Source organism: Tamandua tetradactyla, chromosome 5, assembly GCF_023851605.1.
Source record: "Tamandua tetradactyla isolate mTamTet1 chromosome 5, mTamTet1.pri, whole genome shotgun sequence".
Taxonomy (NCBI): Eukaryota; Metazoa; Chordata; class Mammalia; order Pilosa; family Myrmecophagidae; genus Tamandua; species Tamandua tetradactyla.
The window spans coordinates 43,672,245-43,816,423 of NC_135331.1; the positions used below are offsets into that span (position 1 = coordinate 43,672,245).

Here is a 144,179-nt window from a genome sequence, read left to right on the forward strand (position 1 = left end):
TCATTCCCTTGCCTGAATAATGCAAATGAGATGGGCATTGAACTTCACAACATTGCAGGCCACTTGAAAAGGAGCACAACGGGAAGAAAAAGAAAAGGAAAGGAAAAGCACTTTCTATCCCCACATTTTAGGGGAAAATTTGTACAAAATTTCCTTGACTGTCTTATTAGTCATTTTAACCTTTCAGTGATTTTCCCAGTCTGAATAGGATGAAAATAAGATTCTGTTCCTCAATGACGACAAGTATTGTTTAGTGTTGCTTTCTTTTTCTCACACAAGCTGACTTCTGTCCTAGAATTCAACTCTATTGTGAAAGGGGACTTTTCCACAGATTACAAGCCGTGGGTTAGTTATTACTTATTCCATAACACCCGTTGTTAAAAATAAGGCTTATATTGTTTTCAGTTAAAAAGTAATACATGTGTTCTAGAAAAAAAATTAGGAAATACTAAAAAATACAAAAAAAAAGTCTTCCCACAGTCTTACCTTCCCCCCAAAACAGCCAAAACTAAAATTTTGATCTAATTTCTTTCAGTCTCTTTCCTTCAAAAATTTTACACACTTGTAATCATATTGTATAAATAATGTATTATAATTGTGTATCATCACACATTTTCAGGTAGAGTACTTGTAAACAATGTTATTATGGCTGAATAATTTTTCATTGGGCTGTATAATAATTTATGTAATCATTCCCTTATTGTTTCCATTTTTCCAGTGCTTTGATTTTTCAAAAAAAATATTAATTTTTCTATACTTAAGACTATGTGTTTTTTTCCCCATATTTCTGATTAATTTCTAGGAAGAAAAAGTTCAGAAGTGGAAATACTGGTTACAAACCTGGTAAAAGTTGTTTTCTGTTTGCTTGTTTGTTTTGTGTGCAGTATGGCAGGGGTCACATTTCATTATTTTTCCATGTGAGTATCCCGTTATTGCAGCACCATTTGTTGAATTTTTGTTTGTTTGTTTTGTCTTTGTTTTGGGGGAAGTGCATGGACCTGGAATCGCACGGGGGTCTCCCCCATGGGAAACCTGGTAAAAGGTTTTGATAAATAGTTTCAAATTACTTTTCAAAGGGTAACACTAACTCACACTGGAATCCTGCAGAGTACAAGGGACCCGTGTATAATTATTTCTCAAGCGTGAATGGGTGCACAAAAACTGTGTGGGAGGGCTGCAAAATTGAAAAAATTCTACTTCCAAGCAAACTCCTATGCCTACTACAGAGCCCACAAGAATTTTTCAGGCCTCACCCCTGCAAGCAGAGGGGGATGAAAGTATTCAACTTACCTTTGCCTGGTCCAGAATTGTCTGCTGAGCAGACTACAGTTTCCCCATCTGATTTCCCAGTTTCTTTGAACTTGTTTCTGGTGTAATGAAATTTAACCACAGCATGTGACATGCAGCCATGTCTGGGTTCCTCAGTGTTAAACAACTCTAGCTTCATCCCAGCAGAACTATTTTTCCTTCCTCCCTTATTTTGCTGGATGTACTTCTGACCTCCCAAATCCTTTACTCAGTAGAATTTTCTAATTTATTAGCACCACCCATTTTCCTCATACACTTTATACTTCCCCTCGCCTTCCCATTCTCAACCTTCCTATATTTCACAGTCAAAAAATAAAATCCTCTCCAAAAGACTTTTGTTGGCAATGGGGTGAGTCCTCCCTGGAAATGGATATGTAATTAAATTTGAAACATGCTACAAAATATGCTAATGTTTCTTGCAGGAACTTGGTAGTCCATAAATTAGGGACAGAGAATTTGATTCCTTGAGGATCATGGATAGACCCTAAAATGTCTTATGCTCAGGCTAGAAGGAAGAAATCAAACCCAGGAGAATGGAGAAGACCTAGTGGTTGAAAAGGCAGAGGGAAGCTTATAATGAGCAACACAGTTGGTTCAGAATTTATCTATGTTCAGGACGGCTGGAAAAAGCACTATGTTCAAAGGGAAGGTTAGCAAAGTGACTTTGTGATTACCCTATATAGTCTATGGTGCCTAAACAAGGGAAACCTGTGGGGATCAGACAGTCATGAGGAAAACAGCATCAATTAGAAATCCAAGCAGTGAGTCTGGGGCTCAGATAAAGTATAGCGAGCGCTCAGAAATAGAACCGAACCATGTATGAGTCAACTCATAAGATGGAAAAGCAACACCAATGACAGAGAGAGGAAAAAGGGCCTGGGAGGGGCAGATACATTCCCAGGGCTTGGTTAAATGAATTCTGTGAGACTGGGTACCTGAAGCTTTCTTAATGGTGATACCCATTTCTCTCTCTCCATCTAAAGAGAGGATGCTTGATAAAGAGAAGTAACAATCTCACTGAGAAGGGTTGAACTTCCAAAAGTGGGCTTGGTCCAGTGGATCATACAAAGATACCCTGGTAGAGTCCACAAACAACCAAAGAGCCCTTCCCTGACTTAGGGCCTTAACACCCAATAAACAGTCAAAGACTCTATTTATTTTGGGGTGAACAAACAAAAGGAAATGTTTTCTGCAGTTCTTGCTTAAAAGCTGAAGATCTAATATCACTCCAACACAGAAACTCAAGGTTTTCCTGGGAATTTAAATTGATAGGCACCTACAACATACGAATAATCTTTATAGCTTAACTGATTTTCACAGCATGCAAGCAAATTTGAAAGAGTGTCAATGCTGAAAATCCTGTAGCAGTTAAGAAACACAACATTTGAACATGATAAGAATGCACTTATTTAATATTATATGCTTTTGAATTGAATTTTGGAATCCATTTTTTTCAAGATTGCGTATGATTGGAATCAAAGACTATTCCCTCTAATATAAATATATGTAAAATGGAAAAAAAAAAAGAGTCAATGAATACAACTATATGTAAAATGGAAAAAAAAAAGATAAATTTTTTTTATCTTTATTTAACAGATAAATAAGAGTCCATCCCTGCCCTTCAAGAAATTCACAACTTAATGTAATGGGGTATCTGACCACCTAAGAGAGGCATTTAGTTCAGGCTAGAGGGAACAAAGGTAGGGAGAAAATATGGAAGGGATTACCAGTGCAGACCAGAGAAATCCTGGAATAGTTCTGCTCAAAGCGTGGTCCTCAAGCTGACACCAGACTGTACACATTACCTACAGAAACCAAGAGTAACGACTTAGAAGCTTTCAGAGCAATGTGACACAGTGATTATAGGTCTATAGAATCTAAAAATAACTTTAAAATTGGGCTTGTATTTTGTATGTCACTTTTGTCTAAGTGGTGTTGTTTTCACTTTTATTGTATTTTCTAAAATAGTAGTCCATAACAGAGTAGAAATTTTTAAACAAACTCCAGTGTCATTACAAATAGTTTGAAAACTATAAGCAGCATAATAGCTTAACAGAGTGTAGGCTAACCAATTATCCTGGTTTGTGCTAAAACAGGGAAAGTTCCTGGAGAGCTGGATAAAGTTGGTCAGCACAGAAGTGTTTAATTCCAAGAAAAAGTTAGCGAATGAGAAAAGAGATCAGATGAAACAGAAGCAATAATCAAAGAAATATCAGAAGAAAAATTATCTGAGCTGAAGAGGGTTTTAGTCTTCAGGTTAAGAGGGTTCACTAATAGCCAGGCAAGATAAGTGCAGAGAGCCACAGATAGTTATATCCTAATGAACTTTCTAAATTCCGATTTTCAAGAGAAAAATCCTACAAGATTACATTCACACACACATGAAGCAAATTTAAATGAAATAAATTAATAAATTGGTGGAAAACAAAACCTTGTAACATCACATTCCTTTAACAAAAAAGATATTGCTTTAGCTTTCTAAGTTATTGAGAGCAAAGAAATAAGGAAGAATCGTCCTTTCCATACAAATATAATTATTGTAATAAAATAAGAATAAAAAACAATTCCAAGGAAGGGGAAAGTGAAAACATGCTAATATTAAGAGTTAACAAAATTTCTTTGATTTGGCATCAAATTTGGCTCTAAGTTTCCTGGTTGGGGGTTGGAAAGGTTGGAAACCACAATCATTAAAATCATGATGATAAAGGAAGAAGCATATGATTTTCTCAGCAAGACATTCTTCCTGGCACTGAAATCTAAAACAAAGTCTCTCAAAGGATTTTAAGTTGGGGGCACCAAGTAATGTGGTAGACACTGAACTCAATAACATTTCTATAGCAATTACAGGACTAAATTTTAGAAAGCTACTTTTTGCAGGAATCCTAATCAAAATCCATGATGGATTTCAAGATACATAAATATACTGTAGCCTACAGATCTTATTTGAGTCAAAGATAACAAAGTACCTTAGAACAATAGATGAATAGCATGTCACTTAGTGTTCTCTGAATATGATTTCTCAATATTATTCCTTTTAGCCAGACCTGTCTAATAACAGATAATTTGAGGTCCCACAGTGTCTGAAAAGTTAATCCTGTACTTTTTATTGCCAATTGAGGGTATATAAAAATTCCAGTTTCAAAGGTAATTCAGTTGGACTTTGTGTCCCCAACCCTTTCAGCACTGATATGACTTTTAGATATCAAATTTTGTGAGATTAGGTCCTCATGCTTCACATAATGAATCTTATTTTAGTAAATATAAACAGAATTTAACATTTTTCTTAGTTTTACCTCTCCTCTGGCACACTCCAAAAATTTAGTAAATATTTGTAACCCTCATTAATGCAAAAGGGAATTGTTCACCAAGTATATGATATTATCCAATCTTTATACTTTTAGGGTATCTTAATCTGTTTGAATAAACAAAAATCAGTTTGCATCTCAAGTAGGTACATTATGATCATTTTCTGTAAAAGCATTTATTTGTATTGGCATAATATTTATAAGCATAGGACAAAACACTAGAAAGATAGAATAAAAATGTTAACCCTCGTTATCACTGGTTGATAGGATTCTGGTGACTTATTTTCTTGTGTTTCCTTGTCCATATGTTCGAATGTGCTATAGTAGACTTGTATTACCTTTGCAGTAAGAAAAATATTATCATTATTGTTTTATTTAAAGGCACAGAGGGGTGGTGGGTACATAACATCTCCATGTCATCCCTAAGACAAGTTGGCCAGGCTATTTTCTTGCATCACCACCTACCTTTCACATCATACTAGCTGCACTTTAAGAACTTACATGATGATTTTAAGAGCAAGACAGTTTAAGAAAGAGGGTTGGAGATACACCCTAACTTTGCCACTTTAGCAGCTATGTGTCTTGGAAAATTTTAAACTTCTGATTCCCTGCATCCACATCTTCAAAATGGAGACTGGAGGGCAGGCCACGGTGGCTCAGTAGGCAGAGTGCCCGCCTGCCATGCCAGAAGACCCGGGTTCGGTTTCCGGTGCCTGCCCATGTTAAAAGAAAAAAAAAATGGAGACTGGATTGTCATGAGCTTACAAAGAAATAGCTGATGCTGGAACAAAATAGATGCTCAATAAATATTATATGCCAAGTAAGACACCAAGAATATAAATATGAATAAAGGCTTGTTATTGCTCTCAGAAGCTCAGGCTTTTGGGGAGAATTAATTTCATAACTGGGATTACAGAGACACGACTTTTTTTTTATCAATGGCTTAATCCTTCCTTAGTTTTGTTTCTCTGCCACATCATTGTAAATAAGTATCTTTAGTATCCAATTTAAAGTTGCTTAAAATCACCTCAGCAAAGTATAGGTCAGTATAAATCACCATTTAAAAATATGTGTGCCATGTATAAAATAAAAAGGGTATCACAACAGTGAAATTTGCTAAAGGAGTTGGAAACATTTAAATCTGGAAACAAATAAAAAATTTGTGATCTTTATAAAAAATAATAAATATATAAATAAATATTATAACTTCATTTGCTTGCCCATTTCTACAAAGATTTGTCTGGTTCCACAAATGTTAGTTCTCTTCCATACAGTAGCTTTCTGTAAACCTGGTTTTAGTCCAATAAAGTGCTAGGGAAAAAAGGAGCCCCACAGTCTTTTCCCATGTTTACTGCCTAGGAATAGAGCAAAGGAGAAAAAGACTCACTGAAGTTCTACTAAGTTTCAGGCACTGTGCTATGCACATTACCTTGCTTAAGGAAATTTCCAAAACATTTCAACATCTATAAACTGTCTCAAGTGTCTACCTGATTATTGATGCATTTGCCTCTTGAGAAATATATTATGTCATGTCATCATAATTCACCCTAAAATAGTTTCCTTATTCTAGTTTTTATCTTCAATGACTTCTAGTCGTGACAAAAAAGTTTAGTTGGTGACATCACCATCACACGTAAGTCACATTTTCAAACTTCATTTCTTAACATGAATGAAATATAAATTACACTTTTCTATCCTTCCATCTGCATGCTGATATGCCTCTGATTTTTATTTTTTACATCAATTGATTTATAATGAGTTTCTAATATATGTTAAGCATGACTTAAATAAGCCTCATTCTGTGTTGCACTGTGCTTTGAAATTTACTGCTTTTTTGTTATATATGTGTTATTTTTTCACAAAAAAGAAAAAAGTGATGATAAAAATATATATTCCTTTTGGCCTCCAGTGTTCTGGAGCAGCTAGAAGGAAAAATCTGAGAGGAACGTATGGTGGCCCATGACAAACTCTGGGATCTGTCCTGTAACTACTTGTTGAAGAGTGTTTTGAAAACTATTGCTTTTTTCTTTCTTTACTTTGTATATATGTCATATTATATAGTAAAAAGTTTTTTTTTTTAAGCCTCATTCTGTTTAGAGAAGTTTAGACAGAAAGCTGAGGAAATAGATATCTCTAATCATAAGGCTTCAATTTTGAAAAGTTGACTAGGCGAACCCCTAATAAGAACTGAATCTCATTGGATTTATAACACGGAAAAGCATTCCAGGGTAAGGGTGTTTTCTGGGCCTATGACAACTTGTTCTCTTTATAACATTGCCTCAGTATTTCAGTCAGAGACAGTTAAGTAATTACAGAGAGGACGTGGGAATGGCGTCTCCCTTCCTAATGATCTATTGCACATGGATTGCACAACATAGGTTTCTATTTTCCTACTTTTTTTTTTATCATGTGGCAATTAAGACTTTTCCTTTCCACTCCCATAAAATCTCATCTTTTATGGTTTTGTCTCCCTGACATGAAAACCTTAAGAAAGCAAATTATGACTTCTACCTCCAAAGCCCCAAATAAACATGAAATAATTACCTTGCATCTTCTATCTTGAAGGCTTTCCCAGTAATTTATCTACTAAGGATTGGATTTTATGCAAACACATTCCCCAGGAAATGTCCCAGGATGGCATGTGATCTTTCCATTTTAGACAAGCTGCCTTGATCAGGTGTCACCCAACTGACCTGCTTTTCTCTGCCTTTCTTCTCAACACAATGTTGTCTCAACAGACTATCCACTAAGTCCTGGTTTTAATTCACTGAATTCTATTCTCAGCCCTATCTCTACACTATACCTGTCACATGCACTAGTTGCTAACATACTTTTTTTTTTTAATATTTCTGCTTTAATAGAGTCATTTGAAAATGTACATATATCCAGAGAAAAAGGTAAAGAAGTATGAGGCATTGAGAATATGGCTGTGCTTTAATTTAGGTCTTAAGTTTCTAACTATAACAGAGACCACACTTCTAAATAACATCCACTAGCTCTGCAAACACATCCAATCATAATATTATAGTAATACACCTTACACTATAAAACACATCAAATATCCACTCCGTAAACTCACAGTGTGTTGTCTTTTGATTTTTTTCGTAAGAAAAGGGACATCTGTAATTCACATTCAGAGGCATGTTCCTGAAGACTAAAAAGTTATGAAATATTGCCTGTCGATTTGCTTCTCAAACACTTTTTTAAAAACAGCATAATTTATTCTTTAAAGCAATTTTATGGACATGGGGAGTGTAGTTAATTTCATAGTCAGGTTGGTTGAATAGGATACAAAGAGAAGGCACGTATTTTCCAGAACAATATGACAGATATCAGCATTAAAACATAAGTTTTTAACATTCCAGGAGGAAAAGAAAGTGATATAAATGTAAGCTTCTTTTCAGATATTTAAAAATTCCTATAAAATTTTTGGTCCCAAGATCATTTAACTACGGTACACAAAAGATTCTAAATACATTGCCTGGTGTCAGGGTGGGGAAAATCCCTCTCTTTTATATAATAAAGTCATCTTCTACTCCACCTTGATCCAAGTGCTGGTAGCCTGTGGGCGGATTCCTCTTAAGAGGCTGAGTGCTGAAACAGAGCGCATCGTCTTCATCCACTGGTTGGTATTCTTGTTTGATTCTGAGTGGGAAGCCAATTCCAGAGCCTGAGCCAGAGCCGAAGCCTGATCCAGAATAGTCCTCGGAAAGAGGGAAGGCGTCGTGCACGTTCTGGACCCTCGTCATCGAAAAAGGGTCAGTCCTCAGAGGAAGGATCCTGTTAGATTCACCAGAAGGTAGGTCAAACATTGGTCCCTTTCCCTCAATGCAGTTTGCAGAATTACTGTCCGGACTGCAGTGTACCCATTGGTACCTGGCTCTCTGCATGGGATAACCTTGAACTGAAGATTCCCAAACAGGACGAGGGAGATGGCCAGGACAAGCCCACGGCTGGAGAGGAAGCCCCGCATGGTGACTAGCATAGCACACTTGGCCCCGCCGCGGCACAGCCACCCCATGACCAGGAACCGTAAGCAGGGTGCTTGCTGCCCCTTTTAGACAAGGTTCCGAAACCTCAAACCCTGCCCAGAACACACGTCACAATTTCCTCTCTCTGGCTTCTGTCCCTGTCCCTGCTTGTGCTTCCAAGGAAGAAGAGGAATTGCATTTGGGATTGCTCAGGATCCTGCCCCACTAGAGAAAGAGGTTGGGTTTCGCTAACATACTTTTTATTATTCCCCCATAATTCTCACTGGGCCTCTTGGTGACCCTGAATTTCCATGGTCATTTTCCCAGTGTCCTCCTCCAGTGCTGCAGCTGCATGGAGCTTGGCTTCAGTTTTGTCATCACCTCAGTTACTCTTTAGAGAGCCAGTCCTCCGCTTTCTGCCCATGCTCACCTTGCAGGCTACCTATCCAGGTCATCATCTTTATTCAGATTTCACTCACTGTTCAAGAGACTAAGTCCAACCCAAAGCAGTAAAGATGAATGATGAAATTTATGGGGGCTGTGCTGGTTTGAAACTGTAATGTACCCATAAAATCCACGTTGTTTTAATCCAATCTTGTGGGCACAGACCCACTTTTGGGTGGGACTCCTTAATTAGCTTGTTTCGGTAGAAATAGAACCCTACGAGATGGGTCTTAATCCACTTACCGAAGTCCTTTTAAGGGGAGATGAAACCAAGAAAAAGACAAAGAAAGCTCAGACAGAAATGCCCCAGGAGAAGCTATGCAAGGACCTACCAGAATTGAAAGAGCCAGGAGAAAGCCAAGAGAAACTAAAAGATTAAATACAATTTTTGTTCCAAAGAAGCTAAAAGAGGACCTATGGATGCTTGAAGGAAGAAAACATCCCAGCAGAAGTCAGAAGGACCCACAGGAGCTGAGAGTGCCATTCTGAAACCAACCCAGGCGAGAAGGGCCAGCAGACAGTACTATGCGCCTTCCACGTGACAGAGGAACCTCGACGCAATTGGTCTTTCTTCAGAGAAGGTATCCTTTGGTTGATGCCTTAATTTGGACATTTCCATGGCCTTAGAATTGTAACTTGTAGCTTAATAAATCTCCTTTGTAAAAGCCAATCCATTTCTGATATATAACATTCTGGCAGCTTTAGCAAATTAAAACAGGGGCTCTAGGGTGCTCTTAAATCTTAGGATGTAAGAGCATAAAGGATCTGAGATATCATCTAGTCCAATTCTGTCATTTTACAGGTGAAGGATATGGGACCTCAGTATTTAAAGTTACAGGCCTTTCAAATGAATTAGCAGCAGAGCTGCCAGTAGGAGCATTTCCAAGTGGTTAAAAGCACTGACCCTCGAATCATATAGACCTGGGTTCAAATCCCAAGCTGCCTGCTCTCACACAACTAATTTGAACTCTGATCTTCAGTAGCCTTACCTATTAAATATGGATGATAACACCCCATCTTGCTGGCTTGCTGAGCTGGATATACAGTTGCTATTACTTATTAACTAGGATCTAGCACCATTGACTTTTAGTAAATGCTTTTTATAAGATAATGCTGTAATTATGGTTCTAGTGTTAATCTTCCAAGATTCCATTTTAATCTTTACTAACGATGGTGTGACTTTGAACAAATTATTTACAAAGCTGTGTTGTAGGTGATTAGCCCATAATATAACCTAATAATAACTACTATATTCTTGCCTATAAGAATTAAATCGTTAATCCTTATAAATACAGCATTTCACATAATGTCTGGCATGTAGGAAACAGCAAAACATTGACTAACTTTATATCGACCCAAATGCCCAAATCAAATGCATGAATGATCAGGATAAATGCTCCCCATATACCCTCAGAAACAGATCCAGGGATATATACTTGGTTCTTTTTGGCCCACAGTGTCCACGTTCATTCATTCAAGCTGGGCCTTAAACGGAAGGAAGAAAAGATGTTTGCCTGCAAAGAAAAGATGTTTGCCCCCAGCTGTGACCAAAGACGAGGAGAAAATGCTTGGCAAGTTTCTTAAACACTAAGTAATTCATTGTGGTCTTTTTGCAAAAGCTTCGAATTAGCCTCTCCATCTGTAGTTTCATTCTCTCCAGCCTATCATCCTTCCCACTGCCAGAATGATCTTCCTGAAATTCTAATTTGAACAATGTTTATACCCCTTTCAATTTAATCATCCCCACTGGATTCAAAATAAAATCCTAACTCCCTCACACACCCTTCCAGGTTTGTCACCTTCTGCCTCGACACCTCGATTCCTTCTCTCTGCCAGCTGCCTTCTCCTGAATCACATGCACTTCTCTGAATCATCTGACACACATTCAGCCCTTTGCATGGGTTGTTCTCTTGGCCAGGAACACAACACGTTCTACTTGGCCTTCAAAACTCAATTCAGAGGTTGCATTTAGGAAGCCTTCTAGGATGCTTTTCCCATGCCTGCCATGCCTCCCCCCCCCCCCCCCCCCCCCCCCGCCCCACCAAGAGCAGAGTTCCTCCTTGGAGGTCCCATAGCATATTAGGTTTTCTTCTAGATCAGATGGTAATATATGGATGCCACATTTGTATCTCTGGCCCTCTAGATTGCAATTCCCCAGACCACAGGGCCCACTGTGTGTCCAGGGGTGTTGTAGGAACTGGGACTACAAAGAACAAGAGAGACAAAGTCCCCACTGTCACAGAGCTTTTGGTCTAGAGGGGCAAGTCAGACATTTAACACATAAATAAATGCATAAATAAAGATTTTCAGAAATGACAAGTGCTATGAAGATAATACAACTGCATAATGTGCTAAAGAGTGGTAAAGAAGGGAAGGGCCAACATAAAAGATGGGTTCTTTCATTGGCATTTGAGAAGTAAAGAGGAGCCAACCATACCTGGGAATATCCAGGGAAAGACTGCTCCACACTGAGAGAATAGTAAGAGCTCATAAATGTTCGTTGAATGAAGGACAAGTTTGGTTAGGGACCAGTTCAAGGATGTGAAGGGGGCTCAAACCCCTCCCATAGGGACACAAGAATTATACTAACTTCTCAGTATGGGAATATAAGGCAAAGAAATTATCGGGTCCAGTTCAGACTTGGGAGTTTGTAGGCTAGGCTGTACTGGTGACCTTAGGGTGACACAGTTTTCTGTAAACCAGTATTTCCTGAAGAATGTTCCAGAAACACTGAACTAGACCCTGGAGTAACCCTGAAGTCTGTTTGGGAAACATTACACCCTTAATACTGCTTGCCAACCACCACCAAGGCACTCAGAGAGCACACTGGAATATTAAAGGCTCTGAATATCCCATAGCTTGGGACATCTGGTTAATTTGGCTTAACCTCTTATGTTCCAAATTAATTTGATCACTGTATGCTTTTTTTTGTTTGTTTTTTAAAACACAACACTGTTTACATCCTGTGAGATCAGTATTTTGGGAAACACACTTTAAAAAGCTCTGATCTAAATCACTCTCAACAACCCATAAGCCTTGTTATAGTAATTTCTAACTTCAAGGTCCATTTTGTTTAGTGGAAGCATTCAAAAAGCTGATGCGATCTTTGGAAAGATAGAATAATTTGGTTTGCACATTTGAAAGTAAAGGATTTATATCTTTATAAATCTAGTTGACCAAATTTATTCATCACAGAATAATTTCAATAGAGCTGAACAGTGCTAATACATGAAAGGACAAATACGCTTACTTCTAGAAAAAATAAGAAATCTAACTATTAAAGGTTAAAATCCAATTTGAATGTATTTTTATGCACTGAAAATTAATTCAGTTTTTAATTAAAATGAATAATTTCTGCTCAACCAAGTAGACAGAAATTAAGTTTACTCATCACAAATCCATATTGCTTATTTTTATTTCAGTCACTCTAAATGGAAGAACTATTAAGTGCCAAAAGATTAATTTCAAAAAAATCAAATACATTAGGCTTTGTAATAACATTGATACTTAATAGAGGAAAAAAATCCATGCCAGAGGCTAATTAATGCCAAGATACTTTCACATTAGCTAAAAAAAAAGACTAATAGCAAGTTCCTTCCTCCAGTACCAAGCTATGTAAGAATATGGGGTAATTGGCTTTTATGCTTCTTGACTGGATTTATTCTAATAAATCTAATGACAAGAAGTGATTGTTCTAACCATGTAAAAATATCTTATTTTAATCATAAAAGTTCACATAGACATCATCAAAATACACAGAAACCAGTTCTTGGCAAAGTTTTGGTCAAATAACTTTTCATATGCTTTCATTTTATTAATACCTTTAAAGTTATGAATTTTCTCAAGATAAGTCACTAAAGAAATGAATTCTAGTAGTGTAATAACCATAAATGTTACAAGTAAAATTCATTCTCAAAGTTTCCTCTGGTAAATATCAAATACTATGTAATGCTCCCAAAACTGCCTTTCAAAATATAAAAGAATAGCTTAGTTATTCTACAGACAAAGATAATAAAATAAGATCAATATCATTGCTAACTAGAATTAACCTAAGCCCCCCCAAAAATAGTAACTTACAACTTACCCAAGCCTCCAGTCAAAATTCATTTTTTTAATCTACCTTTTATTGAGCTCAAAACAGTCCATTCAGAATTATAACCAAGAATTTTCATTATATCTTAACAAATGGTTGGTTATTTTCAGCATCTCAATATTTTTATTTTATAGAATGAAAAGTATTCATGCCAGTGAGTACTTTTTTTTTAAGTCACTTGGACCAAATGTCAAGGTAGAGTAGATAAGAAAATGTTCAATCAAAAATGCTCTCTCAACCAGTTAAATAGAATACCATAGGCCCATTAAAAATGGCCCATTAAAAATCATGTTGCAGGAACCTTAAGTAGGGTATGAGATTTTGTAGGTTTGTCCAGAGTGATGCCTTGATAAATCCCAGACGGATTTGAACAGTGAATAAAAAAGTATTTGCAAAGTCCTCTTGGGGAAATGGTGAGAAAGGGGAAAAATTCAACTCCCCCAAGTGGAGAATTCTTGATATTCTCACAAACAGTGAGGACAACCAAAGCAATAGGCTGAGCCCCCAATCTTGGGGCTTGTTCATATGAAACTTAACCCCTCAAAGAATAGGCTAAGCCTACTTAAAAATGGGCCTAAGATCCTGGAGGTTATTCTTATGCATCAAGTAGATATCATCTTGTTATTCAAGATGTAATGGAGAGGCTGGGGGGAACTGCCTGAAAATGTAGAGCTGTGTTCCAGTAGCCATGTTTCTTGAGGATGATTGAGTAATGATACAGCTGTCACAATGTTACTGTGTGATTGTGAAAACCTTGTGTCTGATGCTTCTTTTATCTACCTTATCAACAAAGGAGTAGAACATATGGAATAAAAAATAAATAATAGGGGGAACAAATGCTAAAATAAATTTAGTTTGAAATGCTAAATAAAAAACATGGGCCTAAGAGTCACCCCCAAGAGAACCTCTTTTGTTGCTCAGATGTGGCCTCTCCTTCTCAGTCAGCACAACAAACAAACTCACTGCCCTCCCTCTCTCTACAAGAGATATGACTCCCAGGGGTATAGACCTTCCTGGAAACATGGGACAGAAATCCTAGAATGAGCTGAGACTCAGCATCAAGGGATTGAGAAAACCTTCTCGATCAAAAGAGGGAAGAGAGAAGTGAGACAAAATAAAGTGTCAATGGCTGAGAGATTCCAAACAGAGTGGAGAGGTTACCCTGGAGGTTATTCTTATGCATTAAATTGATATCACCTTTTTAGTTAAGGTGTAACAGAGAAGCTGGAGGGAACTGCCTGAAAATGTAGAGCTGTGTTCCAGTAGCCATGTTTCTTGAAGATGAGTATATAATGATAAAACTTTCAGTGTGACTGTGTGATTGTGAAAACCTTGTGTCTGATACCCCTTTTATCTACCTATGGACAGACAAGTGAAACATATGGATTAAAAATAAATAAATAATAGGGGGAACAAATGTTAAAATAAATTTAGTAGATTAAAATGCCAGTGCTCAATGAAAGGGAGGGGCAAGGGGTATGGTATGTATGAATTTTTTTTCTGTTCCCTTTTTATTTCTTTTTCTGAACTGATGCAAACGTTCTAAGAAATAATCATGATGATGAATATACAACTATGTGATAAAAAGAAAAGAATGTTCATATTGTATGTTGATTGGTTTTATTAATAAAACTTAAAAAAAAGAAAAAAATCATGTTGCATGGAGAGAGAGAATGATCTTTTCAATAATTGATGCTGGGTCAATTAGATATACATAGGAAAATTTTAAAAAGACTCTTGACTGTTTACCTCAAACTACACATAAAAATCAATTTTAGATGTATCATACATCTAAAGTTGAAAAATAAAACAATATGCCTTTTAAAAGAAAACATGAGAACATCTTTCTGACCTTAATATAGGCAAAGATTTCTCAAACAGGACACAGAAAGCACTAAGTATAAAATAAAATATTGTTAAATTGGACTACATTAAAATTAAGAGCTTCCATTCCATGAAAAGTCATCATTAAGAGAGTGAAATGGCAAGCTATAGATTTGGAGAACACATTTATAATATATATCTGGCAAAGGACCCATCCAGATAAAGAACACTCTCACAAAAGAAAATTGGGCAAAAGACATTTCACAAAAGAGGATAACAAAATGGCCAATAAACATGGAATAAAAATTAAAACCACAGATACCAATTACATGTCTACCAAAATGGCCCAAATTAAAAATTCTGAAAATACCAAGTGTTGACAAGAATGTAAAGCAACTGGGACTCATACATTACTGGTTGGGTATAAAATTGGCATTTTGGAAAACTCGTTGTCATTGTCTATTACAACTATACATATGCCTAACTATATAATCCAGCAATCCATTTCCTAGAAGAGAAATGAGTGCATATGTCTACCAGAAGATATGTACAAAAATGTCCACAGCAGCACTGTTCATAATAGCTCAGAATGTGAAACAATACAAATGTCCATCAAATATAGAATGGTTTCAAAGATTGTGGTGAATTCATACAATGAAATTATTATATTACAATGAGAATGAGCCAACTATAGCCATACCCAAAAACTAAAGGAAGCTCACAATCATAATGATAAGAGAATCTAAGCCAAAAAAAAACCCTACATACTTACTATATGATTCCATTTACATAAGTTCAATATCAGCAGGAAAAAAAATCCATGCTTTAAAAGTCAGGATAGTGGCACCCCACCTGGTGTTGCATAGTGAGTGGAATAGGTCATGAGGGAGGCTTCTGGGGTGCTGTTAGCTTCTGTTTCTGGGGTGCTGTCCTGTTCTGTTGGTTATGTAGGGGTGCTCACGTTGTGAATATTCATCAGCAGTACACATACAATTTGCACATTTTCTGCATGTTACACTGCAGCAAAATTTATCTATTTAAAGCCCTACTGTATGAATAGAAATATGTCCATTGTATATTGTTAAATAAAAAGAAAAATTCACAAGGGATTGAGAAAGCCTTCTTGATCAAAAGTGGGAAGACAGAAATGAGATAAAGTCTCAGTGGCTGAGAGATTTCAGAGTTGAGAGGTCATCCTGGAGGTTATTCTTATGCATTATATAGCTATCCCTTTTTAGTTTATGGTGTATTGGAGTGGCTAGAGGGAAGTATAGAGCTGTGTTCCAGTAGCCTTGATTCTTAAAGATGATTGTGTAATGATATAGTTTTTACAATGTGACCATGTGATTGTGAAAACCTTGTGTCTGATGCTCCTTTTATCCACAGTTTGGGCAGGTAAGTAAAAAAAATATGGATAAAAAAATAAATAATAGAGGGGAAAAGAGGTAAAAATAAATTGGGTAGAGGGAAATACTAGTGGTCAATAAGCAGGGAGGGTAAGGGGTATGGGATGTATGAGTTTTTCTTTTTCCTTTTTATTTCTTTTTCTGAAGTGATGCAAATGTTCTAAAAAGTGATCCTGGTGATGAATACACAACTATGTGATGATATTGTGAGCCACTGATTGTACACCATGTATGGAATGTATGCGTGTGAAGATTTATCAATGAAAATATTTTAAAAAAAGAAAAAATGCAAAGTAGAAGAAACACCATGCTCCCTTTTAGGAGGAGAAATGGATATATGTATAACAAACCAATTGGAATAGATATACACTAAATGTTAGCAGCAAATCTCTGAGGGTTGAGTCTTTTCTTTTTTATACTTTTTCTATATTTTCTTAATTTATTTGGGAAATGCATTTTATTAAATAAATATATGTTATTTATTCTGGCTCGTATAAGAATTTATACAAAAAGAATAAACAAACTTATCAACGTATGGGCCTTGACTGTTTAGGCAAAAGAGTTTTGAGCAGTTACCTTCAATGGCCTGGAAAATGGAGTCAAAACATCAACTTGATTTGAAATACATGAAATATTGAAGAGCTGTGAAGTAAACTTGAATAAATGTGGTCTACAAATGACTGCCTCTTCATTTTCAGGAGCTTCTTGCTTTAGGAAGTATCTGAAAAAAAAATTGCCTCATTTTGTCCATAATATCTAAGCATAGAATAACTCACCTATCATTTGGACATATAAAATATCTCATCAGAATCCAGTGAAACGCATTTTTTTTTTTAACATGGGCAGGCACCAGGAATCGAACCCAGGTCCTCTGGCACCGCAGGCAAGCATTCCTGACTGCTGAGCCACTGTGGCCCACCCCAGTGAAATGCATTTTAATGAAATAAGTCATCGGAGAATCCAGCTTTCTTCTAGCATAAAAAATAGATGAAAGAGTAAATCTTTCTCATCCTCTCCTTTCTCCTCTTCTCTTTTTCTACTTGTGTCTTCTCTCACCTTTCTGTTCTCCTTTTTCCTAAGTTTGACTTCCGCTGACATGGTGGGCTCCTCTTTGCCCCTATTTGGCCTTGGGTTGCAGGTAAGGCTGGAAAGTTCTCAGCTTAGTTCTCCTGATATCCTTGAAACAGAAGCTTAGGTGGAGGCCTTGTTATTGCTGGCAGCTATGCCTCTAGTCACTCAAAAATTGGAAGTGCAAAGAAAGAAGGGAAAGCCACGCCCCTAACTCTGCCCCCGTCACCCAACCTGGGCCTAACAGTGCCAACATTCGGTTCTAGTACATTAGCTAGCTCATTCACACTGACCAATACTTTTTCACGTGCTAGGTCCAGAACTGTAGGGCAAAGGGAAGAGGTGATGTAGTATCTAATAGCCCTGCTAGAGGTGGGGGACCAGAAAATTATTAGGAAAAAAACCAGAATCCAGATAGTACAATGGAGCTTGTATCAAAGGAGGCTGAGAGTGGCCCCTCTCACCTATAGAGTCATGAAAAGTGCAAACGGGGTGCTGTGCATATTACAAAAGAACAATAAATGATTGTACTAATGAGATGATATATATCCAAGTTATTTGGAAACCCTGAATTCTCCAAATATCAGGGATTACAATTACAAGGTTAAATACTTCCATGACTTTCAGAGCAGCTATGTGTTTAAAAGGGGTACAAAAATTCAGGAAAATTAATAGGCATCCTATAAATTCCCCCAACAGAAATTCTGAAACCTGCATCTTGACTTTCCATTGCCCAGGGGCCTGGGAAGGTGGGGGTGGCAGGGGTTTCCACTGGGCTGGCAGTAAGGAGCAGAAAGGTCACCCCTCCCAGTCTGCAAATATCTGAAATCCCCTCATACAGGATTGTAATATGAAGCAGGAAGACAGAGCACGTGGTTTGAGACTTCAAGCCAGAGCTTATAGATCTTGAATTGGTCCTGTGAAGGAAGTGAAGGAAGCTTCTTTTCTGGCCCTGCTGGCACACCAGCCTGCCAGCACAGGAACATAGCTGTGCTGGTTTGAAAGGAAGTATGCCCCCTAAGAAAAGCCATGTTTTAATATAAATCTCATTTCTTAAAGGTAGAATAATCCCTATTCAATACTGTATATTTGAAACTGTAATGAGATCATCTCCCTGGTTGGTGTGATTTAGTTAAGAATGGTTGTTAAACTGGATTAGGGGATGACATGTCTCCAACCATTTGAGTGGGTCTTGATTAGTTTCTGAAGTCCTATAAAAGAGGAAACATTTTGGAGATTCAGAGAGACTCAGAGAGAGCAGAGAATGCTGCAGCACCATGAAGCAGAGAGTCCACCAGCCAGCGACCTTTGGAGATGAAGAAGGAAAACGCCTCCCGGGGAGCTTCATGAAACAGGAAGCCAGGAGACCAAGCTAGCAGATGACACCGTATTCGCCATGTGCCTGTCCAGCCGAGAGAGAAGCCCTGACTGTGTTCACCATGTGCCTTCTCACTTGAGAGAGAAACCCTGAACTTCATCGGCCTTCTTGAACCAAGGTATCTTTCCCTGGATGCCTTTGATTAGACATTTCTATAGACTTGTTTTAATTGGGACATTTTCTCAGCCTTAGAACTGTAAATGAGCAACTTATTAAATTCCCCTTTTGAAAAGCCATTCCATTTCTGGTGTATTGCATTCTGGCAGCTAGCAAACTAGAACAATAGCAGAGCAGGCCAGGCTACAATGTAAAAATTAGATAATGAGGGGAGAATGTGGCTGAGGTCACCCACTAGCTCAACTATTTGATGTCTGAGGAGGATTTGGCCGTGAGGTAGGGAACAAAATGATTTGATAAGGAAACCCAGAAGCCAGGTGAAAGAGACAAGATAGAACCGGGCTTTCTAATTATGTAGGAAAGTGATTGTCAACAATTGAGAGATAGGCATTGGATAAAGAAAAAAGAAGAGTGGATAGGAATAGATATGAAGGAAGAAAACAGCCTCAACAGGAGTGGAATTCTCTTCAAACTACACTCTAAGGCCCATATCTGAAAGAGAATGACATATTGTTGAGACCCAAGAGTTGTGGTTTAAGGAGCACTCATACTATTGGGCTGTGGGTTTTCTTTTTAAATAAACCATAAATGACCCACAGTATTTTTCTAACTTTTTATTATGGAAGATTGCACTTATAAAAGAGTAAACAATATAATAATGACCTCCACGTACCCATTACTCTGATCCAACAATTGCCAAATCCCCACTAATCATGCCTCATCCAACCTCCATCCATTTTTACCCTTCCCATATTTTTAAACTAAGCACATTGTAGACATTATATCATCCTATCCATAAGTTTTATAATATGTATCTCTAAAAGAAAAGGATTATTTTTAGCTCTTAAAAAATAACTGCAGTATCATTATTATACCTTAAAAAGTGGTTTCTTTATATCATCAAATACCACAAGATATTCTGAAGACATCTGTACATTGAATCATCTCCTTCTCTTTCTATATCCAAAAGTGCTTGTGTATTTGAGAAGAACTTAGGAATGTGAGAGAAAACTAATACTTAGAGAACAGACCAAGAGACAGAGTTGTATCAAGAAATGTGGGAAGGGCAAGAAACAACAAGAGAAACATAAGTCAGAAGCTGTGGAGTGGAAGCCACACTCCATAGAAAACTCTAGAAGGGTCTCAACCATCTGTAGACACCAAAAAGGCAATATCTGAGCTATTCTTGTGACAGCAAAGAATAAGGAGACCTAAGTAAGTGGGAAAAGAATGTCCTCTGTTCTGCCTACCCCAGTGGTTGTGAACGGTTTGAGGGTACAACCCCATCAGCAAAAACTTTGAGCATGAACACCCATATATTTATCAATTACGTAAATGATCTATTGGGCAAACATATTATATGCATTACAAAATATTTATTTCAAAGATATCTTAAAGGACAAGATTTAAAAAAATAGACATAGAAGTTCTTATCTTTTTCCCATACTCCAATAGATTGTCTTGGGGCCCTTACTTTGGGGACCACTGTGCTTGATTGTCACAGTTATCCCAATAGCAGAATTAGGTAGGTGATGGAGAAATCAGGTATGGTTTCTGAAAAAGAGCCTGGGATTAGCTGTACAAAGGACAGTAGAAGTCAGTTGTCCCAACTTTGCTGTACCTTAGACTCAGCTCGGAAGGGTTTAAGAAATGTGAACCCTCAGGAACCACCCAATACCAATCAAATCAGGCACCACCCAATACCAATCAAATCAGGCACCACCCAATACCAATCAAATCAGGCACCACCCAATACCAATCAAATCAGTAACTCTTGGGTTGGGTTTTGAGCATTGGCAGTGGTTGTTGTTGGTTTTAAGTTCCCCAGGTGATTCTAATGTGCAGTCAGGGTTGAAAAACTACTGGCATAGATGTTCCAAAAAAAAAAAACACAATTAGCTAAAGTGAGAACATTTGTTCTCATTTAAAAGCATTTAATCTACTTTCCCCTATTAGAGCAGGGAAAATATTTCACTACCCAATCAAGAAAGGGTGCAGAGAAATAAGGAAGGAAGGCAGAGAAACTTTAAAGTGAAAAACAGACCAAATAAAATAATAGGTTCTTTTAAAAAGGGGGCGTTTCATTTTCATATTCCAGGTTCTAATTTTAAACTGCTCCAAAATTTTGACAGACTTTATTTTCATTCAACAAAAAAACATTTATATGATTAGATTATCAAACCTATTTAGCGACTATTTCATATTGCGGGCATGATTATTTCATATGTCAAAATAATTAATTCTGGTTCTTAGGTTTTTTTTCTTTTTACTCAAGTTTATCTCTCAATTGGGAAAAAAGGAAACCTGACCCCCAAAACTAAAAAGAGATTTTCTGTCTCTGAGGAACTGACTTCATCAGATTATCCTGGAGGGAAAAGCAAATACAAAAATGTGAACTACAGGCAGCTGGAAAACAAAATTCTCCACAATGAATGACACACCAAATCCTGCAGGGAAATATGCATCACAATACATTGTTTTCCTGTGGCTTCCTGCTTAAGGAACACTGGAGAACAGTAAAAACTCTCCCAGAAATTATGTCCTCAGTTGTCTCATCAGTGGATTAAGCATAGGTATTTGGTCAAAATATTAAATCACTGTCAAATCCAAACATCTATATTTGGATTTCATAAATGTGTACACAGCTAATCACAAGTGCCACTTGGTTCTTCATAATGAAGGTTAAAGAATTTGAACTGGATTCCATTTTATCACAAGCCTGGAATGCTGAAAGCCATCAATTCATTTATGTAAGTGAAAAGCCTGTAAAATCTCCAATGTCTTTAGCCACATCCTTAAATTTCACCATTTTTACCAATTCCACAAACGTTATATTGACAGTATCTCTTGTGCTTAGAAGCAAAGCTAATTATTTTAGATGTATCCTGTAGACAGGATACTTCAGAAAATAAAATGGGCAATCTAAGTTTATTTTGTGGTGTCCAAAGAGACTGGCACAGACTCAGTTTCCAAATAACCCTTCACAATGAATTCTGGAAAGTCAGGAGGGGTCTGTGTGATGGCAGCACAGACCTTCTGTAGAAGGCATGGTGAGTTAGGTTGGCCACAAGAAGTATTTATTCAACTGGGGGTGGGATGTCATAGCAGACGCCAAGTTAGAACAGATGGGCCAGGGTCAAATGAGACCATGTGTCTGTGATTTCAATTCAACAGTTAATATCTTTTTGATCTGACATAGGACTTTGCATTTTTTAATGATTTCTAATTATTTATTGTCCCCTCCTTGACACACTTGCCAGAGTTCAGGATCTTCCTATCTCTCACCTGGATTTCTCCTAGTGAGTCTCTCACCTCACTCCAGGTCATCCCTCACGGGCAGCAAAGTTCTTGTCTAAGGTAGTGAAAACGGGTTAGTACAAAGGGGGAGCTCAGTGTTCTTTCATCCGGATCAAAGGCAAGGAATCTATTTCACAGTGAGAAAAATCTAGAAAAATAACATGTCTACTGGCCACATTTTTAAATATATACTATGAAAACGTCTGTATTCAATGGAAGAACATCAGTGAAAAAATAAGAACTGTTCTTCTAGCCAACCAGATTGTTGGTTGATAGGTGAGCAGATTTGAAAAGTAGCAACCCAGAGATGGTTTTCTGATCTTAGGTCTTGAAATCTGTTTGGGGCATTATCACGAAGCTGTGTAAGTGGTAGTCTGCCCTCCATCAACCAGGATCATTTTTTTTCCTACTGCCAAGTCATGACACCTGCTTATGGTGGGCCATGGAGCCATATGACCCTTGTTCCTTAGGAAGGTCTTTTTTCAGCAGCTGATTTTCCTTTGCCATTCTCTCTCTGCAAGGAGTCTCTTCAGCTTCTCTTCCAAAGTGAATTTTGCCCCCCTTGTTGGCAAGGTTTCAGCAAGGCAAAAGAAAAAAACAATTAAAGTTGCTCTTTAGCAGCCTCACATAAATAACACCCTAGTGGAAATACCTGTAGCTATAGATAGTTGTTTATAAACTATGATTGACAGGGTCTCAAAGAGTTATGTGGCAATTTGGGAGACTGATTGGATAAGGCATGTTTTGACTACTCCGTCACCTACAAGCCTTTAACATTTCTAAAGTTTTCTCATGGTACTAGGTCACCTAAATGGTAAAGTTGTGTCTACAAGGCATTAAAATAGCTATCAATTAATTTTAAAGCGTGTTCATCTAGGGAGGAAGAACTGGTTCTTCTGCATCATGTCAAAGGATAAATAATTAAATATTTAAATATATATTTTAATTCTCTACCTGATTATGTTAGAGTTGTTAGAGTAATATGGTGAGAGTAGTATGAATTTGACCCTAGGTCTTTGTGTCTACAAAACCAGTGCTCCATCCTTCACACCACACCGCTGCCAGAGGCCCACAAAGCTATAAGGAACCAAAAGATGAGCCAGGGGAATGTGCTTGGGCCTTACTACCGAAGGCCCTGAGTATAAGCCATGCCAGACTGTTGAGTGTGTATTGTTATTCTCATACAGCTCCAGGAAAGGAAATGCCACGTCTATGTAGAAACTATAGTTCAGTCCTTACCAGAACACTACACCTAACCAAAGTCCGAACTTCCCCAATGCAAGCACCTTCCTGAGAAAAGACAAATTTCCCTACATTTGGGTACTAAGTTATCCTTTAACTATATTTGTAGGCAGTTAAATAATTTGATTTCTTTTGTTTGTAAGTTTTAATCAAAGGTATAAAAATAGAGAGAATCCAATTTCTAAACTTGTTTTGAAAACTAGCAGTCCCTCACACCTCCCCAGCACCATTGTCTCTACTCCAAACGTAACCACAGTTCTACATGTTCAGCTATTTTGTTTTGTTTGTTAGATTGGTTGGTTGGTGTTTTGGGGGTCTGCTTCTACAACTCTAAAACATTATGGTCCTTAGATTTCTACTTTGATTTTTCAGGTGTAGGCATTTTCCATGACTTCTCACTTTGGAATACAAGGGACATAGCTTTCTTTCACTACTTTCCCTACATCTACCCCTTATGCACACCCTTCCCATCTTTTCATCCACTCCATGTGATATAAGTTTATCACATTAATATGGAGTGTCTATATTAAGGTCGGTATGTAAGTACTATTTCTAGCTAACTCCTATAATATATACTTTTCTTTTTCTTTTTCTTTTCTGTTTTGCTCAAACTTTTATTTCTCTCTAGTTAGTTTTTGCTTGAGTCTATGTATTATCACTAATTAAACCCCAAATTCTGCATCTACTCTTTACCTTTTTCTTAAAATGTTCAGATATGCTTTTGATTTCATGTTCTTAGAGAAGTCTTTCCTCACATTTTGAAATATGAATCAACTAGACAGGTTGCCTTTTATACTGGTTTCTCACTTCACTAGTTCCTGGGAATTCCCTTTGCCTCTCTCCTATACCCAGTGTTTTCCTCTGTCTTTATTTCCTCATTTTGGAGGAGTGCATCCTCCAGTAACTTCTGAGAATGGATGTGAGGGATAAAAATGTTTAAGACCTTCCATGACTGCACTCAAACTTATTTTCTGTTTTTACATTCCCAAATTCCCAACCTTCTTATTATTTCCTGTATCATCTGAATCTCATACATTTGTTGCAAATCTCTTAAAGTGGCAGGCCCAAGACTGACTAGAGGACTCCAGTAACAGCCCATGTTCACTTTGTGCTACAGAATTTAGTACTCTAAATCTCTTTCTGCCACAATCGCATATTGCAGTGATTTGACTTTTCTGTCCACACATCTCTATGTTTAGGATTAGCAACTCTCAATTTTGCCAAGGTCGTTTTGAATTCCATTCTCATATTTTTAAGTACTAATAAGCCTATGTCACCATCAGCCATAAACTGAGCTTCATCTCATCCAAATTACTGAGGAAGCCCACAACTACTCCTATACCCTCAAACTTGCTACCATCACTTTTAATATCCAATTCAAAATTATTCCAAACTGGGCGGGCCACAGTGGCTCGGCAGGTAGTGTTCTCACCTGCCATGCCGGAGACCCAGTGTCATGGTCAGGTTCATGTGTCAACTTGGCCAGGTGGTGGTACCTGTTTGTCTGGTTGGGCAAGTGCCAGCCTGTCTGTTGTGATGAAGACATTTCATAGAATTAAATCATGATCACGTCAGCTGCATCCACAGCTGATTCCATTTGTAATCAGCAAAGGAGAGTGTCTTCTGCCATGAGTGATGCTTAATCTAATCACTGGAGCCTCTTAAGGAGGATTCAGAAGAGACAGGGTCTCTTCTGCTTTGGCTGGCGAGCCTCACCTGTGGAGTTCATCCAGACCCTCCATAGGAATTGTCAGCTTCACAGCCTGCCCTACAGATTTTGGGCTCTATGTTCCCACATGTTCTAGCTTGCTAGTTGCCAGAAGGCAATATACCAGAAACGAGATGGCTTTTAAAAAGGGGAATTTAATAAGTTGGTAGTTTCCAGTTCTAAGACTGAGAAAATGTCCCAATTATAGCAAGTCTATAGAAATGTCCAATCAAAGGCATCCAGAAAAAGATACCCTGGTTCAAGAAGGCCGACTGAAGTTCATGGTTTCTTCCCCAAGTGGAAGGGCACATGGTGAACACAGTCAGAGTTTCTCTGTCACCTGGAAGGGCACATGGTGAACATGGTGTCATCTGCTAGCTTTCCCTCCTGGCTTCCAGTTTCATGAAGCTCTCCAGGAGGTATTTTCTTTCTTGATCTCCAAAGGTTGCTGGCTCATAGACTCTCTGCTACATGGTGCTGCAGCACTCTCTGCTCTCTCTGAATCTCTAGCTTTCTCCAAAATGTTTCCTCTTTTGTAGGACTCGAGAAACTAATCAAGACCACCCAAATGGGTGGAGATGTACCTCCACTTAACCCAGTTTAACAACCACTCTTGATTAAATCATGTGTCCAGGGAAATGATCTAATCACGGTTTCAAGCATACAATGCTGAATAGGGATTAGAAGAAATGGCTGCATTTACAAAATGGGATTAGGATTAAAACATGGCTTTTCTAGGGCACATACATCATTTCAAACCAACACACCATGATTACATTAGAACTTTTATAAATTTTGTATTTATGAATATTTCCTGTTGCTTCTGTTTCTCTAGAGAACCCTAACTAGGAGTTGTTCTTAAGAAACACAATCTTAAAAATAGGTTTTTATGAATGGCATTCTACTCTGACTGGACTCAAAGGCACTAAGGACTCTGATCCCCATGATCAGAATGGCACTGCCAATCCATGGAGTGAATTGGCAAAAGATATAGTCAAAACATCACCATTCACAGAAACATGATAAAGATTGAGATGGTATAATCTAGGAATGCCCAGAGTGTATAATGATAGTGACTAAATGTACAAATTTTAAAATGTTTTGCATGAGGAAAAACAAAGGAATGTCAATACTTCAGGGTGTTGAAAATAGATGGTAATTAATATTTTAAAATTTTAACTTACGTGTGAGACTAAAGCAAAAAATATTTGGTACAAAATTTATATTTTGACTAGAGCATTTCTTAATATAACTTATGTGGACAGCTTAATTGAGCACACCATAAATTCATGGAGCCTTGAGTAGGGCATGAGATTTTGTAGGTTTGTCCAGAGTGATGCCTCAATAAATTCCAGAAGGATTTGAACAGTGAATAAAAAAGTATTTGCAAAATCCCCTTGGGGTAACAGTGAGAAAGGGGGAAAATTCAACTTTCCCAAATGGAGAATTCTTGATATTCTCACAAGCAGTGGGAACAACCAAAGCAATAGGCTGAGTCCCCAGTCTTGGGATTTGTTCATATGAAACTTAACCCTGCAAAAGATAGGCTATGCCTACTTAAAAATGGGCCTAAGAGTCACCCTCAAGAGAACCTCTTTTGTTGCTCAGATGTGGCCTTTCTCTCTCAGCCAGCACAGCAAGCAAACTCACTGCCCTCCCCCTCTCTACATGGGACATGACTCCCAAGTGTGTGGACCTTCCTGGCAACGTGGGACAGAAATCCTAGAATGAGCTGGGCTCAGCACCAAGGGATTGAGAAAACCTTCTTGATCAAAAGGAGGAAGAGAGAAATGAGACAAAATAGTGTCAATGGCTGAGAGATTCCAAACAGAATGGAGAGGTTATCCTGGAGGTTATTCTTATGCATTAAATAGATATCACCTTTTTAATTAAGGTGTAACAGAGAGGCTGGAAGGAACTACCTGAAAATGAAGAGTTGTGTTCCAGTAGCCATGTTTCTTGAAGATGATGGTACAATGATACAGCTTTCACAATGTAACTGTGTGATTGTGAAAACCTTGTGTCTGATGCTTCTTTTGACCTTATTGACAGATGAGTAAAACATATGAATTAAAAGTAAATAAATAATAGGGGGAGCAAATATTAAATTTAGTAGATTGAAATGCTAGTTACCAATAAAAGGGAGGGATAAGAGGTATGGTAGATATGAGTTTTTTCTGTTTTCTTTTTATTTCTTTTTCTGAATTGATGCAAATACTCTAAGAAATGATCATGATGATGAATATACAACTATGTGATAAAAACCATTCACATTGTATGTTATTGGTTTTATTAATAAAAATTTATATATATATATATATATATATATATGTATATATATATATATATATATATATCACCATTCGATTCTTCTAATGCTTCACTTGTACGAAGCCAGGGTCTGGGATATAATGTTTTTGACACCTTTACGGAATTTTGTGGAAATAGAAGATATAGAGATTTTGGCTGGTTGTTATTAGATACACTGAATACATTAATGAGTGAAAGAGATGGGCTTCAGTCTTCAAACGAGAAGCTTAAGCGCTGTCTGACAGATGTAGAACTTTCTATGAGTGTCCCGAAGGAAAAACATATTTCCTGTAGCCGTAGACTTGAGATCTCTGAAAATCAGACTCAGAATCTTATTGTTAGAGTAGCAACTTTACGACGAAAACTGAAATCTCAATCTTGCATGGTGTCTGTCATTAAAGTGAGGGCATTGATTGGAAAGGAGGGGGACCCTGAAAAATGGGATGGTAACATATGGATTGATAATGATGTCGGGGGTGAAGTTGAAATCCTAGGTCATGCTGAGTCTTCTCTAGATAACCCTGTAATAGTCTGCCCTGAGGACATACCCGCCCCACCTCCAGCCTGCCTAGAGGAGTTGTCCACCCAACCTCCACCTAAAGGGATTAGCCCTAGAGTGATTAATCCTGTTTCACCAGATGAAACTACAAATGAATGCCCTGAAGTAAATAGTGTGGAAGATATTTCTAATTCTTTTCATGACCCACCACTACCACCTCTCATTTCTTCCAGACCTATAACTAGACTAAAGTCCCAACAGGTCACTAAAGGTGAGGTACAAAGTATTGCACATGAGGAGGTATGTTATACTCCAAAAGAACTGTGTGAGTTTTCCAATTTATATAGACAGAAATCAGGGGAATATGTGTGGCAATGGATTTTAAGAGTGTGGGATAATGGTGGGAGGAATATAAGGCTGGATCAGGCTGAATTTATTGATATGGGCTTACTAAGCAGAGATTCTGCATTCAGTGTTATAACTCAAGGGATTAAAAAAGGCATTAACCATTGATGTAGGTACACAGAACCAGGAGATTGGAGCTGAAGAGTTCAGTTTGCAAAAAGGTTTTAGGAAAACCCAACAGAAATAGGACATGATTTGAGGACCTAGACTGAAAACCCTAAGATGAGAAAAAGAGAGCAAATGTGGGAAAAAACAGTCAAGCTCCCTTTCTATGGGAACTTTGACAAGACCTGGGCCTCCAGTGAAAAGTCAACTAGACAAGCATCAGTATCTCCACACCCTGGGAGTTCTGGGAAAGTCTGGGAAAAAAAGATTGCAGCCCAGGAAATCAGGGGGCCAGACCACAGCTGGGAGAAGGAGAGTGAGTCCTTCAACCAAGACAGGGCTGAGACCAAATCGCTAGTTTGTCCCAAGACCCAGAATAAGCAATGGATTCCCAAGATGGCTGGGAGGCTAAACATGGAGACAGGTCCCACACCAAGACCCATGGGGCAGCTCCAGGGACTTGGGTGGCTATAAGGGGCAGAGGTGCGTGGCTTTTTTTTCATGGGAAGGGTAGGGGTGAGTAGGTTTTGCAGACCAAGGTTTCCCCCAAATTTTTATTCTCCATGGGTAGCCTGATCACAGTTTAATATTCTTGCAGCATAGTATTTTCTGTTCATTAAATGTTTTTTACATCAATGTTATTGAAGTGTAATTTAAATATATTAAATTGCACCTATTTTAAATGTAAAAAAAAAAAAGGAATTAACTAACCCAATTACAAAATGGGCAAAAGACTTGAACAGACACTTCTCAGAAGAGGAAATATAAATAGCCAAAAGGCACATGAAGAGATGTTCAACTTCCCTGGCCATTAGAGAAATGCAAATCAAACCACAATGAGATATCATCTCATACCCACCAGAATGGCCATTATCAATAAAACTGAAACTGACAAGTGCTTGAGAGGATGTGGAGAAAGAGGCACACTTATCCACTGTTGGTGGGAATGTCAAATGATACAACTGCTGTGGAAGGCAGTTTGGAGATTCCTCAAAAGCTAAAAATAGAATTGCCGTATGACCTGGCAATACCATTGCTAGGTATCTAGTCAGAGGACATAAGGGCAAGGACACAAATGGACATTTGCACACCAATGTTTATAGCAGAATTGTTTACAATTGCAAAGAGAAGGAAACAGCTAAAATGCCCATCCACAGATGAGTGGCTAAATAAACTGTGGTAAATACATATGATCGAATATTATGCAGCTGTAAAACAGAATAAAGTTATGAAGTGTGTAACAACATGGATGGACCTTAAGGACATTATGCTGAGTGAGATTAGCCAGAAACAAAAGGACAAATATTGTGTGGTCTCACTGATACGAACTGACATTAGTGAATAAACTTGGAGAATTTTGTTGGTAACTGAGACCATCAGGAGATAGAAATAGGGTAAGATATTGGGTAATTGGAGCTGAAGGGATACAGATTGTGCAACAGGACTGAATGTAAAAATTCAGAAATGGATATCACAATACTACCTAACTGTAATACAATTATGTTAAAACACTGAATGAAGCTGCATGTGAGAATGATGGAGGAGGCCTGGGGGCACAAATGAAATCAGAAAGAAAGATAGATGATAAAGATTGAGATGGTATAATCTAGGAATGCCTAGAGTAGATAATCATAGTGACTCAATGTACAAATTTTAAAAATGTTTGTGCATGAGGGAGAACAAAGGAATGTCGTTACTGCAGGGTGCCGAAAATAGATGGTAATTAATATTTTAAAATTTCAACTTATGTGTGAGACAAAGTAAAAAATGTGTATTTGGTACAAAATTTATATTTTGACTAGTGCATTTCCTAATATAACTTATGTAAACAGCTTAATTGAACACCATAAGTACATGGAACCTTGAGTACGACATGAGATTTTGTTGGTTTGTCCAGAGTGATGCCCCAATAAATCCCAGAGTGATTTGAACAGTGAATAAAAAAGTATTTACGAAGTCCCCTCAGCGAATGGTGAGAAAGGGGGAAAACTCAGCTTCCCCAGGTTGAATTCTTGATCTTCTCACAAGCAGAGTGGACAACCAAAACTATAGGCTGAGTCCGCAATCTTGGGGTTTGTTCACATGAAACTTAACCCCACAAAGGATAGGTCAAGCCCACTTAAAATTAGGCCTAAGAGTCACCCCCAAAAGAACCTCTTTTGTTGCTCAGATGTGGCCTCTCTCTCCAGCCAACACAACAAGCAAACTCACCACCCACCTCCGTCTACGTGGGACATGACTCCCAGGGGTGTGGACCTTCCTGGGAACGTGGGACAGAAATCCTAGAATGAGCTGAGACTTAGCATTAAGGGACTGAGAAAACCTTCTCAACCAAAAGGGGGAAGAATGAAATGAGACAATGTGTCAATGGCTGAGAGATTCTAAACAAATTTGAAAGCTTATCCTGGAGGTTATTCTTACGCATTAAGTAGATATCACCTTGTTAGTCAAGATGTAATGGAGAGGCTGGAGGGAACTGCCTGAAAATGTAGAGCTGTGTTCCAGTAACCAGGTTTCTTGAAGATGATTGTATAATAATATAGCTTTCACAATGTGACTGTGTGATTGTGAAAACCTTGTGTCTGATGCTCCTTTTATCTACCTTGTCAACAGATGAGTAGAACATACAGCATAAAAATAAATAATAGGGGGAACAAATGTTAAAATAAATTTGGTTTGAAATGCTAGTGATCAATGAAAGGGAGGGGTAAGGGGTGTGGTATGTCTACATTTTTTTCTGTTTTCATTTTATTTCTTTTTCTGAATAGACGCAAATGTTCCAAGAAATGATCATGATGATGAATATGCAACTATGTGATAATGTTGTGAATTACTGATTATATATGTAGAATGGAATGATCAAAATAGGAATGTTTGTATTTGTTTGGTGTTTTTTGGTATTCAAAAAAATAAAATAATTATTTAAAAAAAGGCATTAACAGTTTGTCTGAATGGTTGACTGAAACATGGGTCAAAAGATGGCCGATCCCTGTTTGAAATGCCAGAACGGCCCAGGTATAATGTAATGAGGGGGTCCAGAGGCTTAGAGAGATTGGAATCTTAGAGTGAATTTATCATGTAAAGCCCGCTTTACACCCCAGGAATGTCCGGAGAATGCTCCTTTTACCAGAACAGTGAGAAATAAATTTGTGAGACTAGAGCCATCATCCCTGAAGAGCTCTGTAGTGCACTTCTCTGTAGGTTAGATATTATTGTGGGAACTGCTGACACTGAGCTGGAATCCTTAAACACAATGGGGATGACTGGATCCCAAGTTGGCAGAAGCCAGGTGGCAGCACTTAATCGCCAAAGACAGAGTGGATGTGGCTATTATAAAAGATAGCAACTCAAAGCAGGAGTCAAAATAAACTGACTTGCAGAGATTTGTGGCATTGGCTAGGAAATCATGGGGTACCTAGAAATACAATAGAAGGGCAGTCTACTAAATTCTTGTTTGAGCTGTATAAACAAAAGAGTTCTAGGTCAAGTGAACAGAAGTTTAACCTGAATTACAAAAACACGGAGTCATGGCCCCTTAATCAATTTCCAGACTTGAAACAGTTCACAGACACAGAGCCCCTTGAATGAAGGGGAGGCTAGGTCCCTTTGGGGGGCAACCCTGTTACACTGCCACAAATTTATACTGTTAATCTTCCTCCAAGCCTTCCCCAAGGAGAGTGATAGCCTTTTGCCAGGGTAACTGTGCATTGGGAAAAAAGAAATGATCAGATATTTTGGAGATTATTAGACACTGGTTCATAAGTGACATTAATTCCAGGGGACCCAAAACATCACTCTGGTCCACCAGCCAGAGTCGGAGCTTATGGATGTCAGGTGATCGATGGAGTTTTAGCTCAGGTCCATCTCACAGTGGGTCCCATGGGCCCCTGAACCCATTCTGTAGTTATTTCCAAAGTTCCAGAATGTATAATTGGAATAGGCATACTGAGAAACTGGCAGAATCCCCTCATTGGCTCTCTAACTCATGCAGTGAGGGCTATTATGGTAAGAAAGACCAAGTGGAAGCCACTAGAACTACCTCTACCTAGCAAAATAGTAAATCAGAAGCAATACCAGATTATTGGAGGGATTGCAGAGATTACTGCCACTCTCAAGGACTTGAAGGATGCAGGGGTGGTAATCCCCACCACATCTCCATTCAACTTTCCTATTTGGCCTGTGCAGAAAACAGATGGGTCTTGGAGGATGATAGTGGATTATTGTAAGCTCAACCAGGTGGTAACACCAATTGCAGCTGCTGTTCCAGATGTGGTATTATTGCTTGAGCAAATCAATACATCCCCTTGTACCAGGTATGCAGCTATAGATCTGGCAAATGCTTTTTTCTCAATAAACTGTTAGAAACAATTTGCTTTCAAACAGAAACAGTATGCTTTCAGCTGGCAAGGTCAGCAATATACTTTCACTGTCCTACCTCAGGGGTATATCAACACTCCAGCCCTATGTCATAATCTTGTCCACAGGGAACTTGATCGTTTCTTCCTCCCACAAGACATCACACTGCTCCATTATATTGATGATATCATGTTGATTGGACCTAGTGAGCAAGAAGTAGCAACTACTCTAGACTTACTAGTAAGGTATTTGCGTGTCAGAGATGGGAGATAAATCCAACAAAAATACAGGGGCCTTCCACCTCATTGAAATTTCTAGGTGTCTAGTGGTGTGAGGCATGTTGAGATATCCCTTCTAAGGTGAAGGATAAGTTGCTGCATCTGGCCCATCCTATGACCAATAAAGAGGCACAACACCTAGTTGGTCTCTTTGGATTTTGGTAACAACGTATTCCTCATTTGGGTGTGCTATTCCAGCCCATTTACCAAGTGGCCAGGAAAGCTGCTAATTTTGAGTGGGGACCTGAACAAGAGGAGACTCTGAGACAGGTCCAGGCTGCTGTGCAAGCTGCTTTGCCACTTCGACCATATGATCCAGCAGACCCAATGATGCTGGAAGTGTCAGTGGCAAACAGAAGATGCCGTTTGGAGCCTTTGGCAGGCCCCTATAGGAGAATCACAACGTAGACTCTTAGGATTTTAGAGCAAAGCCTTACCATCTGCTGCAGATAACTACTCTCCTTTTGAGAAACAGCTTTTGGCCTGCTACTGGGCCTTAGTACAGACCGAATGCTTAACCATGGGCCACCAAGTTACCATGAGACCTGAGTTGCCTATCATGAGCTGGGTGTTGTCTGGCCCACCAAGCCTTAAAGTTGGGTGTGTGCAGCAGCACTCTATTGTAAAATGGAAATGGTATAAACAACATAGGGCTAGAGCAGGTCCTGAAGGCACAAGTCAGTTACATGAGGAAGTGACCCAAATGCCCATGGTCTCCACTCCTGCCACATTGCCTTCTCTTTCCCAGATCAGAGCTATGGCCTCTTGGGGAGTTCCTTACAGTGAATTGACTGAGGAAGAGAAAACTCGGGCCTGGTTTACAGATGGTTCAACATGATATGCAGGTACCACCGGAAAGTGGACAGCTGCAGCACAACAACCCCTTTCTGGGGTGTCCTTGAAGGACAGTAGTGAGAGGAAATCCTCCCAGTGGGCAGAACTTCGAGCCATGTACCTGGTTGTTCATTTTGCTTGGAAGGAGAACTGGTCAGGGGTGCTAATGGTTTCGATGGATTGTCAGGAACTTGGAAAGACCATAATTGGAAACTTGGTGACAAAGAGATCTGGGGAAGAGGTATGTGGATAGACCTTTCTGAGTGGGCTAAAAACATGACCATATTTGTATCCCATGTGAATGCACACCAGAGGGTGACTTCAGCAGAGGAAGGTTTTAATAATCAAGTGGAAAGATGACCTGTTCTGTGGCTGCCAGTCAGCCTCTTTCCCCAGCACCTCCTGTCATTGCCCAATGGGCTCATGAACAAAGTGGTCATGGTGGTAGGGATGGAGATTATGCATGGGCTCAGCAACATGGACTTCCACTCACCAAGGCTGACCTGGCTACAGCCACTGCTGAGTGCCCAATCTACCAGCAGCAGAGCCCCATACTCAGCCCCTGATGTGGCACCATTCCCCAAGGTGACCAGCCAGCTACATGGTGGCAGATTTATTACATTGGACCACTCCTTTCATGGAAGGGGCAGTGATTTGTTCTAACTAGTATAGACACATACTCTGGATATGGGTTTGCTTTCCCTGCACACAATGCTTCTGCCATAACTATCATCCATGGGCTTACAGAATGCCTTATCCATTGTCATGGTATTCCACACAGTATTGCTTCTAATCAAGGAACACAGCAAATGAAGTGTAGGAATGGGCACATGCTCATGGAATTCTCTGGTATTACCATGTTCCCCATCATCCAGAAGCAGCTGGATTGATAGAACGGTGGAATGGCCTTTTGAAAACTCAATTATGGTGCCAACCAGGTGGCAATACCTTGAAGGGCTGGGGTAATGTTCTCCAGGAAGCTGTATATGCTCTGAATCAGCATCCGCTGTATGGTGCTGTTTCTCCCATAGCCAGGATCCATGGATCCAGGAAGCAGGGGGTGAAAATGGGAGTGGTACCGCTCACTATTACCCCTAGTGATCCACTAGGAAAATTTTTGCTTCCTGTCCCTGTGACCCTGAGCTCTGCTGGTCTACAGGTTTTAGTTCCAAAACGGGGAGTGCTTCCACCAGGAGAAACAATGATTCCATTGAACTGGAATCTAGGACTGCCACCTGGTCACTTTGGACTACTCATGCCCCTGGATCAACTAGTCAAGAAGGGGATTACATTATTGGCTGGGGTGATTGACCCTGACTATCGGGGGAACTAGAACTGCAACTACACAATGGAGGTAAAAAAAAAAAGAGTTTTCTTGGAAATTAGGAGATACCCTAGGGCGTCTTTTAGTACTACCATGCCCTATGATTAAAATCAATGGAAAACTGCAACAACCCAACCCAGGCAGGACTACCAATGGCTCAGAAACTTCAGGAATGAAGGTTTGAGTCACCCTACCAGGCAAAGAACCCATAGCCAGCTGAAGTTCTTGCTCAGGGTAAAGGAAACATGGAATGGGTAGTGGGAGAAGGTAGTGATAAACGTGAACTACAACCACATGATCAGTTACAGAAATGAGGACTGTTATGTTGTTTTGTTCATGTCATACTATTTAAGTTGTAAGATATCAAGTTTAAGAATGAATATTACCCAAGGACTTGTACCCTATTCTGGAGAGATTTAATGTGTTTCCAGTTACATTCAGGACAGTTGAGTATTGTTAGGTGAAAGAAAAAATGTGTGTTTTATTGTTTTTTATTTAGAAAGTAGGTATGGTTTAAGGTGATGTGTATAGCCACCAAGTTGATAAGGGATGGACTGTCATGGTCAGGTTCAGGTGTCAACTTGGCCAATGGTGGTACCTGTTTGTCTGGTTGGGCAAGTGCTGGCCTGTTTGTTGCTATCAGGATATTTCATAGAATTAAATCATGATCATGTTGGCTGTATCCACAGTTGATTCCCTTTGTAATCAGCCAAGGGGAGTGTCTTCTGCAATGAGTGATGCTTATTCTAATCACCAGAAGCCATTTAAGGAGGATTCAGAAGAGACAGGTTCTCTTTCTGCTATGGCTAGCAAGCCTCTCTTGTGAAGTTTGTCCAGACCTTCCACTGGAATCATCAGTTTCACAGCCTGCCCTATAGATTTTGAAATCTGTGTTCCCATGGTTATGTGAGACACTTTTATAAATTTTATATTTATGAGTATTTCCTGTTGATTCCATTCTCTAGAGAAATAGAGAATAACTAATACACCTGGGTTCATTTCCTGGTGCCTGCCCTTGTACAAAAAAAAAAAAAAAAAATATATATATATATATATATATATATATATATATATATATATTTATATTCCAAACCATAAAACAACAGGAAAACTTGATACACATGCATAATTTCTTCATAATGAAAATAATACTTTTAGGGTTAAGTTTTAAGCAGTCTGAGTTCTAGAGAATGATTTATCCTGGTATTTTTGCAAGGATTTAAATAAGGCTTTCAGTATCTAGTGTCCAAGGGCAATCTCTTCCCTCATTTAAAAAATTAGGCAGTCCACAATTCTTTTTCCAGACCTCAGGCATTCATTCTATTAATACTTAACAAGTATAATTAAAGAAATGGCAAGGCACAGTGAAAGAGCACTTGCTTGAAGGCTTAGAAGACTAAGAACTTGGTGCTACTGAACTTATCTGTGAGCCAGTATTTATTAACCCATTAACTATGTATTGAACACCTGCTATATGCCAGGTACAGTGGGAGGCACTAGGGTATACAGTGAAAAAGAGAGACTTAGTCCCGGTCCTTGTTTAATGGGGACAACAAATATTGACTATTAAAAGAACCCCTGGTTGATTCACTTTTCTAATGAGTAAAATTAAGAAAATAATAATAATACCACATCATAGGATCATAGATTCAAATAAAGTAAAAGTAATATATATTAGAAGAATTTTAAAAGGACTATTTTCCCAGAGAGACAACAAGAATTTCCCACTGGCTTTGGACTTTCCAGGAGCAGGGAGCATACTTTACTCTCTTTGTAAACTCAACAACTAGTGCAGTGTTTGTCCATTTAGCAGGAACTCAACACATGTCTGCTGAGCAAACGACAACTCCAAAGAAGATGAACCTATATTGTCACACAGTTATGTCTTTTCATCTTTCTAGGATTATCCAACCATTTGATGCATCCATGAACTGTACGCAGTAAAAAAAAAAATGCAGAAAATAATACTATGGTAAAATGCTTTCATCCAGCATGAATTCATCACTAAGATGTATAATCTGAATAACTGAAATATTATAACATTCCATTCCATTTTCATCTATTCCATTGCATATAGCAAGCAACTATCCCTAAAATAACTTCTGAGGATGGAGCATCATTTTTGGAGTGTTTGACAACATCACTTGAGGTTTAAGGAAAAAAACTAAGTAGGATGCTCAAAGCAAATCACTTACATTAAATTTCAAAATGAAATATAAAATATAAAAAAAATTGAATTAATTCCTACAAAGTTTCAGCTTACAGAAAATTCTTGTAATAATGCTAAAACCGATTCATATAAATGTATGGAAATGCTGACTGATCTGTTATTAGGCAAGACTATAGGATCATTAGACCTTACATTTTTGGAACACTAAAATTTATATAACAAACAGTGAGACAGTTTTCCATGGAAGGTGCATGTTTTAGATTTTTTCACCCCTAGTGGGGCTAAGGGATAGTTGTGATCTCTGTTCTTTTAATGGAATCACACAGCAGAAGGGCTGGAGGTAGGTCTTGGAATTGCTAGGTTCAGCATCCTTATTTTTCAGAAGGAAAAAGAGGCCCAAAGTGGTGAGGTAATTCACCAGTTGCAGAGCTGGAACTAGAACCAAAGCTTCCTCTTTGGAACAGGAAACAGCAGCAGCCTGATGAAAACATTGCTTGGTATCCTGGGAATGTGCTTGTCTGCTGTGTGGAGATAGTCTGACCCTACAGAATCTAATTCCAAGACAGTTACACATACATTCCAGCTAAAAACGCATCTTCATTTTAATGAAAATAGAATGACAGATCAGCATCTATCTTTTTAAGAATAGAAAAACAAAAATTCTTCATTGGATATTATAAAATCTCTACTTCTTAAAGCAAGTGAACAAAAAGTCCTTCAGAGGGTCTTATCTAACCACTGCAGAAGTTCCCCATTACATCAATCAATTACAAAAACTCATTAACTGGTACATTCCAAAATCTGTACCTGGTCCATTGCTTCTTCCATGGTAAGCAGCTTTTTCCGCTCAAGAACCTCACTATCAGAAGTCCTTCTCTTTACATTCATCCTTGCCAGGTTCAAACACTTTCTCTTGGCCACTTCTCCTACTATCATGAAGTCTTAAAATTTTTTTCTTAAATGATCAAAACTTCACATGTTTGGAAACATCTGATCCAGTGGTTCATAAATTATGGAATGGAGTAACAAAGAGAACATAAACTTTGGAATCACTCTGATTCAGTTCAAATCTGACTCTGATTCTAAGCTCTTGAGAATGTCCTCAGACTCTGTAAGGCTCAATTTCTTTAAATCTAAAATGTAGATAATGCCTACCCATAAAGTTACTGAAATGATTAAATGAAGACTCATTTATAAAATGTCTACTACACTACCAATCGCATGATAGAGACAACTCATTCCTTTCCTTCTATCTCTGCTGCCTACTTTTTCTCCATTTTCTAGGAATACAGCCCAATATGCAAGTATTGCTATTTATTATACCAATTCTCTCTACTTTCATATTTGTTTGAAATTTTCCATTATAAATTTTTGAAACAAAATAATTCTACAATAATCATTTTCTTTTGTTAATGATGTTTGGTAAATGCAAATAATCTTTTGAATCACATGAATTTGAGTAATAGTCCTTGAAAGAACAATAACTTAGAAGGTAGGGAATATAATTCCAATCAAATCAAGACATCTACAAAATAGCCAATATACTTATAGAGGTTTTATTTTAGCATATAAACCACCTGAAATAATATTGTGATAAGGCTCAAGTAGATGACCACCTTAATTGTTGCTTAAGAAACATTTTCTGAAATTATTTTATCAAAGATATTATCCATTCTGAGATTAATAGACCCCAAATTGATTATCTTTCCATACAAATTGATTTTGTCATCAGTAGTCACTGATGTGCAAATGCTTATCAGTAACTGATGAGGTCATATACAATTAGATACATTTAAGTAAAATTTGTGAACTCATAGTCAAAATGAATGTTTAGTTATATTCTTTAGGAAGTCTTCACTTAAAAGGCAATATTTTTGTCTTTAGTGATAAAATTTCCTGTTTTTAAAATAACTATAAAATCACCTTTTAATCCATGATTTTATGTTTCTTGGGGATAATGTGGTCAAATACTTAGGGCCAACTCAGTCTCTCTGAATTTCAGTTTCCCAAACTAGATGAATAACAATAACTTGCATCTATAATAATATAATACCTTTATTTTTAAATGTTCATAATGCTTTGAACTACTCTATCATTAACTCTGAAGAATTCTTGTAGACTTAGTAGAGAACATCTATTAAACCTAGCTTGCCAGATGGGAACCAGGGCCCAAGGACACAGATAGAGGTTTACAATCATTACGATACTTGTCAAGAGTTTGACAACTATAAAATGCTTCACATATGAAGCAAATATGAACAGATCTGTGATGTGTTCTTATAGTTATTGACTATTTTTTATCATGATATATATAACAAAAAATTACCATTTTAAACATTTTTAATAAACAATTCACTGGCATTAATGACATTTACAGTGTTAGGCTACCATCATCACCATCCATTATCCTATTTTTTCAAAAACAGAAAATCTGTACCCATTAAGCATTTGTTCCCCATTCTCCCTGGTCATCAACCCTTGCAAATGTTAATCTACTTTCTAGTCTCTATGAATTTGCTTATTCTAGATATTTCACATAAGTGGAATCATACAATATTTGTCCTTTTGTGTCTGGCATCTTTCACTTAGCGTAACATTTTCAAGTTTCATCCATGTTGTAGTATGTATCTATAGCGCACTATTTTTTTTTTTTAGGTGCGTGGTCTGGGAATTGAACCTGGGTCTCCTGCATGGTAAGCGAGCATTCTACCCATGCACCCTTAGAGTGCTATTTTAAACTCTCTTTTCCCTTGACTTTCTGGCCAGACTAAAATAATACATGCCACCAAAATATCTCATAAAGACACAATAAGAAATAATGAGAAGTTGGTGAAGTATACAGAGCTCCTTGGAAACATGGGGCTATGTTATTTTTATGGATATTAATAGTGACTCTACTATTGAAATAACCTGCACTGCACTTTTATTTTTTAAAAGAGCAAAACATTTAAGTTTGGAATTCTGACCAAATTCTAACTCGGGGATTGACTTTCAGTACTTCTGAATCTCTCCTGCTGCATCTACTCAATTTCCCACTTGGCTGGAAAATTATTGAGAAATCTTGTAGTGCATTTTAAGTACTTGTTACACGATGCTCTCTATACAGCTACAGAAAAATCAACAAAACTTGTGCATTATTTTCCCTGATTCTCAGAACTGTTTCAGAGTATAATGAGCTGTTTCAAAAGTGGTCTGAGGGCTTCTAATAAAGATGTTTAGGATGTGCCAAAAACCATGGTTGCTATGAAAATTATCAACCAACTAGAAACATTAGCTATCTTATGCCAAAAATGACAGTGTTTTAACAATGATTCATTTTTGATCATTAGCTTATTATTCTGTATTCCCATTGTCTTGAAACTATATTGGCACCAAGGTAAAACATGTTTTCAAATCTGTCTTCTTTTATGTGATAGTTCCATTTCTCATGTACCAACCATAAATTCTTTGTCTCCGGGACTGCAAATGCTTCAGGATGTAATGGAAAGTTAGTATCACACGGCAAGACATTTGTTCTCATTGTAGAGGGAGTCCAGCTCGGTAATTCCAACTCTAATGAGAGCAAGTATGTAAATGAGAGCAGCCAAACCAAACAGGAAGAAAACAAAGCCCAAAGAGTCTATAAAAGACATTTTTTTAAAACCTAGATATTCATTAATCCATAGCCTTTAGTTTCTGTGAATTCAAGGTAGAGCTTTTTCCCCAATAGTTTGTTACTCTAGCAACATAGCTATAGACCTATATTTTAAAAACTAAAGAATAAAAACTTTTCCCCCTAAGACGACTCTATTTATTAAATTTTCCTATATAGAGGAAATGTTATTTTAGCTAGATTATTACTTAAAATATTTCAATGTGCCTTGAATAAGATATGATTAAGAATTGCTAGTGTTTGATCAAGTAATATGTATTCTTGATCAAAATTTCAATCTTAGGCTTTCTACAAAGGGCTAAAGATGCTATTATCTTAAGAACTTCTGCATATGATCCAATATATAGCTTGCATATTTTCTGAAATTTTTGCAAAGACTGGAATTGCTTCTATAAAAAGATAAAGAAACTACTTTTGTCTGATAATTAGCATGCTTTTCTTTCTTTTAAATATAAATTTTTACAAAATACCTGCCTTTGCAAGGAACTTCCCCCTGTACAAATGTTGTATGATTTTAGGTATTTTTATTGCTTTGCTTTCATAAAATGAAATGAAACCCTTGTAGGATGTTGTGAAAATGGAAAATTCATTTATTTACACAATATTTATTGAGAACCAATTATGTGCCAGGCTGGGGATACAAAAGTGAACAAAATGCTTTGAGCCCTTGAGGTAGAGCAATTCATTTTAGCTCGGGGAGTTAGACAATTAAAAAAAAAAGTAATGATATAGTACATTAGAAGATGATAGGTGCTACAGAAACAAACAAAGAAGGGGAGAGGAACAGGGCAGGGGGATTTGCAGTTTCAAATAGTTAGGTCAGAATAGGCCCCACCAAAAAGGTCACATTTAAACAAAGACCTGAAGGTGTGTTAAGTAGCCATACCTCTATCTCAAGGAATAAGCAGAAAGTACAGCAATGCAAAGGAAGGAGGGTAACTTGTTGTGCTAGAATAGCCAAAAGACCATATGGCTCAACCAGAGTGAACACAAGCACAGTACAGAACATGTAGATTATTATCAGAACTTTAGTTGTACTCTGAGTAAAAAGTGTGAAGCCTTGGATTTGAACAAAGTTGTGAAAATCAGAAAAATTTATATCACTTGGATGTATTCACTCAATCCTGGCAGGAAACTGAAGGCACAGTTCAAAAGACATTTCAAGAGCAAACTAATGAACAATTACAGAAATGGGCAGCTTTAAGAGACTCAACTAAGAGTACTGAGGCATTCAGGAAAGCCTGAATATTTTGGAAAGCTGCTACCACCCTTGAAGAAGAAGCCTGAAGAAGCCCAATGAGAGCCAGTATTTCAGTTCAGCTGAGAAAGAAGAGAGAAGAAATAATCTAAGCCCCAGTTCTCCTGCCCTCTGATCTCCTGGAACACCTCTTATTGGTGCTACCCAGTTGGAGACCAGAAGACAAGGAATATCTAGTGATGAAGACCATAGGGACTTCATTCCTGGAACACAAAGGAGTACACAGAAAGGACGGAAGGTGGGGACCAATAACCAGCATACCTGAGTGTGACCAAAGTAGAACCAGACATTTTATGGTCCTATTTATATGTTGCTGTTGCACATTAAACCAAAATACGAACTTTTCCTTTAAAAGTCTTAGATTCATAAAATCTCAGCACTAAAAATAAGTCATCCTCTTAGTCAACCCTCTTATTTTACAGATGAAGAAACTGAGACCTAGAGAAGTTACGACCTGTTAAGAATGCATAGCTACACAGTATGCTGCACAGCCTATGACAGAACAAAGATTTCTTGACATCCTATTTTCTTTCAAATTTACTGCTTACATTTTTATTATTTTCACCCTTTATGCTCTTCTAATTCCTTCCTAAATTTCTTTATATTTCATAAATTAACTCAAAAGTTGTTTGCATTTATTTGATTTAACTGAAAAAGTAAAAACCATTTTTTACATTTTCTTTTTTTACTAATTTTTAAATTTTTTTTACAATACCAAAAAACACCAAACAAACGCAAACATTCATAACTTTTGATCATTCCATTCTACTTATATAATCAGTTATTCACAATATCATCACATATTTGCATATTCATCATCACGATCATTTCTTGGAACATATGCATCTATTCAGAAAAAGAAATAAAAAGAAAACAGAAAAAAATCATACATACCATGCCCCCACCCCTCCCCCTCACCAGCATTTCACTCTAAATTTATTTTAACATTTGTTCCCCCTATTACTCATCTTTATTCCATATGTGTAAAAACCATTTATAATGCCATCTTTTGATGGCAATCAAATATATACTATCTTGAGGGACAATCTATCTTTGAATACCAATTATGAGGTATCTATCTCATCTCAATCATTAAAACTATGGTCTCGTCTGTTGATTTGCCTTTACAAAACTATTTTGGGTTTAGGCTGGGATCCAGATACATTTCTTTCTATAAAAATAACACTTTAGGGGGTGCATGGGTTATTCAGTGGTTAGAATGCCTGCCTTCCATGCGGGAGACCCAGTTTCGATTCCCCGGACCATGCACTGCCCCCACCCCCCAAAAAAAGTAAAAAATAATAATAATACTTTTGGAAAAAAATATGTAATCATTGTAAAAACTTTAGAATATACAAAAAAATAAAGAAAGAAAAAAATCAATGAGTGATAACCACTGTTAAACTTCTGATTTTATTTCTGATTAAAATTCTCCCCTATTTCTTCTCTGTGCATGTATGTAATTTCCTTTCAAAGACAAGGTACAATTTGGTTTACTGCTTTTTACTTGATAGTTACCACTTTAACATTTTAAAAATTATCATCAAATGATGACAAATGTTCATTTTCAAAAATGGTTTAGAGTTTTGAAAACAGAAATCAACTACAGGTAAACTTCATTAATCAGGGGGATACTATACAGTTTGGGTAATATTTTTTACCCATAACAAGGTACCTTCGTAAAGTATTATGATCAATATCTTGATCATAATTAAGTTGTAAAATAATTTAAGGGGTTTTATAATGATATTTAACAAAATGTAACCCTGGAACATGTGTAGCCTCTTAAAGAATTTCTACAATAACCACGGCATGCTACCCACATTTTAAGCCTTATGCTTTATAAACACCCCTTATAAAACACCAATTCCCATCAAATAAAAGAACAGTCAATAAATTTCAAAAGTTTTTGATGAAACAAGCCAACTTTATTCTCCTCTTTGTTTGCAATTTATACCAGCCTGTTCACATTTACATTGGGGCCAATGGAATAAAACATCTAGATGCTTCTTCTCCCATGCTCAACTAGTAAAACAGCTTAGTTTTGTGTGTTCCAGAGAGAATAATAATGATCCAGGCATTTATCTCTGCTGAAGCTCTCAGACATGGTGACCCTGCTTTGGATTTTACCTTGGTAAGAATAAATTCTACCTTCCTACATATAGTACTGGAATTGGAAGATGATGAATGAAGGTGTGAGAAGGCACCCAAGCCAGGTGTCTTCACAGGGCACCACAGTCACCTCATTAAGGAATGTTGTCTTAGCATTCTGTTGCTAATAAAGCAATAGCCTGTGAAACAAAATAAAAACTACCCACTGTCAATTGTAACTGAACAAAGAAAAAATATTAGTTGCTAAAAGTAAAACAACCCACCAATACCAAAATGCATGACTTTACCCCAAACCTCTTCCATATGGGCCTCTCCACTCACTCTGGCCCTTTTGTGACTACTTGAACTCTTCAAAGCTTTCCTACATTTACTTATATAGGTTTTTTTGTCACACTGGAAGGGAAAAAAAATAATGCTTGACCCTGAGCCTCCCTAGAATTAGCTGTACTTTTTGGAGGAATATTTCTCTCTAGGCTAGGTGATTGAATCACACTTTTCTAATAATTACATTTAAACAAAATTATTTCTTTTCACTGTTGATCAGAGTTTTAAAAAAATGGAATATTTCAAGTTTCTCTTCAGTAATCAAAATCAATGTCATTATGTTAGATTTACTGTCTCATAAAGGAAAAGATTTCTCTCTTACAGGTTCTTTTTTTTCTAAAAAATTTTTTTTTATTTATTTATTTTTTACATGAGCAGGCACTGGGAACCAAACCCAGGTCTCCGGCATGGCAGGCAAGAACACTGCCACTGAGCCACTGTGGCCCACCCTCTCTTACAGGTTCTTAATTGGTTGTTTTTCTACAAAGTTATTAAAGCTCTATAAAAAACAAGGTAAGATACAAAGACAATCAAATGTCATACATGATCCTGGACAGTACCTAATAATGGAGAAAATGCCCAAAGGACATAATTGGGACAATTGAAAAAAATAGTACAGTGTTTGTTTTATATTGATGTTAAATTTCTTGAATTTGATAATTGTACTGAATGTAGTTGTAAGTGAATATTCTTATTGTCAGGAAATGTACATGGAAGCATTTAAATGGGGTATGCTGTGTACAATGTACTCTTAAATGTTTAGAAAGTGATTAGACAGATAGATAGATGATAGTAGATATAGATAGAAGAAGAATACGCAAAATGTTAAAAGTGTGTGAATCTAGGTATCTGGGTAGAGGGTATATTGGAGTTCTTTGTATTTTTTTTTTGTATTAGTTTTGCAACTTTTCTATTAGTATTAAATTACTTCAAAATAAAAAGTTTAAAAAAGAAAGAAAGCCAGAACATCAGCTAGTTCTATCTCCCTACCCCTTATTATTGACAGCCCTTTGCAACATGAAAAAGTTGAATGTGCATAGCCCAAATACTCCTAAAGAGTGGGAGAAAGATCGAAGGGGATGGTGGAGTTATACAAAGAAAATAGGGTTTAACAAATGAGTATGATTGCTGAATCATTATATTGATATTTCTTTAGTCTCCAGTGTCTTAGAGCAGCTAGAAGGCAAAACCTAAAATTGTGAAATTGTAACCCATACCAAACTCTGAATTCTGTTCTATAACTAATTGTTGCACTGCACGTTGAAATTTATTGCTTTTTTAGTATATATGTTATTTTTCACCAAAAAAGAAAAAAAAAGTGATAAAATATATATATATTCCTTCTATCCTCCAATGTCCTGGAGCAGCTAGAAGGAAAAATCTGAAATGATGGTATGGTAGCCCATGGTAAACTCTGGGATCTGTCCTGTAACTACTTGTTGAAGAGTGCTTTGAAAACTATTGCTTTTTTCCTTTCTTTACTTTGTATATATATTATATTAATAAAAAAAGTTAAAAAAAAAAGAAAGAAAGAAGGCATAAAGATTGTTAAATACTTGTACCATTTTGGTATGATAAATATTGTAACAGTATAAATAGAAATTCTTCTTTGGTCATGTAAGAGGCTTTTAGATCTTTCTAAACAATATACAACAAAGTCTAAAATACTAAAGGTTAAAGCCAAAAAGATTCCTTTTTAAGTTTAAATCAGGACTTGTTAGTACTCTCATTAAACCCTCCTATGGCTTTACCTTACCTTTAAAATAAAAGACATGTGCCTTCACTCAGACTACAAAATCCACACAATGTGACTCCGGCCTACTTCTCATATGTCCCCATCTCCCACCCCACTACCTCCTGATTTCCACTGCAGACCACTGGCCCTACCTGTCTCTCTTCCTAGAAGGCTCCTCTTCTAGCTCTGGATGAGCATGGCCATGGCTCAAAAATCCCTCCTCAGATAGCCTGTCCAACACCCATCTGAAGTGCCCTGCCAAACCCCAATGGTTATTTTGTTTTTTCTTAACACTTATAATGATTTGGATATATACAAACATGTATTTGTTAATTTATTTGATGCCTGTTTCCCCCTATTAAAATATAAGATCTGTATATCCTTGTCTAGTTCAAGCAAAGAGGCTGGTACATAGTGGGCTTCTAAATATCTGTTGAATGAACAAGAAGAGCTGATGCCATTACATTCAGAGCTGCTGGTTCAACACAAACTTGATGCTACCAGGAGTATTTTTTTTCTTGCATCAAAAAATATATATTTTAATGAAATAATTATAAGTAAAATTATTTTAAGCATAGCAGTTAAGCAAGATTAAAGAAATTCAATTGTTGAATTCTTGGTTAATATAATCTTTCATAATTTACCTTTCTTGAAAATATGCTTCTTGTGTGTGCTGGAGGTGGATTTTTTCATTTTCCTTAGAAGGTAGAACAATTATATTGATGGATTACATATAAAACAAGTAATAATTAAGTAGTCATAAGCTAAAAATGTAGAATACAACACTTCTTGAGTATACATAGCAATATGCAAAGAAGAATGAACAGTATCAAAATTCAGGGAAAAAATGGGGTGCAAATAGACAACATTCTAAATATTTGAAGGTGAACATATATCTGTAAACAGTTCATTTAATTTAAAAATAGGCATATGACACAAAATGTGTGTCTTAAACTGTTAGGGATTTGATGGCCAACATTGGAACAACTCTTTGGTTAACGTTTCACCTTAGTTTTGCATTTTTCATCCTATGTTTCTTACTGGCTTCCGTCTCCTTCAAACATCCCAGTTGAGGGATGGGAGGTATGTGTGAATATTAGCTTTCAGAAAAAGTTTATTATATGACCATTTTAAGTAATACCCAAATCCTTATGCAAACATGAATTATGGATTGAGTTTATGATGAATATGAATATTCTTTAAGTAGGATTTAAAGTATTCTAAGCATAAATGCTAAGTGTTTTCTTTCCAGGACTAAAGAGCTAGTTATTTTGGAATTAAAACGCAACTGGGAATACAAGGTCTTTAAGATTCTATCTGTGCATTTCAACCTTTGGGACCTATGAATTAAAAGTAGCCAATCAAAATAAATAAATAAAAACAAATAAGAAAGAAATTAAATAAAAAAGTAAAGTAGCATAGTCAATCAGTCAGGTTACAATGACCTTAAGATTTTCAGCCAAGAACATTTAGACCATCCCTCATGTCTAAATCCAATTTATCCAAACTTCTACACTAACATGTATTTTTTTAAATTTTATAAACCAATAATGTAACATTAAGAGGAAACTATAAACCAGAAGTCAATAAATTGTCAATGTTTTGTATTAAAAGAACAACTTAAAATTTTAAGTGGGGAAAAATGGTCCTATCCCATCAAGATGGCAGAGTGAGATACACCAGGGTTCTGTCCTCCCATGGAAGCTTTAAACAACTGGCAAGAACTAGAAGAAACATCTTTCTCAAGCTACAGAAACAGTTAAAGGACTGTAGTAATAGGGTGAGGGCTGAATGGAGAAAAAGGGTGCTTAAAAGTGATAGCATCTCCTGGCACCCTGGCTGGTCCTCCCTCAACCCTTTACAGGCTCAAGGTAGAGCTGGCCTAATGTCCCAGTGCAGACCCTGATCCTCATACTGGAGGGAGCAGAGTAACCCTAGTACTAAAACTGGGAGCTTATATATCTGGCTAGATCTGTTTAGTGATGGCCTCAGGGTATCCCCATCCCAGAACTTTCCCTTTATGTAGAAGACAACTCACAGAGCTCTCGTACAGAATGCCATGGGCAAGAGATTGATGGCTTTAGGGCAAACAGTGCAGTGTCTAGGATCGTGAGGAAACTATTTCTTAGGGAACAGGAGAAATTCATAGCCATGTAAATAAAAAGGGAAATCCATAGGACCATACTGCATACCTAAAACAAGATCATAAGCAGAAAGGATCAGGGAGGCCCCATGCCTTGGCCTAGAGCTATTCTCTAAACTCATTGAATTGATAATCTAGGAAGCACTTGCACAGGATCAACCTGCAAAGATTAGGAAAGGTATTTTCTTTCTATCTATCTTCTTCTTCTTCCTCCTCCTCCTCTACCTACTCTTTCTTCTCCTCTTCCTCCTCTTCTCCTTTTCTTCTTCATTTGTTAGCTCTTAGCATTTAGGGAAAGCTCTGTCAAACACTAGCTGGAAACAAGCTTAAGGAATAGATGTCTCGGAGTCTAAATTCTAGCGGTAGCACATTAAAATATAAAAATATCCAGGTTTTAACAAAAGGCTATAAAATATACCAAGAAACAGAAAATGATGGCCTTGGTAAAGGATAAGATTAAACAAGAAACCATGATGAGAAGGACCAGACCTAGGACATACCAAAGAGGTTTTTTCTTAATGGTCCTAAATATACTCAAAAAGCCAAAGGAAAACATGGACAAAGAACCAAAGGAAAGCAAGAAAATGACAGATGAACACAAAAAGACTATCAATAGAGAGATGGAAATTAAGAAAAGGAACCAAATAGAGCTGAAGACCACAGTAATAGATATTAAAAATTCCCTAGAGGGGTTTAATAGCAGATTGGATCTGGCAAAAGAAAGAATCAGTGAACTTGAAGATAAGACAATTAAAATCATTTGGTCTGAGAGAGAGAAGAATGAAGAAAAATGAACAGAGCCTGAGGAACCTGTGGGACACCAACAAGTATACCAAAATATGCATTGTGGAAATCTCAGAAGGAGAAGAAAGAGAGAAAAGAGCAGAGAGAATATTCAAGAAATAATATCTTTTTTCTTTGTATTTCTTTTTCTGGAGTGATGCAAATGTTCTAAGAAATGATCATGGTGATGAATATATACAACTATGTGATGATATTATGAGCCATTGATTGCACACCAAGTATGGAATGTTCATATGTTAAGAATGTTTTGCTTTGTCAATAAAAATATTTAAAAAGAAATAATGTCTGAAAACTTCCCAAACTTAATGAAAGACACAAATATACACACCCAAGACATTCAACAAACTCCAAAGAGGACAAACCCAAACAGACCCACAATGCATCATAATATATTCAAACTATTGTATGTCAAAGATAAAGAGAGAATTCTGAAAGCCAGGATGAAGCAGCCTGTCATATACAAAAGAGCCTCAATAAAATTAAGTGTTCATTTCTCATCTGATTAAATGGAGGCAAAAAATGCAGTGAGATTACATATTCAAAATGCTAAAAGTAATAAGTTGCCTCTCAATAATTCTTTATCTGTCAAAACAGTCTTTCAAAAATGAGGGAAAGATTAAGACATTCCCAGATAGACAAAAGCTGAGGGCATTCATCACCACTAGACCTGCCCTACAGGAGATATTGACAAGAGTTCTGCAGGTTGAAAGGAGAGAACAATCAATAATAGTTGGAAGCCACATGAAGAAATAAAGATCTCCAGTGAGGGTAATGACATGGATAAATACAAATATCAGTACTATCGTATTTTTTTGTTTGTAACTCCACTTTTTACTTCCTACAAGATCTAAAAGGAAAATTTACAAAATGTAATGAGTCAGTGATTTTGTACTCATATAAACATGTAGTTTGTGACAAGAGCTACATAAAGGTTAACTACTACTTGTTTAGATGTAAAAACAATACTATGTCTCTATTTTGTATTTTCATAACAATTTAGTGATAAAAACATACAAAATAAACATAAGTTATTCTTAAATCCCAGAAAAACTTTTTGGCTCAGGTACAGGTTGTATAAATTCCTAATACTCAATAAATGTGACTGACTGATAATATTAATTCTAAAGGGTTACTTCACTTAGTCTAGCCAGTTGCTTACTTTCTACTAAAAGTATGATTTTCTTTTCTATTATCCTAAAATGTTTAAATAAATGTATTATTATTATTTAACTATAATATATATTCATTGGAAAAAAACAAAAGTTGGGTTTTCTTGGGTATCTGCAATTCACATACCAGTATCTTGTAATTACAAAACAATACACCATCTGGTACCGATGTCATTAGATAATAACCTAGTAGAATTGGGTAGTGTAAAGCTTATGAATGATGAAAGGATCTTGGTGCAGCAGTTTTTTCATCATTGAACATAATCCTTCCTCCCTAAGTGCTTTTCTTTTTCTTTTTCTCTTCCCTGCTTTGTTCTATTTGGATGAGCTTTCCATACATTGCTTTAATTTGAAGTCTTTGAGGGAAGTACCAACTGCAAGACAGTCAAGTTGAGGCTCTAGGAGCATTTCAGAGGGTTTCCACAGGCTCCACCTATGATTTCTGGGTGCAGACCCAGAACCAGGATAGTTGCAACCCTCTGTTATGCTTAGTCTTGAGTTTTTGGACTCCAGGTATCTCTCTAGTTCTGGTAAGTTGGGTTATAATCCTAGGCTGTCATGTTACTTATTATCAACTCACCATACATGGAGCATATGTACTTGCATGTATATCCTGCTTTCTATCATTTGACTTATTTACTTACCTAAGGCTTTTAATCCTTTGTGAACCAATTATGAATTATAGATTTTTGTAATTTGATGATAGTGTACCATCTTTGTCCTTTTTACAATGATCTTAAATTTATTTACAACAACTAGAATTCCAGTTTCTTCATAGCAGTTTTATGCAATAAATTCTCTACATTTTTTCAAGGGTAAAATTTAAAAGCAGCTAGGGCCTTTAAAAGTTTTGAAAAACGTTACTTTGAAGACAGCTATCTGATTAGTTTAAACACACACAAAAATTCTTAAATATCTAAATGCAATGTTTTAATTTTATAAATCTTATTTTTTTTCCCCTAAGATGTCTTTTAACATCTTTAACCCTATCTTACCAGGAATATAGCCCACTTAATAAAATAATGTAATGGGCCAAGCAGGCATACACTTATTTTTCCAAAACCCCACATTCAACACCACTACTTTTACCAATCTAGTAAATAAATCCAAAATTAAACTTTTATAAGTTCATCTAACTTATTGGTGGAAAACTGTCTCTAATAATTACTGAAATTACAGATTTAGAAATGAAACATTCCATTATCTATCTCTGCCACAATAGTGGCATAACGTTACATTTTGCTCCTTTACTCCCTCCCACCCCCTTAAGAAACAGGGATGTTATTATGTGGTCTTATTTTACATCCTGACCTCAGTCAACTGGGCTTAGAGGACATGGTTCCTACTAAGATTAAAAGATTTATCTCCTTAAATTTACAACTAAGGCCAAAAACTCTGTATGAATTTTAATCTTAAAACATTCTTTGGGAGAAAAAAAAAGTATTTCTATTCTTCAAAAGCTGGAGATTAACTGATTTATCTAAGTCATCATGTTGTAATCGCTAAAACTGCAGTAGATATAAAATCTGTATTTCGGGCAAAATTTCTTACATTTTGCCTCCAGGCTGACTTCATTCTTATGTCCAAGTTCAAGAGCAGCTCCCCTTTCCCCATTTCTTAACTGTTGAGAAGAATGGCTTTAGCCCCCTCCAACATGAAACAGAATGGGCACAGCCTGAATACCCCAAAAGAGTGGGAGAAAGATCAAAGGTGATGGTGGAGTCCTACCGAGAAGGTAGGGCTTAACAAATCAGTATAATTGCTGAATCATTACATTGATATTTCTTTTAGTCTCTAGTATCTTAGAGCAGCTAGAAGTAAGAACCTAAAATTATGAAATTATAACCCATACCAAACTCTGAAATCTGTTCTATAACTAATTGTGCTGTGCTTTGAAAATTATTGCTTTTTTGTATATATGTTATTTTTAACTCACACAAAGTCGATTGTGATGATAAAAATACATATATATGTATTCCTTCTAGTCTCCAATGTTCTGGAGCAGCTAAAAGGAAAAAATCTGAGATGATGGTATGGTAGCTCATGACAAATTCTGGAAACTGTCCTGTATCTATTTGTTGAAGAGTGCTTTGAAAATTATTGCTTTTTTCTTTCTTTGCTTTGTATAAATGTTATATTATACAATTTAAAAAAAGGTTTTTTTTAAAGGTCTTGTTTTCCTTTACCAGAAAGTAGCTACAAGATGATAATAAATTCGCCGGCACTTTCATAGCTGCTCTCCGCGCTGCGACATGAAAGGGTTCTGACTTAGTTATGGTTGCTTCTGGCCCAATCCAAACCATACAACACTTTGGCTCCAACTAAGAGTTTTATAATAAACAAAAGGAAGAACTATAACTATTTAACGCAGTAGGTTCTACATTTATGGAGCCCATAAGCTGATTTCGTGCTGAAAGTAAAAACAAGTCTCAGGAGTTTAAATTAACTTTTCAATACTGGAATCGTAGTAAATTCAGGAAAATTAGGTAACCCTAACCTTTTTTTAAACTGACCTCACCCTGGGCAAGTAACCATCCCCTGATGCCATTGTTGGAGACAATTTCTGGCCGAAAGATCATTTATCTGACTCAATCCAGCTTGCTGTTCTTGGTTAATCATCCCCGTTTCTCTCAACATTTTCCTCTTCTAACCATAGCAGTCAAAATTTATCTTCAGGAAAGTCTTTTTAAGTGATTCGGTCCCTCCAGCTACCTTCTTTTCTTCTTCCTTCTAGATGCCCCCAGCCCTCATTCCTATCGCCCTTGTTACACTAAGATTTTGCTTAAAAATCTCATCTTGCAGTGCCTCGGAACAAACCGAGAAGAAAACATTCGATTAGCGCTTCTCTAAGCGTGGCATTTAAAATAGATTCTCTCTTCAACTCTTAAAAAAACCTTCAGAGCAAAATTTAAATTAACAGAATTTGAAATAAAGAAACCGCTCCCCTTTTTTAACCTTTTGCCCCGCCCACCGCCTCCCCTCTCAGGCTTCCACGCGAAACTGCAGGAAACCGGAGGGGGCGGGACGGTGACGTCACGACGCCAGTGCGTCACGGAACGGCGGCGGCTGCGGCGCCCGCGGCTGCGGCAGCGGCGGCATTTTAGTCGGCAGCCGCGGCAGCAGCGGGGCTGCTGCTGCTGCTCCCAGCATCCCTGGCGCGGCCATTTCAGCCCCATCTTTGCCGAGGGGAGGGAGCTGCAGTCGCCGCCTCAGCAGTTTGAATTTCAGTTTCTCCAAGGCCTGTGAACCGAGCGCACCAAGGAGGAACCGAAGAAGCCACCGCTACCTCACACTACCGGAGCGCCTCGCTCGCCCGTCAGCCGTCTGCCGCCCCTCACTCAAGAGCCGCGAGGGAAGGCCGAGGCCGCCGCCGCCTTCTTCAGGGGTGGCTCCCCCTGTGAGGGGAGGACCGAGCCGGCTTTCTCCTCCCCCGGAGCGGGTTTCCGCCAGAGCAGTCGGCATGTCCCTGGGGCTGAGCTCCGGCTAAAGCCGGGGAGGGAGGGCCGCCCGCCCGCGCCACAGCCCAGCCGCCGGCCCGCGGCTCCGGACTGAATCAGGAATCCCCGGCTTCGGATTCGCCACTCCTCCCCCTTTCCTCAGAGTCGGAGAGGCCGGAGCTGACGCCGGCACCGGCCTGAGGAGCCCGAGCGGGGCAGCACCGCCCCTCACGCCGCCGCCGCCGCCGCCGCCGCCGCCTCCACCCCTTCGCCCTCCCACTCCCGCCCCCAGCCAGGGCCTGCAGACCGCGCCGAGCGCGGAGCTGAACTGACCACGGCGGCCCGGAGACGCGGGGAGGAAGGAGCCGACCCGCCTCGGGGATCGCGCTCTCGCCGCTTCTGAGGGGATTGAATTGAGGCGCCGCCGCTGCGGGAGGCGAAAAGGAAGGAGGAGCCGCCGCGGGAGTGAGTCGGCGCTAGACATAGACGGAAACCGGGAAGATGTCTCACAGAGCCGGATCAGCCCGTGACTCTTAAAGCGGCGGGCCTTAGACCCCAGCGAGGACTCGAACTTGTCTTTGGGGGCCTGTGCTCTGCCTCTCTCGGCTTCCGGCAGGATCCCAGAGGAGCCAACGTGCCTCTCTGCCCTTCAGCCTTCCTCACCATGTCCAAGATGCCGGCCAAGAAGAAGAGCTGCTTCCAGATCACTAGTGTCACCACGGCCCAGGTGGCCACTAGCATCACCGAGGACACAGAGAGCCTGGACGATCCGGACGAGTCACGCACAGAGGACGTCTCCTCCGAGATATTCGACGTTTCCCGGGCCACGGATTACGGCCCTGAGGAGGTCTGCGAACGCAGCTCCTCCGAAGAGACACTTAACAATGTTGGAGATGCGGAGACTCCAGGCGCTGTCTCCCCAAACCTCCTTCTGGATGGGCAGTTGGCGGCCGCGGCGGCTGCCCCCGCAAACGCAGGAGGATCCGTTTCTGCCCGGAGCATGGCCGGAACGCTGGCCAATACCCTGACGGCGGCCGCCACCTCAGCTCCCGCCTCGGGGGCACCAGGCGGTCCCCCGGTCATGGGTTCGTCTGTCGGGCCCGGGACGGCAGCCCCATCGCAGCCCCCCGCCACTTGTAGTTCCCGTTTTCGAGTGATTAAGCTGGACCACGGGAGCGGGGAGCCCTATAGACGCGGCCGATGGACGTGTATGGAATACTATGAGCGGGATTCAGACAGCAGCGTCCTGACCAGGTCCGGGGATTGCATTAGACACAGCAATACTTTTGACCAGACTGCAGAGCGGGACAGCGGCCTGGGCGCCACCGGGGGGTCGGTGGTGGTGGTGGTAGCCTCCATGCAGGGGGCGCACGGGCCCGACTCGGGAACTGACAGCTCCTTGACTGCTGTGTCACAGCTACCCCCATCGGAGAAAATGAGCCAGCCCGCTCCGGCCCAGCCGCAGAGTTTTGGCGTTGGGCAGCCGCCGCCGCCCGTAGGTGGGGCTGTGGCTCAGAGCTCGACTCCTCTGCTGCCGTTCCCTGGAGCTGCGATCGGGCCGCAGCAGATGATGGCGACTCCGCAGCCGAGTCAGCCGCCGGGAACCGGCCCCGGCGTTGTCTCTTCCGGACCCAGCTCACAAGGTTTACCGCCCACGAATGTAACCCTGGCGCAGCCCAGCGTGTCCCTGCCTGCGCAGCCGGGCCCGGCAGCCAGCGCCTCTGCGACGCAGCAGTTCGCGTATCCCCAACCTCAGCTGCCTCCTGGGCATTTGCTGCCCGTCCAGCCCTCCGGCCCGAGTGACTACCTGCAGCACCACGTGGCCGGCCTGCAGCCGCCCAGCCCCGCGCAGCCCTTGTCCACCGGCGCCGGAGCGGTCCCCGCCACGGCGGCCAGCCTTCCCGTGGGCACCGGCCCGAATGCCTCTGCGATGGGCGCGCAGATGATGGGCACGTCTACCCAGCCGGGTGAAGCTATGGCCCTGGGGCCGGGTCCAGTGCAGGCGGGACAGGCCTCCTCTTGTCAGCCGGCTGGAGTGGCCCAGGCTGCCGCAGTGGGAGGGGTGGTGCCACCGGGCCTGGGCCTTCCCGGGGCTGGGCAGCCCCAGTCCGTACCTCAGCCGCACATAGGCGGCAGTGGTCAGGCGCCAGCCGTGCCTAGTGGCCCTCACGCCGTGGTGCCCGGAGTCCCAAACGTGCCTGCAGCCGTGCCCGCTCCAAGCGTGCCTAGTGTTTCCACCACTTCTGTTACTATGCCAAATGTCCCCGCGCCTCTGGGCCAGTCGCAGCCGCTGAGCAGCCTCGCGCCAGTAGGCAGGAGCGCCGGCGTCCTCCCGCACGCTGGGCTGCCCTTGGCGCCAGGCGCGCCCAACGCCCCGAGTCTGCCACAGGCCGACCTAGGCCAGTTTCAGACCCAGGCCCAGCCTTTAGTCGGGCAAGTGGACGATACTAGAAGAAAATCAGAACCCCTACCTCAACCACCACTTTCTCTCATTGCTGAAAATAAGTCTGTTGTGAAGCCTCCTGTTGCAGATGCCCTGGCAAACCCCCTTCAGTTAACACCTATGAACAGTCTCGCCACCTCTGTATTCAGCATAGCTATTCCTGTTGATGGTGATGAAGACAGGTATGGAAATCTTTATTTTGAATATTTGATGGATAGCTTGGCCAAATATTGTAGGTCAGGATACAATTTTAGGATATTTCTTTTTGCAATTTGAGATTTAGCATTTTTTAAATATAAAATTTAGTTTGTTTAATAAGATTTATGTATTAGTTCTTGGAAAGACAGTTTTAGATTGCTGATTTAAAGGTATGTCATGAGAGAACTGGTCTTGTCACAGTTGTTTTTAAGAATGGGTAGAATGCCACATTGGTTATTCAAAAACGTGGGTTTTAGGTTAATCCTCACAATTTAGAAGTAGTAACTAGTAGGTCATTCTCCAAGGGTCATCCCTTAGGTATTAGTCACACTTGAATACTGATGACAGAGAATTTTGTCAGTGTGGGTTTTGAGGGTGAGACATGAACTTATTAGAAAAGTTTCTCATTCTGGAAAACCTGAAGTACCTCTAGTAGGGAAAGATCTACATAAGGAATTGTATCCAATGTTTCTGGAAAGGCTGGAGATATTGATGAAATGTCAAATCCAGCTTTGAAGAGTATATTTCAGTCAGCCTTTTAATAAAAGGGGATAGAAGGTTTCACAGTGACATCTGTGGCTTGTTTGGTTTTAAAATATATATATTGGGAAGATATTTTTATCTTCCATTAGTCTTTTTCTATAGGTGAAGGAGGAAATAAACTGTACCATTAATGAAAGTTGTAGTTCTTGAAATTAGAGTAATTTTATAGTAAAACTATAAATGTCAACAGTTGGCTCCCTTTATTTAAGGGATGCTTCTAATGGTTTAAGTGAAAAATTGGTGTATTGACACACCAATTCTCCAACAGTTAATGTTTGGTTATGGTGTAGTGAGGATTTTTAGTGGTTGTGAGGAAAGGTCGCCTGAAAATTTGATACTTGACATAATGCAAAATTTTATAATTGAATTGTTAGAAAACTTTACAATCACATTTAAAGATTGCAAAGTAAGTTTCAGGTGCTTTTGCAGTTAGACATTTATTTGCTGAGGTTTTATTTTGAGAGACGTTTATTTTAGGTGTTAAAAAGGTGAGAACTTTTTAGGATTCCCAAAATAATTGGTATGTAGAAGAATACAATAAGATCTGTTAAAGCTTTTTCTTCCTATGTTTCTTCTGAGTTCCTTTACATCCTTTTCTTTGTTTTCTGTTTCTAATTAGCCTTGGATTTTTTTTAACTTCTGTTGGTTTGAAAAATGCTCACTGAAATTCATTCGTCCTCTGCTGTTTGTAATTCAAAGTTCACCTTTTTTTTGTAGGTGACTTGCTTGTGGGGAGTCTTTCTTCCTTTTGAGAGCCATTAGAGAATACCATTATCCATAAGTGAGCTCAGCTAGCTAGTCATTGAGAAATTTTATATGGATGGGACTACCATGTAAGGACACTGATTCCACAAACCAACCAGAAGAATCCCTCTTACTTTTATAGTTGCTTCCATATTTCACTTTACACACACAGATTGAGATTAATTTTTTCACCTTTGGTAATAGTCAACAGACATCTTCCGTTTTCTAACTGCCAGAACCCAATTTTCTCTCATGGATTAATAAAAGCATTTAGTTACCTCTCTGCTCCTGTACACTGCCATCACATCTCTTCAAGAAACAATGGCTGGTTTCCCATTCTCCCCACCACCCCCTTACACACAGACAGCCATGAGAAAGAATACATTTTCCCTCCTCTCAGTTTACAGCATATGTAATTACATTCCCCAAAACTTCAATATGATGATGTGGCTCAAAGCAAAGAGATCTTTTGGCAATGGAAACTCTGGAATGTATTCTTTAGGGTATGACCTCAAAGATGCATTTATTTCACTTCTTTTAAAAGTTGATAATCTCAGGAATTTCACTTCTATACATGTAAATGTTTGAACTCCAGATATTGCTGTATCAGTGTTCTTATCATTTGCAACAAGTTAATCCAGTGCAGGGGTTTTGATATTTGTACAGTCGAGTATTTTTTGAATGGGGCACATCTCTTATCCAATGTGCATTCTTAATTTTTATTATGGTCTTTATTGGTTTTTAATTTGTTAGCTAACTTCTAAAATGTAATCTTACACATTTGACTCTTGTGGCTGAACCAACACACCTGGTGAAGGAATAAATCCATTAAGTAGAAATAGTATTTTCTTCTTTTTTTAATGGAAAGCCTTTGTTAAACAGAGGGGCTTTCAAAGTTTTTATGCTTGAAATTAAATAACAGTTTTTCCATGCATATATTTAAGTTATTGAGATGAATATGTTTGAGGGGGTAGAATTATCTAACTAAAAATCTTAATCTGGTGATTTTGGGTTTCTTCTTAAAATCTGCATTTTTTTTCATTCATTCAAATGTAAAATTAAAGCAGATTGTGGTGAGATATCAAGTAATTATGATTTAAATTTTGTGACCAGGTTGACATATTTCAGGCCCTAAGGAAACGTTTGTAAATAAGATGTTTGCTTTAAAATTTTAAGATATTACTGAAAATAGTATCTTTTTTTTTTGAGAAAAGGAAGGGAAATGGGAGATTAATTAACAAAAACCTATTGATGAGGTGATCAAGATTAATAGGTATTAAAAACTAATTTTGTTTCCATACCTAATTCAAGACCAACATATTGGCCTATTTTTTAGATCATTTATGTTAAAGAACCAGGCATATGGTGATACATTTAATAATATTATCATACCTTTAAAAAGGCTCATATCTTATTTCTTTTCAGTAAGCATTGCCTTTTGACCCTTTATCATTAATGACCGTAAGTTTATGTAATATCATTCTAGCCATCCTAATTAGACAGGTTTACCGTCAGTCACTGAGACTCCTCAAACTGATGTTGTGTATACTGGACTGTATAATGATGCCTGAAAATACAGTTCCTAGAAAACTGTGTAGCCACTTTTACAATGAATATTAGAAAGTTTGTTTAAACCACCAACATACTTCACAGATTCCTTTTCTGTAAATGGGGGGAGGTGCAAAATATTACTGGCCCTTTTGGAGAAGAAACAGAGTACAGATCATTTTCCATAGATAGCTGACCAATGTGAACTCTGTAGGCCCGCATTCCAGGAACTCTAATGAATGGCTGCAATTGTGAACTGTCAACTGCAGCCCAAAGACTTGTTGAAAACCTGATTGTAAGGATCCCTTAGTGGCAAAATATCCCTATATCTTGTTCATGGCTTTTTTAATGTAGTTTGCTAATGACTACTGATAGGGAGCTATAAATTGTATGCTGTCAATACAAATTTTGCTTGTATAATTTTATGTATATGCTTGTGTGTGTGTATATATATGGTTTTAAATGGGGCTCTGCTGCTCCTGTCTTTTTACTTGTTCTTGATATTTACATAAAATGATTATGCACATGTATACCAGGAGTCAAACAGAAATTCATGTCACTCCTAAGGTTGCTGTTAAAAAAAATCTTAGTGCGCTTACTCTTTAGAAATGGAAGACCCTTACTTGAATCTATTTCTGGGGAGCTTACATTACTTTATATAGAACCATGGAGGTAACTTTTGCCCTTCCAGCTTTACAATTGATCTCAGTCACACACTAGATACCATTTTATGCCTTATCTAAGCCTCTGAGAGTACTCTTTCCAAATAGTTATGAAAATCTAACATATATAGATGTATGACATTATTTAGTTTAAAAACTGATACTGATGTATTCAGCAGGGATGCCATACTGATTACTAAAATACTTTAGTTGTGAATATGGCTCTTAAGTAAAGAAAATTGCAGATTTCCAAAAAGGCAGATGCTTTCCAGAAGCACCTCAGAATTCCCAAGCCAAGAGTTAGAGCTTTGGAAATAGGACCTGTTTTATTCACAGTGACATATTGTTTAAAGTTTTGAGTTAAAAATACTGCTTTAAGGTTTTTAGAAGACATAAGATTTTTATGTGAATGGCTTATACAGATTCCAAGTAACTGTTTTAGTAACACTTATTTTTTCCCTATAGGGTAAAAGAGGATATGAGATCAGAAATCTTGAACTAAATTGCCTTTATCAAGAGTCAGTTATACAGTACTGGTAATAGGGTATATATGTTTTCTAGTTCCAGAGAATAAATGTAATGCCAATCTATTCTTCAAGAATTCTGGTAGCACTAATTTGGCAATAGCAAAACATGATACTGGAGTTGTTAATTTCTCAAATGAAGTTTAGTTTTTTTTCCTGCATCAGAAGAGATCAGAAGAATCATGGTCCTAGTATGGAAGAGCAGCCTCACCAATCAGATGGTAAAGAAACCAAAGTGAATCACTTTCCTGATAGAGGAATGATTGATAGGGGTATATAAAAGGATCTTGACTTTTCTCTCCTAAAAGGGCAAGAGTTGGGGGGGAGAGGAGGTGGCACATGACCAAGACGGGAGACAGTATGTAGTGCAGTGTCATGAGATGTGGCCTCTGAAGGAATAGGAACCCTTAGTAATAGTGAGGAACAGTGGTCTAATTCCTTCTCAATTTTTTGAGGCCAGTATATTTCTTTTCCTGAACAGATAAAAGTATGAGGAAAAAGAGAAACTTTACAAAGCAGATCTTTTTGTTTAAATGTCAACCGAATGTTCCTTGTGTATGGGAACAGATTTTTGTTTTTGTTTTTTTATTTATTTATGAAACATCCACATACAAACACAAACATTCTTACCATATGATCATTCCATTCTTGTTATATAATCAGTGACTCACAATATCATCACACAGTTGTATATTCATCATCATAATTTCTGAGAACATTTGCATCAGTTCAGAAAAAAGAAATAAAAAGAAAACAAAAAAAACATACATACCATATCCCTTACCCCTCCCTTTCATTGATCACTAGCATTTCAATCTACTAAATTTATTTTAACATTTGTTCCCCCTGTTATTTATTTATTTTTGATCCATATGTTTTACTCATCTGTCAATAAGGTAGATAAACGGAGCATCAGACACAAGGTTTTCACAATCACAGTCACATTGTGAAAGCTGTATCATTATACAATCATCTTCAGGAAACATGGCTACTGGAACACAGCTCTACGTTTTTTCAGGCACTTCCCTCCAGCCTCTCTTTTACATCTTGACCAACAAGGAGATATCTATTTAATGCCTAAGAATAGCCTCCAGGATAACCTCTCCACTCTGGAATCTCTCAGCCATTGACACTTTATTTTGTCTCATTTCACTCTTCCCCCTTTTGGTCGAGAAGGTTTTCTCAATCCCTTGATGCTGACTCTCAGCTCATTCTAGGATTTCTGTCCCACGTTGCCTGGAGGGTCCACACCCCTGAGAGTCATGTCCCGTGTAGATTGTGGGGGCGGTTAGTTTGCTTGTTATGTTGGCTGGAGAGAGAGGCCATATCTGAGCAATAAAAGAGGTTCTCTTGGGAGTGACTCTTAGGCCTAATTTTAAGTAGGCTTGACCTATCCTTTGTGGGGTTAAGTTTCGTATGAACAAACCCCAAGATTGGGGGCTCAGCCTATTGCTTTGGTTGTCCCCACTGCTTGTGAGAATATCAAGAATTCTCTTGGGGAAGTTGAATTTTCCCCCTTTCTCACCATTCCACCAAGGGAACTTTGCAAATATTTTTTGTTCACTGTTCAAATCACTTTGAGATTTATCAGAGCATCACTCTGGACAAACCTACAAAATCTCATGCCCTATTCAAGGTTTCACGTACTATGGTGTTCAGTTAAGCTGTCCATATAAGTTATATTAGAAAATGCACTAGTCAAAATATAAGTTTTGTACCAAATAACATTTTTTGCTTTAGTCTCACAAGTAAGTTAAAGTTTTAAAATGTGAATTACCATCTATTTTCAGCATCCTGCAGTATTGGCATTCTTTTGTCCATCCTCATAACAAAAACATTTTTAAATTTTTACATTTAGTCACTATTATTATACACTCGAAGCATTCCTAGATTATACCATCTCAGTCTTTATCATCTGTCTTTCGTTCTGATTTCATTTGTGCCCCCAGGCCTCCTCCATCATTCTCACATTCAGCCTCATTCAGTATGGGAACAAGTTTTTAATAAGAAATCTTGGTAGTTGACAGTATTTATGAGAAATGTTTAACAAAACTCCTGAATTGGAATAAACCCTTTATAATTTTCCTTTATCCTAAACCAGTGGACTTGTGATATGAGACTGCTATTTTACAATGTCTAATACTATTACTGTATCCAGTAAGGAATATGCATGTCAGAATTTAGGTAGAATTTAGCTTTTTCCCACAGTAGTTCTTGAACATACGATATTACTCAATCTAGCGTTGCATAGGGCAAAATATAAGTACTCCCCACAAAGATTTAGGTACAGCAATTTATATCATTGCTATGTATCATTTCATAACTTTCATAATATATTTTAATTATGCACTTCAGTTTGGAGTGGTAATGGTAATTGATTAGCTGGTTTGTCTTTAATAAATATGTACATAATTTCTAGTTATACGTCATGAATTAAATTTGAGCTATGCCTGTATTGCTTGCTTCTTAGATTCAGAACCCAAAACCACATGTAAATATTTAGTTTTATTTCTTTGTAACCAAGATAACACTTGTTTTTAAAAAAATGAACTCATCCTTTGTGGTACAGTGAGTGATGGCTAAGTGAAAATCTGCAGATCATTGGGTTACTAATTTTATTAGTGTTCACCTAGGACATATACTTTTCAGTAAAAGTCTTGCTAATGTGTGCTAATCAGAGTAGTCATACCAAATAAATGCAGTCTCATTGTTAAAATTATTTTATTTAAAGACTCCTTTCTCACAAGTTTTCACCAAAATTTGACTAAAGAGTATTGCTACATTGAAGAGAGAGTTTGTGATTAACACATCAATTATTGTAGATATGGCATATTCTTAAGTGCTAATTTTCAATATTTTAGGTTATCCCTCTTCCTTATTTGTACAAGCAATTTGTTTAATCTGGAAAGAGGATTCTCAAAGCAGAATTTAAAGCCCACTAATTTCTAAAGGAGAATTAGAATCCAGTTTTACTAAATAATTTTATATATTAAACCAAAACAAATCCTTGCTTGGTATAAGGTTTACCTAGCCTTGAAGACAAAGAGTATGAGGTGAGTTGGATTCTTTTAGTCAAACAAAATCAATAATGTGTTTAATTCTGTGTTAGTATATCATAAGAGTGACCATTAAGGTCAAAGCACGGAGTTACTCTAGGCTGAAATCCACATAGGCTGCATATATTGAGTCATTTGACTTTGAGCTAGTTGGTCTGCCCTTAAGCCTTCTGTTTCTCCATATGAAAAAGTGGGATAATAACTACCATGAATGGGGAGTTTGAGAAGATTAAATGGGGTATATAGGGAATTTGTAAACAAACCATAACACAAAATAATACGTATAGCAACCATACATCACAGAAGCATCAATATTTCAGTGTCTAAACTACTCTCCCAGATTATTCCTTGAAATTGAGTAATACTGCAAGTCCTCAGTTTTGATCTGAAAGGAATACATGTGATAAAGTGTAAATTGTATACTTTGGATGTACTCAGAGGAAAGGAGTCTTTGTTTTAGGCCAGAGAAGTCATAATATAGTAAGAAGTAAAGCAAACTGTGTTCTAGTCCTGGCACTTCCACCACTTAGTTGGTTTCTTTGGTCAATCCATTTAACGTCTGTTTTCCTTATTGGTAGAATTAGAATTAAGACTTGGTCAGATTTTAAAGTTCCTTTTAGCCCTATGTATATGAGTTTGTATATTTAGACATGTTTCATGTAAGGACTCCCAGCTTAAACCTTTCTCCTGTCAAACCACTTTCTTGTCACCAGACTGTTGTGTGACACAAAAAAATGAAGTTTGCAAATACTTATTAAGTAAGTTGAATGACCAAGAAACCTTAAAGAAATAGTATACTAATCTTTCACATTTCTTTGTGGCCCCTAAGTGGTAAGCATTGTGATGCAGAAGTAAGACTTTTCTGCACTCCAACATCTCAGGCTATGTCAAAATGATTATCAAATGGAAAACTGTTTTGTGGCCTGCGGTGGAGTAAATATAAGGTGTTAACGGGAACTATTTCCAGACATCAAATTAGGTTGGGGTGTGGAGGTAGTAAGACTTACTTTTTCCAGATTTATTCTCGTATAGGGAATGCATTTATCCAACTCAAAATATACGAAAGAGTATAAATTGAAAAGCCTCCCTGTCACCCAATTTCTATCCTCAGAAGCAAGCCATTATGTGTGCATTCTTTTGAGGCTAGTGCTTGAACTGAGTCTTAAAAGGGTCATTCACATTAGATCACTGATAAGGGAAGGAAATAGTTTTACAAGCAGAGGAAGAATATGTCAGACTTTGAAATGATATAGTTAATTTGACAGGAATTGGAGTGAAGGCTTTGAATGTCATGGTAAAGAATCTAAATCTTTTCCTATGTTTATGGTTTCTGTTAAAGGTGTTTCTAACTTTATTTTAAAGTGGTATATATCTTAGAACCATTTCAGTACCCTATTCCATGAATATTGTGTTTTAAATTAAAATATATGATAAAGTTGTATATAGGAAATACCTGGGGGAGCACTGAGTCCTAAAAATCAGGATTCTCATCCACTAGAATGCACTAAATAGTTTGGTATACCTAAGCTCTAAATTTAAGTATTATGTTTTCTTTAAGGATTGTGTTTGCCTCAGTATCATCTTAATATAAGATATTTGGTATATGTTAAGATACTCTACCAAAAGTTGGTTTTTATATAGCGTAATTTGGAAACTGTAACCCTACATGAAACGTACAAATCAAATTTAATTGTGCCATGTCCTATGTATATATAATCTCATTTGATTGATTTAACAGCCAATACAAAAGTATTTTCCTCCTCTTTTTCTGGATTAATGGAACTAAACCTGAGAATCTGAGTCACACAGCCATTAAGTGGCAAAGTATAGATTCAAACTCCAGCCTTCTGACTCTAAAGTCAGTGCTATAGTGCTATTGGATATTTCCCAAGTTAGAAGTTTTGTTTTATTTCTTGGCAGACAGTGAAATGGGAAAAAGGAAAAGCTGCTGTAGCTACTGATCTATTGTTACCTAAAGGATATTTTCAATAATTTAAAATCCGTGATAATAAATGCTGAAGATTGTTAGCCCTTGTTGATCCTCTGCTTATTGTATTTCCTTGATTTCTAGTTAAATACCTCTGAAGTTGACTTTTGACATGAATAAGAGAGAGTATTCACTGAGTTCAGGGCTCATATACCTCATTTTTTTAAGCTTCTGTAATTTTTGTAGCTTAGTGTGTTTGAGTTTCCTCTCCCTATTCTAGATAGTTAGTTACCCTATAAAGATAGTTTATAGTGACATTCAGATATGTTCTTAGAAAATTGATTTCAGATTTTATTTCTTGGGCAGGAGAGAATTTGTGCCCAAAGCTGGGTATAATTCAGAACTACTTTCTAGTAAGTTTTGAATATGTCAGTTCCCTGTTAGTTCCTTCAAGTTTCTGATGTTACTCTTAAAGACTTAAAAAGATTATTTAGTATATAAAGTCAGGGAGAAAATATATTTTGTTCAGAGGTTTTGAAAAACATCTACAAATAGGTAAACAGCATTTTCTTTTAGAATGACCAAAATAAATTTGGAATCAACTACTTACCTCATTCTCCCAAGAGGTATTTCATTGGCTCTTTACTTGGATTGATAGTTTATAGTGACATTCAGATATGTTCTTAGAAAATTGATTTCAGATTTTATTTCTTGGGCAGGAGAGAATTTGTGCCCAAAGCTGGGTATAATTCAGAACTTCTTTCTAGTAAGTTTTGAATATGTCAGTTCCCTGTTAGTTCCTTCAAGTTTCATAAATATAAACTTGAGATGATCCCATTAACGGCTTTCTCCCTGGGCTCTTAATTTCCTCGATTTTGTGCCATTACAAAACAGAAGTCTTTGATCAAGCCCTTTGGTATTTGTAAATGGCTCTTTCCATCTCCATCCCTTGAAGTTCTTGATCGGCTAGATTTCACACTCCCTTAATCTATTCCTATAAATCAGTGTTTTGAGAGTAATTGTTGCAACTTGTTGAAAAATCCCTCAGCTCATGGGTAACATCCTTATTGAAGTATTCCAAAAGCCAAAAATACCATATTTTACTACAAGACTGTATCCTTAGAATCTAGACCATTTACAGTTTTCTATAGTACACAGATTGTATAATTCCATGTCTTATATTTTTAATATATATAGAAAAAGTGATTATTGACTACTACCTTTGCATCATTGTAAATATATTGTTAATACTCTTCCTTTAATGAATTTTTAGTTCCAGACTTGCAGAATAACTTCCAAATTTGCCCTTTGAATACTGTAGAGACTCTCTTTTTTTTTAATTTTTTTACTTTTTTTATTAACAAACAAAACATTAAGATATCATTCCAGTCTACATATACAATCAGTAATCCTTAATATCATCACATAATTGCATATTCATCTGTAGAGGCTCTCTTAAAGCCCTAAAGGAGGACCTCAGAATTGCCATATTGTATCTGAACCTCACTTAAAAAAAAATTTTCTTTTTTGAACATAACAAAAAACACAAACATTCTTACCATATGATCATTCCATTCTTGGGTATATAATCAGTTAACTCACAGTATCATCACGTAGTTGTATATTCATCTCCATGATCATTTCTTAGAACATTTGCATCAATTCAGAAAAAGAAATAAAAAGAAAGAAAAAATCTCATGCATACCATCCCCCTTATCCCTCTCATCGACCACCAGCATTCCATCTACCCAACATATTTTAACCTTTGTTTCCCCTATTTTTTCTATACCCGTTATCACCCCCTTTCATTGATCACTAGCACTTCAATCTACTAAATTTACTTTAACATTTGTTCCCCCTATCATTTATTTTTAATCCATGTGTTTTACTCATCTGTCCATACCATAGATAAAAGGAGCATCAGACGCAAGGCTCTGAACATCATTTTGATGATAAAATAATAGCTGGCATTTATTCAGCATTGACTTTGCCCGAAGCCTTACATATATATTCTCAATTCTTCATCTATCCTGCAAGGTTAAATGTATCATCATTTAACAGACAGAGACAGACTTAAGGAGATTAAAATTTAACTCTGCTAAATGTTTAGTGGTATATCAAACATAAACTCTGGGACCAGATTGCTACCTACTAGTTAGCAATCAGGCACAGAGCTTCTCTTTGACCCAATTTCCTTATCTGTGATGGTAATAATAACAGCACCTACCTCTCTGGGCTGTTTGAGAATTGAGTTCATGAATGTAAAGCACTTAGAAAAGCACATTTATGTCCTCAGCTATGCTGTTACTCAATTTCACTGTGTTTCAAGAATTTCAGAAGTGGTATGGCAAGTTTTTGTTAACTCCATAACCTAGTACAAATCAGGTACCATGATTGAGGGCGGTGGCTCTGGGAATATGTTGAGCAGGAGGGGGAACCATTAGGGAGTAGGTTTATCAAAAGTTCAGTCCCCTGAGAAAACACAACAAATGAATGAAATGAAATCATGCACAGTGGGAGCTTTCCCAGATAAGCCCATCAGTACGAGTCAGTAGCCTTAGGGAATGTGTCCCTTGTGCTCTATAGTAGAAATGGAAGATAGTTGTGAAGAATAAGCTCTTACCCCTTTAAAGGGGCGCTGCATTCATTCATGCAAGTTGTTAGAAAGCTGCCATAACAACAGCATTTTTTTGCCCCTAGCCCAGAGAAACCACACATAAAAAATGGATTCTGAAGATAGAATTGTGTCAAAGTCTAATCCAGGAAAGATCTCTTTGTCGTTCCTTTTAAAACCTTTCCCTCTCATAACAGATCTATGAAGAATTTTTACATTGTGAAGGCATAGCTAAATTTATTTACATGAATGCACAACCTGAGGAACAGCTTAGTTAAATTGCTGTATTTATAGGAATTTATTAAGAATATAATACAAAGTAGTATTGATTAAAAGATGAGCTAGTCATATTCATACGCATATATGTATGCACAAACATGCACACATAATTGATTGCTAGTTAGTATTTAATTTTATCTGTATTACTCTTTTCTTTTAAGAACTGATCCTGAGCTGTTAGCAGTGTCTGCTGGATTTTGCCCAGTTTTTAATTTCTTACAAAATGTTTAAACAAGCTTGTGTTGTCTTTTATTAAAGCACTTGCACTAGTATTAGAAATCTAAAATCTTCCATCTTTTTTTGAAAAGTAGTGATTTTACTGTACATTTTCAACCTCATTTCCATTTGATTCTTGGATCTCACAGGAATCCTTCAACTGCTTTCTACCAAGCGTTCCATTTGAACACGTTTCAGGAATCAAAGAACCTCTGGGATAGGTATGAATACTTACATATGGAATGCATACATGCAAAAGTGTATGCATGAATTGCTTTGCACTGTACTGGTTTCTCATCATCAAAATTGATTTATTGATTTTGGGGGCGGGGGGAATCACATGGTATCTAACATGGGATAAAGCAGCAAAATAAACCAAAAAAAAAACCCAATTTATATTTTGTGTAGAGTATAAGCAGACTTTTCTTTTTACTGCATTTTGTGTACTTTATTTTGTTTTTTTCCCCCAAGGATTTACATATTGAATTTTATGATATGAAATACCTACTTACCCATGTTTATTTTGATGCAGAAAAATATTCTATAAAATAAACTATCTACAGTTATTTTAATTTTTGTGATATGTCTTACAGTTGCTCTGTAAAAGCCTTAGTGACTCAATACAAAATATTATTTCAAATTAAAAAATTGAAAAGGGGACAGGACCTATCAAAGTAGTCATTGTTTAATCCTTGGAAAGAAACTTTTAACATCAAGTTTGTTTGCGAGAATTAACTAGATCTGCATTACTGATGTGTAAACCACTAAAACAGTTTGCCTTCTGACAGAAATGTACAAATTTTATCTTAACTTTTTAAAATATAGAATGAAGTCTTGGAGTTCAATTATGGCAAAAGATGCTTTGGTTTATCTTTCTGCTTAATACACATTTTATGTAGTGTATGCTCTCTCTGTTCAGTTATTTTGCTGAATATTTATTAGCACTCCATCATTCTTTGCTTAATTACTACAAGTTAAGCGCAAATGATCTTTTTAAAATTCACACAAAGCTTTGTTAGATTCTTTTAACTGGCTGGCAATGCGTTTGTGTCCTCTGGCATAGTTTTGGATAACACTCAATGGACTCAACTCCGTCTCTTTCATTAGAGAAGAGTATGGCTAAGTGCATGTACATGTCAAATTAAGACATGGTCTTCATTGCTTAGAAATGGCAACAGCCTTTTAATTCTTAGGCTTGATTTGCTTATATGTGTCACTCTGAATATTGTGCTAACAAGGTATCTTTGGTGATATGTCCCTTAACCAAAAATGTCTTAAAACATTTCTTGAATAAGAAGTCTTAAATTGTGTCATACCATGTTTATAAAAGCAATTTTTCAATAGTTTCTCCATAACAATGTAAATTAAGATATAAATATAAATTATGGCATGAAACAAGCGTGAAGGTTTCATTACTTAAATGGTTTACCAAATGAAGGCAGAGTGCAAGTACGTTCCAGTGCACTTTATACTTTTCCTTTAGAAAAGGGAAAATCAGCACTCTTCTTAGAAATGTAATATAATAGTAGTTTCAAATATATGATGATTTATTTCAAATTGCTAATTTTTATCAGCTGCCATGACATCAATATGAGTAATGTATTATTTTCATCAAAAGTGCTAAAATGTTTTGAGCTTTATTTTTTATAATTTAAATCTAATATTAAAATGTTTCTTTTATTCCATTATAAAACAACCATAGAAGCTACTCGTCATCTGTTGTTATAGTTAAATATTCCTTATCTGTTTTCTTTATAGATGCCAGAAACTTTTAAGATATCATAAATGAGATTGTACCTATAGTTTCTTATGGGTTGAAAATATTATCTCCTCTCCTTGGAGCCAAAGAAGTTGTCTTTGGTGTGTTAATGCCAAAATATAATCAGAATGTATATTCTAAATCAGCCAGTCTTTACTATAATTTAACCTGTTGGTACAAGATGACAAGCTAAAAGAGAGAAACTGGCTAGTGGCTTCCTTTTAACTTTTCAACCTGCTAATTCAGTTCTTAGTTGATAAGAGCGGTATTGGCTAGCTTTATTAGTTCTAACAACCTATACCTTCAGTTGGCAGATATCCACAGGCTACGTATAGGTGTATCAGCTAATAAAGTATATGCAGGGTATTTATTCTTTTCATTGCACACAGAGTTGAAGATTTGTGTGTTCTAAGCTTTCAGAACTTAAATATAACTTTTTTCTGACCTTATCTGTTCTGGAGCACACCAAATTGCCTTTTTCATTTCTGATTATTAAAAATTTTGAATTCTTTATTTACTAATTTGGCAAATAATTATTTTGCAGGGATGATTCCATTACTAAATAGACCCATTCAGGACTATAAATCCCTTACATTGTCCACTGCCTTCATCTTATTTGAAGGTGTAACTTTGTCTACCAATGTTAATAAGTACCACATTTCAGTGTCCTCTTTATGAAATTTTGGAAATCCTTTGCAGTATGGGTGGCTTTCAGTAAGCCAATTTTCATTAAGCCTGGCCTAGATATTTGAAGATCCCTACGTTTGCTTTACATCAAAGACTGGAATCTCTTGTCCTGTCCCCCCCACCCCCACCCCCAAGATTCTTTCAGTTCAGCAGAGTATCTTGATCAAAATACGAGTAACTAATATACTGTTGTCATAATGACTTAAAGTTCTCTAATGACTCCTTTGTTTCTTTCCCTATTCCTTCCAATATTCAGCTATCTCTATTTCCACTGGTATCTGGTACTTCATTCAGTTATTGTACTAATGTTGAAGCTACACTCAAGCCTTCTTTGCCTTTTCTTACACATCCCATCGTTTTCTGTCTTATTTGTCATTTGCAGAGTGCTCAGGGAGTCTAAACTGAAACCATCTTCAAATAAAAGGACAGTAAATACTGATAACACTAAGTAATACAGCCCTTTCTTAGAAGGCCCAAACTATTTGCTGTAGACTGCTTATCCTTATTAAAATTAATAATGTCGCATACATAATTTGTTTTTCTAGGCAGTTATCTAACTATGAAGAAATTAACTTTTGGCAGTATTCTAGACTATTGCCATTTCAGAGTAGTAACTTTAAAATTTGATCTCCTGTTTCTCTTTGAAGAGCAGCTTTTTAAACTTAGTTCTTAGCATTCCTTTGTTAAATTGACAGAAATCATTTAGAAACCTATCCTGAAGATCACTGGGGAACAGGCTCTCAGTTGGGGTGGGAGGGAGGGGAGGATCCTTTGTCTGCAAAGGCTCAGGGTAAAAGTTTATAGCTGGGCAGGCCAAGTTGGCTCAGCAGACAATTCTCACCTGCCATGCATGCCGGAAACCTGAGTTTGACTCCCAGTGCCTGCCCATGTTAAAAAAAAAAGAGAAAAAAAACAGCTAAAAGTTTATAGCAAACAGTTTACCCTCTTCTAAAAGCCGTGGTAAAGAATTACTAGAGAGAAGAACCGTCATTCAGGCAGACTGAAAATTGAATTTGGTAGCTGGTAAGAATTTAACCTCATTAATACACACTTGGGGTGTTTTTACTCTAATGAAGAAAAGGCATAAATGTATGCTGAATTGCTAAGTGCACCATCCCCTTGAGTCTACTGTCCTTCCTTATGATAATACTGAAATTTAAAGAGAAGTCAATATAAGTAATAGACATGGGTTATTAATTTACAACAAAAGTCTAAGTAAGTTCATGTTAAGTCTCTTAGATGATTTCTGTTAAGTTTTTTGCAGTGATTATTCATTTATCTATTTACATCTAACTTAAAAATTATTAGATTAAAAAACTGTGTTCTTGTTTAAATAACCTCAAGTATTCTGTGTTAGAAAAGACTTCCAACATTTCCTATCATTACTTTCTGTGAGATTTTGTATTTGAAGCAGGAGTAGATTAGACCTAAACTGCTTATATCAAATACCATGTCTTTATCAAATAACATGGATACCCAGTAAGACAATTTGCTTTGTTTTGCTCTTCTTCAAAGCTATAGTCCATCACTGACACTCACCATTATTTGTTAGCTCAAGTAAGACATAGGTTTCAGAATTTGGCTGATGTCATTTTTGAATGTTCAGCTGTATGACTTTTTAAAAACATTTTATTGAAGTTTAATTTATATCTGAAAAGTGCTCATTCGTTAGCACTTCATGTTCATAGCCCATTCATTCATAAATATATGGCTCAAACTGAGCACCTGAGTATCCAGCATCCAGGTTAAGACACTGAATATTATAAGCTCTCTTATGACCTCTTCAGGTCCCTTGCCACACGCTTTCCCTCCTCTTTTCTGACTTCTTATATTTTATATAAATGGAATTATGCACTATGTATTTTATGTCTGGCCACTTTCGCCCAGTATTATGTTTGAAATTCATCTGTATGGTTTTGCATAGTTATAGATCTGAGCTATACAATTTTAAAAAATCACTGTAGTTGGTTATTTATTGGAGAGTATTAGTTACTTGTTAAATGTTCTCTCCTAATAATTATATTAGAAGTACCCTTGGAATGAGAATTCAAATTGTTTTCTAATCACCTTAAATATATTCCCTAATAATCTGTACCTTGTAATCTACATAATTTATTATCTGATTAAATGTTGACCTATTCCATTATGGGCATCTAGTGGAGGATAATCCAAGATGCTGAAAATCAGAAGACATGTTTTTAATGAGCTGTTTGCTTTTAGCACTATTTCTCTTTGTTTTCTTTTTTACTTTGAAATAATTTTAGACTTAAAACTTGCAGAAACTGTGCTGAGGATTCACGTTTCCCATTCACCTACCTTCCCCTAATGTTAACATCTTGCAAACCCATAGTACAATTAACAAAACCAAGAAATCAGCATTGATACAATGCTATTAATTAAACTACAGACCTTACTCAAATTTTACCAGATTTTCCACTAATGTCCTTTTTTCTGTTCCAGGATCCAATCCAGGATTCCACATTGCATTTAGTCATTATATTGCCTGTAGCTATCTGTAAATAGACTGTTCTTTATTGAATATATTTCAAAGGATATCAGGTCTGGATTTGTTAGTGTGGAGATGGCAAACTAAGGTCCCCTCAAGTCTCTAGCTTTTCTCACTGTGCTTACTACACTTGCTATCCCCACAGGAATTTTATCCCACACTAAATAAATGTTTTTGTCAGCAACAATCTGTATTCCTAATGTGGGTGGTCAAGAAGACAGAGGTGGCCAGATTATCCAGATCCTTTGAGAATCTGATGAAAGCTATATATATTCTCACGATTTGGATCACAGATTTAGATGAAAACCTAAGGACACACCTATAATGTTTAGGTGACTTACTAAAGCAGGGAGATGAATGCTATTATTGAATGACAACATTTATCAATTTAACAGTCTGAAGCATACACAGAAATTGAGAATTTAACTTATTTGTAAATAAAGGTGGAAGAAACCTAGGTTGAGTACCTATAGTTAAAAATAACTTACATGTTACATGTGTTAGTTGACTACATTTTATAGTATTGACTAGCGAGTTACAGGCCTGCCACAAAAGCTAATGAAATTTTAGGTAATGCTTATTGAACTTAATACACAGGAAAAGATGGTGGTGGGCCTATTGTACTCCATTTTTACAGGATAGCTACTTTACATACAAAGCTAACCAGAAAACCTGTTTATTATATGCTTTATCTGTACGGGCAGTTGGGTGTTTCAACAAGCAACCTTGGGCTTACTTTCTGAAAGTAAATAGGCACACTGGAAATTTCCCTTGGGAAATAACCTTGTCATCACCAGAGATATTAAAGCTGTCTTCATGACTGTCAGGGATGTTGACTTTGTGAGGTTTAGATTCAGTTACCCTTAAGTGCCTCCTCTTTAGAGTTTTATTCCCTCCACTTAGGTTCTAATTGAAATAGAAAAGAGGTAAGTAAAAGCATTGGAATTGAGTTCCTTTACTTCTGTTTTGTCATCGTTGGCTGTGATTATCAAAAAACCTCAAGAACTATATGTATGTATGTATGTATGCTTAAGGAATGGTAGGGTAACAAATTGTTCTGTCCTGTTAGAAAAGAATTCCATATCAGAGGCAATAAGCAGTACTAAATAGGGAAACAAGTGGGTCTTCTCTCAGAAGAAAAGGAGTGATCAGAAGCTTATTTGGGAAAAAGAATTGCCATAGTTGATGGTGGTAAATGAAGCCCCATAAATAACTAGTACCATCTTCAGTATCTTAATTAGAGAGTTCTTTCTAAGTTCAAGGTAGAAGTAAGGTGACTTACACAGAAAAATAGCCCCTAAGTTATAAACTGACTGATGGAAGAATTTAAGAAGGTATCTCAAAAGTTCTGAACTATTCATGCATGAGCATCAGTCTAGGCAGTAGTCATGGGGCCATAGTTAAAAATAGGGCCTCAAATATTTTGAAAACCACAGTGTGTGGTTGTGAAATTGATACTCTTACAGTGCATGTCAAATTTTTGTTGATGTAAAGCAGTGTATGTAGGAATAAAATACAAGTGTTAGTAGAATGTAGTTGAATGTAGGCTTTGGAGTTGTAGTGAATGATGAAGGCCACATAAAACTATCTCACACCCATCCTTACAGTATTCTGAATAGGAACTTGGGAATTTCAGTAAAGTATTAGATATTTGGTCATATTATAAAGTAGTCTCTTTAGTAATATCTATTTGTCCCAAATTATAGGGTACTTGACATTTAAAAGATTTTCTTGTTGTTATTTTAGGTGGTCCTCTTAGAGATTTCCTTTTCCAACCAAAAGACTAAAGTCTTAGAATATCATTTTTTATGATAGATCATAATAAAAAGAAGGGAGTTACGGGCCCTGGTGGCTCAGCAGGCAGAGTTCTCACCTGCCATGCCAGAGACCGGTTTTCCATTCCCAGTGCCTGCCCATGCAAAAAGAAAGAAAGAAAGAAGGGAGAAAAAAAAAGAAGAGAAAGAGAAAAATGCATTTGATCCAGCAAAAGTTTATTTACTGTCTTATAAAAGTCAGTGGGAGAAACAAAATTAGAACAATACAATTACTTTTAATGATCTTGATCTTAATATGAAAAAAGGTAAATACATCATCACTGTAACCAAGAAGTTAGGATTTAAAATGATTATAATTACTGAATCATTATATAAGTATATCTTTTTATTTTCTAGTGTATTAGAATAGCCAGAGGGAAATACCTGAAATTTCGGAACTGTAATCCAACTGCCTTGATCTCTGAAAATGGTTGTATAGCTATATAGCCTTTATCTTGTGATTATGAAAATATCATGACTAACCCCCACTTGTGCCCCCTTATCCTGTTTTTCAACTTTAAAGCCTCTAATCACTGAAGACAGCCCCTAATGTTTATTAATGAAGGTCTTGAGTCAGCTAAGAACTAACCCACCCCAATTCTAAAACAGTTGTCTTGCTAGATGGAGCTGGATCTAACCATAATTGGCCCACCTGACACACACAGTAGCTTAAACTTTAACCTATAAGTGATCTAGACCATATTATAATACTAAAAATTATGCCCATCATATTAAGGCTGCCGTTTTCTTATATACACTCTGTGATTAACCATATAATCAATCTGTGTATGCCCAGTAATTAGATCACCTCTAACCTTGTCACCTCAAGCCATTGTGCCCATTGTTCTAAAACCTGTCCATCTTTTGATATTATAAAACTATGAGTTACTGCAGTTCAGGGAGACAGATTTTTTGCTGATAGGCAGTCTGATCTCCTGCTTCACACTTATTGATTAACTCTCTGAAACCTCGGTGTCTAAGGAATTGTCATTTGAGTACATTGGACAGAGAACACATTGCTTTTGATCGGTATCATCACTGATTGAAAGTGATAACCATCACTTAAACTCCAAGCACTGTACGTCTCTCAAGTGTAGCCAAATTGGTCAAGGCTTCATCAGGAGGAGGCTTTTTGAATGGAAACTTGAGAGTTAGGTAGTAGAATTTGATCATGCAAAGATAGAGAACCGAAGAAAAAGGGGCGGTGGGGTAATCCAGTTAGAGGAGAAAACAGAACCACCGTGAAAGTAGCGGGGTTATGCAGGAAGGGTAGTTAAATTTGATTGGTACAAGATATTTTAAAGACAATGGAGAATCGAGATTGGACTGGATAGAGACCATTCAACGGGGTTAGATTTTCTGAATAAATACTAGAAAGGTAATGATGGCCTGAATTTAGTAATAGAGATGAGGAAGGAGTAGTTATCAGAAGGTAGGAATTATAGAATTTTACACCTGATTGGATATGATAGGAAATTAGCAGTCAAATTTGACTCCAAAATTTCTGACCTAATTGACTGAGGGAATGGTGGTACCATTAAGAATTATTAATGAAAGAATTGATTCAGGAAGGAAAAAATAGTAATGAGGTTTTTGTTTTTAGCTACTTTTTGGATGAGTTGAAGAGCCAGTGGAAAGTCAGGGTAGAAATTACTCTGTGCAGTTGGAATCACAGACCTGCAACTTGGTATAGACATTACAACTGGAAGAAATTGAGGAATATATATTTTTTAAGAATTCAAGTTTTAGGAAAGGCTGAAGTTGCCTAGGAGCAAAGTAGAGTATGAGAATCAAACCAGGAACTTCAACAATACCACCTATATTTAGAGACCTGGAGAAACCCTGAATAGAATGAGATCTTACAGGTTACAAGAATCCCCTAATCAAAGAGAAGGGAAAGACCTCTTACCTTTCATTTTCCTTTTCTTGCAAGAGTGCCTGCATGTCCTCTCACATGTGTACCTAATGAATTTTTGCTTACAAAAAGGGAGGTGGGATTTTTGATCCTCATTTCAAAATAATTTCCAACTTACAAAAAACTTGCAAGAATTGTACAAAGACCTCCCTTAATTTTACCATGATTTCCCCCTTGTTAATATTTTATCATCCTGACATTTTATGAATCACTTAGAAGTAAGTTGCAGATATCATGTACTTTTATCCCCATTTCAGCATATGTTTCTAAAAGGGTACAACACTATAATGGTCAAATTCAGTAAATTTAATATTGACAAACTACTATCTAATATGTAATACATTGTTCATACTTATATTTGTCATCTATCCCAATAATGTCCTTTATAACCATTTTTTTTTACCTGATTCAAGAACCAATACAGGATTGTCAGTTACATTTAGTTTGCAAACATCTGTCTGTTTTCTTCATGTATTAAATAAATATATAAGTACTTTACTTGTATTAGTCTCCTATAGGAGTGCTTAAATTTAAATATCTGCAATAAAGGAAATTCTTATGGTCTGGATGAAATTCTAGGAAAAGAATGCATCTGCCTAGCTGCTCTGAATCATGGGATAGGGAACAGGCGAGGGACTACTGCCTAAAATTAACTACTATATATTCCTTAGAACAGAAATCGAGCTGTATTCATGTACTCATTTTGTCTATACTGTTATTTTTATACATATGCATTAAATTGGGGTTTTAATTATTTTGAGTTGAAAAAAGTAGTATTATTTGAAGATGTTTTTACATTGCCACTTGTGTTTACAAATTACATAATTATAGTCCATTATATTTTGTTATCTGCTCTTAGTTTTTGTACTTATTGCTCTTTAAGGTGGCTTGTCTGCTGCCAGATTTTTAACCATAGATCCATATCTCATTCTTTGAACTGGTGTTTCAGTGGATCATAAACATTTCTTCTCTCTTAGCTCTTTTGTAGTTAACTGAAATGGGACACTGACATGCTGGGACACATGATCAGTTTTAAGAATTGGCAATGGATAATTATTTTCGGGGTGAAACTTGGGAAATAGTTGGAAAAGGTGGGAACAGTTGGTACAACCTTTTACTTCACCAAATGGGTTTAAAGTAAACCAAGGCTATGAATAGAGCAGAAAATTGTGTGTATGTAATTAGATAATACGCTAAACTCAATTTATTTTTCCTATAGAATCTAGAACTGTACCAAAGCTTTTTAAGAAAAAACTTACGAATTTGTCTAGACAAGAAGGAATGAGATGTATAGCCTGAAACTGTTGAACCAGAACAAACATAGAACAGGTGTTTTTCAGTTAATTTTTTTTTACATCCCATTCTAGTCCTTGATAACTTAAACTCATACATCTTCAGCATATTTAAACTGCAGGTAACAAATGTGGAACCTTTTGGGAAGAAAAAATATTAAATGAAATTATTTTAATATGTTTTGTTTATTAAGATTTGGAGTAGTAAATAGATGACAAAAATTACTGACATTCTTGATTTGTGGGTATGTGTGTATGTGTGTATGTGCATGCACACACCACTACTCAAAATCACTTAAATTAAGGCATATATGAGATTTTTGTGATTGATACAGAGCTTTTAAATGACTTAGCTTACCAAAAATTGACCTCCGTATTTAGGCTTCAGTTGACTACTTGTAAAATACTTTTCATATTTGATATAAATTAATTTAGACTGGTAGTAAGTTAGAATGTGATCCATAGGTAATTATCCCCAAGAAATAGCATTTTTATGCCAGTCTATTTTCTGATTGTTTTCAGAGTATGTATGAAAACCTTAGTTATAAAACTAAAAGATTTGAACGGTGCATACAGATTTTAATTCTGTTATATTTGGCTCAGAAATGATGATGTTCTCAGTATGTTTAAGTATGTATGCAGGCAGCGTGGCTGCACTGTCCACAAAGTTATATAAGCCCAGAGATTGAGGATTTTTTTAGACTTCTTCAGTATTGGTACTAAATGGCAGTATCCATAGTAGTTAGATGTTTTCTGCTGAGAGCAAGTTGTTCAGAATTTGTGTAACTTCTGTTCTGGAAGCCAAAAACGTATCTTTCTATATATTTTCTTGGTAGAATCAAGATAAAGAAGGCATGCTGTGTTAGTTTGCAAGTTGCCAGAATGTGATATACCATAACTGGAACGGCTTTTATAATGGGAAATTTAATAAATTGTAGGATTACAGTTCTAAGCCTGTGAAAATGTCCGGACTAAGACATCCAGGGAAAGATACCATAATTCAGGGAAGGCCAATGGGACTGCAGTGCCTCTGTCAGCTGGGAAGGAACACTGGTCTCTTGTTCCTGGACTCTGTTGCTCTCCTCTCCTCTGTTCCTGTGGAGGTTACTGACTTTACTTCCCCAGGGCTGGCTTTCATCTCTTGACTTCCATTGACTCTCCAAGTTCTGAGTTGCTTAACATCTCATGGCAACGTCTGCTGGGCTACAAGCATCTCCAAACATCTGTGTCTCTGTTCTCCATGTGTCCACATCTGTGTCAGCTCTGCTGTGAAGTTTTTGTAGGCCCTGAGGCTTCTGTCATTTTTCTATGCTTTGTCGTTTCTGAGATTTCTCCAAAATGTTTTTTGTTTTAAAGAATTCCAGTAAACTAATCAAGACACACCTGGTATGAGTGGTATCACATCTCCATCTAATCAAAAGTTAATACCCACAGTTGGGTGTGCCACATTTCCATGGAGATAACCTAATCAAGACCCCAACCTATATTATTGAATCAGGATTAAAAGAAATAGTTGCTCCCACAAGATTGGGTCAGGGTTTAAACATGGGTTTTCTGGGGTACATGCTTTCACACTGGCATACATGCTCTCCCTGGTCCTACACATTATTAGAAAAGGAACAAGGAGGGAGAAGAGTTGCAGTGTCTGACTGATGCCATCCCTTCTGTTCACAGTGGCTGTTAACCATTAGTCTTCAGAAAATCTCATTGTTTGTTTGCAGCAGCTGCTTCTATTTTAGATATTGCTAACTTAATCAAAAGTTGTTGCTAAATGTATCTCTAGGATGGTCATAATACTTTGTTTAGAGAAATAAGACTCAAAAGCATACATAGTGTGTGGTGGTAGTCTTAAATTTTAAAAGCAGTTATATTTCCTTCCTTATTATGCTGGCTGTTATTGGTAAGTTTTAATAAAGCGTATGGATCCTTATGACATATATTTGAGTGATATATAACTGACCTCCGCTTATTTTGTTTTTCCATTTTTATCTTCTCCCCACCCTCAATTTTAGTTTCTTTTTCCTTCTTTATATTATTTATAAACTGCCCTTTGTATCATTTATAAACTATTCTATTCCCTTTGAAAGGGTGGGGAATATAAATCATGTCTAGACATGATCTTCAAAAAACAGTTTATTAGTTATTTCTCAAAACTATGTTAAATTCTTGAATCTATATAGTTTGCTTGTTTTCTGCCAAAAAGAGCATTTGATACAAGGTATAACATGTTAAGCACCTTTTTTTTCAATATTTAATTTTTAGCATGACTGAAAAATCTTTGTGTCTTGAATTATAACTTGGATCAACTACAGGCTTACAAGGTTTTCTGTAATTGTCTTTTTATATATGAATTTCTTAGGACATGCTTTCTTACAGTGTTCTTATTCTTTTAGGCTCATTTGGATTAATTGTTTCCATAAGTTTATCTTTGTTCTTCTAGTCTCATTTCACCAATACATAATCTACAGAAAGACTGTAAGTTTGGTGGGAAATAGAGTTGCTCCATTTTTCCTTCTTTCTTTATTAAAAAATAAGCATTTCTTGCCCTTTAGAGAAACAAGCATTGACTTGTTGCTGGTTTGTCCTAGAACAGCAACCTGAACTTTTTTGAAAAACAGTGTGAAGATATGGCTAAATTAGTGAATAGTGTTAGAGAATTTTTGAAAAAATTCAAAATAAATGTGGCTTATACTGGAAAGTAAAATTTTCCATCAGCTTAAACTAAGCACATTCATTTGAATAGCAGGTTCCTTAAGGAACACTTGTAGGCTTGTTTGATAATTTGATTTAGCATATCATTTTTCCCAGTAATTACCAGGAAACTTATAATCATCCATCCTTTTGGCATGCCTCCTGCCTGCTTCCCTGTTTTGTTCTGTAAATATAGATTTTCCATGAAGGAAAGTTAACTAAATAATGATAAACTTAAGCATAATTCTTGCTGGACTTATACTACCAGAACTTTTAAGAGCACATTCTCATTTAAATGGGATTTTTCTTCCTCATACATTGAAAATGGATGAAATAGCTATACGAAATGTTTGAAATTGTTTTTGATGGCAGTTTTACATAGATTCAAGCTGTACTTCTAAGTAAATATTCATTTTGAGGAAGAATTCTGATTTTAAATAAAATTTTAAAGGCTTTCTAGTCTTGGGTCTGTCCCTCCACATGCACTTCAGTTATCCAGTATTATTTCAGATTTTTAATAAGGATTTCCTTCACGTTGAAACTGAATGAAATTTTTCAAATGTGACAAGCAGCTAATTTTGCAAATGGAAAATTTTGACATAGAAATTTTGTGTTTTTTAAATGTGTACAGCTCTTAGATCCTTGATTTACTATGCATTTTACGCTACTGTACACATCCATGCACATTTCTTTTTATGTATGCTTCATAGTAAAATAACTGAATTTGTATTATATGGTTGGTTTAATTCTATCTTCCAAATGCCTTCCAGGCGTTTATCATAATAGTGTTTAGTAAAGGGTCAGTCACTGTGTGCCTTTCAAAACCAGCAGACAAGCAAATTACCAGCATTATAGAGATATATTTCAGGAACTATTCACCCTATTAAATATGGTATTGTATTGTATTGTCTCATGGGACTTGTCCCACAAAAGAGTAAATCACCAAAATAAACATTTGTAATAATTATGGTAGAATTTTGGTTAGTAGGAGACAGAGCTGCATAAAAGCTTTCTAAAAACATTTGGTAATATGTTGATGAAATGACTACAACTTTAAACTATTATTTATCCTCATAAATATGGATTTTTGCCTTCACCAGGTGATTACATTATAAGGCTGTACTTTGACAAAAGACAAAGTAAAGTTGTTTGGTTTTATTGAAGTCAAATGTGTTTGTTGTGAGATTACATTTGGAAAGATTATATTTGTAAAATTGAAAAAATCCTAATAATAGTTCTTGATTTGTGGGAAACTTTTAAATGGCCATGTATAATAGGAAAGTTCCATCAGAAGTCAAAATCCGTGCAGCATAAGCCCTGACCCCTACATTTGGATTAAATATCTCTTAAGATAGCAGCAGAGTTTCCTTTACAATGCTGTCACTGAATTTTCTGTAGCTTCATTCATACACACACACACACGCACACACACACACACACTTAATCTTCCTCAGTAATGGCCCCCTTCTTTCTACCTCTTCCTTGCCCCATTATGTCATTTTATTTAAGGGGTTAAGTTAGCAAAAATATGCCCACAGATATTATAGAGGTTGCCTTTCCTGTGGATTACTGGCAACTAAAAATATAAATATGTATGCTTACCAGACAGAAAATGCAATTAATGGTATTACTCTTTAGCGAATAAAATAAATGCCCAGTTGAAAGTCTTCTTGTAAAAACTTAATAAGTTCAAGATGATATTCTTTCCCGAAGTAATTTTTGCCCTTACTAAATTCTTCCTACCCCAGTTTTCTTCTATGCCCATACATAGATGAGGACCAATGCTCAATATGATACATTGTTTTGTTTATTACATAAAGCACGTGATAAAAGTTTATTCTGCCATCATGCTTTCTATTTTTAAAATTGAGGTGGTAGAACAGACTAAGACGTAGTTATAAAAATTGAATATTGTCCTGAGCATTTAAATCAGTATAGATTGTTACCAGTCCAGCCACCTACACTATAAACTCAGAAACTCCTATATGGATGTGGACCTAACTACAGAACTCAAATGCCATTCTCCAGGACTGCAGAGTTGTTTATAGCAGGTTATGGTGTTAAATCATAATTATTGAATCATTATCTTAAACCTTTAATTGGTTCCTTCTACCTGACTCTTTACTAACAAATATATCTGATGGCCTGAAAGTCCATATTGAAATTTAAAGTTTGAAGTATCCAGGTCAAATATGAAATTCAGCATTTAAAAAATACTTAAGTACAAAATATCAGTTGTGTAATCATGGTAAAACATAAAACTTTGCTATAAAAGATTTTTAAAGGCTATTTGATTAAAACACTTATTTACTTAAACTCTTTGCTAGAATTTTTTTTAGAATTCAGCATCGGAGGAGGAATGTGACATAATAATGATCGAAAGCCGAAAGTTTAAAAGTTGTGATGCCCTCACATGGTTGGAGGGTTATTCTAGCTTCTAAGGACTGAATGTTGTCCACAAGAGTGTCTCATCAGGTCATAAATTGGTAAGACTTAATGGATTAGATTTTATGTATTATACCTGATGTTGTTGTATTGAGATGAATATTTATGAACAAAATGAGCACATTGTGTAACTAAGAGTATAGTATTAAATATAGCTTAAACTTAGAAAATAAGTTTTTAATACTTGGAGTATATAATCCTTTGAAATTCTTATGAAGCTGAAGGCCATATCTTTGCAGTGGTGTTTAATAAATACATCCATTTAAAACAAAAGTGAAATCCTGGACTATAGTTAAGATTATTTAAATATTGCTATTGCATCTGCTGTAGATGCTACACTATAGTAAAGGGCCCCAAATACTTCCTAGTTATTTTCCCAGGAGATGTTTGAGAAATAGTATGTGAATCTTTTAAGTTAACTTAAAAAAAAAAAAGCTACACCCATTTTCTTCATAAAATATAGTGTAAATTAATTTTATTGCTTTGGGGATTATATTTTTCTTAAAAGCATTTTTCTTGTAGGTGTCTCTAAAATAAAGCTAAGAAAATTTTCTCAATTCTTACATTGAGAATACCTAAAATACCAATATCAGTGAAGACTATGTATTATAATTCAATATACTTTTTTTCTATGCCCTGAAGATTAAAACATTTCCTTTTAGAACTGTTTTCTGCTTAGAAAAAAAAATGCCAACTTGTTTTGTATACGTTCTTATTTTGCTTATTTTAAACACGTCTCTATTTTGTAGGAGGACTCTCAGAATCATAAAATTTAGAGCAGGGTGGGATTTTTAAATCTTCAATCTAAAGATCATCATATTTTGCAGATAGAAAAAAGAGCTTGGGTTAAATTATATGTCAGAGGTCATACAGTTGTAGAATTTATATTTTAAAAAATATTAAATGGTGATACACATACCCTGCAAATTATCAAAGATTATTTGAAGTTATTTTCAGGAAAAAAAAACGAAAGTTATAGCTCATATCCTCTAAACCAGCCACTGCATCTATTTCCACCTTTATCCTTTACCAGAGAGACATATTATTCTCTCTCCTACACATCCACACCCATTCTGTCTTTTAAATAATGTTCTAAATTGTTTCTGATACGGTATTTCATGACATCTGTGAATTTAATTTGCTTCAACCTGTAATTGTGGTCACTGGTAGACTGGAAGGAAATACAACAAACTGTTACAGTTTTGCCTTACTTAGTCTAACTTTGATAATTAGCAAAATGATTCCTAATTTCTTTAGCATGGATTATCCATGTTGAGTAGTCAGTGCGTAGGCTCCAAGGGATCATGAACACTGCAGAAATTTGGGGTAGAGTTTTAGGTATGTTGAGTTTTTGGTGAAGTTTTTGTCACATTTTCAAAAATAGTTAGGTAACACTGCTGGTGAATGTTTTGTGTCTAAAAGACAAGCCTTGGTAGCTCCCCATTATGTGACTAACGAAAGCAAATTTTTAACGAGTACACTGATCCTGTAACTTTACTGATATTTGTCCAAGACCAGTTTATTATAAGTGACCATTAGGCTGAGAAATCAGAATCAGGCCACTTCAGTTTTCAAGAATTTCATACTGTCAGTCTCTGTGCTCAAGTTTGATTGGATTTCTCCACAAAGTAGTTGTGTTTTTGCTACTAGGTGGTTACTGTGTGACAGGCACCGTTCTAAGTATTTTTTTCCATACTATCTCATTTAATTTTCTCAACAGCCATATTATATAGATACTATCAATATCCTCAGTTTACAGAGATGGAAATTGAAAGCTTAGAGAGGTTAAGTAACTTGCTCAGATCAAGTGGTAGAGGTAAGATTTGATTCCAGCTTTCTAACTGAAATCCGGACTTGCAGTCGATTTGCTGGTATGAAGAGTAATCTTGGAAAATGTGAAGGATAGGATAAGGCACACTTTTATATTCAATAAAGGTGTGGAGACAAATTAAATTTACTTTGGATTTAAGTGGCAATGAATTTTATGAGCAGTTTAATATCTAAAATTGGGTATTTGCATTAGAAAGTAACTTCTGTTCAGATTCAATTACAAGCATAATTATATAATTATAAGCATGTCTATCGTATATGTATTTTTATATATTAGTTTTAGGAAAATCTTAGTACTTATTAGAATAGTATTAAGTGTAATCTCTAACTCACCCTTTAATGTTTAGGATTTATAAATTGCAAGCACTGGAAGACATTTTTTAAAAGCTACTTTGAGGTGTAATGTTTCTTAGGGTGGGGGTAGGAAATGAATCATAAATAAAACCCCGTCCAGTTTCCCATATTTTTCAAAATTTCCCATTTATCTTTAATTGTGAATAATTCTGTTATTTTCAGATAAGCCCAAACCTTAGAACCTTTTCCGTATTTTTAACTGTTTATGTGTTTGTGTCTAAATATAGCCTAAAGTTAAATACAGAATGGTACTGCTGCTTAAAGAAAAACAAGTGAAGCCGTGAGAATTTGTTTACCCTTCAGTTAAATTGAAATAGTCTGCAGATCAAGTAAAAGCTCTTCAGCGCCATGGTTAAGTGTACAGACAACTTGATAGGTCATCTGAATATGAGAATCCTATCTCAGATCTTCTTTTAAGAATATATTTATACCCCAGCTTCTTTAGTGGTAATTTTAAAATTAAAACTGTGGAATGTTTAGAAAATAGAAGAATCCTAGTTTTTAACAGTTAGTTTCTCAGTGATTTCATATTCCCTTCCAGACTTTGGGCACTTATACATGCATATTAATAGTTGCAATCACAGTAAACAACAAACTTTTTAATAAACAGTTTTTAGTATTCCAAATATTTATTCATTTGTACATAGCTAATTTGATAGATTTTACATTTGGGGCTGATTTTGACGTCTGCGATACCATCGCCTTCTGGTTTTCTTCCTGCCTCCCTTGGCAGGCTTTTCCTTTCTGTCCTTTTAAGTGCTATTGGCATCCTCAGCATATTGTCCAGACCCTCTTCTGACATTGCTTATCATGCCAAGAACTTATAGATGGCTTTGGATCTCATCTACACGCACTAGGAAGTCCTATATTCTCTAGGCTCCCAAACCTGTCACCTCCAGCCTAAGCATCTCTCCTTGGATTCAAACTTCCCTGTTCTCTCATGGCCAGTTAATCACAGTGTATTCCAGCTCTACCTTCCCAGCATTTCTTCAGCCTGTTTATCTTTCTCATCCCCTTTCAGATCACTGTCCTTTCTTAAGTGTAAACACAACAACTGTCTAACTGGTCTGCCTTATTCAAGTTTCCTTATATGGCTAACATGGTTATGAAGCACTGTACCTCCTATTCCTTTTACTTGAACACTTTTATGTATGTGTCCTTTCCTTCTTCACCCAACTGTGGCACCTCCTTCACTAAACTATTCTTTCTTCACCCCAGATCTTGATTTGGTGCCCTCCAAATACTCTCTAAGATTGTATCCTGTCTTGGCATTTACCACTCTTGTTACCTTGTCTATCTCCTACACTAAACTGTAAACTCGTAAACTCTGAGATTATGTCTGTTTCACATTGTATGCCCACCACCTGATAAATGTTTAAGTACATGAAAATTCCTCTGGAATATGACATCACAAAATTTAGTATCTGGAAAGAATCTTAGAAGTTAATACGTTCAACTAGAAACAGCCTCAGATGCAGAACCCATATCACCTAATTGCTGAGCCAGTGTTCCTTGTAGGTTTCACAATATTTAGCTTTTGGCCACTTTAACTTAACCAATAAAAATTACAATGTCATACATTGTTTTCCTTCTACCAGGGACAAATGCATTATTTCATTGAATCCTAGTACCTGATCCCATTGTTACCTTTAGAGAGGCTAAATAATATGCCTAAATCACATCTTGAAAGCAATGGAGCCAGGATTCAAACCAGGGTATTACTGCAGGGCCAAAGCCCTTTTGTTCAATACCACCACTCAGAGTTTATCTTCAGTCTAAAATTAAAAGTCTGTGAGTTGGAAGCGTAATTTAGTAGCCATTTATTGTAATAATGCCACTTATTGCATCTTTAAATCATGGCATAAAGATGCCACTTATTGCATCTTTAAATCATGTTTATAACATACTTTCCAAGTTATCATCCAACCTTTGAGTAACTTCAGTGATGTTTACCATGGCATCCCAGTCTTTTTTCTTTTCCCATTCTATCTTTAAACCTTTCATAAACCCTTCCTGTACAACAGAGATCCCAAGACGTGAGTCAGAAAAATCAGATAATTGCCATTGGTTAAAAGCATTTAATAAAAACTTTAGGTTCATATAACAGAATATAAGCTGTACCACAAATTCTTTGGATAGGTTGAACTGAGTGAATTATTTAGTTCTGTGTTTTCATAGCTGTCATAATCAAGAATATGGGTTCTGGTTTGTGATCATCAGTTATTGGTATTAGTACCATGTGTAATTTGAAAGTTCTCCTTTAAAAATGAATTAGACAAATATTACTTAACCTCTTAGAAGAGATCACAAGGATGTTTTCCACTTCGTAATTATTGATTCTAGTGATGATGCAAGGACTTGACTTGACTCCTTTAATATGATCCACCAATGTAAACTTGAGAATAAAGTATATCTGAATTTCTTCAGATTCCAGGACCTATTTCACTTACAACTTCCATTTATTCATGAAGCATGCTTGAAGTCACATGGCAGATTAACTTGTCTTCTTTATCTGTCTTGACCAAACCTTGGAGCTTTTGGGCCACTGCTTTCCACCCTCAGGATAGCTTTTGGTTTCTTTTCACTTCTTCCGTTAGATTTGATTCTAATAGTCCATGGAGAATGATCAGTTGAGAGAAACTTCAGATGGAAATTTATGAGTTAAAATTATGCAATTAAACCTTTTACTGCATTCTACCCTAAATCCATTATTCTAATGTAAAAAAGCCTTTGTCAGAGTTTTTATTCAAAAGATCATAAGAGTTTTTATGGTCCACTTTATTTTTCCATGAAATCTTCTGTGATTTTGTCGTCACCATGATCAGTATATAGAGCTGCTAAATTTCCCTGGCATAATCTTGGTAGCAGTAACCTGAATACTCATAGCTTTTCTGTTCCTCAAACTTATAATTATACTATATAGAAACTTCTTCCTTGGTGAATAACAACGGGATACAAGGAACATCACAAAAATGATTTTCTGGCTTTTTATTTAAACTATCTTTGTCAGAGAGAAGAAAAAATCCCATAAAATATCTGCCCATTTTTATTGTTTCATTGGCACCATCCTAATTAGTTTAAATATATGGTTAATTTCCTAGATCACTGCCCTGACATTATAAGCCCAATATAGCATAAGTTCATGCTGAACTTATAAAGTATAATTAGACAATATACTGTTTATACTTAGTTTTATCCCATCTTTTTCTTCATTGAATATGTTTAGTATAAATTATATGTAGAGTGTTCTAAGTAGAGCTTTTAGATGGGCATACTTCTTGCCTTTAAGGTTTAATTCAAGAGAGAAGAACCATTTGATAAAGACAACACCGATGAAATTTTGGAAGAGTGAGGGGGGGAGCCTGTTGGAAGAAATAAAGAAAACAGAAAATTTGGGTGAAGCATCCTATTTCAGATAACATCTTATCTCTAGAATCTAAATTGGTTTTAACAAATTTCAGGTTGTAATATAAGTCTAGAATTCTTAATAGATTTTCTGTAAACTAATGTATACAAACTTATAAAATTTTGTCACTCACTATGGCTAAATTAAAACATTGTTATTGTCTAGGAAAATTCAGTGTGACGGATTTAAGTATAAGAATTGTTTATTACTGAAAACTTACCTATTGTGTACACTTCTACTTGAGTGAAAGAGCCTTAAGAAACTTTAGATTTTATAGTAATGATACTTTACTTTATTGACCTTATACCAGAATCCCTTTTTGAAGCAGGTAATTTTAAAGCTATGTGGTTTAGAAGCAAAGCTTTACTATTTTGATTTGCTTTTAGTAATATCTATTTTGACATTTCACTTAACTTTAATGGAAGAAGGCATGGGATCTTAGTTAAACACAGTATGTCAAGATTATTTTTAGTCTGAACGAACACTGAGGTCCTAAAGAAGATCACTAAGAACTTTATTAATGTTCATTCTACAGGATTGCTGTGTTCAGTAAATATCAATGTAAACTTAAAATCTCAAGTCAATTTTTATTGGCAATGTTTTATAGCTGCATTGAGTCTTTAACATTATATTGAATATGTAGAAATCAAGTAAATGTGAAGCAGTAGGTAGGATTATTTTAATCTTAAGGGTGAGACAGAAATGCAAAGGCCATTAATGCCTAATACTAATCACAGTTGATTTTCATTTGAACCTCACTGCCTCAGAATGTTTACTCTTAATTTGTAACTTAAGTTGCAGTGGAATAATAGACCTTAAAAAATAGTGCCCAAGTCCCAGTTGATCCAAATAATAGGAGGAACTAATCACTTGGGGGTATTTTTGTGTTGTTTTCTTTTTACTTTTGTAAAGAAAAAAGTGGGGGGAAGTGGGACAGTGTTTACTTTTGTATATGCAGGCTCACAAATCTACAACAGCCCTTCAAAGTAGTTCAACCATGACCCCATTTTACAGTTGAGGAAACTGGTTTAAATGTGTTAACGTGCTAGGATCACACCACTACTATGTGGTGGAGTCAGGATTTGAAACCAGTTGTTCTAGTTCCAGACTGTGTTCTTAAACCACTTCTTCATTCTTTGAGAACTGAACCTTTTGCTTTGGCAGCTGCTGAGAGTTAAGCTTTCTGCCCTTAGAACACAGCAGAGATCAAACGGGAGTTGAGCCAAGTGGTAGTTAAACTAATGACCTGGACAACTTTCTAACTCTTCAGGGCATGTGTTTACAGTACTTTCTCTATACTCATTGAAGATCAGATATTTAATTTTTCCTCACACCCAGGCAAATATAAATTTTTATACCATCCTTGCTGTAAAATGTTAATTTATTTATTAAAAGTAAAATAAGGACCAGATTTTTTTCCCTATATATATTTTGTCCATTTTTCATTAAGGGATGATGACCATGCCTGGTGTTGGCTTTACTTCTTGTCCCATTAGTATAAGTCAAAATGAAACAGCTGTCTCTTTAAAAACCTCATTATATGCTAGAATACTTTTCCTGTCAAGGTATTTCAAATAATATTTCTGAACTTTCAATAAATAGGCATAAACTGAAAGATTACCTATAAGATAAGCAAAAATTATCCATGTGCTCTTCTGATATTTGGCATTTGGTATACAAAGGGATAACATCATTTCCACTTTGGTCAGGCCTCATTGAAGAAATGGAATTTAGAGAATTTATTAAAGAATGGCTGTTCAGTTGAAAGAAATAGTGTGTCGAGTGCTTGAGAAAGGAGGCAAGCAATGAAAGGAATAAATTTGCCAGATGAAAGAAATCGTGACTCTTCCAAGAAAGGTGGTTTCTTCCCAAGCCCATCTTCCGTAACTCTTCACATGTTTGGTGTTTACAGTGCTTTTGGCTCACTTGTCTTCTCACTGTTTATAACTGATATCTTCTCCCAAAGTTCAAACCATGTATCACATTCTGACAACTCTCAAATCTTGGACTTCTAGACCAGAGATTCCTCTAGAACTCTAGATACCTGTTTCTGGCAGCCTTCTTATTTCTTCATCAGAATCTACATACATCCCAGATATCTTAAGATTCAAGAATTGCAAGTAAAACTTAAATTTCTCATTTTCACACCTGTATTCCCATGTTCCTCTGCCACTTATCCCCTCCATCCCCTTCACACACAAAAAACCTAGCCTTCTTTCTAAGACACACTAACCATTTCTCCACTCCTAATTTCTCCAAGCTAAAAACTCAAATCATCCTTGTCATTTATTTTGTCATAGATGGGTCTCTTTCCATCATATCCCTTTAATCTCTTAGAGATTCTCTATGCTTTAATTATAAAAACTATTTCATCTTACCCCCAAATACTGCTTTTTCATGCCAGTGACCAAACATTTTACAATGTCCTTCTATCCCTCCTTCCTTCTTACTTAGACAAGTTTAGTTTAGACTGAAAATGAGGAGTGAAATTAAGGGGTATTTCCACAATTATGTTTTTTGATTTGAGTTGATAGCATTACTTGTGACCATTAGATACCAAGAACTGCTGTGGTGAAGTTGGTTTTGCCTTTAAGGCCAGAAAGTGGCTTTGGAGATGATCCAATACAGCTACCTCATGTTAGAGCTAGGGGGAGAGCCCCGAGAGTCAAAGTAGCATATTTAGAACTCAGTTTACAGGTATCCTACTTGTGAGTCCAAGCTACTGCAGCATATTCGTTCTTTAGTGGACAGCTTCCAGCCTCATTATGGAGGTTTTGCATGGCAGGTAGAGGTTGTCTGGTGGGGAATAGATTCAGCCATTAATTGTATCATACACGGTTAGTGCCATAAAGGAAATGTGGAGCATGGCTCACTGTATAGTGACACTGTTACTTCTGGGACAGTTAGAGAAACCTTTACAGAATAGAAAACATTTGAGCCGAGCTGTAAAAAAATGGTATGAATTCCACAGAAATGTTCAGAAAATGAGAAAGTAGGAGCAAAGAGTAAGTAATGATGAGTCTAAAGGAGTAAGAATGCCCAATATAAAATTTGAGCAGGATTTCAGAATGGTGGGGGAGAGGGAATATAGAGGTTAGCATTAGAAATAAATATAATGCCCTTCATTAGTTAACAAGTTATTGTTTTTTAGGGGGGAGAGGGGCATTTGTATGCCATTGTTGAAGAACTACGAATTACTTTTAGAAATGTTAAATTTTGCATATAAATAAGGTTATTTTTTATAATGGTCCTCCTGCTGTGTGAAAATTTACTCAGTGCTTGTTGGTTCTGAAATAGAATGCAAATCTTAATGTTTTATGTTTTTTTTTAAATTTCTATTGACATTCTTTTTATTGTGTTTGTTCAATTTTGTTCAATTTCATACAGTTACACCATGAAGTTCTATATACCTTAGATGGTTAAAGTGCTGTTATTTCTTCACAGTCAAAAGGAAGGAGTGTACAGGTGGTTCAGTGTTAGAATGCTTGTCTTCCATGCGGGAAACCCGGGTTTGATTCCCAGACCATGCACCCCCCCCAAAAAAAACAAAACAAAAAGAAAGAATGCTTTTGTTAACCTTTTAAAAAAAGAATTGATTTCTATTCCAAAATGGCTGTTAAATAGCTTTTTTCTTAATCTTTATTCTCTTCCTAACCCCACTGAAGTAATTTGAACTTTTATCTGGTTTTAATGTCTTCATTCATATTAAGAGTTTTTATTGATTTTTTTTAATTTAAATATTCTTTCTAGAAACTTGCCTTTAAAATCAGTATTGAAAAACAGATATTTTACTAGATTAACGTGTACTATAGTCACTTAATTCTGAATTATTTAGAAGCTGTTTAGCCATCAGCTTCTTTCCTGGCAGACTGAAGGAATGGTTTTAGTGTGTCTAGAATGAATATATGAGAATACATACACTGCCCTTTTATTCCTTTTCAGTATAACTATTGTTTGGGTCCTCATCAGGTGTTCTGCAGAAATCGGTTGGTAAAATTTGGAATCCTTTCTAATCCTTACCCTTATTTTAGTCTGAGTTACCAGTGTACATCCAAATCTGGGTAATTGTCAGTCATACCCTATTTTCCCAGTCTACAGGACGTAATTTAAGATCACCAGCACTCTAATGTCAAATTTTTAATTTGGGCTAAAACCTCTGGTTATGTATCATTCACTTTCACTCCCCAGTAATGAATTATGCTATCATCAAATTACTTAATTGCTGTTGTGTAAACAAAGCAATGAAATTTCTTTCAAGAGATCTTGCTCTGTATGTAAGCACTCCAACATTGGGGAAAATGCCACCCTCCTCCTACCCCTTTCTCACACCCTTTTCTTATTTCAGTATGACTCAGAGGAAGGAAATAATCTTTTCATCCTGTCAAGCCTTGTCTAATGTTAGCCTAATAAGAAATAACTAGCTGGTGTATAAACTCATTTATCTTAGTAGATATGACTCCATGTTCTTGTAAAATTTAAATATTTAATTTGAAATAATAGTATATTAACCAAACGTTCTTGGTTTATTTGAAGTATTTGAATTGTAATGGTAAAATTTGTTTAAAGATTTGATTTCACTATTGTATCAGGCTCCAGTTTTTCCATGCTAAGTTTTTATATCTCCTATCTTGAATACTTTAAGAATTTTAGTTCAGCTAAATTAAAAATTTTTTTCTTTAGAGTAGTTGTAAAAGGTAAATCTATAATTATATAAGAGTTTTACTACTACATATTAAAATGAATACCCCCAAATATCATAACTTGGAAATGTAAAAAAGATCTGGCAAAAAGAAGGTAATTTAATCTTATCTTTTTTCTTTTACTCATTTTTATTGAGTAAGTTTACATAGCATTTTGTGTCATAGATTTTTACAACAAATTTTTACTTTTTCCTATTAAAAGAATAGAAATGACTATACCAGGAGTTATAAACATTATTTGCACCATATTCTTAGGTAGTATAATTCACTCTTAACAAAGGAAATGAATTTACAAATCACAAGTATTTAAAGCTGGAAATGTACCCTTTATGGGGGTGGGGAGTGTGGAAAGGATGGGGATCACTTAAGTTGATTGGTCTTATCTGCCAGAATGAAATAGTTCCTAGAGAAAGTGAAGTTACTGCCTCCTCTTCACTCCTTTCTCCCTTTTCCTGTTTCTTGTTGTTACTTTTCCTGTCTGTCTTTTGTTTATGTCTTGAGTTCACACTGTACAGGGTAATAAATCCTACATGAGTCATTTTCATTTTGGAATGTTTTTCAGTATTCTCCAAAGTACATTAAAATTAGTCTTGTTTCTACCATTGTCCCCCCATCTTCCTGCCTTCCAAACAGATCACCACTTTCTCAATTTATGTGTATATCATTTCACAATTTCTTATGCATATACAAGCAAATAAAGTATACATTATTGCCCTCCTTCCTTTTCACACGGAAGATAATATATTATACAGGCTTCTGTATCTCTACTTTAAAGACCACAAAGATACATTGCTCCCATCTCAGTACACCAAAAAGCATCGTCATGTTTTTTTTATAGACTAACAGTATTCAGTTAAATGGATTGCTATGCCATGATCTATTTAACCAGTTCCTTTATTCATAGATGCCTTACTGTTATAAACAGTGCTGCAATGAGTAGCTTTATGTAAATATATTATCTCCTACTTATGTAAAAATATCTAAAATAAATTCCCTGATGTAGGATTGCTGGTTCACAGTGAATAAAGGACTAATTAATGCAAGGTGGTAATGATAGAGTGGTATATGGGAACCCTGTATTTTGGGCATGATTTTTCTGTAAAACTACAACTTGTTTAATAAAATTTTGAAAATTAAAATATTTAAAATTTTGAAAAGAAATAAATGTGTTTGTGTGCGTGTGAAATTGTGTTAGATATAACCTAATTGGCTTCTGTAAGGGTAATACGATTATACCACTTACACCAGCACTATATGCAGAAGCCTGTTTTCGCAAAGCCTCACTGTGTATTAAATCTTAATATGTCTGCCAGTCTGTTTTCAAAAATGGCGTTGTGTAGTTTTAATCTGTAAATTTATTGTGGGTGAGTGGTTGCGTTCTTTCATATGTTAATTTCTGTTTTTTTGCATGTGTGATCTGTTAGTGTGAATTCAACCCATTTTTCTGTGGGGCTTCTGGTATTACAGATGTCTAGTACTTTATATTGAAGAAGTTTTTGATTTGTAGATATTTTGAGGCTTGCAGTAAAAAGTTCTTTACCACTCCAATGTATTTAAGAAATTCTTTGTAAATGAGCTCTTTTTAAGGCCCTTAAAACAAATGATAGTTGACTCTGAATTAGGAGAGGGACTTTATATTCATTGCATACCTTTTTGTGTGTACTCTTTGAATTTACTTTTTACCATTGCATGTATTTTTGTAACTTTTATTTGGAAAAAAATAGTCACAAGATGTTACCAAAAAAAAAAAATGAAAAAAAGAAAGGGAGATCCCGTGACCCTTTACTAAGTCCTCCCCCAATCACAACCAGGAAGTTGATATTGGTACAGTCCAGAGCATATATCTTTTCTCTCTTAAAACGTTTTTTCTGATCAGAAATTTGATGGAAAATTAGCCAGATAAATGGAAAATATGCTGAAGGTGGTGGGCAAATTTTTTCTACCAACAACACTTACAATCACTATATAAATCTTTAGTTGGGTTTTTAATTGTTCCTTAGTAAAAGTTTTCTTCACACCACTAGTTATTTGAGAAAATAATAAAACTTAGTTTTCTAAGTAGCCATTTTACCTGCTTACTTAAGATGAATTGTATCTTTAAAATCACTTATTTTTGTGTTACAAATAAAAATCACCATGGGGCATTTTTTGTGGGTTTTTAAAATCATGAAATGAAGCAGATTATTTGTTTCTACATTGGTAGAACTTATGGCCCTTGGAATACATAAAATTTTAAGCTCAGCTTAATTTGCTATTAATTTTATCTAATAGTTTTATTCTTAACCATGAAAGTTTGCATTTGGATGGAAGATTTTGTTTTAAAAACAGTGATTCAAAGTTTGGGTCGATGTTTAGGATAAATATAGAATAAATCATTGGGGGTTATTGTATTATGTACATATTTGTTTTCCTAGTTATAAAATTCCTTTTAACACTGTTACTAATGGTACTTATACTATGGTTTTAAATTGTTAAAAATAAATTTAATTGTTAAAAAATTTTAATTTTATCATTTAGGCTCTTTTAGAGTGAAAATTGTTTCTAAAGTGAGTATTAAGCTGTAAATATTTTTATTACCCTCTTAGAGAAGAGTGGTGGATTTCAATTATATTTTACATTGACAGGCTTGCTGAGCTATAGGTTCTTTAAATTTATTCTTTTACAATTGGCAGTTTACATTTTCTTAATTTTCTTTCCAAAACACTCATTTCTTAGAGAAGAGACAAAATGCTACCCAGGTTAAAATGAATGCATTTAGTAGTAGAGTTATTTTGGAGGATGAAGGATGAAGGTGATTTATTGGAAATAATGATTCCTTCATGATTAGTGAGGTCGTTTATCAGATTTATTCAGTCAAGGAGTTTGTTCTTATTATAAATGATTTTATGTGATAACCTGAGGGAATTTTTTTAGTGAATTTAAAATCGTGATGTAGAGAGATCCAAGATGGCGTCTTAGTAAGGTACATGCGTCTTAGTTCCTCCGACTCCAAATCAACTAATAGGTGAACAGAAACAGTACAGAACAGCTCCCGGGGCTACAGCAGGGAATGGACACACAGCGTAACCCAGTCTGGGCTGGTTAGTCTGACTGCGAAACTCGGCTGCGGTGAGTGAGATCCCTGAGCGGAGGGCGATTTCCCGAGCAGCCGCAGCTGCGGCGGTCCGAGCTAATCCCTCCCTCCTTCCCGGGCTGGCTGAGAGACGCGGAGAGACAAGCTTCCCAGCCAAGGCGGCCGGCGCCACACTTTTGCGGGCGGCTTCGAGTCTCGGCTTCGAGTCCGCGACTACGAGTCTCGGATTAGAGGGCTATCCAAAGTCTGGGCTGGCAAGTCTGACTGCGAGACTTGGCTGCAGCGAGACCCCCGAGCGGCCGCAGTTGCGGCGGTCCAAGCTAATCCCTCCCTCCTTCCCGGGCTGGCTGAGAGACTCGGAGAGACAAGCTTCCCAGCCAAGGCGGCCGGCGCCACACTTTTGCGGGCGGCTTCGAGTCTCGGCTTCGAGTCCGCAGCTACAAGTCTCAGATCAGAGGGCTATCCAAAGTCTGGGCTGGCAAGTCTGGCTGCGACTCTTGGCTGCGGCGAGACCCCCAAGCAGCGCGCGATATGCCGAGCAGCCGCAGCTGCGGCGGTCCAAGCTAATCCCTCCCTCCTTCCCGGGCCGGCTGAGAGTATCGGAGAAGCAAGTTTCCCAAGCCGAGGCAGGCGGCACCCTTCTTTTGCGGGCAGCTTCGAGTCTCGGCTTTGAGTCCGCGGCTACGAATCTCAGATCAGAGGGCTATCCAAAGTCTGGGCTGGCTAGGCTGACTGCGAGACTTGGCTGCGGTGAGACCCCCAAGCGGCGCGCGATTTCCCAATCAGCGGCAGCTGCGGTGGTCCGAGCTACTCCCTCCCTCCTTTCCGGGCCGGCTGAGAGTATTGGAGAAGCAAGTTTCCCAAGCCGAGGCAGGCGGCACCCCTCTTTTGCGGGCGGCTTCGAGTCTCTGCTTCGAGTCCGCGGATACGAGTCTCGGATAGGAGGGCTATCCAAGCCGCGGTAGCCCCCCCCCCCCACGGGAGGCTTCCTGGTCCGGTGGGGAATCCCCCAGGCCCGCTGCGGCCCGCAACCAACCACAGGGTCCCCTCAAGCCACGGCAGCTGACGCCCCCACCACGCGCGGCCCCTGAACTAACGGAGAGAATTGGATCCGAAATCCCCAGGCCACGGAGATCGGTGACTGGGGGAGACCCATTCCAAACACTTGAGACAAACGTGTGCCACGTGCGCCACGTACTGGGCAAGATAAGAAAAACAGATCCCAGAGATTTCACAGAAAAATCTTACAACCTTGCTGGGTCCAACACCCAGAGAAATCTGAATAAATGCCCAGACGTCAGCAGCAGAAGATAACTGTCCACGCTCAAAAGATTGAGAATATGGCTCAGTCAAAGGAACAAACCAATAGCTCAAATGAGACACAAGAGCTGAGACAACTAATGCTGAATATACGAACAGAAATGGAAAACCTCTTCAAAAATGAAATCGATAAATTGAGGGAGGACATGAAGAGGACATGGGCTGAACATGAAGAAATAGAAAAACTGAAAAAACAAATCGCAGAACTTATGGAAGTGAAGGATAAAGTAGCAAACATAGAAAAAATAATGGATAGCTACAATGATAGATTTAAAGAGACAGAAGATAGAATTAGTGATTTGGAGGATGGAACATCTGAATTCCAAAAAGAAACAGAAACTATAGGGAAAAGAATGGAAAAATTTGAACAGGGTATCAGGGAACTCAAGGACAATATGAACCGCACAAATATACGTGTTGTGGGTGTCCCAGAAGGAGAAGAGAAGGGAAAAGGAGGAGAAAAACTAATGGAAGAAATTATCACTGAAAATTTCCCAACTCTTATGAAAGACCTAAAATTACAGATCCAAGAAGTGCAGCGCACCCCAAAGAGATTAGACCCAAATAGGCATTCTCCAAGACACTTACTAGTTAGAATGTCAGAGGTCAAAGAGAAAGAGAGGATCTTGAAAGCAGCAAGAGAAAAACAATCCATTACATACAAGGGAAGCCCAATAAGACTATGTGTAGATTTCTCAGCAGAAACCATGGAAGCTAGAAGACAGTGGGATGATATATTTAAAATACTAAAAGAGAAAAACTGCCAATCAAGACTCCTATATCCAGCAAAATTATCCTTCAAAAATGAGGGAGAAATTAAAACATTCTCAGACAAAAAGTCACTGAAAGAATTTGTGACCAAGAGACCAGCTCTGCAAGAAATACTAAAGGGAGCACTAGAGTCAGATACAAAAAGACAGAAGAGAGAGATATGGAAAAGAGTGTAGAAAGAAGGAAAATCAGATATGATATATATAATACAAAAGGCAAAATGTTAGAGGAAAATATTATCCAAACAGTAATAACACTAAATGTCAATGGACTGAATTCCCCAATCAAAAGACATAGACTGGCAGAATGGATTAAAAAACAGGATCCTTCTATATGCTGTCTACAGGAAACACATCTTAGACCCAAAGATAAACATAGGTTGAAAGTGAAAGGTTGGGAAAAGATATTTCATGCGAATAACAACCAGAAAAGAGCAGGAGTGGCTATACTAATATCCAACAAATTAGACTTCAAATGTAAAACAGTTAAAAGAGACAAAGAAGGACACTATATACTAATAAAAGGAACAATTAAACAAGAAGACATAACAATCATAAATATTTACGCACCGAACCAGAATGCCCCAAAATATGTGAGGAATACACTGCAAACACTGAAAAGGGAAATAGACTCATATACCATAATAGTTGGAGACTTCAACTCACCACTCTCATCAATGGACAGAACATCTAGACAGAGGATCAACAAAGAAATAGAGAATCTGAATATTACTATAAATGAACTAGACTTAATAGACATTTATAGGACATTACACCCCACAACAGCAGGATACACCTTTTTCTCAAGTGCTCATGGATCATTCTCAAAGATAGACCATATGCTGGGTCACAAAGCAAGTCTTAACAAATTTAAAAAGATTGAAATCTTACACAACACTTTCTCGGACCATAAAGGAATGATGTTGGAAATCAATAATAGGCAGAGTGCCAGAAAATTCACAAATACGTGGAGGCTCAGCAACACACTCCTAAACAACGAGTGGGTCAAAGAAGAAATTGCTAGAGAAATTAGCAAATACCTCGAGGTGAATGAAAATGAAAACACAACATATCAAAACTTATGGGACGCAGCAAAGGCAGTGCTAAGAGGGAAATTTATTGCTCTAAATGCCTATATCAGAAAAGAAGGAAAGGCAAAAATCCAGGAATTAACTATCCATTTGGAAGAACTGGAGAAAGAACAGCAAACTAACCCCAAAGCAAGCAAAAGGAAAGAAATAACAAAGATTAGAGCAGAAATAAATGAAATTGAAAACATGAAAACAATAGAGAAAATCAATAAGGCCAGAAGTTGGTTCTATGAGAAAATCAATAAGATTGATGGGCCCTTAGCAAGATTGACAAAAAGAAGAAGAGAGAGGATGCAAATAAATAAGATCAGAAATGGAAGAGGAGACATAACTACTGACCTCACAGAAATAAAGGAGGTAATAACAGGATACTATGAACAACTTTACGCTAATAAATACAACAATTTAGATGAAATGGACGGGTTCCTGGAAAGACATGAACAACCAACTTTGACTCAAGAAGAGATAGATGACCTCAACAAACCAATCACAAGTAAAGAAATTGAATCAGTCATTCAAAAGCTTCCTAAAAAGAAAAGTCCAGGACCAGACGGCTTCACATGTGAATTCTATCAAACATTCCAGAAAGAATTAGTACCAACTCTCCTCAAACTCTTCAAAAAAATCGAAGTGGAGGGAAAACTACCTAATTCATTCTATGACGCCAACATTACCCTCATACCAAAACCAGGCAAAGATATTACAAGAAAAGAAAACTACAGGCCGATCTCTCTAATGAATATAGATGCAAAAATCCTCAATAAAATTCTAGCAAATCGTATCCAACAACACATTAAAAGAATTATTCATCATGACCAAGTAGGATTCATCCCAGGTATGCAAGGATGGTTCAACATAAGAAAATCAATTAATGTAATACACCATATCAACAAATCAAAGCAGAAAAATCACATGATCATCTCAATTGATGCAGAGAAGGCATTTGACAAGATCCAACATCCTTTCCTGTTGAAAACACTTCAAAGGATAGGAATACAAGGGAACTTCCTTAAAATGATAGAGGGAATATATGAAAAACCCACAGCTAATATCCTTAATGGGGAAAAATTGAAAACGTTCCCCCTAAGATCAGGAACAAGACAAGGATGTCCACTATCACCACTATTATTCAACATTGTGTTGGAGGTTCTAGCCAGAGCAATTAGACAAGAAAAAGAAATACAAGGCATCAAAATTGGAAAGGAAGAAGTAAAACTATCACTGTTTGCAGACGATATGATAATATACGTCGAAAACCCGGAAAAATCCACAACAAAACTACTAGAGCTAATAAATGAGTACAGCAAAGTAGCAGGTTACAAGATCAACATTCAAAAATCTGTAGCATTTCTATACACTAGCAATGAACAAGCGGAGGGGGAAATCAAGAAACGAATCCCATTTATAATTGCAACTAAAAGAATAAAATACCTAGGAATAAATTTAACTAAAGAGACAAAAAACCTATATAAAGAAAACTACAAAAAACTGCTAAAAGAAATCACAGAAGACCTAAACAGATGGAAGGGCATACCGTGTTCATGGATTGGAAGACTAAATATAGTTAAGATGTCAATCCTACCTAAATTGATTTACAGATTCAATGCAATACCAATCAAAATCCCAACAACTTATTTTTCAGAAATAGAAAAACCAATAAGCAAATTTATCTGGAAGGGCAGGGTGCCCCGAATTGCTAAAAGCATCTTGAGGAAAAAAAACGAAGCTGGAGGTCTTGCACTGCCTGACTTTAAGGCATATTATGAAGCCACAGTGGTCAAAACAGCATGGTATTGGCATAAAGATAGATATATCGACCAATGGAATCGAATAGAGTGCTCAGATATAGACCCTCTCATCTATGGACATTTGATCTTTGATAAGGCAGTCAAGCCAACTCACCTGGGACAGAACAGTCTCTTCAATAAATGGTGCCTAGATAACTGGATATCCATATGCAAAAGAATGAAAGAAGACCCATATCTACACAAAAGTTAACTCTACACAAAAGTTAACTCAAAATGGATCAAAGATCTAAACATTAGGTCTAAGACCATAGAACAGTTAGAGGAAAATGTAGGGAGATATCTTATGAATCTTACAAGTGGAGGCGGTTTTATGGACCTTACACCTAAAGCAAGAGCACTGAAGAAGGAAATAAATAAATGGGAGCTCCTCAAAATTAAACACTTTTGTGCATCAAAGAACTTCATCAAGAAAGTAGAAAGACAGCCTACACAATGGGAATCAATATTTGGAAACGACATATCAGATAAAGGTCTAGTATCCAGAATTTATAAAGAGATTGTTCAACTCAACAACAAAAAGATAGCCAACCCAATTACAAAATGGGAAAAAGTCTTGAATAGACACCTCTCAGAGGAGGAAATACAAATGGCCAAAAGGCACATGAAGAGATGCTCAATGTCCCTGGCCATTAGAGAAATGCAAATCAAAACCACAATGAGATACCATCTCACACCCACCAGAATGGCCATTATCAACAAAACAGAAAATGACAAGTGCTGGAGAGGATGCGGTGAAAGAGGCACACTTATCCACTGTTGGTGGGAATGTCAAATGGTGCAACCACTGTGGAAAGCAGTTTGGCGGTTCCTCAAAAAGCTGAATATAGAATTGCCATACGACCCAGCAATACCATTGCTGGGAATCTTCTCAAAGGAATTAAAGGCAAAAACTCAAACAGACATTTGCACACCAATGTTTATAGCAGCGTTATTTACAATTGCAAAGAGATGGAAACAGCCAAAATGTCCATCAACAGACGAGTGGCTAAACAAACTGTGGTATATACATACGTTGGAATATTATGCAGCTTTAAGGCAGGATAAACTTATGAAGCATGTAATAACATGGATGGACCTAGAGAACATTATGCTGAGTGAGTCTAGCCAAAAACTAAAAGACAAATACTGTATGGTCCCAATGATGTGAATCAACACTCGAGAATAAACTTGGAATATGTCATTGGTAACAGAGTTCAGCAGGAGTTAGAAACAGGGTAAGATAATGGGTAATTGGAGCTGATGGAATACAGACTGTGCAATAGGACTAGATACAAAAACTCAAAAATGGACAGCACAATAATACCTAATTGTAAAGTAATCATGTTAAAATACTGAACGAAGCTGCATCCGAGCTATAGGTTCTTGTTTTGTTTTGTTTTGTTCTTATTATTATTACTTTTATTTTTTTCTCTATATTAACATTCTATATTTTTTTCTGTTATACTGCTAGTTCTTCTAAACCGATGCAAATGTACTAAGAAACGATGATCATGCATCTATGTGATGATGTTAAGAATTACTGATTGCATATGTAGAATGGTATGATGTCTAAAAAAAAATGGTCAGCACAATACTGCCTAATTGTAATGTAATTATGTTGGAACGCTGAATGAAGCTGCATCTGATCTATAGTTTTTTTTTGTTTTTTTTTTCTTTCTCATATATTTTTGTACTTTTTATTTTTATTTGTGTTTTCTCTGTTATCACTTTATTTCTTTTTCTGTTGTCGTGCTATTTCTTTCTCTAAATCGATGCATATGTACTGAGAAATGATGACCATACACCTATGTGATGATATTAAGAATTACTGATTGCATATGTAGAATGGATTGATTTCTAATGTTTTAATTTTTTTTAATTAAAAAAAAAAATCGTGATGTAATTTGACCCAGAAAGTTAGCAGGCCATTGAGTAAAGCTAGGTAAAAAAATTTTTTTACAGTATTTTGCTGTAAATACTTTTAAGATACTTTTTTCTTTCTAACAAACCAAACGAACAGCTTAGTTCCTACTCTAAAGATCATTGAGCCAAGCGCCTTTTCCAAGAATTTACCTCCCATATTCTCAGAGCTGAACCTCTTCTAGGAATGTACTAGATAAGATAAATGCCATCTTGTGAAAATGGTTTAATCTTTGAATCCATACTTATGGTTCCCCAACTAACATTTGGTGCTTCCTTAAAGCACTCTTAATAATATACGTAACTCTGGATTTATTTGAGGTCATTATAGATGCTTTCTTCCTTTCTAGTACTGTTAAGGTAGAAAAAGCATGTGTTTTGACATTAGGTCCAGGTTTGAATCCTGTCGCTAGCTTTGTGCTTCTGAGCAAGTTACTTGGCCTCAGTTTCCTCAACTGTAAAATGAGAATGTTAGTCAGGCTTGTGAGGTACTCACTGAGATGTGTGCCTGCTATAAAGTGGGTAGTGGTTTTATCCTTTTTGAAATAGCACTATTTTTATTTTTAAAAAGTGAATTTTAAAGAGTCATGATATATCTCTGACTACATTATTACAGAATAAGAAAAAAGCTAAATTATCATGAAGAGATTTTTTTTTTAATGTGATGCAGGTTAGCCTGAGACTTTGCCTTCTAAACATCATTTTAGACACTTGAGAATTTTGACTTTTAGAGAAAAAAATACTGTGGTAGATTTACACAAAGTCTCTGAGCTGAGCATACAGAAGTAGTTAGCCAATTAAGAAGGATGAAAATCTCAAGGACTTAAGTCACAGGTTTATATTTGGCCTCTTGGAAATGATCTCTTGTGATAAGAGTAAGGAGTCCTAGGAAGAAAACCTTAAGTAGAGCCAGGTGGAATGCATTAAATAAGCCAGCTTACTGTAGCACTGATACCTACCTGGCTGTAGCGTTGATATGTTGAGTTTTCTTTTCCCATGAATGTGATTATATTTTACTTTATTTCAAGCTCATTTGGTTTAATTAGGGCCTCAATTCCAGTAAATAAAAAAGTAATATAGTTTTTCTTTTCACAGGTCTCTATTTCTGTCCATATCCACAGTTTTTAGTTCATCTAAAAAATGCTAATCAAGTTCTTATTTTATTCTAAAAGAGTGACCCATAGTCAATGGAAAGTTTTTTGTTGTTGTTTTTAAATTTTAGTGCTTGTAGTTTAACATAGTAGTTTTAAAAGGAGCTTCAAATCACATTGCCACTGTTTTATGATTTCTGCATGGCAGTAATGAATACATTTTCTTTAATATTGATTTTTTTCAGTATATACGTCCCTGTTAATCTAGGGATATGAGTTTTTTTCATACTACCATGATTATGCAGTACCTAACTGTATACCAATATATATATTCTCTCCTGAGAGTTCCCGAAAGACAACTTAAGGAGCTTAAGTAGGGAAACAGATCAACCATCAATTTATTAGTGGTGACTGCAATAAGAAAAAAGAAAACAAGGTATAATACCATTACAATAATTGAGTCAAGGAAGCAGACTTGAAGGAAAATCATTTATTCTGCTTCAGGTGATTTTTCTGATTTTTAAAAAAAGCCTGAAGCCCAAACCATTATGTTGACTTTGAACAGAGTAGAAAACTTGTTTCTCCCACTAAAGCAATACTCTTGTTAAACTATATTCTAGGATCTTGAAATAGAATACTTGCCCTCTTATTTAGCTTATTTAATAATTGTAAATCAGGTTTGTTTAAAGCAGTTTTTTTCAAACTTTAGTTTCTATTTAAAATAACCTGGAGAATTGATTAAAATAGATTTCCTGGGCCCCACCCTAAAAGTGTCTAATTCAGTAGGTTTTGGAGGTGCCAAATACTTATTTTTCTAACAAGTTCCTGGTGATACTAATGCTGCTGGCCCAGAAATCACACTTTGAGACTGTTGTGTATCTGAACTCAACACTTTAAAATGGCTTCCTGGTTTGAGTGAGTGTCAAATCTAATTACTGTTATTTTGACTCTTTCAGTATGCATCTGAGCTCCTCCTATGTGCCAACTCTTATATGTTCACTTCTTTATAAACGTGAATACAGTATCGAACCTTCCCTCAAGGAATTAAGTCTAAAAGAACTCCTAGTGGTAGTAATATAATAGTAAAAATAATCACTATCATGTATTAAATGATCAGTGTCCCAGGCACTATGCTGAATATTATGTAAATCTCTTTTAATCCTCAAACGAATCTTAGGAATTAGGTAATATTACCCTTATTTTAGATGAAAAAGCCAAGATGTAAAAAGGTTCAATAATTTCCCAGAATTCACATGAATATATAGAAGGAGCCAGAATTTGTCTCCCTGGTCATATACTATAGAAGGTTTGGGAAGAATGGTGAACCACAGGAGGGATAAGTGCAGCTGGCTCTACCTTAGGAAACTAGAAGGCATCACAGAAGTACCTGGAGCATCTGAAGGGATAAGTAGAAAATAGCCAGATGATTTGGAACTGTGAACATCTCTAGTTGAAGAGGCAGTTTCTGCAACGCCATGGAAATCTGAGAGAACATATGTTTTGCAAGCCGCAAATAGTTATGTAAAATCATAGCATGATAGGCCAGATGGAGTGTGAGAAGAGATGAGACCATAGAAAATAGAGGTTAAGGTCATTAAGAGTTTTGTATACCAGGCTAAAGAATTTTTTGGAATTGGGAAGTTTCATTCTTTCTTGTGTAGCTTTCACCTCTGTAAATCACTGGTTCTCAGTCAAAAGAATCAACCTCACCTCGGAACTTGTTAGAAATGCAGATTTCCTGGGTTCACCCCATAACTACTGAATCAGAAACTCTTGAGGTGAGGCCCAACAATCTGTTATCAAAGACCTCCAGGTGATTCTGGTGCATGCTGAAGTTTGAGAACCATTGAAGAAGGTTAGAATTCTTGAATAATGGTTTCAAAATAGTTAAAGGGCACTATGGTGATAATGTTTGTATGTTTGTGATTGGCTTAGACTGAGTACAATTCTCAATAAAGTTGAAATAGTAATACCTTTAAAGGGACCTATATATTCAACATGATCCATTTATAACTTGCAAATCTGTCCTGTAGCTGTAAAAGGTTTGAGTCAGGACTAGAGTTTATTAGATCAGCTGTCAAAGAACAGTATAATACCTAAGGGAATGGAATGATATAGAAAATTAAATGATTTTATTTCTCTAAAAAGAATGAAGCAGTATGAGTTACTTTTTAAAGGGTTTTTTGGTCATTATTCTTAATGTACAAAACTAGTCAAATTGAGAATTCCAGGTGTTTTTATTTAAAAAAGAAAATATGAAAGAATTTAATATATTTTAAGTAAAGAAATGACTTCAGGTAATTTAGTCTTTCCTTGACATGAAAATAAAAATACAGAAAATATAATCTAGGAAACTGAGGTCCAGTGAAATTATGTAGGTGATTTGTTGATGATCATACAGAGAGTGAGTAGCAGAACCAAGATTATAACCAGTTCTATTTGGATGATGTCAGACAGGATATTCCTGAACCCCATTCTTATACAGCATTGAGGGTCTAATCCATCTAAAGTGAAATAATAGTCTTCTGGCATTTTAGCACCTAAATCTTAGATGGGGAACACTTTATAAAGACTATTTGGTACTAGTAAAGTTTTGTATAAGATTGTTTTAATAACCTCTTTTTTGTACTGATACAATAGATTAAGTTATCAGATTTAATCTAGTGACTGTTACTTGTAATTTACAAAATCATCAAGAAAAAGATATAGATTCTTTTTACTCTTTCTAATTAAGTCAATGCATGGAAGACTAAAAACTACCAAAGAGGACAATTATTCAACAGTCTGTGCTCATTATCATACAGATGCTAAGGTGATTTATGAACATGGTATATACTCACCCAGAGACTACTTCCAATTAATTTGAGGATAAACTAAGCTAAACTCCATCACTTACCAGGTGACTTTTGCCAGCAAATAACCTACAGTCAAAGTATGTGAGACTTCTAGAATACAGACCCTGTTAACCAACCCTGTAAGTAGTGTTTGAAAGTTTTCTGAGTCATTTTTTAAACATTTTCTTAGTATGAACCATAGCATATATATATATATACAAAAAGGCAAGAATTTTTGAAGTATAGTGTAAACAAGTAATTAGAGAACAGATTTCAGAGTTTGTATTGGGTTACTGTTCCACAATTTTAGATTTTTCCTTGTAGCTGCTCCAAGACACTGGAGACTAAAAAAAGAAACGTCACTATAGTGATTCAGCGGTCATACTCATTTGTTAAAAAAGACTATCTTCGCTGTTATAAATGTTCTGAATCATTTTTAAAGCCAGTTCTAAAAAATTTTTTCCACCAGATATTAAAATACATTAATTTATTAAAAGAAAAGTCATCTGAATTTTAATGTAGTAAGCAATCACTAGGATTTCCACATGAAGGGCAATTAGGACATATAGTTGGTTAATAAAAGAAGCTTTAACAGATGTGAAAAGGGTACTGCTCATTCAAAATGTATCCTTATAAGACCACTGGATTGAAAACTCATGAATAAAAGTGGAATCGCTTTTAAAATGAGAGATCTCAGAGTATTGAAGTTGTCAGAATGGACTTAATAAGCTTTTTAAAATTATTACGTTATTTGGTTTAAGTAAAACACAAATGTCTTTACATCATTTTAAAACGTGGAAGGGAGGTGAAATTTTGTGGAATAATTTAATCAAATATTCTAATTTTTTCCAGTGCATCTGGGGGAGGTGGTGTAGCCATTGACAACAAAATAGAACAAGCAATGGTAAGTACAAGTTCATAGTCCTCTCATTTCGTAGACTTTTGGTTTTATGAAGCATTTGTTTTTGTTCTTTTTTTCAATCAGTTCAAGAAAATAAAGCTAATTTCTTTAAACCAAAGATGACCAAAGTATACTTCTTAAAATGAGGTTTAGTTTGAAAATGATAGGATATTGAGAATTTTTAGTCGAGAAATATACCAATTGAGTAAATATTCCCCCACTTCACATTCGATGCATTACCACTGAAAAGGGCCATTTTTCAAATAAATAATTAAAACACAATATGCTTTAAAAATATTTCAGCCTCATAGTTTGAAGACAAAAGAGTGTTAAAGTGAAAACTACTCGAGTTTTTCTCATCCTTTAGTCATATACAGGCACTGTTTTATTCTGCTTTAATATATAGGCATGTCTGTTGAGACTGGTTCTGATTTTTGCTATTTCTATCAATTAACTGGAAAATGTTACTTAATTTTTTTTTTGTTCCCTTAAAGATATTTTGATCATTTTATATGAAATATTTTCAAGTTTATTAGAAGTGTAGCTAGATTATAAATAAGTACTAGTACGTTAGTCTCAAACTGTTTAAACATAATGAATCCTTAACACTTTAAAATTGGAAATTGCAAGTCACTTTATCCATAAAGCAGTATTATAACTAGTTTAATATCACAGGTAGCCTTCTACTGAATTTTTATTGTTTTGTTCTCTTGTTCTAATATCAAAGCATGTGATTTTAAACTTTTTGAATTCTGAACTTATAATGTTGGAAATCACTCCAGATTTAGAAAAGAAAATCCTGGCCTTGCTGCTCTAGTTGAACACCAGATTCTTACCACCACATCTCCCTATAGGGCCAGTTAAAATATACCAGCAACATTAAAAACAAGAGCAGGAAAACTAATTTAAAGATGCCTCAGGTTTATCAAGCACTAAGTAGGCTAGCACCAAATAGCTTCACCTTTTCCTTTCACTCTTCTTGACATTCCTAATTTTGTTTTTCACAGGATCTGGTGAAAAGCCATTTGATGTATGCAGTAAGAGAAGAAGTGGAAGTTCTAAAGGAACAAATAAAAGAATTAGTTGAAAGAAACTCTTTACTTGAACGAGAAAATGCACTGTTAAAATCTCTTTCAAACAATGATCAATTATCCCAACTCCCAGCCCAACAGGCCAACCCTGGTAGCACTTCTCAACAGCAAGCAGTGATAGCACAGCCTCCGCAAACAACGCAACCTCCACAGCAGCCGAATGTCTCCTCAGCGTAAAGCTTTCTTGCCTCATTAAGAAAAAAACTGAAAGCAATCTATCCTTGTGTGCCACTGGTGTTCTTTCCACTTTATATGAAAGCAAGTAGCCATGCTTCGGTTGTGTGTTTGGCCTTTTCAGTATTAGACAATCATTCTACCAGAGTTTTTCCTCTCTTTGAGATGTCATACAGCGCTGTTGATGTCCAGTTCTATGTTATCAGTACGCAAGGAAAATAATAGATGGGGTTTATCAAAGTGAGCAAAATCTGCATTTTTCCTGGTGCGCATGAGTGGGGTCTTTAAGAGCTTTGGTGGCTCACACGTTTCTTACCATGGATTACCCTGAGCCTTCCTATCACATTATCAGTAGTAGTTCATCTAAAGAGCCACTTTTCTCAATATCAATAACATACGCCTACATAAGTTTTCATTTATTTGTGTTTTATTTATTACAGGGCTGCTATTTTCATAATGTACATGAACAATGTCACAGAAATTTTTTAATTTTTTAAAATATAAGTATCAGTAAAGGAATTGAAAGACAGGATTGCATTTAATAGATAAAACGTTTGGGCAATAATTGAACAAAAGAATCCTGGCATATTTCTAACACTAATGGCAATTAACCTTCGGTATTTATTTTCACTAGTAAAGACCCAGCTTGAATGTAAATTTTGTATAGTGTAAGTATGAAGACCATAGTGCAACTGTACAGGTAGTCACCAGTTATTGTGATATAATAAATAATTGGGCTATTTTGATGAAGAAAACTTTGTTCATTTGTTTCTACTTTCTAATAGAGAAATTGCCACGATTCCTCTGCTTTTCGACATTTCGTATGACTTTTTTTTTTTTCGGGTGGGAATAAAAAGCTGTGAAATTGTTCAACCTACTTTGTAACCAAAGAAGCAAAGCTGTGTAATGGAGTTTTTTTTATAATGCACATTCTTTATGTATTTTTATTTAGTGTTTTCTCGGTCACAATTTTCTTTGCTGTCTAGCATGATCTGCATGACCTTTAATCTTTGAACCACTTTCGTACCTCATGTTTTTATCCAGCACTCTTATTGTAATATGTACTAGTCTGTGAACAATGTCAAATAAAAGGAACGAACAGGAGGTATATGGTGGAACTGAGCTAGTGTTCTGTACACTAGTTGTAAAAAAAAAAAATGAAGTGAGCCATCTTTTGTTCATTTAAAATGGTGTTTTGAATTTCGTATGCAGAAGACGTTTTGTTACATTGCAGATTTTAATGTATTTAATAAATGCAACATGCAGATTAAGTGCAGTGTATACTGAGTATTTAAATTAAAATGTACATTTCATAAATACAGTTTCAAGAAAAAGCATCATTTTGTGTATACTAACACATTAAGTGTATGTCAGAAGTTGATGTATAAATATATATTTTAACACATTTTCTGAAATTAAACTGCAGTTTTGTTGAAATATTTGGCTCTATATGTGTTCAAAATTTAATTTGATGAGAGATTTGTATTTTCACAGTTAAAATATTCCTTAAATGAAAACCTATGTTTATTAATGACTTGATAGTTTTTTAATTTTCAAAGTACACTAATTTAAAGGAATGCAGAAATGGTGAGCAATATTTGTATTCAATATTCTTATGTTAATGACAGAAGTAGGAAAGCCTTGTCTACAAGATCTTGAATTCAGAAAGATGCCTGTAGAAATTAAAATGCTATGTATCTATTAGCCACCTAGCTAAGCAGGAGTTGAGACGTGTTAACTCTCAATTAAAGGAGAATAAATAGTTTTGTTTATCTAACTGAAATAAAAACTTATTCAGATTAGTCACAACCAAAAGGCATAAACTGGGGCACAAATGAAAAGCTACCAGATAATTTGATTTCTAGTTATAACTGCAAGATATATTGGTCAATAGACAGAATTTTAATTTTAACGAATAACACAGACTAGAGTAAACAACCCTGAGGAAGTAGGTGAGATATGTGAAAGAATGTCGTTGGAATTTTTTTTTTTCTTTCTTGGGCATTAGGGGGTGCAAGGGCAAGAAGTCAAGCCCAGGTCTCCCAAATAACAAGTGAGCATTCTACCGGTGAACCTTCCGTATCATATACCTGTAGTTGGAATGTTAACCAAAAGTTTCTATGGTGTGCTCCTCAAGTGTTGCAGGGATTTAATAGAGGCAGAGAAAAACTAGTATTAAAGGTTTGGAATTTTTGTGGAAATAACTTGGTTCTGGGTGTAGAAAAACACTTTATAATAAGCATAAAAATAGTCACCAAGAAAATGATATGTTCAAGTTTAAAATAGTAATTAACAGGCAATTATTGCCCCACTTTTACATTAAAAATGCTAACACTACAATAGAAAAGGGGAGAAAATATGGATAGTTTACAGAAATAAATGACAAGTTTCTAAAGACTCAACTTCTAGTAACCTAAGAAATGCAAATTAATATTTTCAACAAATTGTCTTTTAAATAGCAGGAGTCTTCCTAGAAAAGTAGGCTTTCCTATGTACTTCTGGGATGTATTTTGGCAATACGTATGTTTCAAGAGCCTTAAATATTAACACTTGAATCAGTATTATTTCCAAGAATCAAACCTAGTCATTTAGAAATTCAATTAAGGATATTTGAAAAATTGAAAACTTTGGGTGTCCAAAAGTACTAATTCAATGCGAGTACATACATGAATGGAACATTAAGCAGCTATTTAAGAATGAGTATTTTGGTTTAATGACATAAGCAAATAACTCATGGTGCAATGTTCCAAAAAAAAAAGCAGAATTATTAGAGTGCTTGTCATTTGCTCTCCCATCATCCCTTTCCTCCCTTCGGATCCCAACCCTTTCTCTCTGGGGTAAAAAGAAAATGCTGTGGAAGGAAGTATTTATATCCAAAACTCCCATGAGTCACACCCCCACTCAAATCAGGAACAAAATAAGGATGGGAAAGCTGTTAAGTTTTTCAGCATCAGATGTATTGTACTTGGAAACAAATCAAGCATTCTCCCAATTGATTAGTTCATTTTAGCTCTTACAAGACTGAGTTTTACCCTGGAGATGTAGGGTCTTCTGCTCCACATAACTGGAATCTTAACTGAGAACCCAGTTTTTGTGTATAGTCTTAGAAAAGCCATCTGTCAATTATACCAGTTCATTACCCGTAGATCAAGGTGCAACACCACTTTCTGCTGGTTCAATTCAGCCAACCAGGAAATTAGAAAATTTTCTGATAGCGTCCACAATACAAACTTTAATTTTCCTCAAAGTATTTATTTTAGTTAGTGATATTGCAGCTTGGCCATATCCCTAAAATAAAGAGGGAGGGGAGTATTGATTACACTTTAACTCATAATAGTATGCCCAAAATAGCTAGATACTTCAAAATTTTTTTCCAATGTTCTGGAGTAATTAGAGGTATTGAGACAAGAATACTTACAATCACACCCTGATAGCTGGTGACCACAACTACCATTAAGCACAAAGAATTCTCACATGTCAGATTGTGGCATTTCTCCAAGTTCTAAAGACACTGCTAAACCATTTAAAAAAAAAAAGTGTCTTGAAGACAATAAGATTAGAGTAACCAGAGTACTCCTACTTTCCATAGAAACTTAATTTTGTAGAACCTGAAATAGAATATCAGATAATATTCTGTAAACAAATTTTTATGATGGTATGTCAAGTATGTTTTAGGGAAGGAAACTTCATAGCTCAGTGACAGGCACTTTATGACATGACAATTTTCAATAATCCTGTTAAATTCCAGGCCTCAAGGTTCATAGTCTAGTTGAGAACATAGACGAACTGATATGCAAAATAAATACTTGTTAGTATATACAGGCAAGGATGACTTTTTCAGGGAAGGCTTCCTCAAAGAGATGTTGCCTGAGTTGGAGGACACAAGCGTTAGCCAAAGAGAAGGGCATTCCAAGCAGGAGAAAACTACTCAGGCTTGAAGGAGAGCATGGACAAGGAAGCCTCCTTAGGACAACCACCGAGTTGTTCACTGGAGGAGGAAAGGTAGGCAATGACTGCCCCACCTATCTATAAAGGCAGTTATAGGACTATCTTGTGAAGTTCCTAATGGAAATTTGTCTTTGGTCTTTATGTACATGCCATTTTTCCCTCCACAAAGAATAATCCCTTCCCAGTATCGGGTCCTCTGCTCTTTCTTGCATTTTTGAAGAAAAATCAAAGAGCCCCAACTCACACTTGAAACTTTGGGTTAGTCTTCTCCTTTCAATAGCCATATATCCCTATAAAATGGAAGTTTTGTTTCCTGTTAAAGGAATTTCAAGAATTTTGCAAAACAGTGGGGGAAATAGAGGAGCCTTCACATTGTATCTCTCTATAAGTTGAGCTCTAAAGGTTTACCAAATTTGTCCTTTTATGGTGACTAGGATTAGAGAAACATGAGTTTAAAACCTACCCCTCATAGCTACTCCTTGCTCCCTGGGAAAGATAATACAGGATCTGGCCCCACGAATCAGAATAGGTTTTCTAGGGCTTCCATTTGCTAGCCTTTCATTCTTTGACAGGTAAATCTAGTGGGCTTCTTTCTTCCCCATAAATCCCCTGCCTAAGCAGAAGTAGCCCAATGCCCCACCCCAAGTCCTGCCTCAAGCCTCCTAGTGATCTATGTTTCTATTTTCTAGCAATGCCAACATGTTATTATTTAGGGATATACACTTGTACCCTCTTTTCCTTTTTGACATTCTAGAATGCATCCCTGTCTCACTTCTAAGCAGGTTGCAGCATCTCTATCACAAGATCCACTCTTTAAATGCATGTATTCTCTTTCTTGGTGAAAGGATTACTGTAAAAATGCTATTGTAGTTATTTCCCTGGTGGGGTACAATTAGTATGATAGGCTGTGTTTACAGATGCTAAGTTGGATGCCATATAAAACAAGAGAAGTTCACAAACATTTTTGCTCTTTTTATGGCATCATTATAAAAAAGAAAAAGACAACCTTTCAGGATTGGGGAGAGAAAAACTGGTATTGTGAGTTAGCTTTTCTTTTTTTTTTTCCTGCTCCTCACTAGGATATCTGATAGATTAAGCAGTTCTGGGAATTGTCCCATGGTCTGATTCATGGCTCCAGCTATAAAGCAAAATGTCTGAGTTTATGGACTAAAATAATTATCCCTTTGAAGGGGAAGGTATAGGTGTGCTAAATTAGCTCATTAAAATAACTGAATTTTAGAACAATGCAAATGCCACACACTTTAACTTTCCCAAATAGAAGTTTTGTTCACCTTTTCATTTCATTCTTTTGCATGCCTGAAAGATCTCTATTAATAACTATAAAGTTTTCTTGCCCACTGCATTCCAAAATGTTTTCCGGACCACAGTTCTTGCTGTCATTTCACAGGCAAGCAACGCATCTATAGATAGATCATACCTGAGGAAGTCCACAAACAGCAAGGGAACATTTTCCCCACACTTGAGCATGAAATAGCACCAGGTCAGTGTCTAATTCTAGTGTTCCTACCTAAGAAAAAATTATTTATTTTACATATATATATATATATATATATATATATATATATATATATAGTCACTTGATCAGATAGTTGACTTGCATGGACAGAAAAATATAAATATTGTGTAACTCTGTAAAGCTCCTAAAGTGACATTTTTTAGAAGTTTGGATTCTATTTTTTATTTTATAGAAACATTGTTGAAATGCAATTCAATTCTATTTCAATTAAGGTGCTGTACCTAGCTAGATCTTTGGGGATAGAAAGCTAAATGGGACATGATTTGTGCCCTCTAGGAACTCATAGTCCAGTATAAAAGTAAAAGCTGAAGTGCCATGTTGTTTATTGAATATATGTTATAGTTTATGGACCTCGCATCACTTGTTAAATGAAATCAGGTTCACATAAATCAACAGTAATATTGCCATACATTGTCAAGAAACAAGTTCTTTATGCAAATTTATTGAGATATATTCACATACCATATAATCATCCAAAATATACAATCAGTGGTTCACAGTATCATATAGTTGTGCATTCATCACAATCTATTTTTGAACATTTTCATTACTCCATAAACAGTAAAAATAAGAATAAAAAGAAAAGTAAAAAAGAGCACCTGCAACATCCCACGTCCTCTCTTCCCCCTATCATTTATTTATTTATTTTGCCGTTTATTTTCTTACTTCAGCAACAGGCTCATGATCTTGGCTGACAAAATCACCTACATTCAAAGAACCAAGTTAAGAATAACTCAGGTGCCTGGTGCCAAAAATAAATCTGTAATAGAGCTGAGAATCCAGAAACAGACACAATTATATATTTAGTAAATGATAAAAGTGGCATTTCAAATCAGTAGAGGAAAAAAGAATTATTCAACAAATTGTATTGAGACCAACCACATAACCATTTGGGAAACTATGAATTTAGATCTCTAACTTAAAAAAATTAGTTGTAGCAAGACTATCAGTAAGTCGTATACATTTTGGGACATACCCCTTTTAGAAATTGAAAACTTAAGCATCCTCTTCCTGTGAAGATGCACATGAGCAAAACAGTATTACAGATAAGTTACGAAGAAATGTGCAATCAGCAAAATAGGGGAAATGCACATTGAAACACATGAAATTATTTCAGAACAATTGGCCAATATTAAAATGTACAAACCGAAGTGCTGGCAAGAGCGTGGATAGACAGAATTCTACATTGCTATTGAGCATATGAGCACTTTTAAAGGCAATTGAGTAGTATCCATTAAAAATTTTAATTTGCATACCCTGTAACCCATTTATATTAATATATACCCTAAAGAAACGCTCATGTGTTCACAAGGTGGCTTGTGCAATGATGTCAATTGCACCTTCATCAAAATACCATAAAATTGGAAAAGCCAAAATATTTATCAAGAAGATGGAGTATGATATACATTATAAAATACTAGGCATCAATGAAAAAGAATGAGAGAGTCCTATATGTACTGACATGGAAAATTCTCTAAGATACAAAGTTAGGTTTCTTAAAAGTTTGAAAAAAGTTGAAGAAAATACATGTAATACATGTGATACTACTGATGTTAAAACACACACCACATGCATTCACACATATACCCACACAAATACCATGTAGTGTACTTCTATAAGTACGTATTTGTGTATTATGTAAATGTATAGAAAAGATCTGGAAGGATACTAACCAAACTGTTAACTGTAGTTTGGTGGAGTGCATTAGCTTTAACTGTAATGTTCGATGTTCATGTATTGTTTGTGTAATGACAAATTAATAAATCAGAAATAAAATAAAATAGAAAGTGTTTCCTTCTTGTCTTCTGCTACTGTCTCCCAGGTGCTCTAGATCTCATCATCTTGAGCCTTTTCCCCTCTCTTGGATTGCTTTTCCTTCTTGCCCCCATTTTTTCTACTTCTCCCACTCCTCTGGCTTTATGACATCAGTATTTATACAAATTCAATAAATAAGTCAGTGATAAATAAGTGAACAGCCTTCCCTAACTGGGAATCTTTTCCCTCCACTTACTTTTTCTGCTACTGCCTCTTCCTTTCCACTTCGTTTGCTTCTGGTCACTGCTCATAGCAATGTATTCCCACTGCCATTGAAATTGCTGCTGAAATTGTTCTTGTTAAGATCTACCAGTTATCATATTCTTCCTAGTCCCATTAGGTATCTCTCAGTTCTTACATAATTGCTCTGTTTTACCTGATTTCTGTGTATCATCAGTTGTCTAGCCTAGTAGATTATGTATCTTCATTTTCTTCTTTTCTTTTTGTTTTATGGGTTTTCCTTGTAAAAGAGTTTACAGCTAAATTTTAATTTTTTTACTCAATCTGTCTTTTAATAGGTGAATTTAAGCCATTTCTATTTATTATCACTACCGGAATAGTTGAACATATTTCTGCCATTTTATTTTGTTATCTACTTAAAATGCATTCTAGGGTTTTTCCTTCCCTTTTTTTCCCCTCTCTTTTATTCAATTCAGTATTTTCTTACTCATTTTTTACCCCTCTAATGATTGGAAGTCAAACATTCTATGCCCATTCTTCCAGTGATTGTCTTAACAATTTTTAAAATAGTTTTGTTGTGAACATTTTCAATCATCTGCAAAAATAAAGTAAACAGTATAATAACTCTCATGTACCTATCACCCGGGTCAAACAATTATCACCTAGCAGTCAATCTTGTATTCTACACTACCATCCACTTCAACACAATAATCTGGATTATTTTGAAGGAAATTGAGGAACTTCATTCATATATATTATATTTCAGTATGTATCACTAAAAATAAGGATTTTTTTAAAAAATCATAATTATAATACCATTATCCTACCTCAAAATTAACAAAACCTCCTTAACATCATCAAAATTCTAGTCAATATCCATTTTCCTCAATTTCTTTTAAAAAATTTTATAGTGTATTTGAATCCAGATCAAATAAGGTCCATACATTACAGTTGGTTGGCATGCCTCATAAGTTTCTTTTAATCTATAAGTTTTCCATTTTCACTCTTTCCCTTTTTTTTCTCTTAAAATTATTTGTTTTAGAGTTGTTTGTCTGGTAGCTTTTCCTAAAGTCTGGGTTTTCCTGACTTTATTCCTGTAGAATCTTCTGTCACCTGTATCCTGTAGTTTACTTAGATCTAGAAGCCTAATCAGCTTCAGGTTCATATTCTGTCTAGATGACTTCTTAAGTGGTGATATATACTTCCAGAGCATAATGTCTTGTTGTCTCTATTTTTGTGATGTAAACAGCATTGATGAAAAGTCCTATACCTATTAGACTATTAACTCTATTTTGCCTCACTCAATAGTGAAATACTTCTCTAAAGAGAAACTTGCTCTTGTCAACTGCCTTGAGGTATCATTCATATAGGAAAGGTAGGGACTTAATTCTTTGCTTTTATTTTCCAGTTTTCAAAATAATGAGTTGAGTACCTAGAAAGGAATTACAAAGAAGAAGAAGAAGGCTTTCTCTGATATTTTATTCTGGAAAGAAGGAAGAGATAATGAAGTGAGTTGCTTTAGGATAATATATTTAAGGTGTTGGTAGGGAGAAGCCAGAAATACTAAAAATAAATAAATAAATAAACCCTAAGAGGTGATGACAGGAAATAGAGACCAGAAGACTTGGCTGTTGTGGTAGTTAGGTTCAGGTGTCAACTTGGCCAGGTGAAGGTACCTAGTTCTATGCTGTGGGCAGGAGCCAATGGCATGTGAACCTCAACTGTTGCTGATCACATCTGCAGTCAACTAGGAGGCATGCCTTCTGTAATGAATGATGTTTGATTTAATCGGCTGGAAGCTTAAGTGAGAGAGGTCAATGTAGCACAGCCCAAAGTAGCTCAGCATACCTCATCATCAGCACTTGCAGTTCAACCCAGGCCTTTGGAGCTACAGAAAGGAATCACCCTAGGGAAAGTTGTTGGAACCTAGAGGCCTGGAGAAAAGGCCAGCAGAGATCACCCTGTGCCTTCCCACATAAAATAGAACCTCAGTTGAAAGTTAGCTACTTTTCCTCAAAAGAACTATACATTTTGAACTAAATAAATCCCCTTTTACTAAAAGCCAACCCAACTCTGGTGTGTTGCATTTCAGCAGCTAGAAAACTAGAACAGATCGTGGTACCAAGTGTGGTTAAGAAACAGAATCTTAAAAATGGGTTTTTTGAATGGTTTTCTAAACTGACCGGTCTCAAAGGAATTAAGGACTCTGATTCCCATAATCAGAGCGACACTGCCAATCCATGAAGTGAGTTGGCAAAAGAGATAGTCAAAATACCACCATTCAATTCTTCTACTGCTTCACTTGAACAAAGCCAGGCTCTGGGGATAATGTTTTTGACACCTTTATGGAGTTTTGTGGAAATAGGAGATATAAAGATGTTGGTTGGTTGTTGTCAGATACACTGTATACATTAATCAGTGAAAGGGATGGGCTTATGGCTTCAAACAAGACACTTAAATGCCGTCTGACAGATGTAGATGTTTCTGTGAGTGTTCTGAAAGAAAATCTTATTTCCTGTAGCCATAGACTTGAGATTTTTCTCTGAAAATCAGACCCAGAATCTTGTTAGAGTAGTAACTCTACAACATAAACGGAAATCTCAGTTTCATAAACTTGCATAGTGTCTGCCACTAAAGTGAGGGCATTGATTGGAAAAGAGCGAGACCCTGAAAAATAAGATGGCAACATATGGATTGATAATGATGTCAGGAATAAGGTTGAAACCCTAGGTCATGCTGAACCTTCTCTAGATAACCCTATAATAGTCTGCCCTAAGGACAACAGCCACTCCACCTCCAGCCTGCCTTGAGGAATTGGCCACCCAACCTCCTCCTGAAGGGATTAGCCTTAGAGTGATTAATCCTGTTTCGCCAGATGAAACTGCAAATGAATGCCCTGAAGCAAATGGCTTGGAAGATATTTCTTCTTTTCATGACCCACCCCCACCACCCCTCATTTCTTCCAGACCTATAACTAGACTAAAGTCCCAACAGGCCACTAAAGGTGAGGTACAAAGTATCACACATGAAGAGGTACATTATACTCCAAAAGAACTGTGTAAATTTTCCAATTTATATAGACAGAAATCAGGGGAATATGTGTGGCAATGGATTTTAAGGGTGTGGGATAATGGTGGGAGGAATATAAGGCTGAATTCATTGATATGGGCACACTAAGCAGAGAATCTGCATTTTATGTTATAGCTTGAGGGGTTAGAAAAGGCATTAACAGTTTGTTTGGATGGTTGGCTGAAACATGGATCAAAAGGTGGCCGACATTACCTGAGGCTGAAATGCCTGAACTGCCCTGGTATAATGCAGATGAGGGGATCCAGAGGCTTAGAGAGATTGGAATGTTAGAGTGGATTTATCATGCAAAGCCTGCTCTTACACCCCAGGAATGTCCAGAGGATGCACCTTTTACCAGAACAGTGAGAAATAAATTTGTGAGACTAGCACCATCATCCCTGAAGAGCTCTGTAGTTGCACTTCTCTGTAGGTCAGATATCACTGTGGGAACTGCTGCCACTGAGCTGGAATCCTTAAACACAATGGGGACTGGATCCTGAGTTGGCAGAACCCAGGTGGTACCACTTAATCGCCAAAGACAGGGTGGACATGGCTATTATAATAGACAGCAAACTCAGAGCAGGAGTCAAAATAATCTGACTCACAGAGATTTGTGGCATTGGCTAGCAAATCATGGGGTACCTAGAAACACAATAGAAGGGCAATCTGCTAAATTCTTGTTTGAGCTGTATAAACAAAAGAGTTCTAGGTCAAGTGAACAGAAGTGTAACCTGAATTACAAAAACACGGAGTCATGGCCCCTTAATCAATTTCCAGACTTGAGACAGTTTACAGACCCAGAGCCCCTTGAATGAAGGGGAGGCCAGGTCCCTTTTGGGGAGAACCCTGTTACACTTCTTAATATAACTTAAGCTTAATTGAACACCATAAGTACATGGAACCTTGAGTAGCACATAAGATTTTGAAGGTTTGTCCAGAGTGATGCCCCTATAAATCCCAGATTGATTTAAACAGTGAGTAAAAAAGTATTTGCAAAGTCTCCTAGGGGGAATGATGAGAAAGGAGGAAAATTTAACTTCCCCAAGTGGAGAATTCTAGATATTCTCACAAGCAGTGGGGACAACCAAAGCAATAGGCTGGTCCCCAATCTTGGGGTTTGTTCATATGAAACTTAACCCCAAAAGGATAAGTCAGGCCTACTTAAAATTAGGCCTAAGAGTCACCCCCAAGAGAACCTCTTTTCTTGCTCAGATGTGACCTCTCTCTCCAGCCAACACAACAAGCAAACTCACCGCCCTCCCCCTAACTACGTGGGACATGACTCCCAGGGGTGTGGACCTTCCTGGCAACATGGGACAGAAATCCTAGAATGAGCTGGAACTCAGCATCGAGGGACTGAGAAAACCTTCTCAACTAAAAGGGGGAAGAGTGAAACGGGACAAAATAAAGTGTCAATAGCTGAGAAATTCCAAACAGAATCAAGAGGTTATCGTGGAGGTTATTCTTAAGCATTAAATAGATAGCACCTTGTTAGTCAAGATGTAATGGAGAGGCTGGAGGGAACTGCCTGAAAATGTAGAGCTGTGTTCCAGTAGCCATGTTTCTTGAAGATGATTGTATAATGATATAACTTTCACAATGTGACCGTGTGATTGTGAAAAATTTGTGTCTGATACTCTTTTTATCTACCATATCAACAGACAAGTAAAACATATGGTATAAAAATAAATAATAGGGGGAACAAATGTTAAAATAAATTTAGTAGATTGAAATGCTAGTAATCAGTGAAAGGGAGGGGTAAGGGGTATGGCATGTATGAATTTTTTTCTGTTTTCTTTTTATTTCTTTTTCTGAATTGATGCAAATGTTCTAAGAAATGATCATGATGATGAATATACAACTATGTGATGATATTGTAAATTACTGCTTATATATGTAGAACAGAATGATCATAATAAGAATGTTTGTGTTTGTTTGTTATATATTTTTTTAAAAAAATTAAAAATGAATTATAATAATAATAAAAAGAGGCACAACACCTAGTTGGTCTCTTTGGATTTTGGTGACAACATATTCCTCATCTGCGTGTGCTACTCTGGCCCATTTATCAAGTGACCAGAAAAACTGCTAATTTTGAGTGGGGACCTGAACAAGAGGAGGCTCTGAGACAGGTCCAGGCTGCTATACAAGCTGCTCTGCCACTTGGACCATATGATCCAGCAGAGCCAATGGTGCTGGAAGTGTCAGTGGCAGATAGAGATGCTGTTTGGAGCCTTTGGCAGGCCCCTGAGGGAGAATCATAATGCAGACCCTTAGGATTTTGGAGCAAACCTTACCATCTGCTGCAGATAACTACTCTCTTTTTGAGAAACAGCTTTTGGCCTGCTACTGGGCCTTAGTGGAGACCGAATGCTTAACCATGGGCCACCAAGTTACCATGAGACCTGAGTTGCCTATCATGAACTGAGTGTTGTCTGATCCACCAAGCCATAAAGTTGGGCATGTACAGCAGCACTCCATCATAAAATGGAAATGGTATATATGACATAGGGCCAGAGCAGGTCTTGAAGGCACAAGTAAGTTACATGTGGAAGTGGGCCAAATACCCATGGTCTCCACTCCTGCCACATTATCTTTTCTTTCCCAGACCAGAGCTATGGCCTCTTGGGGAGTTCCTTACAGTGAATTGACTGAGGAAGAGAAAACTTGGGCCTGGTTTACAGATGGTTCAGCACAATATGCAGGTACCACCCAAAAGTGACAGCTGCAGCACAAAACCTGTTTCTGGGGTGTCCTTGAAGGATAGTGGTGAGGGGAAATCCTCCCAGGGGGCAGAACTTCAAGCACCCGGTTTTTCATTTTGCTTGGAAGAAGAACTGGCCAGAAGTGCCTTTGTATACTGATTCATGGGCTGTTGATAATGGTTTGGCTGGATGGTCAGGGACTTGGAAAGACCATAATTGGAAAATTGGTGACAAAAAGATCTGGGGAAGAGGTATGTGGATAGACATTTCTGAGTGGGCTAAAAACATGAAATATTTGTGTCCCATGTGAATGCATACCTGAGGGTGACTTCAGCAGAGGAAGGTTTTAATAATCAGGTGGATAAGATGACCCATTCTGTGAATACCGCTCAGCCTCTTTCCCCAGCAACTCCTGTCATTGTCCAATGGGCTCATGAACAAAGTGGTCATGGTGGTAGGGATGGAGGTTATGCATGGGCTCAGCAACATGGACTTCCACTCACCAAGGGCTGACCTAGCTACAGCCACTGATGAGTGCCCAATCTGCCAGCAGGAGAGACCCACACTCAGCCCCCGATATGGCACCATTCCCTGAGGTGACCAGCCAACTACATGGTGGCAAAGGGATTACATTGGACCACTCCCTTCATGGAAGAGGCAACGATTTTTTTCTAACTGGAATAGACACATACTCTGGTTATGTGTTTGCTTTCCCTGCATGCAATCCTTCTGCTAAAACTACCATCTGTGGGCTTATAGAATGCCTTATCTATCGTCATGGTATTCCACATGCCATAGCTTCTGATTAGGGAACACACTTCACAGCAAATGAAGTGCGGGAATAGGCACATACTCATGGAATTCTCTGGTCTTACCATGTTCCCCATCATCCAGAAGCGGATGGATTGATAGACTGATGGAACAGCCTTTTGAAAACTCAATTATGGTGCCAACTAGGTGGCAATACCTTGAAGGGCTGGGGTAATGTTCTCCAGGAAACTGCTTATGCTCTGAATCAGCATCCACTGTATGGTACTGTTTCTCCCATAGCCAGGATCCATGTGTCCAGGAACCAAGGGGTGGAAATGGGAGTGGTATCCCCATAGTGGATCCCTGGTGATCCACCAGGAAAATTTTTGGTTCCTATCCCTGCGACCCTGAGCTGTGCTGGTCTACAGGTTTTAGTTCCAAAAGGAGGAGTGCTAGAGAGGGCCAAGATGGCAGCTTAGTAAGGTACGCGCGTCTTAGTTCCTCCTCCAGAGCAACTACTAGGTGACCAGAAACAGTGCAGAACAGCTCCTGGGGCCACGGCAAGGACCGGACACACAGCGTACCCAAGTCTGGACTGGCTGGACCAGCTGCAAGACTCCGCTGCGGTGAACTCCCCGAGCAATGCGTGCTTCCCCGGGCTGCGGCGGCTGTCAGCAAGCACCCCTCCCTCCCTCCTTCCCGGACCGGCTGGGAGTCTCGGAGAAGCAAGTTCCCCAAGCCGCGGAGGCTGGCAGCTGGCACCCCTCTCTCGCAGGCAACTTCCCGGTCCGGCGGCGAGTCTCGGATCAGTGAGTTCCCCAAGCCGCGGTGGACGGCGACCAGCACCCCTCCCCAACAGGCCGCTTCCCAGTCTGGCGGCGAGTCTCAGATCAGCGAGTTCCCCAAGCGGCAGTGGCCGGCGACCAGTGCCCCTCCCCCACAGGTGGCTTCCCGGTCCAGTGGCGAGTCTCAGATCAGCAAGTTCCCCAAGCTGTGGCAGCCGGCGGCCAGTGCCTCTCCCCCAAAGGCGGCTGCCCGGAGGGAGAGGAGGGAGTCTCCGACAGAGGCAGGGACTGGGTCCAACCAAACACCAATAGTGGCATTAATAAAAGAGCCAGAACATCTTTTGCTGGTGGGACCCACAGACAGACAAGCACCACATAAGGGGCAGGATAAAAAAAACAGAGCCCAGAGACTTCACAGGAAAGTCTTTCAACCTGCTGGGTCTCACACTCAGGGAAATCTGATTAAATGTCCAGACGCCAGCAAAAAATAACAAATCACACCAGGAAAATTGAAGATATGGGCCAGTCAAAGGAACAAACCAATAGTTCAAATGAGACACAGGAGCTGAGACAACTAATTCTGAATATATGAACAGAAATGGAAAACCTCTTCAAAAGCCAAATCAATAAATTGAGGGAGGACATGAAGAAGGCAAGGGATGAACAAAAAGAAGAAATGGAAAGTCTGAAAAAACAAATCACAGAACTTATGGGAATGAAAGATACAGTAGAAGAGATGAAAAAAACAATGGAAACCTACAATGGTAGATTTCAAGAGACAGAGGTTAGAATTAGTGAACTGGCAGACGGAACATCTGAAATCCAAAAAGAAACAGAAACTATAGGGAAAAGAATGGAAAATTTTGAACAGGGTATCAGGGAACTCAAGGACAATATGAACCGCACAAATATACGTGTTGTGGGTGTCCCAGAAGGAGAAAAGAAGGGAAAAGGAGGAGAAAAACTAATGGAAGAAATTATCACTGAAAATTTCCCAACTCTTATGAAAGACCTAAAATTACAGATCCAAGAAGTGCAGCACACCCCAAAGAGAATAGATCCAAATAGGCATTCTCCAAGACACTTACTAGTTAGAATGTCAGAGGTCAAAGAGAAAGAGAGGATCTTGAAAGCAGCAAGAGAAAAACAATCCATCACATACAAGGGAAATCCAATAAGACTATGTGTAGATTTCTCAGCAGAAATCATAGAGGCAAGAAGACAGTGGGATGATATATTTAAATTACTAAAAGAGAAAAACTGCCAACCAAGACTTCTATATCCAGCAAAATTGTCCTTCAAAAATGAGGGAGAAATTAAAACATTTTCAGACAAAAAGTCACTGAGAGAATTTGTGACCAAGAGACCAGCTCTGCAAGAAATACTAAACGGAGCACTAGAGTCAGATAAAAAAAGACAGAAGAGAGAGGTATGGAGAAGACTGTAGAAAGAAGGAAAATTAGATATGATATATATAACACAAAAGGCAAAATGGTAGAGGAAAGTATTAGCCAAACAGTAATAACACTAAAAGTTAATGGACTGAATTCCCCAATCAAAAGACATAGATTGGCAGAATGGATTAAAAAACAGGATCCTTCTATATGCTGTCTACAGGAAACACATCTTAGACCCAAAGATAAACATAGGTTGAAAGTGAAAGCTTGGGAAATGATATTTCATGCAAATAACAACAAGAAAAGAGCAGGAGTAGCTATGCTAATATCCAACAAATTAGGCTTCAAATGTAAAACAGTTAAAAGAGACAAAGAAGGATACTATCTACTAATAAAAGGAACAATTAAACAAGAAGACATAACAATCATAAATATTTATGCACCAAATCAGAATGCCCCAAAATACATGAGGAATACACTACAAATACTGAAAAGGGAAATAGACACATCTACCATAATAGTTGGAGACTTCAATTCCCCACTCTTATCAATGGACAGAACATCTAGACAGAGGATCAATAAAGAAACTGAGAATTTGAATATTACAATAAATGAGCTAGACTTAACAGACATTTATAGGACATTACACCCCACAACAGCAGGATACACCTTTTTCTCAAGTGCTCATGGATCATTCTCAAAGATAGACCATATGCTGGTTCACAAAGCAAGTCTCAACAAATTTAAAAAGATTGAAATCATACACAACACTTTCTCAGATCATAAAGGAATAAAGTTGGAAATCAATAATAGGCAGAGTGCCAGAAAATTCACAAATACGTGGAGGCACAACAACACACTCTTAAACAACCAGTGGGTCAAGGAAGAAATTACAAGAGAAATTAGTAAATATCTCGAGGCAAATGAAAATGAAAACACAACATATCAAAACGTATGGGACGCAGCAAAGGCAGTGCTAAGAGGGAAATTTATTGCCCTAAATGCCTATATCAGAAAAGAAGAAAGGGCAAAAATTTGGGAATTAACTGTCCACTTGGAAGAACTGGAGAAAGAACAGCAAACTAACCCCAAAGCAAGCAAAAGGAAAGAAATAACAAAGATTAGAGCAGAAATAAATGAAATTGAAAACATGAAAACAATAGAGAAAATCAATAAGACCAGAAGTTGGTTCTATGAGAAAATCAACAAGATTGATTGGCCCTTAGCAAGACTGACAAAAAGAAGAAGAGAGAGGATGCAAATAAATAAGATCAGAAATGGAAGAGAGACATAACCAGTGACCTCACAGAAATAGAGGAGGTAATAACAGGATACTATGAACAACTTTATGCTAATAAATACAACAATGTAGATGAAATGGACAAGTTCCTAGAAAGGCATGAACAACCAACTTTGACTCAAGAAGAAATAGATGACCTCAACAAACCAATCACAAGTAAAGAAATTGAATCAGTCATTCAAAAGCTTCCCAAAAAAAAAGTCCAGGGCCAGACGGCTTCACATGTGAATTCTACCAAACATTCCAGAAAGAATTAGTACCAACCCTGCTCAAACTCTTCAAAAAAATTGAAGTGGAGTGAAAGCTACCTAATTCATTCTATGAAGCCAACATCACCCTCATACCAAAACCAGGCAAAGATATTACAAAAAAAGAAAACTACAGACCAATCTCTCTAATGAATATAGATGCAAAAATCCTCAACAAAATTCTAGCAAATCAAATCCAGCAACACATTAAAAGAATTATACATCATGACCAAGTAGGATTCATCCCAGGTATGCAAGGATGGTTCAACATAAGAAAATCAATTAATGTAATACACCATATCAACAAATCAAAGCAGAAAAATCACATGATCATCTCAATTGATGCAGAGAAGGCATTTGACAAGATTCAACATCCTTTCCTGTTGAAAACACTTCAAAGGATAGGAATACAAGGGAACTTCCTTAAAATGATAGACGGAATATATGAAAAACCCACAGCTAATATCATCCTCAATGGGGAAAAATTGAAAACTTTCCCCCTAAGATCAGGAACAAGACAAGGATGTCCATTATCACTACTGTTATTCAACATCATGTTGGAAGTTCTAGCCAGAGCAATTAGACAAGAAAAAGAAATACAAGGCATCAAAATTGGAAAGGAAGAAGTAAAACTATCATTGTTTGCAGATGATATGATACTATACATCGAAAACCCTGAAAAATCCACAGCAAAATTACTAGAGCTAATAAATGAGTACAGCAAAGTAGCAGGTTACAAGATCAACATTCAAAAATCTGTAGTGTTTCCATACGCTAGCAATGAACAAGCTGAGGGGGAAATCAAGAAATGAATTCCATTTACAATTGCAACTAAAAGAATAAAATACTTAGGAATAAATTTAACTAAAGAGACAAAAGACCTATACAAAGAAAACTACAAAAAACTGTTAAAAGAAATCACAGAAGACCTAAATAGATGGAAGGGCATACCGTGTTCATGGATTGGAAGACTAAATATAGTTAAGATGTCAATTCTACCTAAATTGATTTACAGATTCAACACAATACCAATCAAAATCCCAACAACTTATTTTTCAGAAATAGAAAAACCAAAAAGCAAATTTATCTGGAAGGGCAGGGTGCCCCAAATTGCTAAAAGTATCTTGAGGAAAAAAAACGAAGCTGGAGGTCTCACGCTGCCTGACTTTAAGGCATACTATGAAGCCACAGTGGTCAAAACAGCATGGTACTGGCATAAAGATAGATATATCGACCAATGGAATCGAACAGAGTGCTCAGATATAGACCCTCTCATCTATAGACACTTGATCTTTGATAAGGCAGTCAAGCCAACTCACCTGGGACAGAACAATCTCTTCAATAAATGGTGCCTAGAGAACTGGATATCCATATGCAAAAGAATGAAAGAGGACCCGTATCTCACACCCTATACAAAAGTTAACTCAAAATGGATCAAAGATCTAAACATTAGGTCTAAGACCATAAAACAGTTAGAGGAAAATGTAGGGAGATATCTTATGAATCTTACAATTGGAGGCAGTTTTATGGACCTTAAACCTAAAGCAAGAGCACTGAAGAAAGAAAGAAAGAAATGGGAGCTCCTCCAAATTAAACACTTTTGTGCATCAAAGAACTTCATCAAGAAAGTAGAAAGACAGCCTACACAATGGGAGACAATATTTGGAAATGACATATCAGATTAAGGTCTAGTATCCAGAATTTATAAAGAGATTGTTCAACTCAACAACAAAAAGACAGCCAATCCAATTACAAAATGGGAAAAAGACTTGAACAGACACCTCTCAGATGAGGAAATGCAAATGGCCAAAAGGCACATGAAGAGATGCTCAATGTCCCTGGCCATTAGAGAAATGCAAATCAAAACCACAATGAGATATCATCTCACACCCACCAGAATGGCCATTATCAACAAAACAGAAAATGACAAGTGCTGGAGAGGATGCGGAGAAAGAGGCACACTTATCCACTGTTGGTGGGAATGTCAAATGGTGCAACCACTGTGGAAGGCAGTTTGGCAGTTCCTCAAAAAGCTGAATATAGAATTGCCATACGACCCAGCAATACCATTGCTAGGTATCTACTCAAAGGACTTAAGGGCAAAGACACAAACGGACATTTGCACACCAATGTTTATAGCAGCATTATTTACAATTGCAAAGAGATGGAAACAGCCAAAATGTCCATCAACAGATGAGTGGCTAAACAAACTGTGGTATATACATACAATGGAATATTATGCAGCTTTAAGACAGAATAAACTTATGAAGCATGTAATAACATGGATGAACCTAGAGAACATTATGCTGAGTGAGTCTAGCCAAAAACTAAAGGACAAATACTGTTGGTCCCACTGATGTGAACCAACATTAGAGAATAAACTTGGAATATGTCATTGGTAACAGAGACCGTTAGGAGATAGAAATAGGGTAAGATAATGGGTAATTGGAGCTGAAGGGTTACAGACTGTGCAACAGGACTGGATACAAAAACTCAGAAATGGACAGCACAATACTACCTAATTGTAATGTAATTATGTTAAAACACTGAATGAAGCTGCATCTGAGGTATAGTCTTTTGTTTTTTATTTTTTTAATTTTTTCTCTCTATTATCGTTTTATTTCTTTTTCTGTTGTCTTTCTATTTCTTTTTCTAAATTGATGCAAATGTACTAAGAAATGATGACTATGCATCTATGTGATGATATTAAGAATTACTGATTGTATATGTAGAATGGAATGATTTCTAAATGTTGTGTTAGTTAATTTTTTTAATTAATAAAAAAAGGGGGGGGAGGGGAGTGCTTCCACCCGGAGAAACAGCAACGATTCCATTGAACTAGAATCTAAGACTGTCACCCGGTCACTTTGGGCTACTCATGCCCCTAGATCAACAAGTCAAGAAGGGGATTACATTACTGGGTTGGGTAATTGACCCTGACTATCAGGGGGAAATAGGACTGCTACTACACAATGGAGGTAAAGAAGAGTTTTCCTGGAATATAGGAGATCCCCTAGGATGTCTTTTATTACTACCATGCCCTGTGATTAAAATCAATGGAAAACTGCAACAACCCAATCCAGGCAGGGCTATCATGAATGAAGGAAGGTTTGGGTCACCCCACCAGGCAAAGAACCATGGCCAGCTGAAGTGCTTGCTCAGGGTAAAGGGAACATGGAATGGGTAGGGAAGAAGGTAGTGATAAATATGAACTATGACCATGTGATCAGTTACAGAAATGAGGACAGTAGTGCTGTTTGGTTCATTTTATACTATTTAAATTGTGAGATATCAAGTTTAAGAATGAATATTACCCACGGACTTGCACCCTATTCTAGAGAGATTTAATGTGTTCCGGTTATATGCAGGAGTATTGTTAGGTGAGAAAAAAAATGTATCTTTTATTGTTTTCTATTTAGAAATTAGGTATGGTTTAAGGTGATGAGTTGACAAGGGGTGGACTGTCATGGTCAGGTTCATGTGTCAATTTGGCCAGGTGGTGGTACCTGTTTGTCTGGTTGGGCAAGTGCTGACCTGTCTTTTGCTGTGAGAACATTTCATAGAATTAAATCATGATCATGTTGGCTATATCCACAGATGATTCCATTTGTAATCAGCCAAGGGGAGTGTCTTCTTTAATGAGTGATGCTTACTGTAATCACTGGAAGCCTTTTAAGGAGGATTCAAAAAAGAGAGGTTCTCTTCCTACTTCAGCCGGTGAACCTCTCCTGTGGAGTTCATCCAGACCCTCCATCAGAATCATTGGCTTTACAGCCTGCCCTACAGATTTTGGACTCTACAATTCCATGGTTATGTGAGACACTTTTATAAATCTTATATTTAAGAATATTTCCTTTGATTCTGTGTTTCTAGAGAACCCTAACTAATACAGCTTGGTACCAGGATTGGTGTGCTGCTGCAGTTTACAAATAATAGATATGTTGGAATGGTTTTTTGGATGGATAAGGGGAAGATTTTGGAGGAACTGTGAAGAGAATGATGCAGAAGACCTGGAATCGTTGAAGAGACTGTTGGTGTAAATGGAACCACTGCCAATCTGGACAAAGGCAGACACAAAAGGGACAAATTGGAGTTTGCAGAGTAAGAACCATAGAAGCTCGGGTCTGAAGCCAAGAAACCTCAGCCAGGAGAGTGGACCAACCCATATACATGGAGAGGGTGAGTTTGCCCTGAAGGCAGAGGATTAGTCTCCCACCTTGTTGCAGTGGAAGAGTTGTGCTGCCTCAGACCTTGGAAAGGTTCAGCACACTCCTTAGGAACTGGGGAGAGCCTGACTGCCACCACATGGAGGGATTGAGCATGTTCCCCCAAAATGGCAGGGAGTCCAAGTGTGGCCCCAATGCTTGAAGGGGGTGGAGCCGAGAAAAAGGTGGTCTCCTCAATGTCCCCTGAGGTTGATTTGGAAAGAGGCAGACTACTGCGTATGCCCTTGAAAAGGGTGGGACTATCACTTTCTAAAGCTGAAGGATAAATGACTTTCAGAAGTTGAAATCCAATGGTGTTTGCCCTGCGGGTTTTCAGAACTGTTTGGGTCTTCTGACTCCTGTGTTCCTTTCAATTTCTCCCTATGGAAATGAAACCTGTATCCTGTGAACATCTTCCTTTGCCTGTTGTCACCAGATAACTTGTTTTGAGATTCATAGGTCCACGGCCAGAAGAGAATTTTTGTTACTTTAATATCATTTAAGGTGATGTGCATAGTTGCCAAGTTGACAAGGGGTGGACATTTGGTAGTTAGGTTCAGGTGTCAACTTGGCCAGGTGAATGTACTTAGTTCTATTGCTGTGGGCATGAGCCAATGGCATGTGAACCTCATCTGTGGCTGATTACATCTGCAGTTAGCTAGGAGGCGTGCCTGCTGCAATGAATGATGATTGATTTAATTGGCTGGAAGCTTAAGTGACAGAGGTCAATGTAGCACAGCCCAAAGCAGCTCAGCATACCTCATCTCAGTACTCGCAGCTCTGTCCAGGCCTTTGGAGATGCAGAAAGGAATCATCCCAGGGAAAGTTGTCGGAACGCTGAGGCCTGGAGAGAAGGCCAGCAGAGATCATCCTGTGCCTTCCTGCGTAAGAAAGAACCTCAGTTGAAAGTTAGCTGCCTTTCTTCTGAAGAACCATACATTTTGAACTAAATAAATCCCCTTTTATTAAAAGCCAATCCATCTCTGGTGTGTTGCATTCCAACAGCTAGCAAATTAAAACAGCTGTATACTGCAAATACTGGGAAAAACTTCTGAAAGAATGGGGCAGGAAGCCCATATCTGGCAGAGTGAGGAATGGTTCAAAAATAGCAGCAGTAAGAAAAAGCAGGTCAGATCATCCCAAGAATCTAGGGAGTGAAGAGTTACTCATTCACAAATGAGTGGTGAATGTTTGTGTGCTTACCTTCTCCCAAACTGAAACTGAAGACACTTTCTTTGCAAGCTGAAAAAGAACCAGAAATTTGATAAGACCACATGGGATCAATAGGCCAAACCCTTGATCTTGAGGCTTGCTTTTGTGAAGCTTATGTATGTAGCAGAAAAGCTTAGCCTACCTATAAGTATGACTAACAGTAACCTCCAGAGGACCTCTTTTGTGGCTCAGATGTGGTCTTCCTCTCTCTAAGCCCAACTCTGCAAGTGAAATCATTGCCCCCGCCCATAACATCCAGGGGTGAAAGTCTCCCTGCCAGCATGGGAGATAACTCCCAGGGATGGGTCTGGCCCTGGTACCACGGGATCAACAATGCCATCCTGACCAAAAGGGGAAAAAGAAATGTAGCATATAAGGTATCAGTAGCTGAGAGACTTCAAATGGAGTTGAGAGGTTACTCTGGAGGTCACTCTTATTCAAGCTTCAGTTAGACATTGCTACCCATCATAACTTACCAAACCCCAACCAAAACCATTCCTGCCAACCCTAAAAGCAGCTAGGGTGTTATATAAGATTCTACAAAGGTTCCATGTAGGTTTTTTCCAGAAACCTACAACCTCCAGATGGGTCCCTGAACTAGATAAGTCCTGAAACCTAGAGAGGCCAACCTCTCCAGAACATCAGCTAGTCCATCTCCCCACCCCATATTATTGACAGCCCCTTCCAACATGAAAAAGTTAAAGTGGGCATAACCCAAATTCCCCTCAAGTGTGAGATAGAAAGATCAAAGGTGATGGTGGAGGTATACAGAAAAGGTAGGGTTTAACAAACAAGTATGATTACTGAGTCATTATTTTGATACTTCTTTTATTCTCCATTATGTTACAGCAGATAGCAATAAAAACTTAAAATTGTGGAATTGTAACCCATACCAAACTCTGAAATCTGTTCTACAATTAATTGTTGAACTGCACCTTGAAATTTATTGCTTTTTTGTATATATGCTATTTTTCACAAAAAAGAAAAAAAGTCTATTGTGATGATAAGAAAATATTTATTCCATCTAGCCTCCAAAGTTCTGGAGTAGCTAGAAGGAAAAATCTGAGAGGATTGTATGGTAGTTCATGACAAACTCTGGGATCTGTCCTGTAACTACTTGTTGAAGAGTGCTTTGAAAATTATTGCTTTTTTCTTGCTTTGCTTTATATATATGCTACATTATACAATTAAAAAAAAGTTAAAGGAAAAAAAAGAAAGACCATATAGGGGTAGGTAACATGTAGCATATACAGCTTTACTTTTAAGCAGAGTAATAAAGGTCAACAATACTGTAACCAAGAAATTGAGTTAACAAATAAATACAGAATCATTATACAGATGTCCTTTTCTTATTTTCTAGTATGTTGTAGAATAGAAAAATAAAATACCTGAAATTACTGAAAGTTGCTGAACTGTAACCCAGATGACTTGATCTTCGATAATGATTGTAAAACTGTATAACCTTTATCTTGTGATTGTAAAAGCTCATGACTAGCCCCGTTTGTTTACCCTTATCCTGTTTTACAACTTTGAAAAGACTTCTGATCGCTAGACAGCCCTTTAGTGTTTATTAATGAAGGAACTTGAGTCAGCCTAGCACCAACCTGCCCCAATTCCTAAACTATCTTACTAGACGAAGCTGGATCTAACCAAAATTGGCCCACTTCTCCTCCTCCCCCACCCTATCCTGCCCCCAGTTGCCTATCCTTGTTAAAGCACTCACTAAGAAAGATTTAAAAGGAGTCCCTTCCTAGGATACTGGCCTTTTAAAAATAGTGCTCCAGAAGGCTGCCATGCCCTGTTATCTAGAGAGAGTGAACAAACGAAGGCTTGGCACCAGCTGTAGAAACACAGTCAGCCCCGTGCTTCCAGTAACCTCAAGTTCCAAACCTGTGAGTCTTGGCTTTTTCACTGACTTCAGCTTCCAGAACCAGTCCCAATTCAGCATGAGGTAATGGCCATGATGACAGCTGACTCATTGGGGAGTGCAGTTTTCCTGGAGGCTTTCTAGGCTCAGATAATCACACCTTAGGAGGAAAAAATGGTGAATACAAGCCTCTGCACTTGGATCTTCAAAAACATCAGGGCACGGAATGGAGAGCCCCATGAGGCATCATTTCCCAGGTGTAGAAGGACACTGGAGTTCTACAGATGGGATTTACAGATAGAATTTAGAGTGAACAACCTAGGAAATCCTGGGGTTTAGAGCCAGGAGTTGAGTGGTGTAAAACTGAATGAGAATTTCCCCTCTACCCTTTGATAGCTAAGAAACTTCAAACCAAGTATTACTCAAAGTAATTTGAGAAATTACTCAATTTCTATGAGAGTAGAATACAGTTGCATTCCTAGAGCCTGTATATTCTGTACTCCATAACCTAGAATATACCTAGTACTTCTACTACAAACAAATAAATGAGAGTTATACCTATGTCATAAATCCTTTAATCTTGAGTTTTTTGATCTGTAAATGTAGCCAAGATAACCAAACCATAGACTTGAGAGGATTAAACAAAATAAAATTTGTAACTGTCTTCATGCGACCAGGCATGTAGTAACAGGCAAATAAATGTTTGCTCTTTCTTTCCTTTTTACCTCTTTCTAGCATCTGTTTAAAACTATATTCTTCACTCCTCTTTGATAGATGCTCTAGAGAAATACTGGGTGATTTTTTTGGCCATAGGACTAGCACCTATAGTAATTCAAGTCACCTAGATAAGTTAACCCACCTTCTCTGAATAATAACTACCACCAAATTTTACAGCACTTCTGATAAAATCTGTTTTTTCCCTTATCTCATGAGGTCCTCACAATTACCCTAGTAAGGCTTGAGAAAGCAAGTATTTTGCTTATTTGACAGATATAGGAACAAGTTCAAAGAATCCAGAGAGCTTGTGACCTGCCCAAGGTCTCAGATCTGGTCAGTGATAAAACTAGATTCAAGGCCATGTGACCTCATGTCCCATGAAGAAAGAGTTCCTTTTCTGGAAGAAAATCTGTTGAAACTGGAATCTTGAATAGAGCATGAGATTTTCTTGGTTTGTCCAGGTTAATGTGATGCCCCAATAAATCCCAGAGTGATTTGGACCGTGAATAAAGAAGTATTTGCAAAGCCCCTTGGGAGAATGGGGAAAAACGGGGAAATATTCAACTTCTCCATTTGGAGAATTTCTGATAGTCTCACAAGCAATGGGGACAACCATATCAATAGGTCAAGCCTTTGATCTTGGGGTCTGCCGCTATGAAACTTATTCCTGCAAAGGATAGACTAAGCCTACTTTAAGTTAAGCCTAAGAGTCACCCCCAGAGATCCTCTTTTGTTGCTCAGATGTGGCCTCTCTCTCTAAGCTGACATGGCAAGTGAACTCATTGCCCTCCCCCACTATGTGGGACATGACTCCCAGGGGTGTAAATCTCCCTGGCAATGTGGGACAAAAATCCTGGGAGAGCTGGGACACACCATCAAGATTGAGAAAACCTTCTTGGCTGAAGGGGGGAAGAGAGAAATGAGAAAAAATAAGATGTCAGTGGCTGAGAGATTTCAAAAAGTCGAGAGGTTTTCCTAGAGGTTATTCATATGCATTATATAGATATCCTTTTTTTAGTTTATGGTGTATTGGAGTGGCTAGAGGGAAGTACCTGAAACTGTAGAGCTGTGTTCCAGTAGCCTTGTTTCTTGAGGATGATTGTATAATGATATAGCTTTTACAGTGTGACTGTGTAATTGTGAAAACCTTGTGTCTGATGCTCCTTTTATCTAGGGTATGGACAGATGAGTAAAAAATATGGATAAAAAATAAACTATAATAGAAGGGACAAAGGATAAATAAATTGAGTAAATGGAACTACTAGTGGTCAATGAGAGGGAGGGGTAAGGGATATGGTATGTATGAGTTTTTCTTTTTTCTTTTTTATTTCTTTTTATGGTGTGATGTAGATGTTCAAAAAAAATGATCATGGTGATGAATACACAACCATGTGATGATACTGTGAGCCATAAGTTGTACACCATATATGGAATGTTTGTATGCTAAGAATATTTGTATGTTAGTGTAAGTTTTATGAACAAAAATAATTTTTAAAAATTCTGTTGCTGGTGATGAATACACAACTTTGTGATGATATCATAAGCCATTGATTGTACACCGTGTATGGAATGTTTGTATGTTAAGAATATGTGCTTGCATGTTGTTGTATCAATAAAAATTTAAAAAATTAATGTGGCTCTGTAAGAACCACATTTTATGATTTCAATTTTTAAAACAAAAAAAATGATGTTGAAACTGTACCTAAATTATACCTACTCATTAATTAATCTACTTGATTTTATGAGGTGACTCTGTGATTCAAGAGATGGCCTTATGGGGTAGGCAAGATGAGAACAATATCACAATATACCTTATTTGAAATGAAGAAAGGTAAGTCTCCACCCACAGATCACCAAAAGAGACTGCAATCAGTTCACCCATATTTCTGAATTCAGCAGCTTCACATAGACAGGGGGATGGTGGTGAGTTTGCTTGTTGTGTTGGCTGGAGAGAGAGGCCACATCCGAGCAACAAAAGAGGTTCTCTTGGGGGTGACTCTTAGGCCTAATTTTAAGTAGGCTTGACCTATCCTTTGTGAGTTAAGTTTCATATGAACAAATCCCAAGACTGGGGGCTCAGCCTATAGCTTTGGTTGTTCATACTACTTGAGAGAATATCAAGAATTCAACTTGGGAAGGTTGAATTTTCCCCTGTCTTCACCATTCTCTGAAGGGGACTTGGCAAATACTTTCCCACTCACTGATCAACTCACTCTGGGATTCATCGGAGCATCACTCTGGACAAACCAACACAATCTCATGTCCTACCCAAGGTTCCATGTACTTATGTTGTTCAACCAAGTATCTACATAAGTTATATTAGGAGATGCACTAGTCAAAATATAAATTTTGTACCAAATAAACATTTTTTTGCTTTAGTCTCACACACAAGTTGAAATTTTAAAATATTATTTGCCATCTATTTTCAGCACCCTGCAGTAATGACATTCCTTTGTTCTTCCTCATGCAAAAACATTTTTTAAATTTGTACATTTAGTCATTATCACTATACACTCTAGGCATTCTTAGATTATACCATCTCAATCTTTATTGTCTATCTTTCTTTGTGATTTCATTTATGCCCTCCAACCCTCCTCATTCTCACATTCAGCTTCATGCAGTGTTCTAACATAATTGTATTACAGTTATGTAGTATTGTGCTGTCCATTTCTGAGTTTTTACATTCAGTCCTGTTGCACAATCTGTATCCCTTCAGCTCCAATTACCCAATATCTTACCCTGTTTCTATGTCCTGATGGTCTCTGTTACCAATGAAATATTCCAAGTTTATTCACTAATGTCAGTTCATATCAGTGAGACCATACAGTATTTGTCCTTTTGTTTTTGGCTAATCTCAGTCAGCATAATGTCCTTAAGGTCCATCCTTGTTGTTACATACTTCATAACTTTATTCTGTCTTGCAGCTGCATAATATTCCATCGTATGTATATACCACAGTTTGTTTAGCCACCTATCTGTTGATGGACATTTGGGCTGTTTCCATCTCTTGGTAATTGTAAATAATGCTGCTATAAACATTGGTGTGCCAATGTCTGTCTCCATTACATCTTGACTAACAAGGTACTATCTATTTAATGCATAAGAATAACCTCCAGGATAACCTCTCGACTCTGTTTGGAATGTCTTAGCCATTGACACTTTATTTTGTCTCATTCCTCTCTTCCCTCTTTTGGTCGAGAAGGTTTTCTGAATCCCTTGGTGCTGGGTCCCAGCTCATTCTAGGATTTCTGTCCCACGTTGCCAGAAAGGTTTACACCCCTGGGAGTCATGTCGCATGTAGAGAGGGAGAGGGCGGTGAATATGCTTATTGTATTGGCTGGAGAGAGAAGCCGAATGTGTATTTTCTTAATAAGTAAATACCACATGCTCATTGAAAAATTCCAGCGAATAAGTTTATTTTTTAAAAATCTCATCTCCCTGTTCATCCTCACTCCCACACTGCAGAGTGAATCTCTGCTAATAGTTTTTCTCTGCATATAATTTAGATACACACATATTTTATTTTTGCTGTTTGACAAACACTATAAATGGGATCACATGAAACATATTCTTCTCAACTGGCGTTTGACATGCAACTACAGTGATCATAGCCCTTCTTCCATGAGCATGTAGAAATCCTCTTTACTCTTTTTCTTTTCTTTATTGATTCATTTATTTAATCACTCAACAGGTATTTCTTGAAAGCCCACTAAGTACAAAGCAGGGGCCACCCACAATATTAATTCCAGATGCATCATATTCAGGAGGGGGGATCAGGAGGGAGGAGTGGAAGTTGCATACACATGATAACCAGTGTGATGAAGACACTGCTAGGCCACTAATTTCTGTATGATTTGCAACCCACATTTCAGTCATTTTAAAAAGGATTTTGACTCCATGCCTAATAACTGTTTCAGATCATTTTTTAGGTGGAAAATTTAAATGATTAGCCTGCTATGATTTGCCTCTTAAATGTTTTGCTATTCGATTTATTTTGTTTGTTTGTTTTTAGCCTTTTTATATTGAAATACCATTAACCCTACAGGATAGTTACAAAAATAATACTAACCCCATACAGAGAACTCCAACCTACCCTCACCCACCCCCACATACCCAGATCCACCAATTTTCACATTCTGCCACATTTGCCATATCATTCTATCTGTCCCTCTGTCTGTCGGTTGGCCTGTCCATCTATTTATTGATTTTTCCAGACACTTGAGTTTAGGTGGTATATACATATCACACTCCTTAAACACTTAATAGTGAATGTACATTTCCTAAAAACAAGGTTATTCACTCATGTAATTACTTGAAATACAGTTATCAAGTTCAAGAAATTTAACATTGCTATAAAAGTTACAGTCTATAGTCCAATTCTTTCATATGTCCCAATAAAGTCTTTTTTGGGGCCTTTAATCCTCCTTTGCTAGATCCCATCCAGGATCATGTATTGCATTTAATTGTCCTGTGTCTTCAGTTGCTTCCTTTTTTTTAATAGTGGGAACATATATACAACATAAACTTTCCCATCTCAACCACTCCCAACCATAATATTCAATGGGATTAATCACAATTATAATATTGCAACACTCTCACCATCATTCATTACTGAAACTTTCCCATCTTCCTAGATGGAAACCCTATACTTTGCATTAACTCCCCATTCCCCCTGCCCCCTACCCCTATCAACTTGTACCCTAATTTCTTTCTCTATAAGCCTCTATATTCTCCAATATTTTCTTTGTAGTTACCATAGGGCTTAAATTTAACATCATAAATCTATAGTAATCACATTTGCTTTGGTACCAGCCTAACTTCAGCAATATCTTCCTAGACCTCTCCATCCCCCCACCTTTATGTAGTTCTTGTCACAAATTTCATGCTTATACACTATGAGTCCCAACCACTGATTTATCATTCCTTTTACACATTTGCCTTTTACATCCTGTAGGAAGTAAAAAGTGGAGTAAGAAACAAAATAATACAAAAATACAGGCGTTTATAGCTACCCCGTGTCATTACCCTCACCAGAGATCTCTATTTCATCATACAGCTTTGGTCTCTTGTCTATTATCCTTTCCTTACAATCTGCAAAACTCTCTTTAGCATCTCTTATAAGGCCAGTCTTGTGGTGATGAAATCCCTTAGATTTTGTTTATCTGGGAATGTCTTAAACTCTCCTTCATTTTTGAAAGACAGTTTTGCCGGATATAGAATTCTTTTTTCTTTTTCTTTCTTATTTTTTCTTTTCGCATGGGCAGGCACTGGGAATCGAACCCGGGTCTCTGGCATGGCAGGCGAGAACTCTGCCTGCTGAGTCACTGTGGCCCACCCTGGTTATAAAATTTGGGGATTGCAATTTCCTGCTTTCAGTACTTTAAATACATCTTCCCAGATGCCTTTATGTCTCCATGGTTTCCAATGAGAAACTGGAACTTAATTTTATTGTTGGCCCCTTGTTATGTGATACATTGCTTGTCTTTTGTGGCTTTCAGAATTCTCTTCTTCATCTTTGACATTCAATGGCTTGATTATAATATGATGCACTGTGGGTCTTTTAGGGTTTCTCCTGTCTGGAGTTTGATGAGCATTTTGGATATTCATGTCTTTTGTTAAGTTTGGGACATTTTCACTTATTATTTCTTCAAATATTCTCTTTCTTCTCCTTCTGAGCTTCCCACAATGCGTATTTTGGCATACTCGATGGTGTCCCACAGTTTCCTCAGGCTCTGTTAACTTTCCTTCAGTCTTTCTTCTTTCTGCTTCTCAGACTGAATGATTTCAGTTGTCTTATCTTTCAGTTCACTGAGTCTTTCTTCTGCCTGCTCAAGTACGCCCTTGAACAGAATTGTTCGTTTCTGTTACCATGATCTTCAGCTGTTTGGTGCCTTTTCATAATTTCCATCTCTCTATTGATATTCTTTCTGTGTTTGCAGTGGCTTGTGGCTATGTAACCCAGAAAAAAACATGTTTTTAATCTTAACCTATTCCTGTGAGTGTGAACCTTTTTATGAGATTAATTCAGTTCAATTGTAGCCCAAATGAATCAGGAAGGATCTTAATTCTATTTCTTAAATACTTTAAAAGCAGAATGAAATTCAGCCACATAGAGAGAAGCCACCAGACGAAGCCAGAAGTCAATGGAGCCAAGGAAAGCCAGGAGAGGCATTCATATGCATTGCCATGTGACAGAAAAGCCAAGAACAAAGGTCCAACAGCACCTCACCCCTGAATACCACATTCTTCTGGAAGAAAGCATCACCTTGATGGTGCCTTACTTTTAGATTTCTTGTAGCCTCTAAACTGTGAACCAATAAATTCCCATTGTGTAAGCCAACCCATTGCATGACATTTGTTTTGGCAGCTAACAAACTAAAACAGGCTTCATCTATTGTTTTCCTGATTTCCTTTAGTTCTTTGTCCATGTTTCATACTAGCTTTTTGAGCATATTTAGGACAATTTTTTAAAAAGTATTTATCTGGTATAAGCCAGGTCTGATCTTCCCTTTGATTGTTTCTAATGTTTTAATCTCATTTGTTTAGGCCATGATTTCCTATTTCTTTTATGTTTTATAACCTTTGTTGAACCTGCACATTTTGATATATTAATGTGTTATTACTGGAATTTAAACTCTGAAGTTTATGTTCTTTAAGCTGATATCCAGCCAGTGGTATGACAGAGCTTTCCTTGAATGCCAGGAGTTAACAAAAAAAAAGGGGGGGGGGGGGGGAGAAAAGGGGAAACACCTTTCCCATCTCAGTCTGTGCAGATTGGCCTAGGCAAGGGCTCTCCTTCAGGGTTTATCCGCACGACAAATTTAGAGAATAGCTCCAGGCCAAACTATAGGGCCTCTCTGACCTTTTCTGTACATGCATCTTGTCTTGGGTATGTGCATGTGGCCCTATGGATTCCTCCATTTTCACAGATAGGAATGTCTCCTGGGGCACCATGACTTGCTTTCTATCCCACAACATTCCATAGGAGAGGTTGGTGAGTCATCTTCTACACACAGAGGAAATTCCTGCACAATGAGTACCTCAGGCCACAACCAGACAGATTGGGCCAGACACATACACTCCCAGTATGTTCTCCCTCCAGAACCAGAACCATGGATCTATCTGCATAATGGAAGTGCAGGCAAATCCGCACCAAGCTGGCAAGGGGATGGTGAGGAGCCAGACAGAGCTCCGGGAGATCCTACTGCTTTTAAATAGCCTTTTCCTTGATTTAGTGCTAGTCCTGTTACTGCTATCCGTTAGCTTTTTTTGGATGCTTTGAGAAACCAGTTCTTGCTGGTTGTTTAAATCTTCTATGTGGGGACAGGGACCTGAAGTGTCTTACTCTGCCCTCTTGATTGGAGCAGGGCCTTTTTACTCTTTTAAATGGCTGCATCATAAATCTATAAGAAGCCCAGACCATGAAATTTCTCTATTAATGGACATTTAGATGGTTCTTGATTTTTTGTCCTAAAACTAAAATTGTTTCTTCACACATTTTTGTCTAGTTGCATAAGGATTTCTTCAGAATAAGAATAGCACTTTCCAACATTCTTAAGTCCTTTGCTTTCATGTCATGTGGCTTAGCCATGGGTATAAGGTAATTTCACTGCAAAAAATGTATAGAACTGGGTGGGCCACGTTGGTTTAGCAGGCAGAGTTCTCACCTGCCATGCCAGAGGCCAGGTTTCAAACTCCCCCCCACCCAAACAAAAGGTAAAACCAGGATTTCTGCTATGTAACTAGAGCAGAAACTCAATTTCCTATTTCCAAAACCGAGATCCCTTTTATCCTTCAAATATATTGATATTTCAATGATAAGTTGTCAACGGGTTGTATTTCTTTTATTTGAACCCTGTGTACCTCTCTCCCACTTTGTACAAAAAAATGCATGCCTCCAAGGAAAAGCTGAGTGGATAAAAGAGAGCAAAAGTGGTTAGAACCGAGGTACTCTAAGGAGACTAATTGAAGGAGAGAAACATCATTTAAAGTAGCCTTTTATTTTAATATGTTTTTACTCAATTTTATTAAGGTATAATTTATATAATAAAATGCACCTATTTTAAATTAAAAGTTTGATGAGTTTTGACAGATATATTCTGTCATGTAACTACAACCACAGTCAAAAAGAAGAACATTTCTATAAAAGTCCCCTCCTGCCCT

At 37.1% G+C, this 144,179-nt stretch overlaps 1 protein-coding gene, 1 long non-coding RNA gene and 1 pseudogene across 6 annotated transcripts; 2 read left to right on the plus strand and 1 right to left on the minus strand.

Annotated features, from left to right (window-relative positions):
• Positions 1-7,462: 7,462 nt before the first annotated feature.
• LOC143682389 (serglycin pseudogene) lies at positions 7,463-8,679 on the minus strand (annotated as a pseudogene).
• A 59-nt stretch (positions 8,680-8,738) lies between these two features.
• Positions 8,739-10,765, plus strand: LOC143682390 (uncharacterized). Its single transcript, XR_013175110.1, has 3 exons — positions 8,739-8,821; positions 9,428-9,609; positions 10,486-10,765. It is a non-coding gene; the product is annotated as an uncharacterized LOC143682390 (long non-coding RNA).
• A 43,570-nt stretch (positions 10,766-54,335) lies between these two features.
• TSC22D2 (TSC22 domain family member 2) lies at positions 54,336-115,780 on the plus strand. Of its 5 annotated transcripts, none has more exons than XR_013175843.1 (5): positions 54,336-56,701; positions 83,822-83,980; positions 108,016-108,255; positions 108,968-109,019; positions 110,024-110,072. XR_013175843.1 is itself a non-coding variant. In XM_077160768.1 (4 exons), exons 1-4 carry the CDS (start codon positions 54,741-54,743, stop codon positions 110,282-110,284), a joined length of 2,346 nt encoding a protein of 781 aa, XP_077016883.1. In that variant the 5' UTR covers positions 54,336-54,740; the 3' UTR covers positions 110,285-115,780. The 5 variants fall into 5 exon arrangements, 2 of the variants coding, with proteins under 2 accessions (XP_077016883.1, XP_077016884.1); XR_013175844.1 differs by having other exon boundaries at positions 108,086-108,255; XR_013175842.1 differs by lacking the exon at positions 108,016-108,255 and having other exon boundaries at positions 110,024-110,084.
• Positions 115,781-144,179: the final 28,399 nt, after the last annotated feature.

Coding starts and splice junctions, on each gene's coding strand:
- TSC22D2 (XM_077160768.1), top strand. CDS start 54,741: ATGTCCAAGATGCCGGCCAAGAAGAAGAGCTGCTTCCAGATCACTAGT. Junction 56,702..68,979: donor GTTGATGGTGATGAAGACAG/GTATGGAAATCT, acceptor TGGATCTCACAG/GAATCCTTCAACTGCTTTCT. Junction 109,020..110,023: donor ACAAAATAGAACAAGCAATG/GTAAGTACAAGT, acceptor TGTTTTTCACAG/GATCTGGTGAAAAGCCATTT.